The following is a 139866-nucleotide window of genomic DNA, read 5'->3' on the forward strand; positions in this document are numbered from 1 at the left end:
TCAATTTCAGCTTCTGTTATGGAGCTCCGTCCGGTGCTAGGCCGGCGGCAGCGCTGGGAGGGGATAGATGCTGGGGAGCTGCCCTCTAGAGTGGTCCGGAGAGGAGTCGGAAAAAAAAGGGATCGAAGATGGATAGCGTTTGGGTTTGAGAGAGTGGTTTTGATACGACGAGAGTATGATTCTCGTCGGCGGTGTTGTTTGGAGAACTCAGAAAGATATTGGGAATCAAGATCAGAGGCTTGGTGCGCAGAATCAGGGTTCGATCGGCAAGAATCAATAATCAGATCAATAAGATTTTATAGCCTCCGACTTGGATCAGTACAGAATGCTATGGCCTCCTATCCTCCAAGTTCGCCGGGAACTTGGATTCCTGGAGGCCTGTCACAAGCATGTCATCATCTCCTCGCGCGCCGTGCGCGCGCACACACCACCGACAACAGAGAGAAAGAAAAGAAAAAAAGACAACACAAGGAAGAAAAAGAAAGAGAAATAAAACCAAGCGCTGAAAACATGAAATCTATGAGAACCACAATTTAAGAAGATGAGGAAGGGACCAGGAAGAATGGAAATGAACATGACTGAGAAAAAAAAAAAACAAGGAAGAAACAAGACCAGAAAAGACAACAACAGGAATAAATCCACAGGTAGTTCTGTGTTAGGACCAAGAAAGGGAAAAGGTGAGAGGGGAAAGGGAAGGGAAGTGGAGATGTGGAGAGTGAGGAAAAGGGAGCCAGGGAACCTGAGAGAATCTTGAATATGGAATCTTGAGGATGGGATCTTGAGGATTGTGCCGGTGAGGCTGAGACTGAAAGCTGATCTGATCTTGACTACCGGATTGACCACCACATCACCCCACCATTTACAGTCTGTCCCTAGACTGCACGCTCGTTGCCAAGAATCCGAAGAGAAACCGCGCTAAAGACAGAAGAAGAAGAAAAGGGGTCCCACGAGCGGCTCACGGCAGTGGCTAAAGTAATGCTTACGACGAGGGGAGTAGTAGGACCCGAGGTGCATACTAAGGAGGGGGACTTACTTCTGGTCAGAAATGCCCCCGCGCGGAAAGTACCGCTTGACCTGATCCGCCGCGAACCGGCGTTTAAGTTCCGTTCCGTCGAGTTCCGAGAGGACATAAGACCCGCCTTCAACTTGCTTGACGACTCGATAAGGCCCGTTCCATTTGTGGGCAAAGAGCTGCCCCCACTGAACCTCCAGTGAGCGATTGTAGGCCAAAACTAGGGTGCCCGGAGGGAGAGGATCGCGCATTCGGTCGGCGTTGCGATTTTGCCAATAGCGGATCGACTCTGCTCGGGACTTCATCATTCTTTCGTGGGCAACAGATCGAGACTCCTCGCTTCGCTCAAGCTGTCGGGAGCGAGCCACCAACAAGTCCGCAGTACTGCGAACCTCCTCCCAGTCGACACCCAGGAATGACTCTATGTCCAGATCGATGGGAAGGGCCGCTCGTTGGCCGAACACCAACTCGTACGGGGAATACCCCGTCGAGCGCTTGGTCGAGATCCGATCAGAGAACAAGACCAGTGGGAGAAATTTCTTGCAATTTTTCCCCGATTCGCCTGCGAGCTTAGCCAAAGCCGCCTTGAGAGGCGCGTGTCCGCGCTCAACCATTCCCTGTGCCTCAGGGTAGTAAGGCGTCGACACCCGATGCTGCCCTGGCAACGACCTGAGCATTTCCGCGAGAGCCCCGCCGAACTCAGAGCCACCATCAGTTGAGTATGCGCGGGCCAAGCCGTACCGCATGGTCCAGTGATCGTGCAGAAAAGCGGCGACGGCCTCCGACGTAATGTTGTTAAGAAATTTGGCCTCAACCCACCCCGAGAAGTCGTCGCGAGCGACGATAAGATATTTCGCGCCACTCGCCTTGATGTGTACGACGTCCATGGAGACTCTCCCGAAAAGTGTGTCTTCGCCCGTCGGGTAGCGCACTTCCACCGGCCGCCGCAAATCTCTCTTCTGACAAGCCTCGCAGCTGCGGCACCACGTCTGAACCGATTTCTTCAAAGACGGCCACCAAAAGCGATCGGAGATCCGGCGATAGGTCTCCGCCGTCCCACGATGGCCAAGGTCTTCGTGCAGACGGCGGAGGATAGCATCCTGCTGGCTCGGAATAGTGACCACGATCCTGGGTAACGGAGTACCCCGCTTCAAAAGGCGACCCGCCTGCACGAAAAATTCCGACGCTTTCCTCTTAAGAGCCTGGAACGCGCGTTGGTCCATGCCGCTTGGCCGAGACAGGGTTGTAAGATATTCCTCCAGCTGTCTCCAGAAGCCGTCCTGGAGACCCGAATACTCCGACCCCGCCTTGAGTGAGAAAGAGAGAGCCGGTCGGATAAGAGGGGTTTCTTCGTCGAACTCCTCCTCAGGAGGGTCCGACTCGTTGTCCCCCTGGGGACGCCTGGAAAGTCCATCAGGCATCGTAAACGATTTACCAGGTCGATGAGCGATATCGAACGAAAAGAGGTGGATGAAGGCCACCCAACGCGTCATTGGCGCGTTGGGTAGGCTCGGGGCGTTAATCATTTGCACGAGAGACTGTGCATCGACGAGGAGCTCGAAGTGCTGCCCCCACAAGACAACCTGCAGTTTTTTGAGAATCCTGGCAACGCCACAAAGCTCGAGCTTGGGCTGGGAATACCGAGACTCGACGTCGGAAAACAAGAGAGACTCGTACAACGCTGGCCTATCGAACCCGTTCATATCTTCCTGTGTGAGAACAGCTCCGGCGGCGTGAAAACTAGAGTCGACCGCCAGTCGGAGCTTCCCAGCCCCGGGTCCATAAGCAACCTTCGCCAGCACGATATCTTTCCCCACCATTTCCTTCAATCGCCGGAAGGCGGCCTCGCAATCCTCGGTCCAGATGAATACCGCATCCTTGCGCGTCAGTCGCCGAAGAGGGATACAGATTTGAGACAGGGAGGGGATAAATATTCGCACATACACGACCACCCCAAGGAACCCTCGAACCTCCGTCGCATCCGATGGTGTTGGCCAGGACAAGATCTTGTTTATCTTATTCCTGGCCATCCGTCGACCCTCTTTGCACACAACGTGGCCTACGATTTCCAGGGCGGGCACGCAGGCCGCCAGCTTCGCCGCGGACACCGTCAACCCAGCCTCCTCGATCCGAAAGAGGACGCGCTCCAAAGTGGTCGCGTACTCCCACACGAAGCGCCGGACTCCCGGGTGCCAAGCCAAAACCTCGTTATCATAGTCGGAAACCGGGCCTTTGATGCCCCCGTCATCGATAAACACGCCAGCGTGATCGGGGATCTCCTCCTGCAGGACCCACATCATCTGCGCTTGATAAACAGCGACAGAGTTAGTGGCGCCCTGCGGGAGGCGGGTCAATTGAAACCGGCCGAGAGGTGTGTCGAATGTTGTCAGCGGCCGAGAGATTGGATCGAGGGCGCGCTCATCATAGCCGCCCATTATGTCACCCAGGCCGTAACAAACCCGCCCAGAAAAAGACTCGACAAAATCCTCCGTGGCCGGCGGCACCCCGGCATCTTTCACGGTGACCTTGTTCAACGGTTGGAGATCGTGGACGATCCGAAGCTTCCCGTTGCTCTTGAGGACGCAAAAGACGGGACTTGAGTAAGATGAGGTGGACTGCTCGTACAAGCCGTTTCGTACCCGCTCCCGAAGAATTCGAGTGTATTCGTCCATTTTTGCGGCCGGTATTGGAATCCGTTTCTTTTGCCAAGGCTCGTGCTCAACGACTGGGATCACGTAAGGAAGACCGTAGGATTCCTTCAACAATCCACGCTCGGATTCGTCGAAAGCAATAGACTGATTGCGTTCGGCCAAAACGTTCTTGATAAGATTCAGCTCATCCGGCCAGAGCCAGCCGTCCGGACCAAAGTTCACCACTTGAAGTCTTTCCGCGGTGACGCGACCCTTGGGAGTGAAAGGACCCGCCAGGGAGCGGGGCAAAGGTCGATAGGGATCCCGGGAAAGAGGCGGCCTCTGGAGGGGGGGATTCAATCCTTGCGGCATCGGCCGATTAACAGGTTTGATCTTTCGCGAAACGGGCTTGTATTTCGCTGCGAACACCACTGGCTCGCCCGCTTTCCAAGCATCCAACAGCGCTTTTTGGGACCAACCGCTGAGACCATACTGGAGCAACGCCCACGTCCGCAGTTCCGAAAAATCCTCGAAAGGGGCTTTTTCTGCGTAAGAAAACCCAGACGACGGAGAGTGGCTCACGACAGTGGCACGAGGTAGAGCTTGACGAAAGTTTGGAGCATCACGCCCGGAGGTGCATAATCGGAGAGAACTTACTTTCAGTCTCCGATTCCTCCGCAGAATACCTTGTTCCTCCGCATTCACCTGGACCTCTGTGCTTGAAACTAATAGTTTCACCTCATTGCGGAGGATCTTTAGTTTATCCTCGTCGCGGAGGCTCGGAAGTTTAGCCTCATTGCGGAGGGTCGTTGCAGACAAGCCTAGTTTAACCTTGTCGCGGAGGGTCGTTGCAGACAAGCCTAGTTTAACCTCGTCGCGGAGGGTGTCCTGAGACAAAACTAGATTATTCTCATCGCAGAGACGGAGATCGGGGCATAGATTATTCTCATCGCAGAGACGGAGATCGGATGGCTGCGCCTCCGAAAGCCTGGGCACAGAACCAAGAGATTGCGGACGGCTCACGAGTGTGGCGCAAGGTAGAGTTTTTGATGATGCGGTAGTATCTACCCGGAGATGCATACTATGGAGGGGACTTACTTTTGGTTTTAGTGCCCCCGCGGAAAGCCCATGCTGCATGTCCTCCCTCGCGCTAGACTGGGGAGCCGAAGGGGTTGATCTTGAGAGATGAGAAGAGAAGAACTGAGAAAACTGAGGAATCGGAGACTTGAAAGAAATTGGGGCGATGTTTTTGAGGTTTTTCTGATTTTCTTGATGTTTTTGACTTTGATGTTTTTCGAGAGACTGAACTGAGAGGAAAGAGACGGAAGACGGAGGCGCAGAAAATTTGAGAAGAGAAGAGGAGCGGGCCCAGGGGTGAGAAGTCGATCCCTTGGACAGAGCTTGGGGCCCTTGATTAACTCTGCCAATTGCTGGACCGACGGTCTTCATAAAAAAGCCGAGTCCTCCGAGGAGCCCTCGAGGATGCGACCGCAATGGGCCAGCACCCCCTTCCGGCCGTAGGCTGGGAATTCACGCTCCCACCGTCCTTTGTCGACTGGGCACAGTGTCACCTCGATGTTACGCCCACTGGGGTCCGGAAGGATGATCCTCTCCCCAGCCGTTGGGGAGAACATCAAGGTAGCTTTGAAGTCCATCAAAAAGGGCCTTCCAAGAATGAAAGGCCCGTCCGCTCGAGTGATCCAGAAGTGGCAGGATCCAACGATAGATCGACCGATCCGGATAGGAACATCCTCCGCGACTCCAATCAGCTCGCAGGCTTGATTGTTGATCCCATAAACGGCGGAACTGAAGTTTACCCGAGGTGTGAGATTCAGCTTGACCGCGAGTGTGTCTGAGATGAGGTTGAGCTGAGATCCTGAGTCTACCAGAGGAGAAGAAATCGCTTCTCCTTCACCTACACTACAGTTAAGATACCCAAGTGGGCAGGAGTAGAGATTGGGGTCGAATTCACCGTCTGGGTCAATTCCCTCCGCTAGAGTACCGGAGTTAACCTTCAGCTCCTCAGATCCCACCTCCACGCGTCGACGGGACACCCACTTCTTCACGCCTTCGGCAACGGCCGGCGAGGCGGCGCACAATTGGGACACAGTCACGCGTGGCACTTCAAGATCACCGATCGTCCGCAGCAGCTCAGTAACTACCTCGGGCTGCTCTCTGAGAACATCCCGCTCGAACCGCACCTTAGGCTGGGATCCTGAAGCTTTGGGCGGGGTAGCGGGTCGGCTAGGAGCGCCCTTGGCGGCGGGAGCATCGGGGTCGGGTCCATTCATGATCCGATCAAACAGCTCAGGCTCATCCGCCGGGCCACTCTTGCTGGGCTCCACCCCCTCTCGAGATGGCTTTCGGATCGGTCGTCTCGCCTGCGAGGCAGGGGCTAATGGCGCCTTAAAGGGTCTAGGCTCCTCATGGCGTTTCCTGCCCGCCGGATCAGCTTCATAAGTACCAGCGAACGACTGAGATGAGACCGCTGGTGGGTACCACATCGGTTCTAGAGATCCACAGCCCGCCTTGTACTCCGAGGAAGCCGCGTTGACTGATTGACGAGTGGGCGTCGACGGTCGAGATGGATTGGAGGCAGAAAACGTGGCCACCACGTGCCTGATCGGTCGACTGCGATCGAACGGAATGAGGGCGCCGTTAGGGAGGAAAAAGTTGGTCCCCCTCTGCTCGACCAGGCCCTGCTCCTTGTCAGCCTGAAGTTCGCGACAGTGGAGGGTGCCGTGCCTCTCCCGATGACAGTAGAAGCAAATCATAGCTGGTCGGTCCGTCGCGGTTGAGGCCGGCTCCTTCTTCAGATACTGTTCCAATGACTGGAACATCTTCGTCAGCTCATCGATCGAGGTTGACGGCACGGGAGTCGAGGCGGTCTGAGCAGGCCTGCGCTCCTCCCCCATCCGCTTCATGATGTCGTTTGAGGCATGAAACGGGGAAGCTACCGGGGCGGTAGACCGGGAATCTTCAAAAGTAAGAGCCACCTGCCCCTCCATCACCTCGTCAACCGCCGCCTTAAGGATTTTAAACTCGGGAAGACGTCGACGGTTGTCGAGGGTGACTACCAACGACTTGTCCTTGATTAGTTGATCGCGGATGCGCTCCTGGAGCCCGGGGGAAAAGGCTTGGTAGAAGTCCTTCCTGATTTCCTCAACCGAGTCGATGTGCTTCTTCGAGACTAGATAAGACTGCAGGGGACCCCATGTCTTCTGGAACTCCTGATAGTCCGCGACCGACGCCACGCCGCCCTTTCCTTGCCACGTCGAAACAAGCGCTACCAAATCTCGCTCCGTGTAGAGCGCCTTATCGAGCCTTCCCCAATAAGAAAGCATGGAGGCCTTCAGCTTCGCCCAGTCCGGCGGCTTGTAGCCATCGAGAGTGACAATGATTTTGAAAATCTCCGGCGTGACAAAACAGCCGGCCTGACGAGCGCGATCGTGGTCAGAAGCCTCATCGATATCAGCCGCCAGCTCATAGAATTCGATGAACTCTTCCACGTCCTTTCCGTCGAAGATCCAAGTCCTGTTCTGGGGCTTGATCTTCTTCATCTTGCTGCCAGCTGTTGAGGATTCGGCCATAGCAAGGAAACCTGCGAGGGGGGGGAGAAAGTGGAAATCAAGAGCGGCTCACGGAGTGGCGGGATGTTTTTCGACACGATGTAGAGTTCGGAGGTGCTACTAACTGGAGGGGACTTACTTTAATACCCCTGTGCCCCGCTGGTAACACAAATCAAACCTAGAAAAGAAGGTCGAGATCGAGAGGGAGAGTCTTGTGGAAGATTGACGAGGGGAAAGAGGACTCCGAAATCGAAGGGAGGATGATCCGGGATGGAAAGCCGACAAACAAAATAAAGAGAGCCGCCAAGCACCGCAAAACCACAGTCCGAGACTGTAAATCTTGAGGTCGCTGGTTCGATCCCGGCTCGGGGGACCAAATATGGAGCTCCGTCCGGTGCTAGGCCGGCGGCAGCGCTGGGAGGGGATAGATGCTGGGGAGCTGCCCTCTAGAGTGGTCCGGAGAGGAGTCGGAAAAAAAAGGGATCGAAGATGGATAGCGTTTGGGTTTGAGAGAGTGGTTTTGATACGACGAGAGTATGATTCTCGTCGGCGGTGTTGTTTGGAGAACTCAGAAAGATATTGGGAATCAAGATCAGAGGCTTGGTGCGCAGAATCAGGGTTCGATCGGCAAGAATCAATAATCAGATCAATAAGATTTTATAGCCTCCGACTTGGATCAGTACAGAATGCTATGGCCTCCTATCCTCCAAGTTCGCCGGGAACTTGGATTCCTGGAGGCCTGTCACAAGCATGTCATCATCTCCTCGCGCGCCGTGCGCGCGCACACACCACCGACAACAGAGAGAAAGAAAAGAAAAAAAGACAACACAAGGAAGAAAAAGAAAGAGAAATAAAACCAAGCGCTGAAAACATGAAATCTATGAGAACCACAATTTAAGAAGATGAGGAAGGGACCAGGAAGAATGGAAATGAACATGACTGAGAAAAAAAAAAAACAAGGAAGAAACAAGACCAGAAAAGACAACAACAGGAATAAATCCACAGGTAGTTCTGTGTTAGGACCAAGAAAGGGAAAAGGTGAGAGGGGAAAGGGAAGGGAAGTGGAGATGTGGAGAGTGAGGAAAAGGGAGCCAGGGAACCTGAGAGAATCTTGAATATGGAATCTTGAGGATGGGATCTTGAGGATTGTGCCGGTGAGGCTGAGACTGAAAGCTGATCTGATCTTGACTACCGGATTGACCACCACACTGTGCAGTGCAAAATGTGGAATGCACAATGAAGTGGACACTTGTCAGTCACAAAAAAGGACTTCATGGGGTACCCATGGCCCCAAGAAATTTGTAAAATATGTACAAAGAAACTCCATGATGTTGTGCACATTTTGCTCCCCAAAAATTTTATTACCTGGTGACAAATGGCGCGTCCAGAGAGGATTGAAAAACATCATTTTTCTGATTCTCTTCTGCCACAGGGTCAACATAACGCATAAGTCCCTCCTTTGGAGGGTCCCTGTGGGATCCCTCCAATAGAGGGACTTAGTTAAGTTAGCTCCAACACTGTCTCTGATTTTGAAGCAAATGTGACCAATGTTTTGTATGTTGATCTTCCAATTGGCAGGAAGAAGGCCAAAACACTCCAACAGCTTGCAGCGAAAGAAGAAGTGTGGAAAGATTGAATCTCACGTGCTCATGAGTCAGTGGTGTTGGAAGAAAAACACCAGGACAAAATTTTTGATATTGAAGCTCATGTGTTGGAAGCTCATCAAGCTTCTTCATCTCAAACAGGGAAGACTCAAAGCTCCCTGTCTACCTTTGACGTCCCACTGGTGCTTAATGGGATTGTGTTGCAATTGATGGTGAGTTTCTTGGTCTTTCATTGTGTGATAGTTATCAATGAAGTTGACAAATGAGATTCACCTGTTTTGTCTAATGTCAACTGCAGTAATAATAGCCACTGGATTTTTATCAAATTCATATTCCAGGTAAGAGCTTTTCTCATCTTCCACAATAATTTTGTGCATGATAATACAAGCTTTCATTATATTGTTCAGGTTTTGGTGTTTCCATCCCTGTGCTGGTTGAGATACAATTGCAAAGCAAGATTGAAGAGCAGCAAATGCCCTCTTGACATCTTTTTGGTGAGCTTCCTGAATTTTTACAAAATGCTTTTGGTCTAGACCACAAGGTTGCAACAATGTTTTAACAAATACCACCCAGTCTGGGTATATTCCATCAGCAAGGTAGTACCCTTGTTTGTACTTGTGACCATTGATTTTACAGTTTTGCAAGGCAATGAGCTGTGCTGGTGCACCTGCAAAATTTACATTTTGCATGCGGGCCCTTAATTTGTCAAGCCCATGGGCCCAAACCACAACCTGAACATATTTTTGTGCGTTTCAGACCAAGGGCAGTCCAGAAATATTTTGGCTAAGGTTTCTGCCCAGCCGTTCATTTTTTTTTCTTGAAATGTCACCCAGACTGATTGGACCCACCTAGACCCACCTGCGTATAGTCATATTTATGGACTTATGGTTTAGCATGTGGCCTGTATAAAGCCCCATAAACCCATAGATTGATGTTCTAAACCCATAACCACAAGCCAAAAGGCACCACTGGTAGTGGCATGCTGAGACATCAACACGCAGGGTCAAACTAGAGATGGCACTTGGGTACCCATTTGCGGGTACCAGGCACTCACCAGCAGGTACCCAGAACACCTGCTCAGCACCCGCTGGCGGGTGCCGGGTGCGGGTGCGGGTGTTCAGTTTTTGGGCAGGAAAAGAACAGGTACCCGCCCATCTTGGTGGGCCAGATGGATTGGAGGGATCTCTCCGTTTGAAGAGGTGGGAGGTGTACATACCACCTCAAGCAGAGCAATCCCTCTGCCCAGAGGTGTGTACACTTCCTCAACCGGAGGAGTCCCTCCGGTCAAAAAGCTTGTGCACCTCTTTGACTGGAGGGATCCCTCCAGTTGTCAGGCGCGGTGATGCCAAGAGTACTTGTACTCCTCTAGCTACACCGGTGACTGTGCACAGTGCAATGAAGCGCGCAGCAAATGCGCGGTAAAATTACAAAATAACTGGGAGAAGTTATTTCTAATGGACCCAAAAAAAAGGGTTAACGGAGGGGCCAGGGGCGCCTGGGGTGGTTGAGTGCCCTCCGCGGTTCTTACAGGGCCTGCGCACGAGATGCGCAGGGGTGTTTTTAAGGCCTGTGACAGCCTGTGACGTCTGGGGCCCTTGGAAAGGGGGTAGTTGTACGCAGAAACGCACCCAGGATAGAGTTTTTGGGATAAAATCCCGGTAGAAAAGGGAAAAAACGCAGACTTACTCTCAGCAAGGGTCTGCGGTAAAAAAGACTACTGATTCAAGAAAACCAAGGTCGAGGCGAGGTTAGTCTAGCACACAGGTCGATTAGACGAGGGCTAGACTGGCAATTCTTTGAGGTAGTTATAAATGTATCTGGGGGACCTTTAATTGCCCAAAGGCCCCAGTTTATATAGTCGAGCTACAACCGGTAGGGTTGTAGCTCTGTATAGTTATTCTTCCTTTGGCTCTTCGGCCGGAGGAGTGGAGCGTGGGCAGGAGCTTTTTTGCATTCTATTACTCACGTCGCTCCTGTCATACATCTTTGGAGATGGTGTTCTCTCTTCCTCGATCCGAGGGAGGGTATTAGTTCTCCAGTCCTTTCGCAAATGTTCATCTGTGGCTGGGGGAGGCTCAGTAGTTCACTTTACTGCTACACTCCTCTGGCTGTTTCACATTGGTCTTTCTGTTGACATTCTCCTAGTTCAATCGAACTGGACAATGTCTTGCGACCCGTTTTCTGAGCTTGAGAACAGGTTTTAACCAGTTCATTACTAGTTCTCCGGCTTTTTCCTTGGGCTGTAGTTCTACCATTTGCCACTCAACTCGGTCTAGGGTTTGAGGGGATATATATTGCATAGTTTTTTATGCGCGGCGCTCTGCGCTGCAATCATTCACTAATGAATACCATTTTTAACCTTGATGCTGTACATGATATTTGTGAAATAGTATACTACTTTGGATGATGATCACTTGGCTTGTTCCTCTTTGGGGTGAAAACATTGTCTAAGAGTAGATTTTCTAACATGTGATAATGGAATCTTTCAGAAGTGTCCCCTTCAGTCCTAGAGTAGATTTGTACTATGTATTGTATGTGATTTGTATGTGAAACTAGGATTTACTATGTATTTGATTATTTAATTAAATAGACTGTGACTGGTTTTCTGGGTGATAATGTAATTGAGAAATATGTGTAAGGTGTTGGTTGTAGTATGTTTTGTACTATAATGGTTTTGTTTGTACTTTATAATATATTATTATCTTAATTCTTCCCTATTTTTGATGTGTTTGTAAGTGGATTAGTCTTACCACACCGGTCATTGATATAATTGATGGCTGGGAGGACTTCCTCCCGGTCATTGATATATAATCGTTGGCTGGGAGGACTCCCTCCTGGTCATCAATATAATTGATGGCTGGCGGTCATCAATATAATTGATGGCTGGCGGTCATCAATATAATTGATGACTGGGAGGAATTCCTCCTGGTCATCAATATAATTGATGGCTGGGAGGACTCCCTCCCGGTCATCGATATAATTGATGGCTCAATGGCTGGGAGGACTCCCTCCCGGTCATCGCAATGAGCTTGCTGACTGTGGGAATCCCTCCCGGTCAGCAAGTGTATGTATTGCTGACACCCCGGGCAAACTGGGGTCATGACAGGCATACAGGTTGCACAGTCCTGCATCATGCATGTCACATAAAAAATTCCCGTGCCCTGTGTCATGCATCATTTGCAGGACTGGCTTTCATGTATGTGAACTGTAGCTGACAGGTCTGTGAAAGCCTCTGCACAGTCACTGTACATGTGACATGTTGGAGATGTGAGCTGCATGTCAAGATCCGGACAGCTTGTCATGTATATGTGACAGGACCTGCATGACCTGACATGCATACAGGACCATGCAACCTGTACAGCTCTCATGACCCCGATTTTCCCGGGGTGTGACCAGGAGTGATTTCTCACTGGCAGTGAGTATATCAGAGCGGGTACCCGTCCCTGCACCCAGCACCCGCCAGCAGGTACCCGGTATACCCGCCAAGCACTCGCCGGCGGGTGCCGGGTGCGGGTGCGGGTGTTGAGAATTTGCAAAATTTCAGGCGGGTACCCGTGTAGAGACTGTAAAATGAAGATGTGTCTGGTGAGAGTCTAACTCACAACCTCAGCTATGCTGAGACACATACTAGAGTGCTGCCTTTACCAACTAGGCTACAGACACTTGTGACTGCCAGCTGGGTGGTTGGTTGGTAGTGCTCATGGGTTGATCCAACAGCCCTCCATACTGTGGTGATACATCATGGTAACAGACTAACAGACAACTCAACAACCCGCACCCGCGGTGGGTACCCAGGTGCGAGAGGCCATCTCTAGGTAAAACCCACAACCACTCAAACTGACCAATGGCAAAGGGGAGACAGAATCACTACGCCACAACAGATTTCTGTCAAAACCCCATAATCCAATAAAAAACTGTGGATTGAGGGGTATCCTCACCCAAAAAAGCCGCCCATAATTTTTTTTGCCAAAAAATTGACCCCCAACTGTCTGGACCAAGAAAAAAAAAGTAAAGTGGAATGCCTTGCGCAACTGTATATTGGCATCTTGCAACTTCTCCGTTTGAGAGTTTCTTGAAGAGTGGGGATTGGTCTAAAACGTTGATATTGTTGCGTGATCCTGGCAGTCCAAAGTAAGCATGCCGGATCCACGTATCTTGGGATGCCACCGCCTCCAGTATGACTGTTGGAACCTACATGCAATGATTAAAAACATTAAATCAAAAACAAGCACACAATGTAATAAGATATTTCACTTCACATACCTTTTCCTTTCCTTGAAATTGTCCAGCCCAACCTGAAGGGCAATTTTTCCACTGCCAGTGCATGCAATCCACTGAACCAAGCATGCCAGGGAAACATTTCTTTGCTCCAATCAACAGTAGTCTCTCCAGGTCTTCAGCAGTGGGGGTGCGGAGATATTCAGATTCATAGATTGCAACAATGGCATTGCAGAAGCAATCCATACATTTCAGCAATGATGTTTCAGATAGTTGAAGGTACTTGTCATTACAATCACCAGCGGCCCCATACACAAGCATTTGGAGGGCAGCTGTGGTCTTCACAGGAGGATGCACTCCAAAAAAAATTCGTCAACTGTGAGCAGTTGAAATGTGGTAGCTCTGAGTAAGCTTGTGGTGTTACACCAGCCTTACTCAAGGTTTGACTCAACCGAAGCTTTAATGCACAGTCACTGGGCACCTTGCACAGTGACTGTGCCAAAAAAGGCACTTGTGCATCCAGGTGGAGTTACAATGGCAGCTTGACTCAAGTATCCTGCGTGTCAACTGCAAGCAGTTGACCAAGTTTTTTTTGCAGTGATGCAGTCCCATTTTTCCTAACGTGTTGGTTTTCTGAACAAAGTAGTTGTCAAACTGTTGAACATCCTCAGTTATCTTCAAGAAGCGGTGTTTTGCCATGCAAAACCAACATCTGAATTTTGATTCTCTGTAGAGCAACAAATCACAGAAGAAATGTTTGCAAAGTTGTTGATAACTAGCTTTGAAGTCGCAAGGTAGGTTTGGCTGTTTTCCTGGTTTTGATCCACCATGAGTGGGGAACAGGTTGTCAATACTGTCGTCTTCATCATCAACAATAAATTAGTCGCTCCCTGGAGAAGTAGTTTTGTTTGGGAATTGGAACTTGCAACGAGTTGTTTCTTTTGAATTAAAACTTGTGCAAGGAGCATTTCAGGCAAGGGATCAATGGCCATATTGAGTGAATTGTCCATAGTTTCCAATGAGTTGTCCATGACTGTATCAAGTTATCACAAGTTTCCAATGGGTTGACCTTGAATCTTGTCCTAAATTCTACCATGTATCTTTCAAGCAGACCGGGTGTAGTAGGGGGGGGGGAAGACTTTCACGATGTCAAGTTGGCAGATTTGGTGCCCTGCAGTGTGAGGAAGCTTTGGTGCAGGATGCTAAAACTGTGTCGCAGTTGCCAAACTTGAGGATTTGGCAACACAATTTAGCACCCACGGTGGAGATACCCGTGGTGAGGCTGTCTGTGAGCCAACAAGGGGATGGGAATGGGCTGTCTTGCCTGAATGGGACAGAATATTGCCGTGCGGTTTGACAACAAACTGTGAAATTTTTGCACCCGGTTTGTACTTAAATAGTCTAACTTAGCTAATTCCCTCCTTGGGGGAGCAAAGCGACCTCCAAAGGAGGTACTTATGCGCTATGTCCACCCTGCGGCAGTAGAGAATTAGGCATTTTGGTGGGGACTTTTTTAAAATCAATCTCCCACATGAGTTTCTGAACCTTTTTGGCTCTAATTTACATTTCTAGCATGGCTTAAGCTGTCCCCTTCTTTCTACTATTTTTTCTCATCCTCAACACCTCTGGTTGAGCTGCAATCATAGTTGTAACATTATCACTTTTTAGATTCTGTAAATACAGTGCAAAATGTGGAATGCACAATGAAGTGGACACTTTTCAGCCACAAAAAAGGACTTCATGGGGCACCCAAGGCCCCAAAAAATTTGTAAAATATGTACAAAGGAACTCCATGATGTTGTGCGCATTTTGCTCCCCCATCATCCAAGTATATTAAAGTCAGTGAAACATAGAATGAAGGATCAAGGGTTCCCCCTAGAAATATAGAAAATCACAAAAAAAAAAGGCCAAGGGTTTCCCCTTTACACAATCTAAAATCTAGAAAAATTACAAGACACTCAGAAAAAAGAAAAAACTACAATCAGCCCGCTAGCATCAGCAAGCTGATGCACTCGGGCCCACCTTCCATCCCTGTCTAGCAGGGTTAAAAAAAGATGGGTGGATGACCCCCAGCGCGCGCAGTAAAGGCATTATGCAAAGGGGGGCCAACAAATATTGCCCCTCAGACTGCGCAAGCTGAAGGGATTTCACAGGAAGACCGCAGCACGAATGAAGGAACAGAGATGAGCCTTTGGGCTCGAGAGGGGACAGTGGGGAGGAGAAGCTCACCGGATCGGCTCGGATATGTGGCGCGGAAAGAATGGAGGAAGAACCAATGATTGATTTCAGGTTTGTAGGCTATGTTTTAAGTAGGCTACAATACAAGGACCAACTTGTGGTTGAGAGAATATTGAATATGAAAGAAGACAATAGAACCTGATGGAAACTCAGGATGAGAAAACAGGTGACATACAACCAATCACTAACAGAGCGCGCGCACCAGAGAACACAGTAGAAGGAAAGCAATACAGCTAATCTAGGCAGGGATCAAAGTCACAAGGCTAGTACGGCAAGATAGCATGACCAAACTAAAAGGAAACACAGGTGGTATGAGCATAAGTAGAGATGATGATGTAGGCAACAAGTAGCTCAGTGAAAAGAAGGCAGAGGGAAGATTTGAAAATCCAACACAAGCGCAACAGCAGAGGGGATTGAGACTGGCCCCCGACTGGAATTACAGCATGGGGGACAGCCTGGAGATTAAAGCTTGAGTAGTGCCCCCATTTTATAGACAACCTTTATACACAGACTCTGCAGACCCTTCCTTGTGCTTGCCAACCTGCCAAATTCAACTTGGCCAGGTCAACCATCGTCCAGACACCCGCTTAGCCCAGATCACCGTAGCCAGTTTGACTAACCGGTGCTACCCAGTTTGGACACAGACACCAACCTGAGCTTGTTGCTAGATTTGAGCAAAGATGGGAAAAGCTGGGAAAGCAACAACCCTCCAGACCTTGCCTGGACAACCCTTGTCAGTCCCCACCTGCAAGTACGCCACACTTCCCCTTGCCAGTCTCCACCAAGCAGCCATGTCACAGCTAGCGGCGCCATTCATTCAGCCCGCCAGGTTCTCTGCTCCCGCGGGTGAATCTGTGTTGCCTGTCCAGTGCAAGACTTACTGGATCACCACTACCACCGTCCAGCCGCACATGCAACCCACGCCCTCATAACGTCGTCGGATTCCCTAGCGCCCCGCGGGTATCTAAACAGAGCCACACAATCTTTGACACTAACTTGCACGACTATTGTTTGCTTAACACGGCCATAGGCACAGAGCTGCTTGGCTTCCCCTCCTGTCCGCAGAAGAGTTCAAGCTTGTCCCCCAGCCAGCAGCAGAAGAACACCCGTCCGCTACTGAGCCTGTCAACGACTTGCGGATGGGCAGCTTAGCCAGGCTCGAAGCTAACTTTGAAGGAGCCCTGTTTGAGGAAATCACCTTGTTCCTGCGCACCACAACCCAGCCAGGGAACCATGCCACATGAGGGGAGACCAGCGGTGTTGGAGATGGAGGCTGATGACGGAAGGCTGCCGGAGGCTGGCTCAGTGCCGGTCGCCTCTCTGTCCGGCTCCCCAACATCCATATGGGTCTCCCCCATGCCGCCCAAATAACCCTCCATCTGTCGTGCCCGAATTCGAAAGTGTTGAGTTGTCTGTTAGTCTGCTACCATGATGTATCACCACAGTATGGAGGGCTGTCGGATTGACCCATGAGCACTACCAACCAACCACCCAACTGGCAGCCACAAGCGTCTGTAGCCTAGTTGGTAAAGGCAGCACTCTAGTATGTGTCTCAGCATAGCTGAGGTCGTGAGTTCAACTCTCACCAGACACATCTTCATTTCACAGTCTCTACAGAAAGACAACCAAGACGCGTCTGTCGAGTTGCTCAAAGAGTCAAGCTAGTAGGAATAAGCGCTGGTCTTTGTCTTTGTTGTTGGCCGCCCCCGCTGCTGTTGCTGCTGCTGACCCCGCCAACTTCCCGCCCTCGCCGCCCACCTCCGACCTCTTGCCCCCACTTCCCCTACAGCAACATCCTCTTCCTCCCGCCAATCCTCTTCCTCTCGCCAATCCTCTCCACCCCGCCTCCCCCCCTCTGCTTCTTTGGCCCCCGACCTCTTGCCCAATCCCTCCCCTGCTAACTACCTTCCCCCGCTTGCTTCCAAGCCGCCGTTGACTCCCGCACGCCGAGTTTTTGTTTTTGTTTTTTTGTTTCTAGCGTCCACTGATCTGCATCCTGTCCTCCTCACTCCTCTTTGCCAACTTGCTAATAAAAATTGATTTGTTCTACATACATACATTTTTCAAGAGGTATTGATGGCCATTTGAAGCTGGTGCCACCATATTTCATTGTTGATGGAGTAAAGGTGGATGGAGCAAAAGCAGAAAATGGTCCATAGATGGAGATGACTTGGGTCCGAGATCCCAGACCAATCAACTACAAGAAAACTCAGTCTGAAATGGCTGTTTGAGGCTTCTTATAAAAACAAACTCCCCGCCAAAAGGTCTACATACTCCAAGAGTGGCAGTGCAGCTCCAATAAAACCCCTGTAAATTGTTGGTAGTTTTTGCACAGTAGGTTTGAAATGTGGAATTGCCACCCTTGAGACAAGCTTAAATAAGTCTCCCAGGAGGGACTTGTGCTAAGTTTGCTGCTCTCAAACAAGAATTATAGCAGTGAAGCAACAAAAATTCTTCTAATGCTCAATTTGAAGGTTGGAAAAACATAAAAAATGTCATTATTTATCATAGTAAGTTGAATCTGAATCTTAGGCATGTCCAGGTTGAAATCTTGCCAAATCAGGTTGAGTATATTGATGCATGCACAATTGAAGCTTGGCTTGACCAAGATTTTCCTGGGGCATCACATACAGCGGCGCAGCCACCTTGGCCCCTAGTTTTTTTAATTCTCTACTGCCACGGGGTCAACATAGCGCAACCCTGCGGGACGGCGTCCCCCCTCCAATAAAGGGACTTAGTTAAGTTAGTTAAATAGTTAAGATAGAGGTAAGCCTCTCCTTCGGAGACACTTCGAGGAGAGGCTTAGTTAAGCTTGGCACCAATACGACACAGTTATCTTTGTTTCTCCTCATCTAACTCGGTAACTTTCTCGTCTTCCATAATGTCTACCATCGGCTCGATAAAATGGCTCTCCCGGATGCAATGTATGTGGATTGTTCAGACGAGTAAACCACTTTTTTTTGCCTTGCAGGTGTAGATTGAACTCAGGCAACAGGATATATATCGAGAATCAAACAGACAGAGAGAGAGAGAGGTCATACACATACATTTATGTATATGTTCTTCGTTTTCTTTGAAAAGAGCAGGCACAAACACATGGGAGAGGAGAGGAGAGTGGCGAAGGGGTATTCGGGAAGGAAGGGATATCTACGCGATTTGGATGCCTTGTTCATCCAAAGTTTTCAAGGTCATTGGCGCTTTCCCAGCAAAGTTTTCTTCCGGGACGCCGAGTTCGATGAGCTTAGAAAAAGCTTTAGAGAAGTCGTCAAAGAACACTTTTTCGTCGGTCGCATACCTAACAAAACCACAGAAGATACAGCCTGATGTTAGAAAGGAAAGAGAGTGTGTGTTTCTTGGTTTGGGGGAAGGGGACGCACTTTTTAGCCCAGTTGCGGAAGCTCTTGTCCATGACAATACACATATCCGTCGTCAACATCATCAGACTCTTGGTCTTCTTGTCCTCGTATTGAGGCGGACCGGACCACTTGCGAGGCTGCCACTTCTCGTCGAAGAGTAGACGGTAGTAGTCGTTAGAGAAGGTGGTAGGGGAGAAAGTCCAAGGGCCTTCGAAGCCTGAGCGATCGGTGTGGCATCTACCGAGGGCGTGGACGCCGAGAAGGGCGACGATTTCCTGAGGCCAACGCGAGTGTCAATATGAGGACGGTAGGAGCCAGATGAGGGGGGAGAAGAAAGAGACTGACCTGGTCGTTAAAGCCCATGCGGAAGAAGATTTTTCGCACGTGGTCTTGGTCCTTGTCGCCATCGGGGAGCCGGCCATCCGGGGGACAGCTCTCTGGCCCAACTCCGTCCTGGCGGCCCGGACGCCACGGGATCTTGGGCCCACCAATCTCCTGGATCGCAGCCACCCCGGCAAGCGTCCAGAGGTCGGAATACGTCAGCCCCGAGCGGGCGTACTTCTTGTAGATCGGCTCGAGCTTTTCCCGGGCTACACCCAGACCCGCGTTCGCGCCGTGGTTACTTTCGGGCTAACATCCAAAAAAAAAAAAAAAAAAAAAAAAAAACATCAGCCCGATCGGTTTGGAAATATGTGCATGTGTTACTGACTGCAAAGCGCATCGAGGCCCCGTTACTGCCACCGGTCTTGGATTCCTTGTCGTAAGTCCCAGAGGCGTGCCAGGCGAGACGTACGAGGACGGGAGCGTAGGACCCATCGTCGTAGTTACTGTCCTCCAAGATCGCGGCGATATCGTTATAAACCGCCTGGAAGTTGAGGTTACTGTTAGCGGATTTGGGGGTAGTGTATCTCTTCTGGACATCAGAGTCGGAGTCGAGGGCGTAGAAGTAGTAGGCCAAGCCGACACCACCGAGGGCGAGCCCGGCGATCAAGGGGGCCTTGGACGACTTGGACTCCGCATGCGGCGGCGGCGGCGGCGGCGGCGCGGAGGACGACTGGGCCGTCCCGGCGGACGGGGTGGAGTAGAACGATGATCGGAAGGCACTCGGACGGGCCCGTGGGACGAGACTGGTGGGCAGGAACTGCTTGGCCGAGGTGCGCAGGAGGTTGGCCGATCGGACGGAAGAAGCCATGGTGGTGTTCAATGTGCGGCTGGTGGAGTTTGCAGTGGGTTGTTCTGGGGGAGACGACGGGGCAGTCGAGGGGGACCAGGCTGGCTGGGATATCAAGGCTGGCTGATGTCATCTACCCACAGCTGATTGGTCAGAACAGCTTACATCAGCCACCAGAGTCAACTTACATAGACTGGCAACTTGTAACTTCCTGACGTCCATCGCAACCCACGACCCATATTCCAACACTGGCCATTTCAAACAGACAACAGAGCAGAACAGGACCCAGGAAACCCCCCATAAATGACCATAACCAAAATGTATGGATTTTTGGGCAAAAACCAAAAATGGTACGCACAAAATGTGTATGAATGACCTTTTTTTTGGTGAAACGTACACACCACAAAGGTATGAAAAAAAGCCTGGGGATGGGAGGGTAGTAACCTAAAATGTATGCGAGTCAACAGGGAAAAGGTCCTATGTAGTGCTCCTCTTTGCACCCCCCTGCACCCCCCCCCCCCCCCCTCCCCTTGATGACCGGCACACACCAGTCATCAAGTGGGGTTCAGCCCACTTGTGTGCTGGTCATTGAGCGGGTTGTGTACCCTCTTGATGACCGGTGTGTGCCAGTCATCAAGTGGGTTGTGTACCCACTTGATGACTGGACTGTGCCCATTGAGCAGGCTGAGACCCACTCAATGACTGGTGTGTGCCGCTCATCGAGAGGGTTTAAAGATCCTCAATCTGAGTTTTTTTTTCTATGTTTATACAGGCCCGGTGCCCCCTGCAGGGCAAAAAATGGTAGGCACGGAGAATGTATAGAAAGTTGGGAAATACTCTGAGCGTACACACGAAACGTGTATGAATGAGGTCAAAAAATGTATGAATTTTGGCCAAATTCTGGATTTTAGGTTACGGTCATTTATGGGGGGTTTCCTGGGTCCTAGCAGAACTCAACAAAGTCCCTCCTCGAGGGAGCTTCGATACATACATAGCAACCTCTGAAGAAAGGGCTTGCCTCTCATAAAGCATGTCTTGCCCTATAACAGACTCAAGACAAATGGCAGCAAAGATACCACCCTCCAAGTTATGGTAACTGCTGAAATGTGATCCATTTATTCAAAATGGATAATGTAATCTGGTCACCAGTTTTCAGGGGGTTTCACAATAAGGATACCCCAGAAGGAGTTCAAGCCCTTGCAAGCATTGCTATGAGGTTCCTGAGGGCAATTTCTTCCTTGAATTGCAGGCTAGAATTTAAGCAAGTAGATCATGCACAAGTAAGCAAATTTTGTGCCATGGGAAGCAAGAATTAATATTGTGAAACCCCCTAATGGTAACTGGCCCATAAAGTGAGTGAAAAGGTTACATTACAGTTATATTCCCAGTTACAGGTAACATAACAGCCAGCTGATCCCACTTGTCATCTGGTGACATTTTATGTCCCTGGTGACAATATCTCTACAAAATTATTAATTGTGTGATTCAATCCAGTAAGAAATTAAATTAATTCCAATCATCATGCAAACGAGATCAAGAAGTGAGATTTTTTCTTCTTGTTGTACTTATCAAGCTCTTTGAGGAGTTGCAAGTAAAGTTCATGTTGTCTTCTTTGAAAATGTTCTTCATCAGGCAAGCTTTCAATTAGTTTGATCATGTCATCTGCTGCCTTGTGGACAAGGGTGAAAATGGAGTCCTTTTCCAAATTTCCTTGGTTTTGAATTTGTTCTGGCGGGTCAATTAATATTGCATTCAGTTTGACTAGCTGATTTTTCAGCTCCTCTTTCCAGGAATTAAGATCACCGGTCCACATGGGAGACTTGCATTTCTCTAGTATACTAGGGAGTTTGTCTTTCTGGAGAAGTTGTGAAAATGTAGTGCCTTCTTGTTTCTGATTCAGGTCTTCAAGAGCCTTCTCCAGCTTTTCAACAATTTTGTTGAATTGGGAATCGGCCCCGAGTCGCCAATGAAACTGTCCGTCTGCAACCAAGAAATCCGATTTGGAGGAAGAAACTGCACTTTCTGTCAGCTTTCTTGCTGAATGGAGTTGGTCCTCCCTCGCCTGTGGGCCCTCTGACTGGAAATGGCAGGAATACAAAAAGCCTCTTACCATTAGTCCCCGATAACTTGATGTCATTAGTTGATGTTGCGCCTTGACCCTGGTCAGAAGGGGTGTTAATATGTGATTTCTGAGACTCGGAGTGATTGCCTTTCTCCACCGGCTCGTCGGGTAGCGGTCTCGAGTTTTCCTGATTGGCAGACATTGGTTCCTTGGGAAGCAGTCTTTCCCTGAGCGCGTCTGCCTCCTGGCATCGTTCATTGTATGCAGTTGTTTGTGATGTATTACCGCCTTCGTATGCGAAAGATGAAATTCCAGTCAAATTAATATCAAGATTCGCGCTGGAGCGGATGAAAGATTACGTTGCACACTCACAGCCAAAACAATTCAACAAGTCTGGGGGAGCACCTTTCATCTGGCGGACCAGCCACGACAGATGAAATGTGTGGATGGTGAGCCATCGTATCGAAGTAGCAAGTTTCATGAACTAAACTCGCGAGTGGAATATTTGGCGGCTAAGGCTTGAAGAAGGAACGCATGTGCAAACAAGAGTATGCACATTTCTCGAGCGGCAAACCTCCTGCATATTTATCCTGAAATTATCGACCATCCTCAGACCCGAGGTAAGTGTTTGAACGGACTTGATAGTACAGTCTGCATAAGAAGTAACGTCGGAAGCAAATGCATCTGCGAAGTCTAGTGTATGAACGAACTCAAGTCATTTTAATCGGTGAGCTCCCTAACTTATGACATGTCCCCCTGGTGAGAGGCTTGCTTTGATTAGCACTGGTACTGGCGACGGAGAGGCACTTGCGTACACCTACACCTGTTCTATTTAGACTAGAATAGCGCTGCTCCGCGAGAAACTAGTGGAGCAGCAAGTTACCATTTGGCTGGGAGCATTTTTTGACTGTGGGTTGTTCCGCTATACGCCTCGGCCGAAGGACATGGCCGGGATAGGTTAGGCTGAGGCCGGACCACCTCGATAAGACGACAGGAGTGGATCGCGCGGTTAATTAGTAGGGTCAGACATTACAAGAGGCAGGCAGACTCAGGGCCACTTTGGAGACCAAGGTAACAGACCCCATGTGAGAGGAGCGACTCCCTACAGGAGACTCCTCTTGGCATCCCACATGCCCTGAGAGTGCAGTGGCGCTGGCCGACTGCAAAGGTCCATCTGTATCCTTCAGCAGCTTGAGAGGGGTCTTATCATGCATTGGAGACTCTGGGGCCAATCACATACAGCGGGCCCAGACTTTTCCAGGATCCGGATGACATCTGCCCAAATCGGCTGATGCTACACAGGATCCGCCCGACGAGACCGCGCCCGCCGTCAGGCCGGGCAGTTCGATCATGTGAGCGACTAAAGGTCCGGGAGGACCCTGGTCCGGGTTTCGAATGCGCCGGCGGCTGTCCTTGGCTAACTGCGCGGTTGGTGGCAAGCTGCTCGACTGGCCAGTCAACGTCAGTTGACGGTCGGACTGCATTTGAGCCTCTCGAACAGAGGGGACCCCGAAACGCGAGGGGCGCTTCGCGCCAGCCCGCACCAGCGGTGACGAAACTTGGAGGTTTTCAACAAAGTACATAGAGCGCCACCTCCATGTACCACGGGGCAGGGTTATGGGACGTGTTTCTTGCCCGAGCGTCGAGGAAACAGTACTGGATTTCCTCAATTGCTCCTATGGTGTATGTATTTATCTAAACTCTGGCCTCTAGCTCAGGCAAACTACTCCCACATTACCCAACTATGGTGGGCTGGATCACGGACTTTAAGTTGAATAAGATTGACAAGCTGCCCCTTGCGATCAGCTTTGTCCGCGGTCTGTATCGAGAGCTGAATCTGCATGGCTGTCCTTTGAATCGACTTGATTCGGTCTTCTTCTCCATCCACTAGCATGTCAGTGTTTTCCATGAGCATTGCATACTTTTAATTGGCTATCTTGCTGCAGTTTGCGTTGTCCCTCCACATTCCTAATCTTAAACCATCTTCGACTCCGAGGTTGGAAGTAACAAACTACCCTCACTCATTACAACTCAGATTTTTTCTGTGATTCTCCGAATCAATTTTACCCCGTATTCTCTTGCAAACCAAAAAAAAGGCTCTTTGATCTACCCAACTTGATTGACCCGTCCCAATACCTTACCCAAGGCGGATTGAGTTTCTTCAGGATACCCAACAAGGCCTTGAAACTGAACGGCGAAACACGTGGATAATCTTGAAAAACTTGCCAGAATGCTGTTTCTTTTTACCCGAGTGGGCCCCAACGGTCAAAGTCAGTCAGGTTCTCAGCACATCTCTTTTAGCTTGTCCCCTCGCCCTGCTGCAGGCTGATAACGCGATCAATTTAACAATCAACCTGAACCAGGCAGTGCGCCGGAAACTTCATCATCGTGGATGCTGAACGCATCGTCGCGTGACTTGAGGAAAGCAAAGTCTACCCCCATCCTACGAATAAACGGAACTACGCCAACGACTGCTGGCGCTCCTTCACCAGAAACTACTTCCGCCGGAATTGCAACAGATAGCTTGGGTGTACCTTCTTCTTTGACGGGTCCAGCTTTAAGCACCTCAACAGCGGTCAGGTTGGCGTGCCCAAAACCACCACATATTTCCGATCAAGCTCAAAATAAACATGCCTCATTTACCCGTAAAATTCGATACCGCCTGTCTTCATTGTTGAGTTTTTCTCTATAGAGTACGAAAACGTGCCTTTTTCAAACCCCCCTAACCCAATTAATCTCTGCTAAATATTTGTGAACAGTAGCAATCGAGGGCCGGGGAGTCCACTCCTTCAGCAAGCAGCCACCTCCCCCACCCGACCGGACGACTTTTCACCGCCTGTTTCATATTCACACGGATCATGTACAATGCATTCTTCTGGCAGCATGTCTCCAACGACCGAGAAATACCCGTCAAAACTTTACGACGATGCAAAAGCTGTGCCAGCCCGCGAATCGCGAGACCGTTCACAATCTGTCCTGGAGCAAAGGTCGCCCTCTTATGCTAGTATGACGTTCTTTAAGGACGGACTCAACAAGGCTCATAAGTTTTTTGGTCGGGCGCTCGAAGGATTCTCAGACAAAGACAGTGATGAAGACGTTAGTGACGAGAGTCATGACGAGGACGAAGAGGATCTCAACATGCTCTATTCGAATGTGATGGTGCCTTTAGAGTTTCCGGGTGAGGACGACGGAGAAACCACATCCTCTTCATCTTCTCCTTTCGAGCCAGACTTTGACAAGAAAGTTGGCCAGACCACCAGCCCTGAAGACAGCACCCCTAGCTATTACTTCAAGAAACAATCTTCGTCGTGCTCATTGAAGAAGAATAATCTTTTGGCTCCGCAAGCAAGTGAACCTCTTTCGGCCAGTCTTGGTTCGGATCTTTACCCCGAAATGACCACTACCTCGAACCCCTATTCTATCACGTCCCAGCAATGTCATGACGTCAAGCTGCAAATCATCTAGAAACGACTTGGGTGTATTGATCAGATTTCTCCATCGCTGCTTATTACCTACTCGTTTTCAAATGTCCTCGACCGTAATCAATATCACCATAACCCCACGAATGGGTTTCAAGCTTGCCTTCCCAAGACAGTCCACTATGATTCTCTGACCATCTTCACTGCCTACAAGAAGCAAGATAATATTTATTTAACTTACTTTGTATCTTGAATATCAATATTTCTATTTTGTTCTTTGCAGTCCTTGTTTGACTCCGCTCCTGTATCTGTTACGATTATCTCTACATGTAGTGCTATCTCTATATCCATTTTATATCTGTCATGAAGCAATCCACATGTAATTAAAATCTACTAATGACGAGAAAATTGGACTAGCTGAACTGTATGTTCTTGGAATAATGGTGCAAATATCAAATGGGAGTGTAGAATTTTCAAAAATATATTGTACTACACTGCAGGTGAATCTGAGAAAGCCATGGCACCAAATTGGCCCAGTCGCCTTTGTGGCGCGCTTTCACTCTTCCTGCAGGCACCCTGCATTGCACCCATCTTGTGCTGGCCACATATTTACCTGTTATGCACCAGCTCCACACCCGCTGTGCTACATAGATGCTTTTGTTCCAGATGGAAAAATTTAAAGATATTTAGCTTACATATGTAGTGTTACATTCTACCCTCTTTTTAAAACACATTCCCTTCAGTTTACATACACAGTTATATACAAATGAATGTATATAGTTTACATACTAACCTCTTTGTATTTCTGTGTGGATATATATGGCTGGGTAGCAAACACTCAGCCTCAGATGCAGCTGGATAACAACCACAGTCACATGTGTAGCTAGAAGAGGTTTTAGCTCTTGGTATCACAACCACTGACATGTTCTAGGATTATAGTGGCCATACCCCAAAGCTGCATGGGGGAACCTGACTTCAAAAAAATTCACATTTTCTTACATAATCACATTTTTACATGTGGTTTGTGTGGTCTGTTTCAACTATCTGCTGGCGGGGCGTGTGCGTGCTTTGGGAAATACCAAAATTTATAAAGGAGTTGAGCTATTAAAAAGCAAACGGTGAGGAAAAGGGTCAGAGCTTCATGCTGAAACAGAATCCTAATTCAAAACAATGTTAAACCTTAAGTTTCAGAATGCATAGAAGAAGTGAGTTGAAAATGAATGATAAAGGCAGACTTTTGGCCAGCTGAACTGGCTCTAAGGCAAACACACGGGTACTCAAGGGTACCTCTCACTTCCAGTATGACTTTATTGTTCAATATGCTTATATTCTATGCCTGTATGCTTTTACCAAAACATAGCTTGTATATAGTCTACGCGGTTTCTGATTCACTAAATCTTCCTCACTGAATCTAAAATATATTTATCTTTGTTTTAGTCACCTGTCACAAGAGTTAAATCTGTGGCTTCCAGTTCCTCAAAACTGGTCCACTTCAACATGTATCAAATTCCTACATCTGGAATTACATCAGATTAAACAATCTGATATTATGATTTATATACAAAAACTGGTATCATCTCTACCAGAACTGATACTATGTGAGCCTGTGTCTCTAAAGTGACAACAGGACACGAGGAAAAGGATGGGATCTGTTTGACTTTCTTGGGATAAAGAAATAAAAAACTGAAGAAAAGAAAGAGAGATAGAGAAAAAGAGAATGATCAGGCCTAGAATTTAAGTCTTTGATTATGGTCTGGGCTATTCTCAACCTGGAAAAGTTGGATGCCAGCTGTAAAAGGCCAAAACAGTTCAACATCCTCCACAAGGAAACAGTGATGGGAATCAGAAATAGTGCAACTATTTTGCTCTGTTTTTTAGACTATGTCTAGGTTTGAGAAGAGATAACCTGATGATCCTTGAAGTTTTTAAAAGAGGAGAAAAACAAGGAGAGAGAGGTCAAGAGCAACAGAATTCACTCTGAGATAAATAAGTTCAGTGAAAGAGGGTACTTCCTATCAATATCCTGTGGTGATACTGGGAGTGAAGTGGCCTCTGTAAGGTGATCCTGGGTAGAGATGTCAGCAGGTACCCACAAGTAACTGAAACATTTTATTGCTTTGTTAGATTTCTATTACAAAGATAAGTGTGCGTTTTGAATTGAAATGAGTAGAGAAGTTGTTCCGGGTATGCACCTGAAAGCAGGGCAGAATAAGTCCGGGGTATGGATTTGTCTGAGGAAAGAAAAAGAAGGATTGGCTTTTGCACCATTCTTGCAAGCCGTTGGTTGTGCAGTAGAAAATACCGTGCGCCGGGCTGATGTAGATCACCTCAGCTTCAGTTTCTGCTTTCTTTCTTTTTCTTTTTCTTTTTCTTTCTGTTTCTTTTCTACTCACAGGTATAAGATGATTTACCGTAGTAGCTTTGTCTTATCTTGTCTGAAGGGTTCTATAAGGTCTTGTACTGAATGTATAAACATAGGTTTTTGTCTGTTAGCTTAATCACATCTTTCTGCTGTGTTCTGTGCTTTCTGGTCTTGGCTTACGGGTAGCTGGAGCTTCCAACAGTCTGGCTAGTAGGTCTGATTGTTACTTGGGTCCAAGTTGTTCTGCAAGAGTTCTACGGAGGAGCAAAGTAAAGTCAGTCTTAAAGTTTAAGTCTGCTTTCTGTTTAATCTTGGGACGTGCAAGGTTTTGTGCTGCGTCTGTTTTTGTCTTTGGGCTGTGACCGTTATGTAAGGTTCTCGCCTGGCTTGCTTCTGTAATCGGCAGGCAATACTTTGCGTTGCTTTTGCCGTGGTTGGGCTTCTGGGGCTTGGGTCTTTTGCCGCAATTGGGGCTTGGGTTTGGTGTCTGGACTGCGAAAGGGCTTACCTTTCTTTGCAGCTGGGCTGGGGCTTGCACCTTGGTTTAGCCGTGCAAGCTTCCTCAACGGTTGCTGCGGGATTTGGTCTGTATTCCTACACTTATAGGCATCATCACTGCAGACTGGAGGACTTCCAGTCGCCTAAATGGCTTGGTAATGATTTAGAGAGGTCTGCTAAACCTTGTTTGCTGGTGAAAACTCAATCTCAATCAACTTTCACCAGTCAGCAAAGTTTAGCCTATCCCTCTAGATTAAGCATTCCAGCCAATAGGAAGTCCTCCACTAAAGCAGTTGGTATAGGTTGGTATGACTACGGATGATTCATTTTCAGAACGGATGGTCCTCATATTAAAATGATGCCTTCACCCACCACCTTTGCAGTGTTTGCACCCCTTATAAGAGTCTCTCATAACTGAACAGTGTCAGATCTCACATTCAAGGCGACGTGCGCCTGAGATGAGTTCCATAGGTAATGCTCAGGTGAAATGGATTTGCGGAGAATGAAAGAAAGAGGCTGATGTGATTTTCAATCACAGAAAGACAAAACCCAGCATAACATGTAACAAAGAAGACATCATGACGCATTTATGAATTTCTCAGGATGGAGAAGGATTTCTTGTAGTGCATTATGCAGAAGACGTGAGTTGAGATTGTGGGTAGCATGGGTTACCCAGAGCTTATCCTCCATGTTTTTGATCATCAGGTCAAAATGGGGAAGTTGAGGGAAGTGTTTGAGTTCAAATTTATTCAAAACTGAGAATATCGGAAGCCGATTGCTGTTGTTGACATCCGTCAAGTAAATCATCTGGTTTACCACTTCCTTGCGGAGAAGTTGGTCCAATTCCGAGAGCAGTCCAAGTTCTTTCAAGGTTTTGCCATAGTGTTGATAGACTGCTTTGAGTGTATCGGAGAATGAACTGATTTTTTCATCATATTTTTGGAGCATCAATACATTAAAATGTTTTGGAAATGCCTTCTCCCCGTTCGAAAATTCTGTGATATGATATCGGACCAAGAATCGCAGCATGCTGTGTAAAATTTTGATGGACAAGAGCTCATTGATCGGAGGCGATTTGCTGACCGACTTGGCTGACCGGCTGATGTTGGCGATCCAATTCAGCAGGCTCGACATCAAGACGCCGATCGCATCATCATAGTTCGGGTTACCCGCGGAATACAACGCGGCAGGTTCTGTGAGCTCCATGAATCTCCACGGAAATCCATTCTTAGCGACAGACTCCACCACTTTGGAGGAATCGCGGAGCGCAGATAGCTGGCTGCTTAGGTGTAAGCGCTCTAGTCGGTGCCAGCCTGCACGAGTGAAGTCTGGTAGCAAAACAAGAACAGGAGCCAAAGTGGTTTGAGTCAGGTTCTATCGGGATGCTCGTTGCGGTTTGGAAGGGATCTATTACAGTGAAGTATCAACGTGAACTCACATTTGAAGAGTTCTTTGAGCTCTGCAGTGAACGGGCTTTCTTGAAGGGCGGCCACGAGGTCAGTGGTCAAATAAGCATTAGTGACGTCGATGTTATCTCTCAGCCTTGGGAACCTGCGTGCGAGGTAGTTGAATATCATTTGAACTCCTTGTTCCTTGTTCACTACATCTTCGAGCCACTTTCGAGAAGCAAGGCCGTGCCTTTCAGAGGTGATCAGAAATTTGACGATGGCGTCGTTCAATTGGTCAAGTGCCATTTGCTTGCGGTCAGCGTCCAGTTCATCGACATGAAAATATTTGCTTTTTGATGTCTGGAGGATTTTCGTCTTGATCGTCTCGATTGCGTTCAAGAAAGCTGAGGCTGCCGCGTCATCGCTCCCAGCTTTTTTAACAGCACCAGTCCCCGCCGATTCCTTTAGCTGGTTGGCGTTTGTGGGAGCTTTCGTAAAGCTGACGTGCCTGGCGAGAGCAGAGGTCGCTTCATGAACAGCTTTGGTGTCTTCTGGAGCAATGCCAAAACTATTGGTTCCATCCAGCACTTCGCTTTCCAAGGCGCCAAGCAGTGCTGATGCTATGGAATCCAAAAAGAAGGCCACATTAGCTGGATTGGACACTGTGTGTCAGAATCTGCTGTACCGAAAAAAAGACTCACAGTCGGCTGTCACCCATTTCGCCCAACAAAGTAGTCCGCGTCAGTAAAGCGAAATATTTGTGAATTCCATCTGAAAGATTGACTAGTTGGACTTTTCCTTACTTGCTTCTGGCACTCTATGACTATTACTTGGACCTCCATCGGAGCCGGCGCGTTTGCCACACATGGCTAGTATATGGTTTATTTTGATCAGTGTGTATCTCGATTCTTCTATATCTTAAAATTGAGATAGACTCACCGTCACCCAACTCGATCATTGACGAAGAACTCCAAGGATTCTCGTATTTATCCGCTGAGGAAGGCAAAATCTTATTGGGTGAGTTAACAAGAAGCTTGTAGATAGCTGCTAATGTTGTTGGTCATTTGAAAAGAATCAGTTGGTCTTTGGCTACTTACACTCTACTGTTTTTGCGAGAGCTGGAAAAGAATTGGGATGGGTTTCGCGGATGCCATCAAACGCCGGAACACACAAACATTGGCCAATGATCAACCCCAACAGAACTAAGATTAATGAGTTGAGAGTGCGGTAGGCGGAAAGCGTCGAATTGATTGCAGCACACATGCTGTTGGTCCAAACAGCGGTTCAAGTGCAAACAAAGGTTTAATGTAGTTTGGAAAGGGGAACACAGGACTACACAAACAGCAGGCTGCTTGAGCCTATTGCAACCACCAGCTGACCGGTGTTAAGAACATCAGCTGTCCCAAAAACTGAAATCTTCCGGTTTCAAATTCTGGTGCCGGGATCGGATACCCTTTAGAAAGGCTCCACACTTTCCTGACACTGTTTCCTACCTCCTTGACACGTTGCTCTCGCTGTATCACCCCCGTTAATGATGATAGAGTTCAAGAGGGATTGGGAGGTGGCATTCATACATATTTGGAAGCCTCCGGAGGTGGGCCCCGTAGGGCGCCTGACACCTGTCTCAGAGATCACGGGTTCGTGTTTGTGAAGGTTTGTGATCATGGGCTGGGGCCTGGAACAGTTCATCTAAGCAGCCAGTCCCACGCTTCGGAGGGCGGTGGGGCAGGCGCTAAAGGCTCGGCCTCCGAGCTCCTCCGGGGCGGAGAGTGGGTACACCTCAGTGGGTTATCTAAAAAATGGTGATTCTGACGACAATATGAACAGGTCATGGGTCAGCTTGGGTACGCTCGGTATTGGTCCTCTGCCAAGCCGCGCATACACCCTTCGCTACGCTGCGCTACAGCGCTTTTTGAAGCAAAAAGGGCCTTTTTCCGCTAAAAGCGCCTTAGCGCAACGTAGCGCAGCGTAGCGGCTGTAGAATAGCGCTAACGCTAAACAAAAATTGGCGTGCTGTTAGCGCCGCTGAAAATTAGCGCAGCGTAGCGGCGCTAACAGCGCGCTAACGCTATTCAAAAAAGGCCGGCGCTTTTTGCCGCTACGCTAAACTTTAGGGCTAAAATAGCGCATTTTAGAGTAGCGGCCCACTGTTGACTGAACCTATGAAACACCAGTTGAACAGAGGTGATCATGCAAGGAGAGATGGACTCCCAGCAAAGCAAGCAGAAGAGAGAAACAACTTAGGGACCAAATATAAGTGATTATTGAAATTGATTCAAGGCTGAAACGCTGCGCTGCGCTACAAAAAAGCGGTCTTTTAGCGCAGCGCAGCGGGGGACCGCTGCGCGGTCAGCCCAAAAAGCGGTAGCGCAGCGCCAGTCCCGCTGCGCTACCGCTGAAAATAGCGGGGCCCCGCTTTTTTCCCGACCCAAAAAGCGGTAGCGCAGCGGGCGGGGCCACTCCTTTCAGCGGCGCGCAGCGGCCACCAAAACAGCTGCGCTTTGCGCTGCGCTGCGCTTTTTTGGCTGGCAGCGGGGGAGCGCTGCGCGGCCAGCTCAAAAAGCGGTAGCGCAGCAATGGTTCCGCTGCGCTACCGCTGAAAGTAGCGGGTCCCTGCTTCTTGCCAGACCCAAAAAGCGGTAGCGCAGCGGGCGGGGCCGCTACTTTCAGCGCAGCGCAGCGGCCACCAAAACCGCTGCGCTGCGCTTTTTGAAGCGCAGCGCTTTCACCCTTGAAATTTGATTGAAAAAATATTGAAAATTGCTCCAAACTTTTTCTAGCTAAATTTTTCTGATTTTTTTTTCTTTCAAAAAATTAAAAAAACAGACTTATGTTTCCCACTGCAAAAAGCTCTTTGTGCACTGTACAGTGCGCGCATTTCCAATTACTTTGCACACTGCGGGTGAAGGAAGAACAATTTCAAGATTTTTTTGATGAATCAATAGACAGACCTCTGATGGTCCTCTGATTTTTTTTTGAAGTTTATGAAGCTACCATGTCTACTGAAAAGAGCCATTAAGAAACCAAACAAGTACAATCATACAGGAACCTGGTATTCATGTTCCCCCATGCCAAAAATTCCAAATAATTTATTGAATCATGATAGATATATAAACAAGTGTTTCAGAACTTTTTGGACACTTTGTTCCAGAATAAGGATTTGAAAAACTAAGGCCCCGCTTGGAGCCAATATAATCCGGGCAATATATGAGTTTTTTTTGCGTGACATCCTATGTGACATCTGATCAGGTCCGCCAAAACTTGATCAGACATCACAAAATTCCAGATTATATTGTGCAATTATACCGGCTCCAAACAAGGCCCAAGAGATTGCACCACGTACTGGCGTACTTTCACAGATTCCATGCAACATTTCTTATTTGTTCAAAGCCATACTCTCGTACAAAGTGGCTAAAAAGTTCTGAAACACTTGAATATATATCTATCATGATTCAATGAATTATTTGGAATTTTTGGCATGCAGGAAAATGAATTCCAGGTCCCCGTTGTGGCAATTTATATGGGGCTAGCGGGGTAGAATGTACACTCAACGCAGCACGTGCGGGAATGCAGTGGGGCGGCTGAGCAAATGCTCAGTCTACATATCCAAACAATGGGGATAAGCATGCCTCTGATATGTAGACTGAGTGGAACCTTGAATGTACTGCTGAGAAAGCACATGGAAATTTGGCGTACGGGGAGTTGCGGGACCAGGGACAAGGGAACCGGGGTTTGAGCCACACTCTGGACAAGCGGACTTAGCTGAAGGGTTGGAGTAGGACTTTGGTGGAACTCGTGGACGGACTGAGTAGTGCGGCCCAGCACCAGGTGAACTGGGGCAGTAGAAGCGGACGGCATTGAAGCAGACACGCCAGGTAGAGACTGATGTCAGAGGCTAGTCAGAGGGTATGGGAGAACAAGAGTTGGAGATGTGCTAGGCTGGGAATTGATGCATGCAGATTTTGACGAGTACAGGAAAGGAAGGATGTGGGCGAAGTTGGCTGGGAGTGGTGTTACGCGGGTGGAGGGAGTGGAGGAACAAGAACCTTTTTGGGGGCTTTTCTCTCACTTCTTCGCTATCTTACTATCCTACTACTCATCATACGGTATTATTGTAGTTAGAGACTTACTTGCGGAGCTTTTGTGTATTGCTACAACACAGAGAGTTTTTACCACCCAAACACATTCTTAATTACTTGCAGAGTTTTGCTACCTGCGGATGGAACGGCTGAAGCTTAAGCGGACTAGGCAGATCATATCAGGCTCATTGCGGAGTGCTGAAGAGGTCTGTACGTTATGGAGCTCCGTCTGGCGCTAGGCCGGCGGCAGTGCTGGGAGGGGATGGATGCCTGGTGGCTGCCCTCACGGATGGTCCGGAGAATGAGTCTGGGGGGGATTCGAGTTGATAGCTTGTGGTGGGGTGGTTTTGATTTTGTTTCGCCGGGGTTTGGATCCTCGGCGGCGGTTGGTTTTGTTGGGAAAGGATTCTTGATGGGAAATGGGACTCTTTTAATGTCGGACTCGGGCTCTGGACTCTGGACTCGAGATGGCGGATCAGAATGCCATGCCGCTCCCCTCCTCCAAGTTCCGCGAACTTGGACTCGGGGAGGCAACATGTCACATACATTTCATCATCTCCTTGCGCGCCGTGCGCACACACACAAAACAACACAAAGAAACAAGTCAAACAAAAGAAAAAATAGAAAACAGAATCAAAACAAAACAGAACACAGAACTCAGCAGGATGGAAATAGAGTAGAAGGAAAAGAGAACCACAGCCTAAGAGGTGAGAAAGAAATGACACAACACAGAGAGGAGGAGCATAGAAATAGATCAGAAACAAAAGACATGGAATAAACCCACAGCACAAGCTGTGTTAGGACCAAGAAAGAAAAAGGGAGAGGGAATGGGGGAATAGGGACAGAGAGGGAAGAAAAGGTTGTCTGAGAACTTTGAGTCTTGAGAGGATTGATCTTGAAAGGAGCACCGGTGAAATTTGAGAACTGAAAAATGATTTGACTACCGGTTTGACCACCACAACGTTGCAGAAACCCAGTGCCAATAACCATTCAAGCCTGGAGTTATCTTAGAAGGAGGCGTAGTGCCTATTCTTTCCAGGCAACACACTTTTATCTCAACACTGTATGACTGTTCTTGTTTTGTTTCTGAATGGGTGTTTTCAGCATACATGGAAGCTTCATAAAACTCCAAAAAATCACAGAGGACCATCAAAGGCCTGTTCATTGATTGATCAAAAAAAATCTTGATCTTTTTTCTTCCTTCACCCGCAGTGCACAAAGTGTTTGGAAATGGGCGCACTGTAAAGTGCACAAAGAGTTTTTGGAAGTGTGTGAACTTACAGTGGGCCAATACACTAATGTTATCTGATAGTGTAGCATAGTGTAGCCAAAACCAGCTAACAATAACAATTTTTTCTGTTATCTCTTTTTTTGTGTTGCTAACAATACAGCAACTTGCCCAGGAAATAGTGATGGATAACAGCAATAACTGTTATTTTATCCTGTAAGTAGCAATAAAATGCAGTTCATTGTTGTTACTGCTATTATTTCCTGTTATTGTTAGTATGGATACTTGTATCTGAGATAACAAATAACATGAATTTGGGAGTCAATAAAATGGCTACACTAACAGTTATTGTCCAATAACATTAGTGTAGTGCAGTGGCCCATTTCTGCCATGAATTAGTCCAAAAACAAAATTGCATGCATGCAGCACATTTTCCAGACGTTGGTTAGTCCAGACAGCACCAAAACTGAAACGGCATGCACCCCAGACAACGTGTGCACAAGCAAGCACAAGTAGCCCAGGATTCCAACACGTGTTAATCCCTGTTAGTGTGTGTGCAAGCACAACTAAACTGGGATTTAGTCATCAGATGCGGCTGGGTTAACTTCTTTATCCCGGTTGTTGTGCTTGAGTGAGCATAACCCACATGTGGATTGCTCCCAAACAGGAATACCAAATACACGACTAACAGGCCTGCTAGGCTATAAAAGACCCAGAACCTCCGCGCAAAGGGAGGGTTCTTAAGATAATTTTTAGAATACAATGCCCATCTACTTTGTTTGATACAAACTGTTGTGAGTGGTAAGAACCCTTGATTGTATTGCTCCTCCCCAACCTCCTCTTGACTCCCGCGTACTCCAAATGTGGAGTTTGTCCACCCCACACTTCAACACCCCCCCTCAAACTCCACACCACTACAACATGATAGCCAGAAAAAACAAACAAGAAATAAACAAGCTAGATGATGTGAAGAAAATGAGGAAATTCTAAGGAAAACAAAATAATTGAGAATGGAAAATTGAGTTGGGATTGGAGATTATAAGATGAATAAATACGATGAAAATGTATTGAGTCAACTATAACATTCTAAGGGAATAATTTTTTCATAGAGATTGAGTGAAGATTGGCCCCTAAAGGTTTAGTGAAGAAATCCGCAATGTTGTCCGACGTCAAAAACCAGTCAAGTTTGATCTTGTTTTCTCTAACTGCGTCATTGACAAAGAAAAAATTACGCTCCAAGCTCTTCATTCTTCCCTCTGAAGCATTGTCGTCAGATACAAAAACCGCGGCGCGATTGTCACATTTGAGTATAATTTCAGGATTGATGTTGAGTGATTGAACTATTGGAAGCAAGAAAAGTAAGAAGTTGAAAGCGGATCCAATCAAGATGAATTCTGCAGCGCAAGTCGATGTCGCCACGATTTTCTGCCGCCGAGAACCCCACGCAATGGGACTCCCCATGAACTTTGTCAGCCTGTATGTAACTAACCGTGTCTGAGAGGGTTGTTACTATCAAGATGATGGTGTAAGATGCCAAGGATGGGCCAATGGGTTCGTGGTAAGACCTGTAAAAGGTGTCACTCTATCAGTAATCTTGACTGAGAGGCTTGCTCAATTAAGGCACATCCAGATCAACACAGGGTGTTAATAGGCATCCAAGGAATAACTCAACTTGGGTTCGTGGTTTTACCTACAGAAAGGTAAGGGTAATCAAGAGTTGATGTTATTCCTGAATTGAAAGATGGTTGAGAATGAAGGCACTGTTTAACTATGTATGTGTTAAACCTTTCTATAATAATATTCTGAGGGATAAACAGTTCTGAGGGGCGTGTTTATATAGAGGGGAAAGAGCAGGAGGGAATATGAGGCGCTTGGAGGCGCTTCAGGACCAGGGGGGAACTGGAAGCGCTCAAGGGAAGCAGATCCTCATGAGGATCAACATTGGAAATGATCAGGGCAGTGTAATGATCAGTACTGATCCTGGATCAGTAGCTGTGCACACTAGCTGATCATAACCAATCATTGATTCCATTCAGTGCTCTTTGAATTGGATTACATCATGTATTGTTTATGTAATTATATCATAACCAATATATTATGTAATTGGGGACTGAGGCGTAACAGGGGATAAATGAGTGATACCTGTCTTGGGGTATTTCACGTGTACAGTAATATTACAATGTATTGTAATCTTACTGTTGCACGTAACTTAACTCTCATAACAACAGTACATTATGGTAACTGTATTTAACTATGGTTATCTGTAATTTAATGTATAACAGGAGTACATTCTTAAGCTTGTATCAAATGATATACATATGTAATAAAGGTGTAAAAAGGAATGTACTATATGTAATGTGAACAATTGCAGGTACTTGGTACGTGTAAGGTACTGTGACATGTACTCTGTGGCTGACAAACTTGATGATGAACCTGGATGTGGACCGTTGAAATCTGCCTCCCCAGTTGGCATCAGACCAAGTGATGATCTTGTTGTCGGCATGTTCCAGTTTCAAGTGTTTCCCTCGGGTCGTTGCCAGATACTGTACTAGATGTTTGAGCGCATTCCAATGTGAAGCATCCGGGTAAGAGCTGAATCTAGCTAAGAAGTTCACCGTGAAACTTAAATCCGGCCTTGACCCAAGCGCGATGTAGTTGAGTGATCCAATGAGAGACTGATACAGTGTTGCTTTAATCGGCTCATCGGACAAAGTAGAAAGCTTGTCCCCAGCGAGTGGGGTGTATGTTGGAATGATTTTTGACTGAACCTCGGATTGAAACTTCTTGATTGTTTGGTTGATTAATAGTGGTTGACTCAGGAAAATCACGTCATTCTCATATTCCATCTTAATCCCGACAAGCTTTTCTGGACAATCATTCCATTTGACTTGGAGATTATCTTCAAGGCGTTGTCTGAGATGTTGCAGAGCATCATTGTTGTTGCTGAATACTATTCTGTCATTGACGTGAATCCAAATGATGATCACCAATTTTCCTTTCTTATACCTGTACAAGCACTCTTCAACCTCGTCGCACTCAAAATCCCACGCCTGGAGGAGCCCTTTGAAGTGCTTCCACCAGCACCGACTAGCCTGGCGTGTCCCATATAGCGCTTTCTTCAGTTTGAGTAATTTTCCTTTGAGATGAGGGAAAAGTTTGACTGGAGGATCCATGTAGATGGTTTCGTCGATTGGGCTATGTACAAATGCGCTGGTTATGTCGAAAGAATTGATCTTCCATTTGTTGATTATCGCCAAGGTTAGTAGGAGTCGCAAGGTGGTCAGAGAGGCTGTGGGTGCAAAGGTTGATTTCACGTCTCTACCAATCCGTTGTTTGAAACCCCTGACAACGAATCGTGCCTTGAGTTTGTCAACTAACCCATCAGAACGCTGCTTGATGTTGAAAACAAATTTGGTGCCAATGGAGTGTTTCTTCTCTTTCTCCTTGATGTCAAAGGTGTCAATTTGGACCAATTGATCCCATTCAGTCATGCACGCCACCCGCCACGAGTCTCTCTCAGGACATTCCAAAGCGGTCTTCAGGCTCGTGAGTATGTCGGCATCAGAAATTGCCTGAATCTCGTCTAGTTGCCCATCCTGAGCGTCACAAACTTCTTTGGTCGGTTCTTGGCCAAGGTGTAAGGTTCTACGGTGTGGTGGCCCCTCTCGTGGCCAGCTAGTCAGGAACAACACCGCCACCAGCAAGAGAATCAAGGTCCCTCTCTCATCAGGATTTCACTTCAAGATCCTCAAGACCTCAAGAATTCACCTCTCCCCATCTCTCCTCATCTTCCAACCTCCTTCAAGATATTTCCCCCTTTCTTCCTTCTTCCTCCTTTCCACCTTTCCATCTCCTCTTCCTTTCCCAAATCCCCCTTCTCCTCAGTCTCCATCCCTGTTTCATCTTTCTTGGTCCTAACACAGCATCTGCTGTGGGTTTATTCCCTGTTTCTGTTTCTGGCTCTTTCTCTTTTGTTTGATTTTTGTCTGTCTTGAGTGTTTCTTTCTCCTCTGTTCTCTTTCCCTTTCTTTTCTCTGGTTCTTCTCCCTCTGTCTCATCTCACTGTGATTTCCTCATTTCTTTGTGTTGTGTTTTCTTTTTTTTTCCTGCTTCTGTTGTCTGTTGTGTGTGCGCGCGCGTGTAGCGCGCGGAGGAGATGATGAAATACATATGACATGTGGCTCTCCCGGAGTCCAAGTTTGCTGAACTTGGATGATGGGAGAGGCATGGCATTCTGATCCCCAGAATACGGACCATCACTGAGCTTATAGATCATACCTTCAGAGTTTCAACTTACGGGCTCCGCCCGCCAATCATCTTTCATCCAGAATTCCAGATCCCTTTTCCTTCCCCTCTTTAAGATCACTTCTCATCCCATCAACAACAAAAACAACCGCCGCCAAGGATCCAAAAAAAAAAAACCCCGGCGAACCTCTCAAAACCACCCCAACCAAAAGGCTATCCCAGATCCCTCCCATTTCAGCGCTCAATCCTCACGGACCACCCACCTCGAGGGCAGCCTAAACAGCACCCATCCCCTCACACGACTGCCTCCGCTTGTACGGACAGGAGTCCCTCAACGGGCAGATAATGTGTCAGAAGATGATTTCGGGGTAGGGATAATCAGTTTCCCTTGAAAGTCCAAGAACTCAGCACACTCTGAGTTTATGACCTTCCGAGTAACTGGATTCCAAAAGAACCACCCGCGTTCGTCGTCTTGATATCCGACAAGGTAACCGATCCACCCTCGCGTGTCAAGTTTGCGTCGACGTTCCTTGGGAATGTGAACGCATGCCTTGGTGCCGAAAGGGTAAAAGGACAAGGCTGAAGGTTCTCGCTCCGACCACATTTCAAGTGGACTGGACCTGCATCTTGAGTTCGAGATTTGATTGACCAGATAGCATGCGCACCTGTACGCGTATGACCAGAGCGAATCCGGTAAAGCTGAATGTTTGAGTGTTGTTCGAGCTACGTCGCCAAGAGTTTGGTTCAACCGTTCCGCCTCGCCGTTCTGCTCGGGAGTATAAGGGGAAGTGAATAAAATGGATGTGCCGACAGAAGACAAGTAAGATTCAAGGGTTTTGGAGGTATACTCCCCGCCGTTGTCACATCGGATATATTTGGGTGCCGACTTAAAGGTAGAAATGATTTGTTTGATTAAAGCAATGATGATATTGGGAACTTCAGAGCAATTCTGCATGGGAAATACAAATGAATATGTCGTGGCATGATACCGGACTGTCAAGAGGAATTGGTGTCCGTTGATGTCCGGGTTGAGTGGTCCCAGAACATCCGTCATCAAGTTGATTGTTCAGCTGCAAAACGTCAGGGAGATGGTGTCGTCTTTGTTTGCTCTTGCACTGTTTGCATGTTTTGCATACAAAAGGAATCCAAGATTTCAAGTTGAAAGACAGAACAAAACGGCGAAGGAATTCTTTGATGATGTTTTCCAAGACATGACCTAACTGACAGTGCCAGTCATAAGATGGTGAAGAGATTTGAGCCGTAGAGGATAAAGATTTTGCCAAGAAGAATTTAGGTTGAAAAGAATCCGGGGACACAGTCCAAGACCGGTTTTGATAATGAGCAGTTAAAGAAAGGAAAGAAGAGCTCAGCTGTATTTCGTTGTTGGGTAAAAATTCTGGCCAAAAACCCGAGTCGATGAATTGACTGAGGCTAAGAAGCGTGCCCTTCATTTCCGGGCTGTACAGCACTTGAGGCACCGCTAGGGTACCAGCCCCACTGGTTATCTTGAGGTGTCCACTGTGCGTCGCCAACATATACCCCAAAGTAGACGCCAGATTCAGTTTGACTGGCGGAGACAACACGGAAAGGTAAGAAAATTGATGGAAAGAGCTGCTCACATGATGGGTCGCCCCAGAATCCAAAACTGTGCCTGCGCCAGCGGCACCTGTCGCATCCGCCCCCACTGCTGATTGAATCGCCGGATTCTCTTCATGTCTAGTGGAGGGGTTGTTTGGAGGTGCGGCTTGACAGTGTGGTAAGACCAATCAAGACCAAAATCATTGAAAATGGGTTAAAAATACAAATTACATACATTGAATTTATGTACACACCGTCAAAAAGCGTGGAAGAATTCAGTTTATAAGATATGAATCTATTACATACAAGTTACATGAGAACTGTTTATCCTTAAGCGCTCAAAAGCGCACAACACCCTTGAAAATGCATGTACACATTTCTGTTTTCACATAGTGTTTATTTTTATCACAAGCTCACTTAAAAACCACTTATATCTTGGCAATCACCTCTGAATGGCCAAGTTTTCCCCAATAGGAAATTTCCCCACACAGATTTTCAATCACATGTAGCAAATCACTTCTTAGACGTAATTTTCCTTCCCAATTAGTCCAAGCCAAGTGATCATAACCCAAAGAGGAAAATTGTTTTCATTACATATGTAAATCTTTCCCAACTGGTACATTTATTTCACATTACATTGAACAGCTTTCCCCATTAGTACATTTATTTCATTACATTGTAAATCACTCTCAGACGTGATTTTCCCTATAAAAGGAGGCCTCTCTTGCCCCTTCTTGTTTTCTTTCCCCCTCATGCTTGCATTAGTGAATGAAAATTGATATCATTCAGCAGACATCACTTCAAAAATTGCCCCCTTCCAACATTGCCTTATAAAATTGCCCCCTTATCAAATATTGCCTCAACTTCTCACTTGACTCGAAAATCTGACTTATTAATTTAAGTTCAGGAATTTCCCAGAGTACTCATCACGCCAAACTCTTCTAAATTATAACATTACATCCAAATTACATATTACAAGGTTTAAATAGTAACAAGATTTACATAGCTAAATTCAGGAAGATTGCGCCACACTTAAATAAATAGTGTATCTCCTAGAGCTTAATTACAGGAGGGAAGCCCTTCAAGCACCCGTGTAAACTGTCAAATCCTTGATCTTTACATTTCCCCTCCAAGCTCTGCTTACGCCCTGCGTGAGAGTTCCACAACGGGCAAAACCGGAAGCGGGGCAACCAGATACTGGGGTATTGGGAAGTTGCAGGCCGGCGTCTCTGCGGAGAGTCGGGCCAGTTGATCTCCAGTGTCCCAAAACCCCACAATAGAGGCAGGGTCTGCCGGACAGGAGATTTGGGTCATTTGGGCCGGTGTTCCCCTTTCGAATGTTGTTGATTGCCGCTGCAATGTCGTCAATTGTTGGATTCCCCAGAGTGCCAATGTTCTGGTTGCGAGGAGGATTAAATCCCGATCCCGACGGACGTGCTTGAGAATTTGGGTGTTGAGACTGGTCCTGACATGGTTGTTGAGCAGCCAGCAATCAAGGTGCTCCCCACTGAGCATTAGGTGTCTGGTTCTGCCAAGTGCGAAAAACCGCTGGTACCGCCAAAGTAGATGAATCAAAACAAACCGTCTCACCATAAGCTGAGGTGAGAATAGCTTGAATGTCTCTTTCCGAGACGTCAGGTTTTGTACCGAGTTGAAACGAAATATTTTGAAAGAGTTGAGAGCAAGACATGGAAGGGGGAGGCGGCACAATGGACTGGAGGATGAGGCTCTCCACAAGGGGAGAAAGAGACGCTCCAACTTTCTGTAAATCAGAGAATATGTCGAATATCTTGTTGAAAAGACCAGGGATTTGCGAAGGATCCGTTGAAGGTCCCGCGACCCGTAACTCCATAAGTCTATCCATGAGCTCCATTTGTCGAAATTGGATGGTTCCCTGGAAGTTGGTTTCCACTGCTGTGTAGGCCTCGGTTCCCGTTGTGTATCAATCCACGAGCAAAGACAACTCATTGTGGACCGTGATTTGAATGAGAAAAAGGAGACACGTGTTTTCCTGAATCAATAGCTTGGTGAAGTTTTTGGCTTTGTCAAAAAAATTGGCATGACTGAGCGTAAGAAGGATGACTCAGGTGAGGCCCTGCTTCCATTTGTTGAATTTCGTGCCATCTGCGGATAGTTTTTTGACATCCGACTTGTATATGCTGGGTTGCTGGAGGAACTTGGTTCTTGGGGAAATTTCTGATGCTGAAGTTTGTTGTGACATCAAGAATTGATTGAGTCGCCGAATGAGAAGGTTGTCTAGATCTTCTGGTCCTTCATTGGATGGACTCTGTGGACTGGTCGGGCGTGGAACAAGAGGTGAATCGGAAGATGGTGTCGAATGTGATGAGCCCCGCAGATGATTGTCTTGAGGCCGGTACTCAGGTGCCGGTAGTTGGGTTTACTTTGGTGGTCAATGATGCCGAGTTAGATACTGGGAGAAAATATATGATATCTCAGAAACAAAAGGAGAAGGCGGTCAATTGTTTTCAGAAACATCAGATTGATCCTTGGTCGGTGATGGTGGTAAAGGGGGAAGAGCCAATAATGCCTTGTATGCCTTGGTCTGTTTTGGTCGCTTAGCTCTAGTCGGTGGTGGAAGAAGTCCCGCAAGTTCAGGCTTGTCCCGTTGGGTCTCTACCATACGCCGATACGGTGTCGAAGTCAAGAAGTCGAAAAGGCTAGCGCGTTGGAGAGTTATCTACTCTTAATCTGTTGTGAGTGGTAAGAACCCTTGATTGTATTGCTCCTCCCCAACCTCCTCTTGACTCCCGCGTACTCCAAATGTGGAGTTTGTCCACCCCACACTTCAACACAAACAACTGGGGCTTCAATTCTATTCAAATCTCACCTACATCTATCTTCTCCTCTTCTGCACCAATCACCGTCTCTGCCTGCTCCCTTGCATCCCTTTCCAGCTCTGCCTTTGCCTCCGCCACCCCATTCCTATTCCTTTCACTCACTACATTTTAAGTCAATCTAGATTTTTTATACAAGCCTATTTAAACGTTCAGGTATGACTAAGCTCTACCAGCCCCTCCAACGCAGGCATTGCTTTTCTCCTCCTGCTCCGCAGTTAAATTGAGGGTTTTTCCTCTTCAGGAACTCACTTTGTGTTCTTTCCTATTCAGGGTGTCACCACTTTAGAGATGCCCCCTGGCGGCATTTATTGGACACTTTACTGGACTACTCCAATGGTACAACTCAGTTGCCATTCATCAAACTGCAGGGCACTTGTCTCAGCAAGAGTCTGGCCCATATGTATTGATTTCCAACCATCTTTCATACATACATATTTAATTAATCCCAACCAGCCCTCCAAAAATCTGGTCACTTGGAGGGTGTGAGCTGAACCATTGTGTTGTTTTAGCAATAGTCCACCCCTGCCCCTGTGGCTCACACCATGCATTTTCATAGCCAAGGAACATTTCAGCTTGCCTGCAAAGAAACCAACCTTGCTGCAACACTTGAGCAAGGCAGCCCCCTGTGTTTTAAATATGTCAACAGGGCCATGGCTCAGAGTACCTGGAGACCTTGGAGGGATTCTGGTCCCACTTTTGGGTCATTGTTCACAAAATAATCCTGAGGGAGATTAAAATGCCCTTTGGGATATGAGTTTGGCCCTTGGCGCCGCCCGGGCCTTGTGTTGGAGTCATCTCATCACACTGCCAAGCTGGCCATGGCACGGCAAGCAGAGTGCCTGTCCTAAATTTTGCTGGGTGGGTGGCAGGTATTTGGGCTGTTTTGAAACTTATTTGGGCTTGTATCTGTAGCAAAATATTAACAGTTTCAAAAAGAAATCAATCAAATTTCAATCATTGTTTATAATTGGGTCCTTAGTACCTAATTGAGGTACAAGATGAGTGACACAAAATGATGAGTAGGTGAATTCCCTTCAAGATCTGAGGGCCTCCCAGAAGTGATGTGGAACCACAAATGCTAGATTTCCCTATGAAAAACTATACTTTCCAGGTCTGTATCCACAACTGTGGAGGTCCCAGATGTGATGGGAAGTCATCCACTAGGGGGGTTCATGTAAGGCTGATTTCAAAATCAGCCACCAAAACCAGCAGATGCAGCTTTTGAAAATCCTGAGAAAGAAAAAAGGTTTGGCTGGGCAGCTCCCCTTTGGAAGCAATCTGTCATGCATAAAACTTACTTACAGGTGCATGAGCAGACAAAATCAGCATTGCTTTTTTTGCAACATGAACCCCCCTACTGTCAGCATTTTGAGAGCTCTAGATTCCCCTCTAAATTCTAGAAGACAACTACCAAAACAATAAACAGCACACACTGGGGGCCTCCTAGATCTCAATTTACACAACCAAGTTGTTAATTTTGAGGAAGCTTGTAGTTCATTGCTTTCATGTGGGGTCATGCTTTACGCACTACCAAAAATTACCATGTGAGCTACTTTTTGGTAGTGCACTCCAAGAAATCTTGGTTTTTGGAGTGCTCAGCTAGCCGCTCCAATTTCTTTGGAGTGGAACCCTGTGCACTCCAAAAATCAATGGATTACACACTATCATTGCCCTTGATGACCAGGACAGACCAGCCATTGAGACCATACACCGCTCTGGATGACTGGCACAGACTGGTCATTGATTAAAGGATATGACAACCCTCTTGATGGCTGGTATGTACAGACCGGCCATCAAGAGTATACTACCCTCTCAATAACCAATCTGCGTCGGTCATTTAGGGGATCCAACCCTCTTGATGACCGGTCTTGTGAGCCCCACCCTTGGGGGTCTCACAGAATGTTACATAGCCTTTCACATGCTTACATCATCACAGACTTTCCACGAGCACATAGACTTGCCTCCTCCCCCACCTTCCTAGTCCGGTAGAGATTTTTCCCTCTCTCCGGTCTAGGTAAGCCATTCCTCCTTTTCCCCTTCTTCTCCCTCTTCCAGTGAGTTTTCCCTCTCTCCGGTCTAGTTACCTGCAATATAGTCCCCCCACAATGGTACTAGAACGTTCTCTGGCTCTTTGCCTTGTCCCTTGCGCCCCTCGACGACGATCAGTGAAGACCCCTATTTAGGAGTCTTACAGGTCTGTGCCTGTAATCAAGGGTGAAAGCGCTGCGCTTCAAAAAGCGCAGCGTGAAGCGCAGCGGTTTTGGTGGCCGCTGCGCTGCGCTGAAAGTAGCGGCCCCGCCCGCTGCGCTACCGCTTTTTGGGTCTGGCAAGAAGCAGGGACCCGCTACTTTCAGCGGTAGCGCAGCGGAACCATTGCTGCGCTACCGCTTTTTGAGCTGGCCGCGCAGCGCTCCCCCGCTGCCAGCCAAAAAAGCGCAGCGCAGCGCAAAGCGCAGCTGTTTTGGTGGCCGCTGCGCGCCGCTGAAAGGAGTGGCCCCGCCCGCTGCGCTACCGCTTTTTGGGTCGGGAAAAAAGCGGGGCCCCGCTATTTTCAGCGGTAGCGCAGCGGGACTGGCGCAGCGCAACCGCTTTTTGGGCTGACCGCGCAGCGGTCCCCCGCTGCGCTGCGCTAAAAGACCGCTTTTTTGTAGCGCAGCGCAGCGTTTCAGCCTTGCTGTAATTGAGGGGACTCGACACTCTTGGTGACCGGGAATCAGGGATCAACCATTCATCAAGGGGACTCAACACTCTCAATGACCGGGATCAACCGTTCATCAAGGGGACTTGACACTCTTGATGACCGGGATCAACCGGTCATCAAGAGGATAAAAACCTCTTGACGACCGGCACATACCAGTCATTGAGAGTGTTGAGTCCCCTCAATGACCGGCACATACCGGTCATTGAGAGGGTTGTATCTCCTCAATGACCGGCACAGACCAATTATTGAGAGGGTTGTATCCCCTGCGATGGTAGTGTGTACTCCATTAATTTTTGGAGTGCACAGGTTTCCACTCCAATTTCTTTGGAGTGGAGCACCGTGCACTTCAAGATTTCTAGGAGTGCACTACTCTTTGGTAGTGCACATGGTAATTTTTGGTAGTGTGTAAATCATGAACCCACATGAAAGCAATGAACTACAAGTTTAGGAAAACATTTTCTTTTTTTCCTCAAAATTAATAACTTGGTTTTTTAAATTGAGATCTAGGAGGCCCCCAGATTCAACGGGAAGTCATCCGGTTTGTAGAAGAAGGAAAAGAGAGAAGCGGAACAACAGGCTTGAATATGATACAGCAAAAGCAAAAAAACTTGCAGGTGCGGGAGGCTGAAAATGACCTGCTGCATTTCAGCCACACCCCTGTACAGCTCCACTGTACAGGATGTCACATCGCCTCTGGGCGACTGGTTGAGCTTGAGTTGTGTGTTGGGCCAACTATTGGGTGGGGCAAATAGTGCTGATGAAGTGGCCAATGGGGGTAAAATTGCACCAGGATTCCAATGGTGCAACCCTCAATACCCCAATGTCAATAATGAAGGAAATAGCATCTTTCTTCCAATGATATTCCTGTATGCAGCTTGACATACAGGACCTATACCGGCTTGAAGGGCAGTGGCTGAGATTCCAAAATTGGGCCTGCCAGACCGCAAGCTTTTTTGCTTTTGCTGTACATGATCATAGTGAAACCTAATGTATGAAACATGCTTGAGGGCAACAGACCAATATTCCAGAATCCTAATTAAATCATCTGTACTTGTGTGACATCCCTTCTTTATTGTTACATTCAGTAACCCACCACCAACACCTAGCTTAACTAAGCCTCTTGAACGGAGGTTCTGGGGCACCCCGCCTGGAGGGCTTCCCATAGGAGAGGCTTATGAATAATGTCTTCAGGCTGGCAGACAAAGGCAGGATTTTCAATCCTAAAAACACAAAAACACATTTTAAAATTCATCAACATATGTACCAGAAAAACTGAATAGACAGTTTTTTTGGCAGTACTGATGGGCACCCTCACCCAAATGTTTGAGGCATAAACTCCAAAAATTATTGAAGGATTCCGTTTTGAAGGTCAAAGGAATCCTGAAGGATATTACATTGCTCTGAAAATTCAACTTTGAATTTTCTGATAATATGCACAATTGAGTGGCTACAGGTGCAGGATCTGCAGATATCTGCAGGCTTGTGAATCCAATATCCACAAGGGATTATGGTTGTAATTCCTTGGTTTACATTTCTTTGTGTTTATTTATTTATTTTTCAAAACATTTGTACAGCAAAAATGATAAGGGTTGGGGAGAGGAGACCAGCACCATTTGAAAGCTGAGATTGAGAAGTGTAAGTTGGCTCTGGGGCAGGTCCACAGGAGCTGAGGGGGAGGCTGGGTGTCAGCCGGCTACGCAGCGCAAGCCAGCGTAACAATTATACAAATGATTATAAATAATATTTCACATTTTTTGTGACAGATATCTATGTAATCTGTCACATATTATATAAATATATGATAAATACTTAAAAAAATATAACGTACATATAGTTTAAGAGTAATATTAATCTTTAAACTATTGAATATGAGTAAAATATACTCTGTGTGAATAATAAACTACGCACGGGTGCGCGAGTTACACCTGTCAAAGATACTCCCGTGACATGTGTCAATGTCTGGTAACTTTGGGAAATAAGAGATCTTTCCTCAATAGGATCTTCTTGACAACTACGACCCCATCCAACATCAAGAGTAATAAACGGATCGACTCCGCCCCAATTGAGTTCGAAAATAATAAACAGACAGATATTGACATCCCCATTGCAAGTCGAATGATACTCGAGCAATAGAGACCGCCCCAGTCCGTAATGATTGAAGGACTTCCCTATTGAACCAGGAGACAACAAAATATATTTAAAGAGGTCAGTTTTCCCTCTTTTTTCTCTCTCCTCAGCTTAGACACACTGAACGATCAACTGACCACTCTATTGACTCGAATCCGAAATCAATCAATACAGTTTTCAGTAGAACTTTCGTCTAAACGCCTTCGTCATCGTCCTTATATTCGAAAATCGTCGCAATTAGTGATCGGTTACTAATAGTAAGTAATAACCCTTCACCTTATCGCCTTATTTTTTCTTCCTGTAAGTCTGGGAACAAAACAAAACCTGTTATCAGGCCCCAGCCACCTATCTCAGAGGGATCAAACCACCCCCGATATGCCGGGCCCCTCCTTTTTTTCCTTTATATTTATTTCTTTGAAATAAATAAACAAAACAATTCCATAAAAACCCTAAAACTATATATTATCACCTGGTGTAGCTAGAAGAGCACTGCTCTTGGCATCACCGAGGCTGACACTGGGTGATGCTAAGTATTTTTCCTCCAGCCATTTGTGATTTCTTTCGCAGCCAAATTTTTGACTTTGTGCACAAGTCCCTCCCGCAAAGTCCCTCCCTGCGGGAGAGGCCGCTTCGCGGCCAGCCACAGCGAGCCTCTGACAGGGGGGACTTGTGTCAAGTTAGGAAGTTGAGGTTGTCACCAACGGTCTCCAATCATCTCATGTTTGAACCAATCAACACCAAACACGTAAAGTGGCCCGGTGGTGTCCGAGGATATGGAGTTGTGACTTGGGAGGAATAATATGGGGTGTGGGCAGTCGAGTGTTCTTTCCGGAGCACGTGGACAAAGGCGTATCGCAGACAACTCTCTCTGTTGGTGAAACTTCTACCTCAAGGCATCCGCTATTTTTTCGGCGGTTTCCACTAATTGCTAGTGCAACAAGTAGTCTAAGTATATTTTCGGGGGGAGGGTTTCTGCTTCATAACTGCTAGTGCGACAAGGAATGAAGCAGGAGTGATATCTATTCTAAGAGACAAAGATGCAACATTCTCTCGTATTTATAGTGGGCCGGCTGATTGTCAGTGGGAGCAATCACCGCCGCGCGCCCAGTGTCAGTGAGAAAAGCAGATAATCCGGAATAGATCAATCTCAAGGTATGTAAGGGTCTCCCTTATAACCGTAAACGCCTGATGCGTGTTTATTAGTTGGAAAGTTAAGGTAGTTTCGCATATCAATATTTGGCTTGCAGTCACCACAGCTCAGAAAACTCAACATATAATCACAATTGTTTCTATAACTGGACTCTGGAGGCCTAAAGTTCGTCCGGTCATATTCTATTTCCTCCAAATCCCATCTCAGTTTATTCTACTTCCCCCATATCTCATCTCAGTCACTGATTAATTTTTTCTATACACATTTATGCCACATTAATATCTCTCCGTCGCCCAGTTTGGTATTTGATACAAGACTACGAAGATGAGGAACAGCTTTCTCCTTCTTTCAACCTGGTTGGCGTTACTAGTTTCGAAGAACAAGGGTGTTCCGATGGACACTCGAGAGACGGACTATATAGATTGGAGTTCGCTCGGGGAAATTCAGGAAGCGAGTGATTCTTGGCGCGGGGCCGCCATGAACCCTTACCCCAGGGAGTACATTCCGGCCCATGAGGATCACTCCTTGATGAGCGCAGCCATCGACGCCGGCCAAGCTGATCCGTCGAATCGGGGACACAGCCGCGGAATTCCACTCGAATCCTCTAGTAGGCGCCGGTCAGCTGGCAGTTCAAGTTCGCGCGGTGAAAAGAAGAAGGCAAAGAAGGCGGCTGAGATATCCTGGGACAAAGTCCCAGCTAATCAGCAAGTGCCTTGGTACAACTACGAGGCAAAGTCATAATTCGGAGTGGCATCCACCAGCACCTCCAACGGGGTGTCGGCAAAAAACTTTGAAACCCAAATTGTCATGCTTGAAGTGCTCAAGAGCAAGGAAAATTGGGCCAACCCCGATGCGGATAGATATGTCACTATGCACAACCCATCCAAAGCCCATTCAGTTGTCTATACCCTATATCATGACAGATCTGATCAATGCGTTTGGGAAAGAAAGCTCGGCCCCGGAGAGTGGCAGCAGGTCCCGATCCGTTTCGTCACGGGAACGGTATTCGTATTTGTCCCAAAGAGCTAGCGCGTCAAGAGCGTCAAGTAGCAGCTCAGCCGACCGGAAATCAACCCCCAGTGGGAGTCGGACCAGCATGTCGAACGGCAACTTTGGCAGATCCCTCAAAAGGCTTGATCCGGGCTCCGGGTGTAGGAAACTTGGATACTGAGGGAAGGAAGAAGGATATTTCACTTTCGTACATCTTTCAATATCGGTTCAGCTTTCATTCTTAGCACGCAAATATTCATATGGAAGTCCCCTGAATACATAAATAAGCAATATGCCTACATATTCTGTTTCTGGGAAAAGGTTCTTCCTAATTGTGCAGTCTTGACCCAGTAGGGATGATTGTCAGCACACACTACAGATTCAAATGAGAGCACGGCTATGGGAGTGAACTGCGAGAGCGCCGGCTGCAGATCTCTGGACATGGAGGCCGGCCAGACGGACGGTCAACAGCGGCGGCGGTGGATGTCTTCTGTGCCCACCCGACATGCTCGATGGGCTCGTGAGCAGACAGCTGTGGCGGGGGGAGTGGACAGCTTGGATGGGCATGGGAGGGCCGGAGTGAGGAGCAGCCGGGCCCGGGGTGGCCATGACTCGGCGGAGGAGATGTATGGACATACACATCATGGTAAAAGTTTAAGATCATGGGGATACAGGTTTCGCTGGTCGACCAGCTTCTGCGGGCGGCACTCCTCCTGACCATACCCCTTCTTGACCTTCTCCACCCAAAAACCACACCATGGCCCACCCATCCGTCCAGCAGCCAGCCCTCCTCCCCAAAACACCAGCCATCAGCAGAACGGCCCGGAAGGCCCAGCAGAGCAGGACTGTCGGCCCCAAAGCACACAAACCCTTCGAGATCTACATCGACCCAAACCAGCCATCGGCCACCGATGGTACGTACAACCCTTGTCCCTCTCGATCGATGTCGTACATCATCCGCTGACTCGTGTGCATCCGTCGCTAGCTCACCCCCGCTCCTTCAAGCCCTCCATCTCAGCCACCCCAGCTAACAGGAACAAGACCCTCGCAGCGGGGCCCTCGACGCGTAAACACGCGGGCAAGCCGCTGGAGGACAAGACGAACACGCTGCGCAAGAAGAAGCCCGTCGGCCATCTCCTGCCCTCCGCCGGGCGTCTGGACGCGAAGCAGAGCGGCTCGCCCACTCTGACGACAGCCAAGCCGAAGGCCACGCCCCACCATCATCACGAGGCCACGAAGACGGCCGCCGGCAGGACCAGCCCGCCGACCACCAAGCTGCGGCTGCTCTACCGCACCCCAGCCACCGCCAAACGCGCCCCTCGTCCGCCCCAGCCCCTCTTCTCCTCCGGCGCCGAAGACAACGACGACGAGGAGTATGAGCAGTCCCTCGATGACCAACAACTCTCCCCCGTCCTGTCGGCCTTCCAGACCAACTTCACCCTCGAAAACGTCCCCGACGTCGAGTTCGGCCCGCCCTCTGCAACCAGTACGCCCCGCAGCACCACCCCCCGTCCCCATGTCTCCCCATCTCCTGACCCTCTCACTCTCTGTGTGTGTACACAGTTGAACAAGTCGAGCTTCCAAGCCCCGACGACCGCGTAGACTTCGGCGCCTTCCTCGGCGGCTTGCAGGACCACCTAGGGTCCGCAGCTGGCCCCGCCGTCGCGGGGGGGAACGCGCTGGATGCCGAGGTGGCCCGGGTGGTGGCGGAGGACGGGCGGAAGGAGCTGTGGACGCGCGAACCAGAGTGTCGGATGCCCTTGTTCGAAGGTACGCATTTATGCCTTCTGCTATCCACCTCAGAGCTGACAAACCTGGGCGCGGTGTACACAGATGTGCAAGGGCTCGAAGGCTTGCATTTGCCCCCGCCGCCGACTGCGAGACCGGCATCCAAGGCGCGCCTCGGCCGCCCCGCAAGCTCGACGCGTCTGCTCCGGCCTGCCGTCGCCCGAACGACTCTTCCGCCATCCCGGCCCCCTTCCGCCCCTCGCCCGCCCACCCTCCCCGCCCGTGCCACGCGCACACACGCCCCTCCCTCCTCCACCCACCCCGCATCCTCCAAGCCTACCGTCTCCAAACCCGTCGTCTCCAAGCCCGCCGTCTCCAAGCCCGCCGTCTCCAAGCCCGCCGTGGCGCGCCCGCCGATGGTGGCCCGCTTCCACGCCATCCTCGACACGCTTGTCCGGCAGGAACAGGCGCTCGTCCTCGCCGACCTCGCACAAGATAAGCTGCTGCTGGCTTCTGGAGCCGAGTGGGACGCGGGGCTCGACGACGTCGTGCTCGATCTCTGACCTCTCTCTGCCCCCTCTCTCTGTCACTCTTATCCATTGTCCGTCTCGTGGTCCGTCACTCTTTAGCTGGCCCTCTTCTCCCCCCTCCCTCCTCTGTCATTCTCTAAGACAACCCTCCCCTAATCCCACTCCCTCCCTCTCTCTTCTTCTTGGCCCTCTCTTTCTGCCTTTCAAAGTCCCTCTTTTCCCTATCCATGTCCTCCTAGTGTACTTTCTTTTTGCAGTCGTTTCTTGTCGGCCCTTTCTTGGGTCCTAGCATTCGTGGAGTGTAGTGTGGTCATCCTCCAAGCCATACGTATTGACATTAAAAAATGTGGGGTATAATGTTTTGCTGTACCATGTGATTAGCTGTAATTAATTGTCTGAGGCTTTCTCGAACTGGCAGGGGCAGTCTAGCCTAAAAAGAGTCGCTCTAGTGTTCTACTTCCCACCACTTATTTTCCTCGGTGGTCAGACCACCATCTGATCCCTGCAGTAAAAAGTTTGCGAACATCGCAGGAAAAATCCTGTCCATCTTCCACTGTGCACAAACCCCAACCAAAAAAGTAATTGTGTGTCGGGATTTCTGGACTCCACTTAGACAAAATATGGGTGTGTTTGGTGTGAGGCGGTCTTGGGAAATGCTGCGGCCGAAATGGAAGGATCTTGCCTTCTTTTGCCATTAGTTATGCAACAACATCGAGTGAGTGGGCGAGGTCGGGCTGCCCGGCCTGGCCACAACACCAGCAGACAGGCCGGGCAGGGCCGGGCTCAGACTCCAAAATCTGTCGAATGGGCCGCACACAGGCCACCTGGTATCAACCCGTGTGGGATAAGCGGGCAGCCCGACATTCCCTGCAAATGCTTTTCTTCGCAGGAGTGGCCGCCAGCCATCGGAGCCTCCGAGTCCCTCCGGGCAACTTGTGTTACGAAAGTATGTGGGGCACACCCTTTTCACTTGTGCCAGGGTGCACATATTAAATTATTTTTTCTTCACTTTATCTCCAAAAATGAAAATGAAGATGTCATAAATGTGTGAATTTTTTTTGATATTCTTGCTCCCCCCATACCCTAGAATCTAATCCGCTTTTTTGGTGCATTTGGCCTGGGAGAACTTTCTTGAAATCCACAAAACAATGTTGCAATTACAGCTATTTTTAGCTAGCTAAAAATAGCTGTAATTGCAGTGTTGTTTCATAGATTTCAAGGAAGATCTCCAAGTGCAGAGGCTCCAAAAAAGCGGATTTGATTCTAGGGTATGGGGGGAGCAAGAATATCAAAAAAAAAATCACACATTTATGACATCTTCATTTTCATTTTTGGAGATAAAGTGAAGAAAAAATAATTTAATATGTTGCTCAAGAAAAGAAGGAAAGAAAAGCCCCGTACTGGTGTTGGTGATGTGTCTGTCTTGGGATACCCTGGTGACACTTTGTTTAGACCGCATCCTAGCCGAGTCCAGTTTTTTTTTTTTTTTTTAAGTGAAATTTGGCCTATGGCAACATAGGGTAGTTACGCTACGGATAACGCTAAAGTAACGGTAACGTAACGAAATTTTATCAGTTATCTACGCGTTACGCGTAACGGAATCAAGTTACGGTGTCGCATTTTTGTTCTTATTTGCTTGGGTGGTTCTTTACTTTATCAATGTGCGGCAATGTTTTTTTTTTACGTTATCGCACAACAACTATGGGATTTTTTTACGGATAACGCGCAAGTCAAGCAACAAGAGATATGTACTAGTACTATAGATAGACTATTTATTTTGGTTTGAGGGGACCAAAGCCTTCAATGCCTTCCCCACCTCCTCAAAAGCTCCGGTGAGAGGCACTTCCTCCCGCAACCACATCATGCTGCTTACGCAGCGTGACATGGTTGATGGGAGCAAGCGCCCTCGATTGTGTTGGAATTTCAGCTTCTTCTCTTTACTTACCCCAAAAATCCCTTATTCGATGTTAATGTTTACTTAATATTGTAGCCTGTTTTTTGATCTGATCTTAGCCTTTATGGCAGCCTCTTGTAGTCTAGAACCCTGAGGAATAGCCTCTAGTACTATTTCTTATTCAAAACATGTCTCCTTATTATTTTATTCATTATACATACATTTTTTATTCATTATCAAAAATCATGTATATATTACTTTATTTTTACAAGTAATCACATCAACAGTTCTCCTCTTTTCCTGAGTTGACCACCTTGTGCCCCCTCCAAGGATCTCAAGAATGTTCACCAAAAACACCCTCTCTCCCTTTTCTCTTACCCTCTTCGGTGAGAATTCTAACAGATTGCTAGTGCATACGTCTGCTGCCGCCAAGAAGAGGCGCTCAACAGCACACAAGCTTCCAGATGCCCCCAAGTACGCTCGGGCCATCTGCGAGAGGGTTGGGTATGTGTTGGCATTCATCTTCCACCATTGCAATGGTGTTGATTTGCGGTCGATGGCATTGTTCTTGAAGGACAAATCAGCCTTCAAGCAACGAAGGGTAGTTACGCTACGCGTAACGCGTAGATAACGGTAACGTAACGAAATTTTCGTCGTTATCTACGCGTTACGCGTAACGGCAGTGCGATTACGTTATCGCAACACGTTGAGCCGGTTTTTTTTTATACTTGTTGCGTTATCCGGGCGCGCAGAGCCCTTGAGAACAGGCAAAAAATGAGGCTAAAAAGCCTTAAATGGTCCGTTATCGCGTTATCCCCCGGATAACGCGATAACGGGCCTCAAAAATCAGGCCCGTTACGTTACGCGCGGGGCCTGAAATGACCCCGTTACTAGTAAAGTAACGGGGGGCCCCGGATAACGGGGGTAGTTACGTTACCAAAATTGCGCGGATAACGCAATGTAACGTAACTACCCTTCGTTGCTTCAAGTACGCTTCGACCTCATCTTCATGTGGGGTTGGTGTCTTGGCCATCCTCAACGCCAGACGTGCCCTGAGTGACTGAGGCTCAGCGGTGTGTGGCCTTTTAATTTCGACTACTTCAGATTTGGGTATGGAAGGCTGAGTGTTTGAATTTTTTTCCGTTTTGTATATTTCAAAGCGTCGATTGAGAAGATCGAGGCAGTTGGCGACCTCACTGCTCTCTGATCCAAAGCCAAGCTCAAAGATGAGCATCCGGTAGCAGGGATGCAAAATCGTGGCTAGTACTAGGGTCTCGCAGGCCATTGCTTCATCCAAATATTTATCAACCTTTGGAATCATCGCATAGAACATCGGATACAAGGCGTCCTTGGGATTGGAGCGGTGGAGCTTTTCAGAAAGCTGGTCCTTAAGTTCCAAGTACCTCGGAATGACATGGGAACCACTTGAGTGATTGCCTTCCATTTGCGAGGTCAGATCAACAAAAACCTGGCAAAAAAAAAACAGAAAGCAAGTTAGATCCACTAGTGATGTTGATGTGATTGGAGCAAATATGTACACACCTCAAGCTCACGGTCGAGTTTCTCAATCTCATTCCAGTCGCGAGGTATGAAGAAGACATCGTCAAAGTACCCAGGCTGGTTTGATCCCTGGTCTTCCTTGAGCAAATGGTCAATAACCTCCCTCGCGTCAATCGCCTTCCGGTAGCTCTGGTACTTAATGTTCCACCGGATGCCATAGCCGGCAATCAACGGGGCCACTTTCAAATTCAATTCTTTTGCAACTCAATCAAAATTTGCCCGCTGGGCTGCTGATCGAGTAATCTGCTTGATGACAACATCGAGTTTAGTGAGAAGCTCTTTGAGTTTTACAGTCTTTGTGTGTTGGGATTGACTAGCTGAGTCGTCTGCGCTTTCGGCCGCGTAATCGGACTGCTTCTCATTTGCAGCAGCAGCTGCCTCATCATCTGAAAGCTTGTCGGCGTTACCGTAGTCGCTTTGCCAATCTTTGTCATCATCAGCTTGTTCAGGATCAGGCTCAACTGAGTTTGTCTTCGTGCTTGGAGCGGGGGCTAGTTCAACTTCCGGGGCGACCTCAAACAATTCTGCCTCGTCTTCTTCAAGGACCTTTCCAAGCACAGGGAAGAACCCAAGAACGGATTCCTTTGCCTTCCCAGGAGGCAAAGTCTTCAGAGAAAGCGCATTCAAACCGGAATTTACAATCAACGCTAGCTTATGGCAGAAGCACCGAATGTGCATGCTCGCTGGGTCCCATGCGTGTTCGGATTGGTTAGCGGCGTCACTATTCTTGAGGAGTTGATACATGGTACTGGCCATGGTGTTGTTATTTGAGCCAGAATCTGTGGTCTGAGCCAACATCTTCTTGTAGAGATTGTGCTTCTTGAGGAGAGCAGCAATCGGACGGGCTAGTAGATTGCCTTGGTGCTTCCAAGGTATCATTTTGAGGGCCAGATGACGGACAACATAGTTCCAGTCTGAGTCAATGTACGCCACTGCCGCACCAATAAAGGCAAACCTATTACCCTTTGTCGTCCAAACATCGTGGATGAGGGTAAATTTTGTGTTGAGTTTCTATTCAATGACAAGGAAGAATTCGACATGAGCACATTTACCGCAGCCCAACAACGAAACTAATCAATTTCACCTTCAAATCATCAAAGACAGTTGCCTTGAGCCCTAAATAGAGCTTCTTGGACTCGTCGGCCGACCATTGTTTGCCGTAGAGGAGCGCCTTTGGGTTCGCATATAGAAACGCAGCACGCAGATAACAGTCTTCAATCCAGTACCACGGTAATGCGTGTCTTATTTGCCAGATCATGATGATCTGGTTTAGCACACAATTGACAAAAACAGGCTTGGGCTGAAGGAATGAGCTCATTGGAGCTTGTTTTGCGTCGATTAGTCTCTTCTCGGCAATAGAAGGCGGTAGCTTCACGCCAGCGGCCTTGGCTTCGTTGCGGTTGGGACAGCCCTTCGCGTTCCTTCCAGCTTGATTCGATCCATCGCGATGCATCGTTAGATTTCCGTCTGTCGAGCCATGACCACGGTAGGTCTTATGGCACCATTTACATTTGTAATTCACAGGGACGTCCCCCTTTTCGCGCTCGCCGTCCTTAAAATAAGGCTCATGGAAATAATCAGCCACATTGGCAAACTTTTCCTTTATTTCCTTCTTCTCTTTTGTTTTTCCCGATTGAATTTTGACTGAGCCGTCGTCCAAAACTTGGTCGTAGTCATAAGCTTCATCGGCGTAATTGACAGTATCAGGAACCTGCGCTGTAGCTTCCTTCTAAACGTACAAACCAAAATTAAAAACACATGTGTCAATTCTAGAACCAGCAATGTTGCACATAACATTAACATTCAAGGGGCTCACGGTTTTATCGGGAACAGTATTGTTGGTCTTTCTCTTTGGGGTCTTCTTAGCAGCCAGATCCCCCTTCTCGGTGGCGCCAGCAGCGCCAGAAGATACAACTTGTCGAGGCTTCTTTGCCGCTTTTGCTTTGGTTTTCCGAGGGGTTTTACCAGTCACAATTGATTCTCCAGATTCCGACGAAGGAGCTGGAGGCCTTTTTTGAGATTGTGGCTTGGTGGCTCGTGCTCGAGAGTCTGACGGCGTGGGGATCATATCTGGCCTGATGGATGCCAAGGAGGCACGTCTAGAGCGACGCAGCAGGGATTTGTCAGGTTGCTCACCATTGCCGTCAGCTTCGTCCGCTTGCAGTTGACTGGTTGGACTCAGATCCATGGTGATTGATGGATGAGGTTGATTTCAGGTGGGAAGAAGGGAAAATGTATTGGACAGGGGTGCCTGACGGGTCAGGCAAGGCACCAAGGCGCCACACAGGGAGATTTTTTTTTTTTTCGGTCTATCCTTGCAAAGGCAAGGGATGAAACACACCTTCCGACGTGTTATCCGCGTTACAAGCCATTTTTCCAGTTACTTTATCACATCTTAGGGGAAAAACCAAAACAGAACCCGTTACGCTACCCAGGTGATAAGAAAAAGGCCCGTTACTAATAGCGTAACGGGCCGCAGTGGATAACGGGGATATTTACGTTACTCAAATAGGGCGGATAACGTATAGTAACGTAACTACCCTATGTTGCCTATGGCATTGCACACTATGAATCTGGGTAACATCTACGTGACATGGGGCGTACACAATACTTATGACAAACACAACTACAGGATTGCTAGTGTTATGAGAGGTGGAGGTGGAGAAGAGTCCAGTTGCGTGCCACACTTCCGTGACAGATGCATAATGATGTTGCATTGATCACGTTTGTATGCAAAGTGATTTTCAATGCCCCCATTCATCCACCGACCACCGATTCCTCTACATATATTTATGTACCTCTTTCGAGTGTTCTTTTTCCAGTCGGATTTCACTTCGGTATGGATCCGATCGTCGGATCGATTGAAGTTGGACAATATCCAAGCCATGCGTTTCCACGCGTCTCTCAGCCGCGCTGATTTTCCTGGCCCGTTCCGAATGGTCTTGTGCTTTTTGGTCTGATGGGTCTGCATGAAAAAAAGACTTGTCGGTTTGCGGATCGACGGACAGTTTGCTGTTTTCTATCCCTCACATTACCACGGATATCCTCCCAGGCCTCATGATACTCTTGAGGTAGATGTTTTTTTCTTTTGGAAAACATAGTTGAAGTTCAAAAGGCCCATGTATAGCAAGTATTCTTCTTTGAATGGCTCTATTTGAGCATCACTTTTCCATACGTTTACTGTCTATCGGCCATTATGATTGCACCATCGGTCTATGTGCATTTCGAGTGGGCATATCATGGCCATCAGAGTAGTGAGAATCTCAACTGTGGATTAAGTTTCCAAGGTTTCAAAAGGCTAGTTTTGCCCAGTCTTCATCGCTGAGAGCAAGGAAAACATCAAATGACATGTTATATCGTGCTTCAAGCTGCGTTTTGAAGCTTAGTGTTAAACCCGTCTCAAGGCGAATACACACTCGGATTTTGCTGGGTCTCCAGGCCCTGTTGAAGCCAAAAAAATAATCTGGGGAAATGAAAGTTACATTACTATTGAAGAGGTACTTGAAAAGATCGAAATTACAAGACTTATTATGTTCTAGAGTAAGGATACAAAGATAAAATTGAGAAAAAAACTTGTCTGGTCGATCTGCAAAGGTTTTCAATTAGCACTCTTTGCGGGCCTGAGTAGGGGGAAAGAGGCAGGGACTTACTTGAATTCAGGCTCCTCCACCTCTGGTGCGTCGGCTTCGAAAGTATGGGTCATGTCGATCACGTCTCCCGCTTCGGCGCGATGGCCCGGCTTGGCTTGCAGTTGAAGCTGGTGGAGCTTGGTCGAGACCTTCCCGAGAGCTCCCAGCTGGGCGTTGAGGGCAAGGTTGGCAACAGTGGGGTGGCAAAAGTGCCCGACTGTCGTCGATCAGGGTGTGGACCCTTGGGTGGCGAGCAGGAGGAGAAGTCGCTGAAAGTGCCTGAGCATTGAGCTCGTCGAGGGTAAGCCGTTTGGCTGAACGGCACAGAAATGGAGCCCGTCGTTTCAATCGCTTGACTTCTGACGGAAGGGGTGCTGCCGGAGGGGCTGGCCGGCGCACAGGGGTCGGCCCATAACCCGGGACCATGGGAACGATCATTTGGGGAGGAAGATAAGCAGCGACCCTCCTCAAAACTGGCCCGATCCATTCTACAAGAACACGAGCGCCACATGTTAGTTATTGGGCAAGTGGAAGTAGCGGATCTTCCCGTACTTACCGAGCAACTCCTGTGCGTTCATTCTGAAGGGAGGGGGAGACCCGCCGCGACGTCTTTTAGGCATTGTCGAATGCGAGCTTCGGCGTAGGATTTGCTCCTGAAAGAGGCTCTGCAGGATTGAAATAAGACAGTAAAAATGGAGCCGATGTCAAACCTCAAAGTAGTGCGAGATGGAAACTGTCTAGGCTTGGGCGAAGTTCTGGGAAAGAAAGATGGGTATTACCTAGAGGATGGTGAGGACTGCTGGGGGCTGCGAGGGAAGTGGTAGCAGCTTGGTAAGAAGGAGGACGAGAGGAGCTGGGGGCAAAACGAGGGCAGCAGGCTGGCCTTATATATTGGTGGGTTGTCTGCTGAGCCCACTCTTTTGCAGTAGCAGCAGCGGACTCAATCTTGCAGGGGCGTGGAGCAATGGGCTCAGCATCAAGATGGTTAGGGCTGTTGAGTCGCCCCTTTCCTTTGTTGTAGAAAGTATATCAAGGTGTGTGTAGTTCAAAACGGTTGAACGCTGAACATTGTTTAAATAGAATCAGATTACAGGACGTCGTGATGGGATTCCTCAGTCTCTGATTGTGTGTGGGGCCTGATGCATCCATGGAGTGTCTCGTTTTTTTAGGAATTTAGGACTATACATTGAATGCCTCAGCTGAGTAAAAACCAGCTGAGCCATTCAATGGTCTTTTCCGGGACCGATTTTTGTTGCAAGGCCTCTAATGGTGGAATCTGCTCTTCGCCTGCTTATCCGTATTTGGGGAATCTGATTTGGTTTTGGGTAATTTGATGCCTTTAGGTGCTAGTTGCCATCTCGGCCGTCAACTTCTTGGCAGTGAAGTGGTTTGACGGAGTGAGTTTTCTGCCTTCAATCCTCTCGAAGACAAAGAAAAGCCCATGATATGTCAAAATCACGATCTTGATAAGTATTTTTTGCATACTTCGGGCAGGTAGAGTTCTTCATCTGTGGGTAACGTTTCACAGAATTATTTTTCATTTTTCAGGAGGATGTATGTTGAGTGGCTTGTGTGTTTGATTGAAAAAGCTTTTATCAAAGTTGTTGCTATAGTAGGAATGATTATCCTTGGCACCGTTCTTATTTTGGGTAAGCCTCACAAGTCCAAGTATCTTGTTGATGAGAACGCTCATTCCAATGCTTCGGTGCTGCAGGCGGGGGTCCATCTTATAGAATTGGATTCAAGTATATCTAAGAACTGAATAATTATCCAAGCTGCGTATATAACAAGCTCGGATCAATTAATTGTTATTGCTTGTCCTCCATCACATATACTGGACTGCACCAGGTACATTCAATCAATTGGACGGCATACCTGGCCCCAACGGTCAGTTCCTAGTCTTTGGGTCGGTCTTGGCTCGAGCCTCTTTTTCATATCAAGGTATAGACAATTTTGCAAAAAGGGAATGGAATTTTATTTAGATTAACCAGATATCGAAAACCATTGATCAAGGTTCCGAGCTAGTGGCCCTGGCAGCCTTGGAAACGGAAAATCCCGGAAAGAATTTCCCTAAAGCAACCAAGAATGTTTTATATCGTATCCTGATATTCTACATAGAGGGTATATTTGTCCTGGGATTAATTGTACCCTATAATGCTGAAGGCTTGTCAATTTTGGGTGGTCTTGCTGGTACAGTTTTATCGACATTTGCCTTGGGGATGTCATTCCAAGGGATTGATAACTTAGCAGATATCTTGGGCAAATGTATCTTTATTCTAACGGCAGTATTCTCAGCGGCAAACTCAAGTCTATGTGCGTAAATTCCGATCTTTACTTGATCACAGCGAATTAATTCATCTTTGAAACTTTTATCAAACAAATATATCCATTCATTAATTCTGATCCGTTCTTCAAATCCAATTCTTATTCACAGACACTGCTTCCAGAGTTTTGTATGGTTTATCTGATGAACATATGGCCCCCAGGTTTTTTTCACACTGCACGGGTAATGGTGTCCCGTTCGCTGGGATAGCTCTAACAGCTGCGGTAGGACTACTAGCCTTCATGTTTTTGGATCTAACTGGCGTGTATGAATGGTTTTTGAATGTTGCATCCATCTCTATTCTTTTGACGTGGTGGTCAATTCTACTTGTAAGTGACAAAACTCAAATCAGCAGAACCTCAGTCACTTGTATAAGAAACTGCCTGTTCTTAAGTGTGCCACAAAGACTTATATCCGATTTTATCAAGGATTGAAGCACATTGGAGTAGATCGTAATGCGTTTGCCTATCGGGCACCTTATCAACCATGGTTATCTAACTTTGGATTCACTATGTCCACTTTGATTATTATCTTCAACGGCTTTGAGGTCTTCATTATTGGAAAATGGTAAGCAGCTGGCCTTGTGTGTATACTATTTTCCCTCTTTCACTGATGCATAAATGTCACTCACTTCAACAATAAAACTTTGGAATTTTTCGCGATTTGTTTGCACTGCAGGTCACCTGCCAACTGCATATCAGCATACATTTCACTTCCAATATTCGGCATGCTTTTCATTGGGTGGAAGATATTTCATCGAACGGCCTTTATCAGAGTTGATAAAATGGACTTCGCGACAGGCAGGAGTGACTCCGACCCGGTGGATGTCAACTTTGGCAATCAGAAGGAAGTTATTTGGTCAGGGAAGTTGGACAATGTCTTAATCAGGTTCATTCGGTTCCCTCTATTGATATCAGTCGGAATTTTTATATTGCTTTGTCTGAAAGATGTTTGAATTAGCATTTTCTCACTCTTATTTCTTGGCTGCTGTTGAGACTCCTTTTCTATTCCTCTTACTTGTCAGCGGTCGGCTAGTCCAGAGAGAACCGACACTGATACGACAAGAGCCGCAGACGTAGCGGGTGCGCAAGGCAAGCACCGCGCCAAAGCTGAAAATCCAATCCTGTCCAATCTAACAGTATTATAGATGTGATATCATTTTTTTTTTCTAAATACAGAAATTTTGTGCTACGATTGTTTGATTATTCATCAGACTTAACCTGATCTTGGTCTCTCCTGTATGGCAAAGGCAAGAAATTCAAGATGCATCATGATGCGTCTCATCCCTACCATATGCTCGGATTTGAACCAATAGTTAAGAAAAAAACAAAACAAAGAAGCGTTTGACAATGATAGCGGACAACAATTTTGCAACGAAACAAAGGTTCAAGCACTTCAGAAATCAAGGGAGCCAGCGCGTTGTTCAGGGTTAATCAACAAGCGCAAGCTAAACAATTGAACAAGCGCAACCACAATGTAAGTCAAGAAAGGCCCTCTTCGCTTTTCAAAATGAATATGATTTGTATTACAGACTATCATTGGTTTATATTCCTCATAACTCGATAAGCCCCCATTAATCAATGAAAGATCGAGGTTCAGCTGCATTGACTGCCAAGAATTCTTCTTGCACACATACAATTGCTCCGAAAGGCTTCAGCCAATCATTTATCCGCCTGACAAAAAAGGTCACTACGCGTCCTGTGAGATAGGCAATCCGGATAGGCAGGCGAAGAGCAGATTCCAGCATTAAAGGCCTTGCAACAAGTCCCGGAAAAGACTAGCTACGGGTGTGGTTTTTACTCAGCTGAGGCATTCAATGTATAGTCCTAAATTCCTAAAAAAACGAGACACTCCATGGATGCATCGGGCCCCACACACGATCAGAGACTGAGGAATCCCATCACGACGTCCTGTAATCTGATTCTATTTAAACAATGTTCAGCGTTCAACCGTTTTGAACTACACACACCTTGATATACTTTCTACAACAAAGGAAAGGGGCGACTCAACAGCCCTAACCATCTTGATGCTGAGCCCATTGCTCCACGCCCCTGCAAGATTGAGTCCGCTGCTGCTGCTGCAAAAGAGTGGGCTCAGCAGACAACCCACCAATATATAAAGCCAGCCTGCTGCCCTCGTTTTGCCCCCAGCTCCTCTCGTCCTCCTTCTTACCAAGCTGCTACCACTTCCCTCGCAGCCCCCAGCAGTCCTCACCATCCTCTAGGTAATACCCATCTTTCTTTCCCAGAACTTCGCCCAAGCCTAGACAGTTTCCATCTCGCACTACTTTGAGGTTTGACATCGGCTCCATTTTTACTGTCTTATTTCAATCCTGCAGAGCCTCTTTCAGGAGCAAATCCTACGCCGAAGCTCGCATTCGACAATGCCTAAAAGACGTCGCGGCGGGTCTCCCCCTCCCTTCAGAATGAATGCACAGGAGTTGCTCGGTAAGTACGGGAAGATCCGCTACTTCCACTTGCCCAATAACTAACATGTGGCGCTCGTGTTCTTGTAGAATGGATCGGGCCAGTTTTGAGGAGGGTCGCTGCTTATCTTCCTCCCCAAATGATCGTTCCCATGGTCCCGGGTTATGGGCCGACCCCTGTGCGCCAGCCAGCCCCTCCGGCAGCACCCCTTCCGTCAGAAGTCAAGCGATTGAAACGACGGGCTCCATTTCTGTGCCGTTCAGCCAAACGGCTTACCCTCGACGAGCTCAATGCTCAGGCACTTTCAGCGACTTCTCCTCCTGCTCGCCACCCAAGGGTCCACACCCTGATCGACGACAGTCGGGCACTTTTGCCACCCCACTGTTGCCAACCTTGCCCTCAACGCCCAGCTGGGAGCTCTCGGGAAGGTCTCGACCAAGCTCCACCAGCTTCAACTGCAAGCCAAGCCGGGCCATCGCGCCGAAGCGGGAGACGTGATCGACATGACCCATACTTTCGAAGCCGACGCACCAGAGGTGGAGGAGCCTGAATTCAAGTAAGTCCCTGCCTCTCTCCCCCTACTCAGGCCCGCAAAGAGTGCTAATTGAAAACCTTTGCAGATCGACCAGACAAGTTTTTTTCTCAATTTTATCTTTGTATCCTTACTCTAGAACATAATAAGTCTTGTCATTTCGATCTTTTCAAGTACCTCTTCAATAGCAATGTAAACTTTCATTTCCCCAGATTATTTTTTTGGCTTCGACAGGGCTTTGAGACCCAGCGAAATCCAAATGTGTATTCGCCTTGAGACGCGTCGAACACTAAGCTTCAGAACGCAGCTTGAAGCACCATATAATATGACATATGATGTTTTCCTTGCTCTCAGCGATGAAGACTGGGCAAAACTAACCTATTGAAACCTTGGAAACTTTGATGGCCATGATATGCCCACTTGAAATGCACATGGACCGATGGTGCAATTATAGTAGTCGATATACAGGTAGGTAAACATAAGAAGAGTTGATGCTCAAGTAGAGCCATTTGAAAAAGAATGCTTGCTATACATGGGCCTTTTGAACTTCAATTATTTTTTCCAAAAGAAAAAAACGGAGTATCATGAGGCCTGGGAGGACATCCGTGGTAATGGGAGGGTTCGAAAACAGCAAACTGTTCGTCGATCCGCAAATCGACAAGTCTTTTATTATGCAGACCCATCAGATTAAAAACCACAAGATCATCCGGAACGGGTCAGCAGGAAGATCAGCGCGGCTGAGAGACGCGTGGAGACGCATGGCTTGGATATTGTCCAACTTCAATCGATCCGACGATCAGATCCATCCTGAAACACAATCCGAGTGGGAAAGAACAGTCGAAAGAGGTACATATGTAAATATATATCGTCAGAGGAATCGGCGGTCGGTGGATGAATGGGGGCATCGAAAATCACTTCGCATACAAACGTGATCAATGCAATACTGGTCATTATGCATCCGTCACGGAAATGTGACATGCAACTCGAAGCTCGTCTAGAACCGAACTTAACACAAGACTCGGGCCCAATTATAAACAAGTTTTGGAATAATATTGGGATTATTTTCAAATAAGTTTGAAAGATATTTTTGCTAACTTTCTTGGAATTGAAAATCTCAAAACAACCCAAACCACCTCGGGGAGGTGGTTTGGGGAAAACTGGATTACCAATACTGTTTTGAATGTGATTACAGCTCAGCATGCAGATTCCCACCATACACCTGACCAGTACTTCCCCCCGCCAAAGGCCACAGCATATGTACTCGCGCAAGATACAGCCATCTGTGAGAATTGATAAAACTGAAGATATTACATTTCTTAATAGGGTGGTTCACAATACGATAAAAATAAAACTTTGAAGCCAATTTTAAGGCCTTTACAGACAATTTTTTAAAAAATGAAGAACACCCTCTGATTGCCAGGGGACACCTTATCCTGTACATCCTGCCATATTTCTAAAAAGTTGTTGATAAAGGCCTTAAAATTGACTCTAAAGTTTTATTTTTATCCTATTGTGAACCCCCCTAATAGGGGGGTTCACAATAGGATAAAAATAAAACTTTAGAGCTAATTTTAAGGCCTTTGTGAACAACTTTTTAAAAAATTAAGATGTTGCTCTGATTCTCAGGGGATACCCAGTCCTGTACACCTTGCCAGATTTTTAAAAATTTGTTGATAAAGACCTTAAAATTTTACTTTTATCCTATTGTGAACCCCCCTAATAAGTGTTTGGTTTTTAAATACAATAATAAGAATACAATAATAATAAGGTTGATTGATCTTTACCTGAAGGCAGTAACTAAACCTGCAAACGATAATTAAGACTTTTAAACTGTTTTTTGAGCTAAGAGAGAATTCCTTTCAATAAGATTTTTATCTGTTTGTAAATGTAAACAGGAATGTCAATCATTTGATTGTCAGTTAAAAGTTCATCAAATGTATTGATAGAAGTTTGTTTTGTAAGAAAAGAACATTACAGATAAGTTATCCTTTTCTCCTTTGACTCTGACTTAGTCAGGTGCACGGCGAGGTAATACGGTTGGCAAGACTCGTAGAACTGGTTATAAGAACAAGAACAATCAGTTGATCGTTCCGTTAGTCTAGAGTGACGAAGCGTCAAAGTACTTACAATGATATTGCAAGTATATGACTGCTTCGTTTGAGTTGTTCTGCTCGATCTTCGGAGTTGTTTTGTCTGTAGAAGGAGAAAGAGTCAGTACGCTCTTTGACCAACTGGGTTGTGAAGATCTGCAACTCACAAGGAGTTTAACGATGATAGATTGTTTGAGTTCTGAGTAATGACGTTGGTTGCGTCATTACCCAATGCAACAGCGCAGAGCTTCTTGCTATTTGCACTGTACAGTGGACCTGTCACAGTTTTTCGTTTTTAACATAATGAATATAAGTATTCAATATGAGATTTGTGGTGAGTGTACGTGAGTACTACTCACCTGGGGTACTCCTCTTTAGAGGGTTATCTGGATTCCAACATTCTGCCGTGCTTTGAGTCATTAGATTCAAAGCAGACTTGGAACCACACGAAATGCCAATTGCTTTGAGAGATCTTCTGATTGTGCATCGTCCGACCGGTTTGGTGAGAAAGTTGGCTGGATTCAAGTTTGACTTGATATAGAGAAGCTTGATGAGCTTATCATGAACGAGCTGTCAAACGAAATGAAGACAAATGTTCATATGCTTCGTTCGGAAACTATTTTGCGAAGTTTCACTGTTCGCTAGATCGATGGCTGCCATGTTGTCAACTGCAACGTTGAAATGAATTGGTTTTGCCAAGATGTTGATTTCGTCCACAAGATTCACAATCCACGCTACCTCACGACTTAAATCTGAGAGTGCTTTATACTCGGCTTCAGCTGAGGAGAGTGAGACGGTTTCTCGTTTGCTTGACTTCCAAGATAACAAATGATCGGCTGACATAGCAACGTATCCGGTTATCAATCAACGTGTTATTGGACAGTTACCCCAATCTGCGTCGACGTAAGCCTTGAAATCCGAGTTAGATTGCTTTGAGTAAGTAAGTCCAAGATGGCGAGTACCGGAGACATAACGCCAAACTTGCGAAGCAGCTTTGTAGTGCGGCATTCCAGGTTCTTCAAGAAATTGAGACAGAGCACTAACTGCGTAGGCAATATCTGGGAGAGTCAGAAGAGCCAAATAGTTTAACGAACCGACCAAAGAGCGATAATTGACATTGAGCTTATTAAATAAAGCTTGTTCTTCAACCGTTGCTTTATCAAGTTGAACTCGAGGATTAAGAGGACAGGAAGCTGGATATGCATTTGAAATTTCATATTCAGCAAGTTTTCGTTCAATGTATTGCTCTTGATTGATTGTGATTGAATTTTTGTTCCTAGTGATCTTCATTCCTAATAGAAATTCAGCGTCGCCAAGATATTTGATATCAAAGTCCTTCTCAATCTTGGCTTTGAAAACAAGCGGATCTTTGCTGATGATCACCAAATCATCAACATGAGCATAAATCCATGTCAATGGTTTACCAGGTTTTTCTTCACGCCAGAATACGCATGGATCAGATATTGAGATTTTGAAGTTGATTGAGACTAGAAATCCGGAAAGTTGCTTGTACCAGATTAAAGGCGCTTGTTGTAAGCCATAAACCGCTTTGTTTAAGTCAAAAACTGTATTCAGCGGTCCATTGAAGCCAGGAGGAGGAAGAAGTGTGACTTTATCTTCCAAAGGACATGTGAGAAAAGCACTTCAAACATCTAGTTGATGAATTTTCATGTCATTTGTGACTGCAAAGGAGAGAAGTATTCTTAATGACGCAGGTCGTCCTGTCGGCGCATACTTGGCGAAGAAATTCATGCCATATGTTTGAAAAAAACCCTGAGCGCATATTCTGGCCTTGAATTCCGTAACTTCATTATTGGATCCAAGCTTTTTTTGAAAAGCCCATGTTGATGGGATTGGAGAATCAGCCAAAGTCCTTGATCTTTGATCCCATGCATTGAAGTTTTTCATATTGGTGTACTCCTTCAATTCAGCTTGCTTCCATTGATCTGATTCTTTGTTCTTCATTGCTTGAAAATGAGTCTTTGGTGTGTCGTGCTTCTTTTTGTCGGCTAACAATGCTTTAGCTTCTCGTCTAGAATGATGAATGATATTTGACTGGTTTATTTTGCTCAAAATTGGTTTTCCGAAATCAATCGCAGTGGAATTGACCTCATCAGACAAAATGTGTGGAATCGTCTCGTCCTCTTCAATAGGCAGTTTATCTTCTGCGAATGGTAGAAAGTTCTTTTGACAAAATATTGGAAGATTATTTGAGATCAAAAGATTATTGAGACTCTTGTGTAAAGCAGCACTAGATGGAAAAACTGCTTCGTCAAAATATGCATGCTTGGTTGTGATAATCTTCTTGTTGTCAAGACGTAGAACCTTGTACGCAGAGTAATCATTTGCATAACCAATGAGAATACCGTCCCAGGAAAGTGAATCGAATTTCTTGTTGTGATTGACTTCAGGTTTCAAAGCCCAGACCTTACAGCCAAATGGTCAAAAGAAATCAATGTTTGGTTTCTTCTTAAACAAAAGTTCCAACGGTGATGTTCGGCTTCGAGATAAAGATGGTAAACAGTTTGTTATTGCTGCTGCCATTTTTACGGCTTCAGCCCACCACTCTGGTGCTAAATTTGACTGTAATAGCATACATCTAGCCATATTAAGGATCGTCCTATTTGCGCGTTTGGCAATGCCGTTCTGCTGCGGAGTATACGGTGGTGATACGTTATGCTGAACACCATAAGATTGTAATAAGTCAAAAAGAGTTGTGTTACAAAACTCGCCGCCGCCATCTGTAATTAATTTCTTCATGCAATGACCGGTTTGATTTTCAAAGAAGATTTTATATTTATCGATTGCATCAGGTGTATTGCTCTTCTCTTTTAAGATCGTAACGTCAATATGACCGGTGAATTGATCAACTAAAGTTAAGAAATAACGAGCTCTGCCATTTGTCAAAGGATTGATTGGTCCAACGAGATTGCCGTGAACCATTTCAAGCAAGCAAGTTGTCTGATCAAAATGACTTTTGAATGGTTTGCGAGTCAATTTACCACTTATACAAGAATTGCATGCGTGACTCTTATCAAGATTTGTTTCAGTTGGAAGAATGGCCTTCAATCAATCAGAACTAGCATGGCCAAAACGATTGTGCCACTTATAGAAGTCTGAAGAAATCTGAGCATTTGAGGTTAACGCCAATGTATCTTTGTTAAGGGAAGAGATATCGCCGTGAATTTCAAATAAATTATTCGACAGCTTAAGGTTGAACAACTTCGTGTTTCCGGTCGAAAATACTTCACAGAGGTGGTTGCTTTTCTTGATTGATATTTCATCTTCTAGTAAACCAGTGAAAGAGATTAAGTTTCGCGAAAGATTTGGAACAAATAAAGCGTCTTTAAGAGTTAACACTTTATTATCTTCAAATTTAACAATCGCTGTTCCTTGCTGAGTTGCAATTAGTTCTTCTCTTGATTTACCGTCTCCAGTAATGATGAATATATGAACTGGATGATTATCGAAAAAGAAATCCAACGAGTTAAACATATGGTGACTTGCTCCAGAGTCAAGTACGGCTGGTAAACTTGCTGTTGTAGCGTTCATGATGGTAGCCGTGGTACAGTAGTGGAAAGAGGGAGCTGAACAATCGTCTTCATCAATACGAACGTTACTAGTCGATGGCATCGGAGCTGATGAACTCGTTAAGTTAGTACCTATGGATGGTTTGTCTTTGAATCGTTCCGGTAATTTATCGTCGTGAACAGTCCAGCAATCCTTCTCAGCATGATATGCGTCAGGATTATGTTTTCCACCGCTACACGCAACGGTGTAACCATTACCATACATTGAGTGTATTGGGTAAACGTTTTTCATTGAAGATGCATACCTACATGTCCAATTTTTTGTTTTTGGCTGTTATTGTATGGATAATGGCTAAAAACAAAAGATTGGACATGTAGGTATGCATCTTCAATGAAAAACGTTTACCCAATACGCTCAATGTATCGTAATGGTTACACCGTTGCTACACGTAATTCGCTTTCTCGGACCTTTCTTAAACTTCTTTGAACTTCTTTCAACGTTAGTTGAAAGAGCATCAGAGGATGAGTTGTCGATGTTCCTTTTTAATGACTTGCGCTTGATCTCGGTGACCTCAAAAATGGCTTGATCGCGAAGCTTAGTCAAAAGCAAGAAAGGATCCGAAGCAACGGTGGCGTCGTTAAGAATGTTTTCGACAATAGATTGTTTTACTCGACTGACTCGACTGATAATACAAAAACTAAATAGTATGTGAGTTGTATCGATACCGAGTGTCTTGAATTCAGTGAGACATTCGTGGACTTTGTCAATATATTGCATTAAAGTCGTGTCGTAGTAAATTGAATCCCACTCCTCCCATACGCGAATTAAGGAGAAAATTGATTGTGCCGCGTATTAATTTTTAAGGAGAGTCCAGACTTGAAACGGAGTTCTATCTTCATCGTTAGCAAAGGTGGCATTGAAGATACTATTATCGATAGTTACGGAGAGATTTGACAAGGCGCAAGCGTGCTTGATTTTGATCACTTCAGTTAAAGGAGGAGGTTGAAATTTGACGCAGGCATCCCAAAGCTGATGAGCATTTAAGAAAAATTTGAGTTTATTTCGCCAGAGAGTGTAGTTGTCGCCTTTCAAAACGGGAATATTGCTAAGACCCTTATCGTCCATAGCGTCCTTCCGATTGAAAGCCTCCATTGTCGATTATCGCGATTTAATTCTGCCTTCAAAGTTTTTACTCGAGATCGTGATCTAAGCCTCAAGACTGTAAATCTGTGAGAATTGATAAAACTGAAGATATTACATTTCTTAATAAGTATTTAGTTTGTAAATACAATAATAAGAATACAATAATAATAAGGTTGATTGATCTTTACCTGACGGCAGTAACTAAACCTGCAAACAATAATTAAGACTTTTAAACTGTTTTTTGAGCTAAGAGAGAATTCCTTTTGATAAGATTTTTATCTGTTTGTAAATGTAAACAGGAATGTCAATCATTTGATTGTCAGTTAAAAGTTCATCAAATGTATTGATAGAAGTTTGTTTTGTAAGAAAAGAACATTACAGATAAGTTATCCTTTTCTCCTTTGACTCTGACTTAGTCAGGTGCACGGCGAGGTAATACGGTCGGCAAGACTCGTAGAACTGGTTATAAGAACAAGAACGATCAGTTGATCGTTCCGTTAGTCTAGAGTGACGAAGCGTCAAAGTACTTACAATGATATCGCAAGTATATGACTGCTTCGTTTGAGTTTTTCTGCTCGATCTTCGGAGTTGTTTTGTCTGTAGAAGGAGAAAGAGTTAGTACGCTCTTTGACCAACTGGGTTGTGAAGATCTGCAACTCACAAGGAGTTTAACGATGATAGATTGTTTGAGTTCTCAGTAATGACGTTGGTTGCGTCATTACCCGATGCAACAGCACAGAGCTTCTTGCTATTTGCACTGTACAGTGGACCTGTCACAGTTTCTGGTTTTTAACATAATGAATATAAGTATTCAATATGAGATTTGTGGTGAGTGTACGTGAGTACTACTCACCTGGGGTACTCCTCTTTAGAGGGTTATTTGGATTCCAACACCATCAAGGCTGATTTGCGAGTAATTGCAAAACAGACACCATAAATGGATAGCCAGGATGCAAGCGCATCTATCAATGCCCGGGACCTCATATGTAGCTTGCAGAATGAGCGAGCTACAGGCTCTTGCAGTTGAACCAGTATGTTGCGTGCAAGAATCAGCCTTCAAGGCTGATTCACGGGTATCTATTGACTAGGGAGAGTGGGCAGACATTGGTGGCCAGTTGTCCCGACCCAGGTTGTCCCCCCAAGTTCTTGGGAAGGCTTCTGCCGTCGCTGCCATTGTCTTGGCGCATGCAAGACGGACAACTGTCCAACGGAGCAACCTTTGGTATTGGAGGCTTGCGTTCAATTGCACCAGAAACTCATCCAGCATGGTGATGGGTTCATAATTTACACTTGGTTTGAAACAGGTTGGAAACAGTTTTGGCCCCTGTATCTGCACCATTAAGATAATTTTTTTTGATTTCAAACTTATTTGAAAACAATCCCAATATTATCCCAAAACTTGTTTATAATTGGGCCCTCAAGTCCCTCCCTGTGCTCGCGGGGTGCGAGCACCCTCCCTCTTGCGAAGGGCCCAGCCAAACATCTAAAAATTCCTTCTAACCCCCACATCACCGTATACCCATTGGATTTCTTCAAAGCCTCTGGCACCATTAGAATCAGATTTTCTTTCTTCATATTCTGATGTTTTTAACACAACACCTACCCCCATTCCTTGAAAATTTTTTTTTTGTAAAAGTGTGGCTTGCGAGGCCTTGCAAGGCTGAAACCGTGAGAAAGTGTCTGAACTTGACCTTTAAATGGCCCGGCGGGTCTGTCACATTGCTCAGAAAATACCCTTACAAGAATGGCTGCTGAGCGGCCAGTTCTTGATGAATTTACTTGAAAAAACATGTACAAAACAGCTGAGATCAAGGGCTAGACATGGTCAACTGGGATTTGGATTATGAGGCAATACCAAGTTGTAGGAGAGTTGTAAACACAAAATCACACATTTTCATTGAAAAAAACCATCAGCCTCAGGCCAAGTATGGGACATTAGTCCTAGACCTCTCCTTTGGAGAGGCTTTGCCCCTCCTCGGAGAGGCTTAGTTAAGCTTGGTCTAGAACGCAGTCTACATAAACAAAGTGTCCCCAGGACCAGGGTATCACAAGACAGGCACATACCAGCACAAGGGCTTTTCTTTCCTTCTTTTCTTGAGCAAGGTCATCCATAAGTGAAAAGAGTGTGCCTCCCATACTTGCAGCACAAGTTCCCCGCATGGACTTGGAGGCACACTGTGGCTGGCGGCTTCAAATTGCCGCCACTTCTGCAAAGGAAAGCATTTGCAGGGAATGTTGGGCTGCCTGCTTATCCAACATGCCTCAACGGCCAACGGGTAGCAAGTGGCCTCTGTGTGGCTCATTGCAGACTACCAACAGATTTTGGAGTCTGAGCCCGGCCCTGCCCTGCCTGTCTGTGGATGTTGTGGGCCAAGCCGGGTTATGTGGCCCAGCAGGGCAGCCCAACCCCGCCCAGTACTGATCATCATTGTCACAAGCTTCACATCCTTCCTTCCTTATCCCCCACTCAACGTTGTTGCATAATGAGAGATTTTCAGTCAGAAAAAAAGGGGTTTGATGAGGTGAGAGTTTCAATCTTGAGGGGTCTTGAGATTGGACCAAGGAGCTGAACTGGTGAGTCTAGTGGATCTGATTTGGAGTAGAGATGGCCTCTCGCACCCGGGTACCCACCGCGGGTGCGGGTACCCGCATGAAATTTTGCAAATTCTCAACACCTGCACCCACACCCGGCACCCGCCGGCGTGTGCTTGGCGGGTATACCGGGTACCCGCTCTGATATACTCACTGCTGGCGAGAAATCCCTCCCGGTCAGCAATACATACACTTGCTGACCGTGAGGGATTCCCACAGCCAGCAAGCTCATCGCAATGACCGGGAGGGAGTCCTCCCAGCCATCAATTATATCAATGACCGGGAGGGAGTCCTCCCATCCATCGATTATATATTGATGACCGGGAGGGAGTCCTCCCATCCATCGATTATATATTGATGACCCGGAGGGAGTCCTCCCAGCCATTGATTATATATTGCTGACCGGAAGGGAGTCCTCCCAGCCATCAATTATATCGATGACCGGGAGGAAGTCCTCCCAGCCATAGATTATATTGATGACAGGGAAGGAATCCTCCCGGTCATCGATATACTTGCTGACCCGGGGATTCCTCCCGGAGTCCCAGGGGTATAGTACCTCCTTGACCGGAGGGATCCCTCCAGTCGAAGAGGTGCACAAGCTTTTTGACCGGAGGGACTCCTCCGGTCAAGGAGTCCCTACGGTTGAGGACACCACAGGAGCGATTGAGAGAACTCGGTACGTTCCCAGAACGGCTGCAGGAATCACGCGTCCTAGCAACCGCTAGGACCGCCATGGAACGTTAAAGTCGTCTTGTTGGCCGTAGGACGCTTTTTAGACAGCATTTTGTCATTGACGTCCTTGCCAACCGCGGTGGTTGCAGCATCTGGGGTTGCTAGGACGTCAAAGTCCCCTTGACGGAAGGCTTGGTGTTGAGAGGACGATGGCCTCAACCCAGCCGTTCTTGGGATACCTGGGTTATCCTGACGCTTTCACCGGCGTCCGTGGGTCATTTGCTGAAGCCATGTGATTGATAGGACGCTTGGGTTGCAAGGACAGCCTGCTCCAGCGTCCAAACAACGCTTTGAGGACGTGATTGTCAATAGGATGTCTGGGTTCCTGGGACGTCTTGACAAAACGTCAAAAAGATGTTTTCATTAATCTAAAATTCCCGTTGACAGCGAGGTCCCCCAACTTGGGCGTTGCTAGAACAGGATGGTCCGACCAACCGGTTCTCAACACTCAGGTTGCAGAATTTTTTTTTTTTTTTTTTGCTTTCCTGCGCCCACCTGCAAAGATGTTTTACCAAGTGAGTGTTCAAGGAGACAGCTTGATTTTGACTTTTTTTATTTTTTTAATGTTTTTTGCCTTTGATGTTTTTTTTTGTGGAACGGTGGAAGCAATCTGGTTTGCTTTGGTATAGAAAGTGAAATTCTACTTAAGAGGTATAGCCAGTGTTGTGTAGTACAAGGGGGAAGAAGCTCCTTGTCCGGAAGCCCATTGGTAGACGCAACTATGGGTTTGAGCCCGCAGGAGTTCCTTTTGCCAATCGGCACCTACGGGATCAACCCCTTGCCAACGTTGTGGGCTCAATACCTCGACGCTCTTCTAGAGTGCAGAGGGAAAGGCGTCAACCTAGTGTTGCCGGAGTGATTGGCAAACAAAGGTGCGGAACCCTTGTTGGTCCAGCAACGTCGGCGCGCCCGCCCCTCTTTGCCAGGATGCTGTTGTGACAACTGAAACCACACCAACCCATATTTTCTTGGTAATTTCTGACCGCGTCAGAACGTTGCCCCCTGCGGAGGAAAGCAACGTTTGGGGGACAAAAAGACGGAGTGTCGACAGAACGTTGACCTGCTCCTGTGGTGAAGGTGTACACTCCTCTGGGCGGAGGGATCACTCCGCTTGAGGTGGTATGTACACCTCCCACCTCTTCAAACGAAGAGATCCCTCCGATCCATCTGGCCCACCAAGATGGGCGGGTACCTGTTTTTTTCCTGCCCAAAAACTGAACAGCCGCACCCGCACCCGGCACCCGCCGGCGGGTGCTGAGCGGGTGTTCCGGCTACCCGCAAATGGGCACCCAAGTGCCATCTCTAATTTGGAGTGGCTCTGACTTGATGATTTGATTTCAAATACAAGCAGAGGAAATATGTAGTCACAACTAGAGAGCCCCCTTGCAAGATCCAAAGGGGGACTAAGTGACAAAACAAACAAAACAGACATCTCACATGAGATGGAAGGAGAGATAGATACATGTTAAAGAAACATTAACATGTGGAAGGCATTGTAACTCAACAATGGAAAGAGAACATACACATCACAATCTTGTGATGGAAAGCATCAATAAATAATTGATGGGAATAAAGAATACATCACACATTGTGATGGAAAATGATAGATTGAAAAAGGGGGGGTTTGGGCATCACTAATCAGTGATGGAAAAGAGGAAGACTGTGAGCAAAGAAGATGAGCCAGAATTCTGACACATAACAGAAGGCAAAGGAAGCCAAGATCCTTGATTTTTGGCCCTAGCATTTCCCAAAACCGCCTCACACCAAACATCCATGATTTGTTTTTTGTCTAAGTGAAGTCCAGAAATCTCAACACACAATTATTTTTTTGGTTTGGGTTTGTGCACCCAGTGGAAGATGGATATGATTGTTCCTGTGATGTTTGTAGACATTTTGCTGCAGATATCTCTGGAAATGACACTTCTTCCAATGGGTAAGGGGAAATCCACCTCCCGTTTCTCCTCTCGTGATATCTCCCCAATCCAGCCTTTTCATTTATTTCCTTGTGATCATCCTTCCTCTCTCTGTATTTCCTTGTGGTCATACTTCCTCTCTCTGTGTTCCAATTGCTCCCAATTTTCTCTCATCTTTTTCTTCCTCTTTTCTCTTCTCTATATCTTTTTCTCTATTTCTCTTTATGCCATCCAGATTGCCGACATCCTCATGACATGTTGTACCACTGATAGGACAGCAAATCAACAAAACGAGATACATACAGTTGTAATTACTCCGCTCTAGTTGTACAGTGTGATATGTGAGAGGGTCAGCCTAAATGCACTCCAAAAATATCCCAAAAGCACTCCAAAAGTGAGTGTATGGAGTGTTTACTCCAATCATTTTTGGAGTACAGAATAGAGTACTCCAAGTCAATTGGAGTGCAGAACTGAGTACCTATTCCTAATTTTGACTTACTGACTTTAATCATGATCCACCAGGGGTGATTGTTTATAGCATGCTAGTGGCACTGGTTTGCCGCTTTTATTGCATCTTTGACTGGCATCCATTGATAGATTGACTGAATAAATTATCTGAGTTCTTTTCCACACAATCAAAATATTAGGGTGAAATGATGACAATGTTCCCTGTAAGCTTTTCTGTCATTACTCTGCCTCCTGCAAGTTCAACTTTCCAACTCTCTTTTATCCATGTGATTCTGTGTTGTATTGAAGATCCTGGACAAAATCCTCCTCCTGAACCACAGGCACCAGGTGGTATAATGTGCTGCCCTACCTGCTTTGTTGATCAAGCTCTGGGATTTGCAGTTGAGAAATTCTCCCACTTTGCTATATACTACGCAACATATTGCAACATATTTTGTGAATGTAACATTATTTCATTCACATATTTCTTCTCAACTTCCTATCTGGATTATATGTATCTCAACAATACAGTTGGCTGGAACCATTGGTAAGGATTGGTTTTGAATTTGAGGCAATGTTCAATGGTTTAACTAGGTTTGACCTGGTCCAAACCAGGTACTCATTTGGGATGATCCTAGTAACTGAGATAATGGCTTCGGCAGAGGGGTTCACTGGTGTAAGATATTCAAGACGTCATACCTTGATCCAAAATTCCTGATTCCAAACATCATAGATTGATTTTATTTGGTTTGTAGTTTTTGATCTACTTTGGTACTGTAATCACAGAAACAGACGCAAATAGGTTGTTAAAGTATGTTGTATTGTGGATGATCATAGTCAGTTTGATGAGGTCCTAGCATAAGTGAATTGTAGTGTGGTCATCCTCCAAGCCATAAATATTGAAATAAAAATGTGGGGTATAATGTTTTGCTGTACCATGTGATTAGCTGTAATTAATTGTCTGAGGCTTTCTCAAACTGGCAGGGGCAGCCTAGCCTAAAAAGGGGCACTCTAGTGTTCTACTTCCCACCACTTATTTTCCTTGGTGGTCAGACCACCATCCAATCTCTTTTTTTTAGTGTTTTTGATTTCACATAGGGTCAGCCAAAATGCACTCCAAACTTTCAATGTGTGCACTCAAGACCGCACATATTAAGCTAATTACATTAGTGCCGCTAGAAATTAAATATAGCTGAGAGCCTCTAAACTTCCAGGCTGTTAGCTTTAGCTGTAATATCAACCCGCTAACGCTAAATTACAGCTAATTAGTGGGCCGCTACAGCTAATTAGCTATAATTTGTTGCTAAACATGCAATTTTTCCCAAACATTTTGTAGGTGTAATTGTAGCTGATTATAAGCTACATTGTAATACTAGCGTAGCGGCCACAAGAAACCGCTAATTACAAAACCGCTACGCTAAGTGCAGTGTAATATGTGCAGTCTTGGTGCACTCCACATTTTTGGCTTTGGGGGGCCAGCACTTCAAAAAAGTTGGAGTGCCTTGATTTTGTACTCCCAAAACATGGAGTCCCCAGATGGGCACTCCATGTTTGTTGGAGTACACAACTGGATACTCCAAAATTGACCAAAATAGGGGAGTGCAGCTAGATGCACTCCAAAAAAAATGGAGTGCAAGCCCAAGCACTCCACCTTTTCAGTGAAGGATTTTGGTTTTGCACTCCAGCTGGCAAATACCAAATGGAGTGCATTGGGGTGCACTCCAAGTCTCCTTTTTTTTGGAGTGCCCACAGCAATCACACCTCTTGATGACCGGTCTGGACCATTGAGGGGACTCAAACCTCTCAATGACCGGTGAATACCGGTCATCAGTCACACCTCTTGATGACTGGTCTGTGCCGGTCATCAAGGGACCGGTCTGTGCCGGTCATCAAGGGGACTCACACCTCTTGATGATTGGTTGGACCAATCATTGAGGGGACTCACACCTCCCGATGACTGGTGCGGGCCGGTCATCAGTCAAACCTCCCAATGACCGGCACAGACCAGTCATCAAGGGGACTCACACCTCTCAATGATTGGTCAGACTGGTCATCAAGGGTAATAACATCTCCTCTTGATGACCGTTCATCACCGTTCATCAAGGTGAATCACATCTCTTGATGACCGGTCTGTGCCGGTCATCAAGGGGGGTAACATCTCCTCTCTGTCAGCCTTAGAGTCAACACAGCTGACCTAAAGTCTGCCTTTTTCTAGTTTTTACATATGAATTACTTCATATCTTTTTCATCTTAAGAGATATCCTTGTTTTGGCTTCATATTCTGTTTCCTCATGCAATTTTAACCCTATTTACAACTTACCAATTCTTTGTAACTATACTCCTTCCCTGAGTTCTTGAGTTGTGGCGCGCATGCGCAGTTGTGATGTGTCAGCGCTACCAGGCGCGCCAAACCACATGTACATATGTAAATTACATAAGCAAACTGTGAAAATTTTTGTAGTCAGGATCCCCCTTGCCTGAGGAGGATCTACAGACTTCAGCACACCAGAACCACACCCCAGATAACCCCAGGATCACCACCAAGGAGATAACCACGCTCCCAGTATACCTACCGTCACAGGCGCCTAGGATATTGACAGTAAGTAACCTCTTTCACTGAACCTTGTTTATCTCAGATGTACAACTCTGTGTCTGCTTGATTTGCTCTTCTTTTGCTGGCCTTTGCCTTATCCTTGATCACAGGTCTGCACCTGCTTTACATCATTCTTTTTCTGTGGTTTTTGTAAGAAACAAACCACATAGGTTTCCCTTTAAAGAACCTTGAATATCCAGAAGGAAGCTAAAAAATTGTGGCTGGATTAAACTTGTCTAATCCAGAAGCCCTCCACGTTTCTTTGGTGAGAGGAGGCTGTTGCACTCTCCAGCACAGCTTGGCAGCACTCTTCTAAAGAGGTAGCATTGCCAGTGGACGTGTATTCCCACCAGAATAACTTTGAAAATCTGCTTAATCTTGAATCTGCTCAGTCTCTTTCTCTCTGTCTCTATCTCTCTTATATTTTTCTTTTCTTTATCCAAAGAAATCCAAATATTCCCCCTTTTTTCTTGTGTCCTGCTGTCACTATAGAGACTCAGGCTCACACTCTCAATGACCAGTCTGTGCCGGTCACCAAGGGGAGTAGCACCTCCTCACAATTACCATTCAGACCAGTCATTGATGGGAATAACACCTCCTCTGGATGACCAGTGTATACCGGTCATCAAAGGGAATGACACCTCCTCTGGATGACTGGTGTGTACCAGTCAACAAGAGGATGTGTGAGTACCCTCAATGGCCGATAAAGACCGGTCATCAAAATGAGAAGCATGTCATTGAGAGGAGATCTTATTCCCCTTGATGACCGGTATACACGGTCATCCAGAGGAGGTGTCATTCCCCTTGATGAGTGGCACAGACCGGTCATTGAGTGGAGATGTTACTCCCCTGAATGACCGGCACAGACCTGTCATTGTGAGGAGATTTTCCTCCCCTTGATTACCGGCACAGACCATTCATTGAGAGGAGATGTTACTCCCCTTGATGACCGGCACAGACTGGTCATCAAGAGATGTGATTCACCTCAATGACTGGCACAGACCGGTCATCAAGAGGTGTTGTTACCCTCAATGAACGGTCTGACCAATCATTGAGAGGTGTGAGTACCCTTAATGACCAGTCTGTGCCAGTCATTGGGAGGTGTGACTGATGAACGGACCGCACCGGTCATTGAGAGGTGTGATTCCCCTAAATGACCGGCGGTCTGGCACAGACCAGTCATTGAGAGGAGATGTTCATCCGCTTGATTCCGGTCTGCACCAGTCATGGAGATCAGGAGGTGACGGCTGGCATTGAGTGGGGTTTGTTTGTACATAGCCTGCTGGATGGCCAGACATCCTGTAGTATACCCTGCTTGCAGATGCTTGACATCAGATATGTATGGGGTTGAAGTTGTAGGCACTCCAGCTCTGGCTGGAGTGCACAGTACTGCACTCCCCTTTTGAGGAGGAGAAATATTAGGAATGGAGTGGGGGGGGAATGTACTCCAATCTGATGGAGTGAGAATCGTGGGCACTCATTACATTTCCTGGCCACTGGAGTTCTTTGTGGTGCACTCCAGAGAGTCTTGAGTCCCCAATTAAGAATGCAAAATTAACTAACCCATAATACTTTATCCAAGAAGGAGACCAAGTGGGCCACCTTTGTACAACACTTCTCCTGTTCCTAAAAAAACCCACTGCCAATGGAACCTATTACAGAAGAATTGGGGGTCTATCATTTTTTCCTTCATTTCAATTTTTATGATTCTTGAAAAGTGATACGTCACAAACCACCTAGGGCCATCATGCAAACATGACGCGCTCTAAGATGCCTATGCATTTGAACGTTTGGACTCTTGGGAGAAGGTGTTTTGCCACCGATGGCAGCGTTAATCTTGTGTTCCAGATCGGATGGATTCGAGTCTTCCATGCCAGAATAAGATTTGTTATCTGGTGAGAAGCTGATTCTGAAGTTGTGGTTGTTGAAGGAGAGAGGGGCATATTTATGTATTAAAACTACAGCATATCTGTTGCGTATGACCAGTCTCCAATCACAGCGGACGAAGCAGAAACAGGGCGACGAAGCCGTTCATGTTGCATGCGCAAGTGGAAGACTTCCCGACAATCTGGGAACCCAGATTTTTCCAGATTTTGCGGGGAAATCTGGGCTCGATCTCCCCAGATCCTAGATCTGCCTAGATTTCCCTGCGAAATCTGGGAAAATCTGGGTTTCCAGATCGGCGGGAAGTCCTCCAGTGCCCAAATCCAAGCCAAACTCAATATTTACAACATAGATCACGTTTGCTGTGGCTGCTGGTTTTCAATATTCCGAGCAGCACCCAGGAAAGCTCCTCTTTGCGGAGTGGGAGCCAACTTAACAAAACTCGCTCACCGCAGCGGGAAGCGTTTCTTTGACAATGAGGGGCTTGTTAAGTTTGGCGGCAAAGTCGCCCAGCTGTGTGATGCAGCTGAAGCTGCATCGCGGGCAACTTGGCTGCATCATGCCAGTAAGCTCTACATCTAGTTAATACCTGGTCAAATTTTGGGATTTCATGAGTCTTCATGCTATGCGCTAGTCAGACTCAGCACTTGCTGTGGCGTGAATTTGCCACATTCCCGGCGAATGCTGCTCACTCACCGCGTTTCTACGTGCTGATCAAGCCAATGAAAAAAGTAGAGGAAAAGGAAGATCCTAGTGGTTTCGCTCGGCAAGCGCAAATGTCAGCTCAGCTTGCCGAGAGTCCTGGGCGAGTCGAGGGACCCTAGTACCAGCTTGGCGGTGGTCCTCGGTGAGCTGACAGATGCCCAAAGCTCGCCAAGGACCCCCGCCGCCGGGCAGCTGGATTCTGGAGTGTATGGTTGATATGTTTTGTATGTTGGGGTTGCTGCTTGATGTTTGTGTGCTGAGGCCCGCAAGGTGTGGGAGAAAGTGCAATTTCTTTTGAGCCGGAAGGATCTTTACAGGCTTGATGCTGCGATGGATGGTGATGTTTGGGATCGAGGGTCCGGAAGGATGAAAGCAGCCGATCGCCCTGAAACACCAGCGCCTGCGGATGAAGGCCAGCCGCCAGGGCATGGCCAGGAAGGGGGCGAGGCTCAAAAGCATTTGTGTCTGAGCACACCTCCGTCACCCCCACCCCCAGAAAGAGAGAAAGAACCAAACCAACATACGCAGGGATCGGCAAACTCACGCGGGCCAGGGCTTCTGAATCTTTCGAACACTCAGCATGTCTGCCACCCGCCCGACAACAGCGGAGCATGGGCCGTATGGGGCCCTCGATCCCGACCGCCCGCATGCACCGAAGGGTGTATCCGACTGGGGATGCGAGGAGTTCAAGATGAAGTTGAGTGTTCCGGTTGAGTGGCGACGGGATGTATGCGGGGCCGGTCCCACTGACTCTCGCGGCTTCTTCTGACCGGCCACGGCAGGTGGTACAAGGATGCCGACATCGAGGTCTTCCGGCAAGCCCTGGCCCATGAAACTCAGGATGCCGATCTCTCGGGCCAGCCTGACCTCCCGGCTCAGCCGGACCGATCGGGCCCATCGAACCGGTACAACCAGCTGTAGGCCCATCTCTGCTTGGCCCTCATTCGGATGGACACACACCACCATTGACTTTCAAGCATTCCCTTCCTGAACGACCCACTCGCTGTATGTACTTACCATCAGATTGCCCTCGCCAACGCAACGCGTTCCTCCGCGTCGACGAAGCTCGACGCCGTGCTCTTGCAAGCGAACCAGGACATTCAGGCCTCGTAAGGACGTGGTCAGGGAGGGCTGGGCGTACCACCTCTTCCGATTGCCGCTCCTGGTGCGTCCAATCCTATCTCCGCCCACCATGCGTCCAATCCTATCTCCGCCCACCACCCGAGCTACCTCTACTCGATCCTGACACTCTGGCTGGCATGGGTCTCCAGATCGTCATCGGTCTGGCGTCCTTGTGCGAGCTTCTGGTGTACGTCTCCGTCAGACAGATCGTCACTCTGTTCGAAGTCGTCGTCTCCTGTATGTGTGCAGCTGCGTTGCACGATGAAAGGGTACAGCAGCCCCGGCTCACTTTCTGATCTGCAAAATGTAGACAGGGGCCTCGAAGGCAGATTACGCCGGAAGCTCGCGGCCGCTGCGACCTACGAGGAGTGGAAACAAACCGCGCTAGAGCTGGACGAACTGCTGGTAAGTGCTGCTCCACCCGATGCACAGGCTCGTTTCGAGAGGGGGAGATAGTTTGGCTGAGGCTGAGGATTGCGGCGGCGCTTCGAAGGGATTCGAGCCGTGGAAAAAGCACTCCTCCAACGCATACTACGACTCGAGCTCTGTCCGCAAGGTGCTCGTCAGTCTGGAGCAATCCCGGCTCAACGACAATGCCGAGGGTGTCAAGGACGTGCTTGAGGTCTGTCTGCGCGCTAACTTCGCCGGCATAGAATCCTTGCGGCTCTACTCTCAAACCCATCTCGGTGCGTCCAGTTGTTCTTCTTCTTTACCCCTCCATGGGGGTATTGACAACCTCACTTACCCCTGCGCTTTGGGGGACTTCTAAAGGCACGAAGAACTTGATCGAAAATTACGTCGAGGAAGGTCAGCTCAACGCGTTTTCCATCATCTTCTCTCGAAAATAAATCGGAAAAGCAGTGATACAAACATTCAACTATTTACGTTTACTGGGCTTCAGTCGAAAAATCAATCATCTACTTGAGAGATACGCCGCTGATTACGGCGCACGAGAAAACAGTCTTCTTCCGGAGGACAGCCAAGAACCTCGGGACATCTGCGTTATGCTTAAGCGGAGGAGGGACTTTTGGCTATTGTGAGTTTCATTCTTGGTGCATGCACAGCTTCCTGTCTGATTCTAAAGATGGACTGGATGGTTTCACATTGAATATTGCAGATCATCTGGGGGTCATCAAAGCATTGGTCGATGCGAGGCTTCTGCCGACCGTCATCACCGGGGCATCGGCCGGCTCACTTGGTCTGTCCTCAGATCAGCTTAACGGGGGCGGGGATACTGATTGCTGTGTGGGCTTTAGTTGCTGCCCTTTTGTGCACGCGGACCGACGAGGAGCTGGGTCGGATCTTGGTCCCGGAGCTGGCCGATATGATCACCGGGGCAGAGGAGCCGATCCAGGTACATCAGCTACTCAGCCCCGTTCGGACCTTTTGCCAACTGCGTGTGGTGCTGAGTCTGTTTGCGAGTCTATCCAAGGTTTGGCTGCCAAGAATGATCCGGACCGGTGCACGATTCGATACCGTGATTTGGGCCAAAAAGGTCGGTTAATGGTTCGCTCTTCGTCATGACACCTCGCCCGAAAACTGAAGCGCATCCGAACAGTCGTGTTTCTTTACTATGGGCTCTATGACGTTCCTCGAGGCTTACGAGCGAACTGGACGGATATTGAATGTCTCGGTCATCCCTGTAAGGATGCAATGGAGTTGACACAGATGACACAGCTGACGCTCTCGTCTCGCCCTCAAGCACGACCTTCATTCGCCGACGACGCTGCTGAACTACATCACTGCGCCCAACTGTGTGATCTTCAGTGCGATCCTGGCATCGGCTGCGGTCCCATTGGTGATGAATCCAGTGGTCCTCCTAGAAAAGAAGAAGGATGGGAGGGTGAGGCCGTGGCGGCTCCAGGGGAAACACAAGGATGGGAGCTTGCGAGTCGACGTGCCGTTGGAAAGCCTGCACATCGTGAGTGGGGTCTGGCCCGGCGTTCTCTCAGACAGAAACGCTTGCACGCTGAGTGATCATTGTTGGGCGCATACGCACGTAGTATTTCAACACCAGCTTCTCGATCGTCTCTCAGGTCAATCCCCATGTCCACCTGTTCTTCTTCCAGCCGCGCGGCGCCCCCGGGCAGCCCGTAGTCCATCGGAAGGGCCAAGGCTGGCGGGGCGGCTTCCTTCTGAGCGCCCTGGAACAGTACATGAAGATCGAGCTGGTGAAGAACCTCCGAGTGCGTGATCGCGTCTGCAACCCTTGCACACTGAATGCTCATGCGACATCCGCACAGGTCATCCGCGACCTCGAGCTGCTGCCGGCCGAGTTCGGCGGGCAGACGTTCACGGCCGTGTTCCTGCAAAGGTTCGAGGGCACGGTGACGATCTGGCCGCACAGCCGGCTGAAGGACCTAGTGACGATCCTGGAAGACCCGAGCCGTGCGGAGCTTTCGCGGATGATTGATGTGGGCCGCCGGGCGACCTGGCCCAAGGCACGTCCCATGCCTCCTCCTCCTCAGCACAACGGGGCAGCTGATCTTGGGGTGTGGGGGGACAGATGCGGATGATCGAGAACCGGCTGCGCATCGAGCGCCAAGTCTTCGAGGGTCGCACCCGCACCAAGCAGTCCCGCGAGCCCGTCATCCCCGCAGGCGCCTTCCTGCCCGCCCAGCACCTCGCCGCCGCCCGGACGGCGGTCGGCTTCCTCGGCTCCCCCGCCGCCGCCGCCGCGCCCGGACCCGACTCGACGGAAACGGACGCGAGCAGCGCCGCCTCGTAGATCCCCTCTCGCGCCCCGCACCGCTTGTAAAACCTCCGCGGCTGGCCATGATGCATGCTTCAGTTGTCTAAACAGGAGATCATTTTTTTTTCATAAAAGGAGAGCAATTGTTTTTATAAAAGAACGCTTTTGAGGTGAACAACTTTTTATACTTGTTTTTTTCAATTCATTGCTAAGTGGATTGTAAGGAGCTGTGATTTTAACCTAGAAATGCTGGTGTCTGGTTTGGTTGTATGTACATATGTTAATGGCCATCTTGGATGTGTTACACCTCCTTCCTGGGGAGGGTGGGGTGTTGGTGTGTGCGCAGTGCGCAGCCAGGGGGTGCTGCTTAGCTAAGCCGGCTGGCTGGCACTCAGCCGGCGGAACGACCCCAGCAAAGCAAAACACGAAGACCATCCCCAGGGAAGACGATGGCCTCCCCAACACCATCCGAGCAGGAGTTCCACAGTCTCAGGAACAGCGCGCTCGAGGAAAACAGCAAGAGCTTCGAACAGCGCTTCCAGGACATCTTCGGCAGCCAGCAGCAGCAGCAGCAGCAGCAGACACCAGGCCAGTCAACGGACAAAGAAACTGGCCAAGAAGAAGAAGACGAAGAAGAATTTATCTATGACGGCCAAGACGTCAAGCTGTTCGACGAGGATGAGGATGATGACGAAGACCAGAAAGACTACGCAACAAAACTCGACGAGATCCTCCACTCAAACCAACTGCGTCATCACCAGCAGCCGACCTCAACGCACGAGGACCAGTCCACACACCCATCGATCATCCTGCCGGACACAAAGACCAACGGCCAGGACCACCCAGTGCTCGAGTCCTTCATCGAGCTCACCGAGTCCGACGAGGGCTCCGTAAAACCCTCGATCATCCCAAGCAATCACCTCCCTCAAGCCAGCAACCAGTCGCCGGTATCGCCTCCTGTCGTCGTTCCACCCAACGTTAGTACATTGGCATTCAGATACGCCTGAGTTTGATCGCTTGAATTGATACTTGCATTTCCTATGTCGCGCCCCGAAATCTCGTGACCCGCAAACCCCCGGATCACACCGAAAGGATCCCTCGCCAAGCTCAAGTCCAAGCACGAGCATATCCCAACGGATCGGATTTAACCGAAGGTCCAGCTCGATCACGCCCTCCCACTCGATCACCGGCTCAAACACCTCCTCAAACCTGTGGTTTACCAACAAGCTGCGCCCCCAAAACTCGCACTTCTCTCGACTAAGATCACTCCACCCATCCTCAACAGCCAACAACTCGCCTGCGTCCCTCCAACTACCCAACCACAGATGCGTGTCCTCATCAACCCTGGCATCCTACCACTCCTACGACGACCGTTGTTCGCCCCGCTTCAGACACCAATCAGAGCAGCCGTACTCGCCCAGCCCCTCGATCGTCGACCGCAACCCCTCAACATACTCAAACGGGCTGCAGAGCCCCTCGATCATCATCGAGCCCGACGCCCAGGAAGTCTCGGCCAGCGGGATATTCAGATGGGCCTCCCTGCGCAGAATCACCCAGAAGATCTACTCACGCCCCAGAAGACTCCTCCCCTCCACCGCCGTCTCCCCCGCCAACTCCCCCTCCAACACGCTTCTCGGCCTGCCCACGGCCATCGCCACTAGCGGGGTCATCGTCGTGGGCACAGCCAAGGGCTGGGCGATGGTCTTCGACTACGCCTCCAATCTAAAATGCGTGCTGGGCAGCGACGCGGTCGGTAAGCATGAGACCGTCTCCAAGCTTCTTGCTTTTTGGCTACTGAGCATTGACGGGGTTTTTAGTTAGAGATGCAGGAGCTGTTTCGGCGCTCGCGATTTCCCACGACCATACCTTCGTTGCCGTCGGACACATCATGGGCCACATCTATCTCTACGACCTTGCCAAGCCCAGCCCGCCGACCCGGACAGTGCTCCCGACGAGTCTGCGACTGGTCCAGGAAGGAAGGTCCGAGGGTCACCTGCTCGGAAACCGGATCATCCACATCGACTTCATCGGCCTCCGCCACACCGCCATTGTTTCTGCCGACGAGACCGGCTTGGCTTTCTACCACGCCCTGGGACAGGTCCTCGGCTTGGCATCCACCGATGTGATTCGGATTTTGGGCAAGTATCCCGATCAGGGCACGATAGCCCCCCAAAATGGCCTGGGTAACCAAATAATAGACACCCCTACCGGCGCCGGTCACAGCCGACAGTTTTCGGATTTCTCGGTCAACAGCGCGTCTATTGGAGCGCCCAAGTCGCGTAAATCGACCAAGATCTTTGGCGCCTTACCACTGCCCCTTGGGCCGACCCCGCATCCCACAGATCATCATGGCCTGGTGGCGCTGCTGACCTCAAGTAAACTGATCATTGTGGCGCTCAAACCGACACCGAGGACGTGCTGGAGATGCATGCGAACGGGCTCCGATCCGAACCAAACCGGGCTCATTGGGAGCTTGAGTTGGTTCCCAAGCTCGACGGTCAAGGAAGCCTCGGGGCCCAAGAAGACTCGGCCATCCGACCCCGCCGGACCCCCGCCAACTCAGAGCGCTCAGCTGCGCAACGAGGGCGGGGTCGGGATGGACCCCCTGTTGGCGTTCTCCTGGGGCAAGACGGTCAGATTCGTCACCGTGATCTCCGACCATTCTGCGTCTCGTCCGCCCGATAATCTCGCCAAAGACAGCTTCTTGAAAGGGTTTACTCGCAGGTTGGAGGGTAACTTCCCCAGCTTGAGGTTCGTCGAAGGCAAAAAATGGAGCTGTAGCTCCAACGTCCTGGCTATCCAATGGCTCAGCTGGAGAGTAAGTTCTCCCCCGATAAAAACCGAAATGGCTCCTCACGTTTTTCACCAAGCTAACGACGATCGCGCCTACAGATTATTTGTGTTTTGACGTCCACCCATTTCGAGGTGATTGACACTCAGATCTGGCAGCGCACCGGGCTCGAGCCAATCGACCTACGCGGCGTCGTCCGCCTGAACATCTTCAAAGAAACCGCGCTCAATCAAAGCCACGCCAACCCGCTCGCCACTCCGCCCAACTTCTCGGCTTCGGAAATCGACTCCGATCTCTCTGTGGGCGGCTCGGTGGCCGGCAGCTTCAAAGCCTACAAGGGCAAAATCTTCCTCCTCGTAAGTTCCTCTCTTCCTTCCGTCAATCCAAAAGCCATCCAGTCTGCCGCAAATAGGTCCCTTTCCCATCACCCCGTCACTCCCCCCAATCCTACCACTTTTTTTCCCCGGATGTTTAGATGGATTCTTTGTTGATTGAAAGGGTGGTGTGGTGCGTCTCAGACAACCGATGATCTCCGGCTGGGCATGGTAGTTTCCTGGGCCGAGCAAATCCTAGAATTAGTCGAGGTCGGGGCCTTGACCGAAGCGATCGACCTGACGACGTCGTATTGGATTGGACGGGCCGATCTCGAGACCATCGGCCTGCCCAGTGAGGACTCGGCGCGGAAGGCGATAGTGAAGCCAAAAGTGATCGAGATCATGCGCGCGTCGTTGGAGTATGTGTTCTCGGACCGTCGGATGGAGGATGATACGCATTTCGATCTCGACGGCCGTGGGGTTGATCGGACGGAACTGTTCGAGGGGCTGGTCCGGAGCTGCGCCAAGGCGTGCATCGCGATCGGCGAGATGGACTTCATCTTTGAGGAAATGTTCGAGCAGTATCAGGAGCACGGCATCCAGACCATCTTCTTCCTCCAACTCGAGCCGTTCATCCTGAGCTCGGACATCAGCACCCTGCCGACGGCCGTCACCCAGGGCTTGATCGGCCTGCACGAAGACCGCAAGCAGTTCGAGCTCATCGACCAGATCATCCGGCGCGTCGATCCGGCCTGTCTGGACATCAACCAAGCCCTGGCCATCTGTTCGCGCGAGATGCTGCACGACGCATTGGTGTATATCTACACCGAAGCGATGAACGACTTTGTCGGGCCGATCGTCGAGTTCCTCCATCTCATCAAATCCATCCATGCTGGTCGACAGAGGATCCAACAGTACTGCGAAGATTCGAACATCTTCAACCCTTCTGATTTCGGGCCTGATCATCCGCTGAAGGCCGAGGATCGGATCGAGGGGCTTGTGCCGATCGCATACAAGATATTCCCCTACCTCTCCACTATCTTGAGTGGATTGTCCTATCCGAACAAGATCCCGTACGAAAACTCGAGAGCCTCGCGAGCTAAATCGGACGTCTATCAGTTCTTGTTTTCGGGCAAATCGATGCATTGGCCCCAGCCGGATGGAAAGCTCATCTTGACTACTGAGGAGGGACAGCAAGAGCCCACCTATCCCTATCTGAGGATGCTATTGAGCCTCGATTCGGAAGCCATGTTGGACACCTTGGATATTGCGTTCGAAGACTCGTGGCTGCATGAGTATCCTGAGCGGGAGTGCGAGAAACGGATTGACAGGCAGCTGATCATCACGCTGCTCCTGGAAGTTACCTCCGGCGACCCCGAATTCAGCGCCGGCGATCGCACGTTCGTCTACATCTTCATCGCCAGAAACTTGCCCAAATATTCCCAGTTCCTCTCCCTGCCCAACTCGACCTTGCACTCGATCCTCATCGGGCTTTCGTCTGATGACGACCGCAGCACGACCGAGGACCGCCAGCTGGCAGTCGAGTTTCTGCTCTCCGTGTACACGCCGCCGGATGTCGAGACCGGGGCGGGAGACTTGTTGGAGCGCTTCAAGGAGGCCGGCTTTTGGAAGATTCTTACGTCGGTCTACACCCAGAGGGAGATGTGGGTCGACGTCGTCTATTCGCAGCTGAAGAATCTGGAGGACCTCGACCTTGCGATCTTCGATCAACTGTCGAACACGCTTCGGAAGATCAAGTCATCCAAGACGGCTGCGACCACTGATAAGGATGAGCGTGTCGAAGTCAAGGTTGTCCAGGTCCTGTTGAATTCGATCAATCAGTTGATCGAGATCAATGTCCCCCAGACAGTCTGCTTGATCCACAAGTTCAGTCCGCAGACTCATCTTGAAGTGGTCGAAAGCATCGGGGATATGTTCAACCAGTTCAGGTATCTGCGAACGCTGCTAGAACCGACTGAGCTCGATCCAAATGACGCATTCCAGGCCGAAGCCGTGTTCAAAAAGCCTCTGGCCATCAAGCCTGACTTGTATGCTGCGATTCGGATACGCTACGTCGGCCTCTTGGGAAAGCTTGATCCGAACCATGTGCTCGACTATCTCAAATCCGAACAACCCTTCCTCGCCGATCATACCTCAGACATCGTCAGGATTTGTCGCGAGGAGCAAATCTACGATGCGCTTGTTTGGCAGCTCGACCAGGCCGGAAGGACTCGAGCGACGTTCGAAGAGCTCGACATCATCCTGAAATCGCAGGCCTCGTGCATCGCCAAATGGGTGGCGACCAATGATGAGGATGGTGATGATCCTTCTGGTTCGCAATCTAAGACCCTCGAATCGTGTGTCTCCCAGTTGACCCGATGCGCGCATACTGCCGCAGAGATCTGTGTGGAGCGGACACGGAATCCCCAGGACGGACTGAGCGGCGAAGATTGTTGGTTTTACCTGCTGTCGACTACCGTCCAGTGTACCCAATCGTGTGCTCCCCTGCTGCCTCCCCGATTGCCCTCTCAACATCGAGCTAGTGGAGAGCTAGTCGATCAAGCTTCTCCCGTCGACCCTGAAAAGGACGCCGCCCTGAACGCGATCGCCAGCTTCCAGGGACTGTTGCCGTCAATCGTCTCCCTCCTGATCTCGCGAACCACCTCCTCCCATCGGATCTCGTTTTCGAACCTGGTGCGAAGACTGATCGAATGCTCATCCACCAATCTCTCGACGGTCGAGTCGAAGAGCGGGAGCATCCCGTCGAACGAGTTCCGCTCGATCATCCTGATGATCATGGACACCTACCGCTTCGAAGGCAATGTGCTCGAGGTCACCGGGCGGTTGATCGATGAAGACTTGTTCGAGCATGTCGACCGGCTGGCCAAAGCCAAGCAGAAAGGAATCCGGCCGGTCAATTTGAGCTGCTTCAAGTGCCAGAAACCGATCCTCGTCTCGGCTCATCATCGGTCATCCGCCGCATCAGACAGCCCGGAAAACAACGACTGTCAAGAGCAGGAAGAGGAGGACGAGGAGGGGGAGATGAACCATCCGGAGCGCCTGCAGCTGATCGAGAAGCTGGGTCTACCCGTAGCTTCGGTGACGCCGCTTCGCAAGCAGTCCATCAAGGGCAAGGAAGTCGAGCAGCCGTTCCAGGGCTCGTCCACTTCCCTCTCGCCATCCACCTTCAACCGCCATCCCCATCACCCCCACCATCTGGGCCAATTCGATCTCGGCCAAGACTCGAGCTTGGGCGACTCGTTCCTGAACCGGAATCCGCACCCGAGCCATCCCAACCATCTGCTCCGCCACCCCTCCTCGCCCTTCCTCCTCGGCCCCCCGCCCCGCGCCCCGCTGTCGATGATCAACACCAACCACCACCATCCGTCGCCGCCCTCTCCAACACCCTCGCCCGCCCGCATCGCCCCCAAGCCCTTCCCCGCCGGCTCCCCCTTACGCACCTTCTCCTCCCCCCACCATCCCCCTCATCACCCTCTCGTCCACTCCCAGTCTACCCCTGTGCTGCCTGACCGGAGTAGCTTCGCCTCCACCCCGCCCTTCGAGAAGGCCTGCCGCACCCAGCTCGGCGTCGCCTTCGCCCCCCTCCCCGTCCATCCGCCCCAGCCCGAGCCCCGCCCCCCTCTCGGCCCCGCCACCGACCTGGACCTTGCCGCCGGCCCATCCTCCGCCAGCCGGCCCCCGTCCTCGCCCCCGCTCTCCGACTCCAACCGCCCCCTTCCCCCGCCCGCTCTTCCCCCCCCTTCCACCACTGCTTCGTCCACAAATCGCAGGCAAACACTCGCTAATGTCGTCCTCACCGGCGACGGAAAGGCCTTCCATTTCTCCTGCTGGACCCGCCTCCATCCCTCCCCCTCCTCCTAATTCCCCCCCCGTCTGCTTCTCCTCCCTCTTTGTCCTCCTTTCGCTCGCTTCCTTCACTCTCTTCTGCCTCTCTCTCTCGTTTATCGTCCACTCGACACCCTTGTATTGCCTTTTCTTTTCTGTGCGGAGGGGGCGGGAGACGCGGCCGGGCGCTTGTTCGTTTCTGCTGGTCAGTCCGGTCTCTTTCTTTTCCGGCGTGTGTGCTTCGGCGAGTTAACAAAGTTGACGGGGTGTTTTTGGCAGGGGGAGCAAGGAAGACGAGGAACAAGGCCCCGGGATTCATGTTGTTTTTTGTGGATGTTGGTCGTGTGTATATGTATTGTGTGTGTGTAGTAGCGCCAGCGGAAGAGGTGTGGGCGGAGGGGATGGATGACCAGTTTCGTGGCGTGCAGCCCAAGGAAGGTCGGTTTCTTCATCATGTCGAAATGGGCTATCTCGTCGAAGCAGACTCAAATCAAGCGTCCCCACAGGACTGTCCGAGGGTCCTCTCGGGCCGCGTCCGTACCGGGCGACGGGCCGCGCCTCGAGGCTTTTTTTTCGGCGCCGGCGACCCGACACACAACACCCCGGGCTCCCCTCACCTCCTCCTTTGCGCTTCCGTTGCGCCCGTCGGCCCCCGTTCGGTCTGCACCGCCGCTTGCGGCGCATCGGCCCTTGTAATCATCGATTTGTCTTGCGTAATCTTATCCACGTCTTTATTCTCATCTCATACATCAGCTGTTCTTTCTCTCTTTCTCTCTCTCCCTGGTTATCGGTATTTCCCTGCATAATACACAGTAATAGTTTGTCAAACATAGGGCCAATCTGCGTTGTGCCAGCGCGCACTCCAGTGCCCGAAGCGTTTGTGTACCCCCGCGCCGTAGTTGTGGTGCATTTCGGTTGGGCTTTCGGGCCGGTTTTCTTACGTTTGTGGGTGGTTATTTTTGGTTGATATCACAGTCGATGTATTTACACATACATATCCGCACGGCAACTGCCCGGCGGTCCCAAGCTGTTTGTTGTCTCTTGGGGTATGTGTTATGTATGAAGCTGTGGTTCTTGCGAACATTGTGCGCAGGGCAGATTGCGGAGGAGAGGGCGCTCGGCTGGAGGGTATCCACGGGGGGAGGGCCCAGGGCTACAGCCTACAGGGTTCCTCCATCGGCCTTGGCGGCTCCTAATCATCGCTGGACATTTTTAAACAGCCCCGGTCCGCTCCCAGGGCTCACTCTCACAATCCTCGGCTTTCAGGGAATCCTGTCCACCTGGCTAATGTCCAGTCCAACCAGCTCTCCGCTCACCGGTGGTTCGGGGGCTCAATCGCATGCATCAAGACCCATGAAGTAACCTCTTCCTGGGGGATTGTTGTTACACAAAGTCATCCGAAACTTACACTGCTCACCGCCATATCAGGTGGCAGTTACTCCCTCAGGAGCGTGGCAAGCCTTGTGCCCGGGGACTCAAGACCGCGGGCTGTCAAAGCCCAGCGAATCCCTCCGCACACAAAGAAATATACATATCAACATAGCTTATTTCAAGCGCGGATGCAAAGAAAAGAAATACTAAGTACAAGGTTTCCGGGGAAAGTTGGAAAAGAAAGACCAGAGACCGAGAAGAGATTGGAATGTCATGATTGATCTGTGGGGGTTTCGCAAGTCAGCGTTCTTACTCCGATTACTCGCATGTTAGAGTGATTTCGCGAGCGACTTGCCATGATTTAGTTTCCCCGGGATGCTGCAGCTCCAGCTCGACTGGGCCTGTTGGAAGGGTAGGGGTCCGATCGGCCTTGTGTCCTCTCTCGCCGTGATGGTCCGACGTCAGATGCGGCTGGGAGGAGTGGACGAGGATTCCTGCGGGGGAGGACTCCCTGTGAAGATCTAGCGGGCACGGAAGGCGTGCCTCTTTCCGACGGACGAGCAAGGTTGCCTCGGCCGATGAGCGTGTAGACCCTTGGATGGCGGGGGCCGGCGGGGTGGGCAGTCGGCAATCCGAGCGCCTTCCGTCGCAAGTCGCGGTGCGCCATCTCCTTCGCCTGGCCGTCCACGAAGGGAAGCTTGGCATGCGGCTTCCCGGACGCGGCCCGAGGGTGGTTGGGCTCGGGCACCGGAACGGCCCGCCGGGCTGGCGCAGCTACCGCCATTGCTTGCCGAGCACGGCTAACGCCCACGCGTCGCCACCGGGAGCGACGGGGATTCTCCTCGGACCCAACAGGAGCGGTCCTCAGCGACATGAGCCTCTCTGCAAGAGATCAAGATAGATAGTCAGTGTCTTGTTTTCCGGCCTCGGACAGATTTCCTTCGCACTCACCAAATAAGATTCGTTGATTCATCGCAGTGGTTTTGGAGGGCTTGTTTTTTAGGGATGAACTGTCTGCTGAAGAGATGGGATAGGATGGGGGCGAGAGGCGGAAAGGGAATGCCAAAGAAGCGTTGGTGGGACTGGGTAGAAGGAGGGCCTGGGGGCGAGTGGCGGCAGGAAGGAAGTGTTTGGGTTATCTTGGTGAGGTGGGGGATTGTTGGGGCACTGGGCTAGCTATATATATATACATATATTCGCCTTGGATGGTGGTGAGCCAACTGCTAGATCTTCTACAGATCCAACAATGAAGCACTGCTATGGGTCGAGAAGAGTCAGCAGCAAGCAGCAGCTGAACGCTTGAGTCATTCTGCGTAGATAACGTTTAGACAACAAGTTCAACGGCCGAGTACCAGACAAAGACAATGATCAATAAGAGTACGACATGTCGTTGTCTAAGAAAGAGTTGAGTCCGAGGGCAAAGATCAGAGGCTATCGGTGGGGTTACACTACTATCTACCTATAAATTTACTGCCACCGCACGCCTGCTGCTCTCAAACCAAATTATGTTCAGATGACTAGCTGGTCAGGAGGATTTATTATGGCTGCTGTAAAAATACTCTTAGCTGAGAATCCAGCAAGAATCAGTTGTTTACATACCAGTCCATGGCAGTTTATCCGGTCTTCCCTGGTATCTAAAGCATTTAAAAGGACTCACATTGCGTGATTACATTCATTCGTTCAGGACAGTGCTAGATTGTGGCATTCGCCCAATCATCCATTCTAGTTGCACTTTTTCTCTCAGCGCAGTTCTCTACCTTGCTGTGATACACCAAGTGTGGCCTACAATATTGTGCAGAGTCTCTCCTTTCTGAGGTTCAAAAACAATTATGGTGGACCCATGGGATGAATAATCTGTGATGAGTATGTCGGAAGTTGAATGGGGTACACGTGCAGTGGCCACTTCACAACTTGCGACATACCCCCCACACATCATTTATCCCAAGGGCTTATCTTTCCTGAAGTAATTTGAGCTCAACATCTCCTCGAGGGGCAACATCCCATTGATTATAAGTTGGGTCGGCGGAAAGGATTAGGAAATCCATGTAGAGAGTTTTAGCAGGGAGACATACTTCTTCAATTTCACATGCTTCCGAAACTCGCTGACTTAGTAGTCGAATCAAGAGCGATTCAAATTCAAAAAGTGGGATGTAGCAAGTGTTTTATTTTTGGGGCAGCATGCCCTTACCACTAGGATTCAGGAAGTCCGAAGACCATTCTGGGAACAAATGCATGAATAGATATGTATGTACACAAAGCAAGCAACAGATTAAGAGTGGGGTACAACAAAATCAAGTTGAGCATAAATAACACAAAAATTTACACAATGAGAATGCAAAACAGCCTTGCTTGAGGGTTAACAATTCACGGCTAGCGCTAGCGACATCAAAAAACAGACGCGGAGTATTGAAAATGCCGAAAAGTAGTTAACAACATAAATTTACAGCGCCTGGCTTTTGGATGTTTTGTAAGTGTTGAGGTGCAACCAGTTATGTACACAAACGCTGTCTTGATAGATTGAGGCTACCAGAATTCAGCAGGTGATATGAGTGTGGCATCGATAATTGTTGAGAGGGCAGTAGAGAGGATATGGCAGTGAATTCGTGTTCGCTCGAAGGGTTGATGACTACACCAGTAGCCGGCCTGAGGGTTTGATGATCAATTTTTGCCCAAAAGGGCCTGCAAATTTTTCACGACGAAGTCAAATGCTCCAGCCATATGTTCTCCATCACCGTAGGACAAGTGGGCGAGGATGGTGCCTGCGGTCTGGCATATCGTATCGCCCGTATTGCAGCAGTCGAACACTCGGTCGACGATATCTTCTGGGAGCTTGACGCTCATCATCCCTGCGATCCCAGCGCCAGTTTTCTGTGGCCAGGATGGATGAGAGAATGCAGTGAGTTGCCAGGGTATATCACGAGGGAATCGAAAGAGGAGTGTTGTTGTTTTGCGATCGCAACTTACCGCGCTGCATTTGTTTTGGCGGGCACCAGCTTTGAAATAAGGATTTCCGTACAAGACGACCGCAGCGATGTTGGCTGAAGGTATCTTATTGCTGCTCAGGACTTGTGATATAACCATGGACTTTTGTGTGTCGAGGTGCAGTTAGTATAGCGACAGACGGCAGAATAAGTATGACGTTTGGGCTCACCCCTTTCGAATATCCAAACAGAGCATAAAGGGTATTGGGACACTTCGCTAGCTCGGTCGTTATCATTTTGATGCCGGTCTGCGCTCCTTGCGTTACGGTGTAACTATAATCGGCAGACGTGTCATATTGGAGTTCGTCTATGGCCCCTCCAGGAACGGCGCCCAAAATCTTCTTCTCCAACGCACTGTACGCAATAGAGCCGCTCGGGCCTTCCGTAGTACCTCGAGCACTGGAGCCGCAAATGATGCAAGGGTTAGTTGGATACATGAAGTCTCGTCCTAGAGAGGTGCTCACCCAATCATGCGATAAGCTTTACATCCGGGTGGAGCAGGTCCAGCAGTACTGGGCTTACTGGCCGGCTTTTTCTTCTTCTTGTTGTCGGCGGGGGACACGTCTGCGCTGCTCTTAACAGAGTCATCAGTCGAAGCCGTTGTGGTTGAAGACGAAGTATCTACGCCATCGCCGCCCGGCGCGCTGCCGAATCCGCCGCCTCCGCCTCCCAAGCCGCCGCTAAAAAGGCTGGTCAAGGCCATGCCGCCGCCCGGACCACCGCTAAACAAGCTTGCAAAATTACTTCCTGCTCCACTGTCTGAAGCATCGCCGGTGCCACCGCCTGCCGTGCCTAGCCCACCTCCGCCTAGCCCACCTCCGCCTAGCCCACCTCCGCCTAGCCCTGCACCCCACCCACCTAATCCGCCGCTGGCCCCGCCTCCGAAATCGGGCATTTTGAACCCGCCGCCCGCTAGTTTAGAAAAATCGAATTGACGGCGGATTCTCTGGATGCCTCCCGCGCATATTGTCTGCTCTTGAAGATTGACAAGTACCACCAAAATTGTTGCATACTGTGAGGGAATCATCTGGATTTTTTTGGGGGTTTTTGAACGCTCAATCAGTTCATGCCGGACTCGAGAAGAAAAGGTTATCGGTGAAGGCTGGTAAAATAAATGCGAAGTATGTACAGACACTAGTCAGTGGAGACAGTCAGCCGCTCTGTCTCGGGAGCTTCTTTTAACAGAAATATGGGTCCCGTCCCCCTGGCCCTTTTTTCCCCATGGACGGTATGTAACAAAAGCGGGCCCAGCAGGGTTTTTGATGGATGTCGTCATTTGTAAGGGTTTTTGTAACTAGATGTCAGCCGAGCTGCGAGAATAAGCCGGGATGACCAGCCCGCCTGAGGTCGAACAATGGATACTGTTTCCGTGATTAACAGCGTCGTCGTCGCACCTGAGCCAGGCTCATTCGCATCGATTCACAGGTCCGAGATAATCCTTCTAGGGGTCAAAATAGAAGTCGAATTGGTGCACCTGTTTGTCCTTTGATATGTAACAATGAACATGTCTATGGGTCAATTGCAACAGGGATAATGTCCCTTGCAAGATCCCTGAGTGATTTAAGTATGTATCCTTCTTCAGACGTTCCAAGAGTGACGCGCAACACTCATCTGGAGCCCTTCGCGGGAGGTCGCGCATCTGCTTCCTGCAACTTCAAGAGTGACTGATTGAGCTCATACCTCTTACAGTCGACTTTGCACGGTTGGGTGCTGTTGGGTGCTGGCGATGGCCTTGGAGTTTTTGTGAGTACCATTCAGCTCCGTGCTGCCATCAAGCAATGTTTCGTCGGCCTGGTTCCGTGCCGACTTCTGGTCTTCCATCGACATCACCAAGCCTCATCGGGTGACGAAAACCTCTCGCCTATCCTTTCTTCGGCGTACACCTAGCGATGCTGGAGCCCGAAGCCAGCTTCCAGGAAACCGCTCGTATGTGCCCAACTGTCCCAAATGCTTGCTGGGCAGGAATCGTGTGGATTTTTCCGATGTCGATCTGGTTACCGCGGCGCTGGGCAGCTTGGCTGCGAGATCCCGCCGGATCGATGGACGAATCCTGGGAATCGCCGCCCGTTTGCGCCGACCTGGAGGCCTTTGGGTGATCTGTCGACTGGCAATCGAAGGAGGCCAGATGCCCTCGACACCCAGAAAGCGCACCTCGTCCAGCTCCAAACCGCGTCCCTACCCGCACTAATCCGCCAGCTCGAAGACCTCTTGGGCTCCCTCGACCTGGCACATCTCGTCCCTCTGCGGGATACCCTCGAGATCACGTCCAGACTCAGCAACACCCTGTCTCCATCCATCCGCGCCCTCTCCCCCGTTGCCGCCAATCGATACCACCAAGCCCAGGACCATGACCACCGTTACGGCAGTTTGAAACAATACAGAGTCCACCAGCTGATCGCGAAAGCCATTCTGCTGATGTGCAACTGTGTCTCGCCACTCTTCCACAAGCATATCGCACTCATGCAAATACTCCAGGACCCTGCGAGCAGCTTGCTCATTGAGACGAGTCTGCCTGCCCACGCAAAGATAGTCGTCGAAGCCACGGCCGAATGCTGCGATGAGCTCAGCAGCTTACTCCGACGGTCCATGAAATCCGACTTCGGTATAAGAGGAGTGCCGAGCGCACGCAATACGGCTTGGATATTGCTTGGTCCAGCTCGCCGCTCAGATCCCATCGCCAGACCGATTGGTAGACTCATGGAGTTATCCAGTCGATGAAGACCGCCTGGACACGATCCTGTTGCGTGCACATGTTTCGGACGACCATAGGCCGCCGCCGGAGGCTGGCCAAGCTCGAGCTTGCCCAGCCTCTGCCGGCGGCCTACACTCATCCTAGTCCTCGCCTCCGCACCTCTGAGGAACGCTTGTTCAGCCGAGAACGCCTCTCACCCTCCGAAGCGGCCATCACAATCATCAAGTTGCTTCGGATACTCTTCACCAAGCGCTCCGACGCGCGCGCAAATACACCGCCATTTACAAGCGGCACTGCCCTGAGTTCGGCCGATTTCAAAGCAATCGATCATGAGCTTCATGCTCTCCATTCGCGCCTGGAAGCTCTTCTGAACACCTTGTATTTTATGTACCATGAGAATCATACAGCTGCATATCTTGGGAGAGAATCACTCGACGACATCTCAAGCCACTTCGACTCGTACTATTCTGTCATCTCCATCCCGTGGCTCCTCAAGCCGGCGATCCTCCTCTCTCCGGAACCCGGTCCAAACCTTGGATCCATGCATCAAGCGCACAAACCCGCGCGGCCGTTGGACACTTCCGACACACTGTACACGTCTGTGGAATGTGGTGATTGCAGCCACTGCATGTCTCGAGGCCCAGCCGGCGACGCGTCGCGTCCATCGCTTGCAGGCCAGCCGCGGGGGCGCCCGGGCACCCCTGGACGCACAGCCAAGAGCGCGATCGAGCGCACGCCCGTTCTTGCGGCGCCCAGGGCAGCGGATTCTTATTCGCCATTGGCCATCAAAGTGCACCGGCTGCCAGATCATCCGGTAGGCTGTTCGGCGGTGCTGAGCCCGTCCCAAAGCGACCTCGCCAGGTGAAGACTACTCCTTCTTCGAATAACGAATAGCTTACTTAAAAAAGATAACAGAAATAAAAGATCAGTAATAGAAATGTGAGTTGATGTAGGAGAGGTAACGCGGCCACTGGGAGATTATCTCCAGCCGCTGGACAAGTCGGCCCCACTTCGGCGCTGCAAGGGCGCCAAGGCGGGCGGATGAAGCCGCATGAACCAAGCAAGATGTGCCCCCTGAAGTACATACGCTTCTGAGACTCGTCCGCGGCTCTTTTGCGCATGGCTCTCGCCAGCAGATGTGCGCGGGGCGTCATATTAGTGGGATTCAAAGTAGAATTGCGCGCGCGTGCAAGTAAAATTGCATATTGACTTGCCCCCCGCCAAAATTCAAAGTTACTTTGAGCAGCAATGGGCCACTGCACTACACTAACGTTATTGGACAATAACTGTTAGTGTAGCCATTTTATTGACTCCCAAATTCATGTTATTTGTTATCTCAGATACAAGTATCCATACTAACAATAACAGGAAATAACAGCAATAGCAACAATAACAGGCCTTTTATTGCTACTAACAGGATACAATAACAGTTATTGCTGTTATCCATCACTATTTCCTGGGCAAGTTCCTGTATTGTTAGCAACACAAAAAACAAGATAACAGAAAATGTTGTCATTGTTAGCTGGTTTTGGCTAAAACACACTACACTAACAAATAACGTTAGTGTATTGGCCCACCATTGCTTTGAGCCCCCCAAATTGCGCCTCACATCCGGCAGAACTCCCAACCAGAATATTCATACTTCACACTCCGCACAGTTCACCAACCACCACCACCCTGACCCACCCCACCCATCCATCCACCTCTGTCCAACTATGCTTCAACACACGGAACACGCTTCAACAATCAATCAAATGACCCAGCTCACCCATGGCTAAATCCGGGCATCCTTCATCAAATCAGCCCTGAACAAAGATTCTGATTCCAGCGAGAACAGCGACTTGGAGGACACCATTGTCACCCTGATTTTGATTAAGAAGCACCGATACTTGGCTCCTCGCATCCGATTGGCTCAGGCTCCAGACAATATGGAATACCTCTTCAGCCTTGACGAAATGTGCTTCAAGCAGGAATTTAGAATGTCACAGCCATATTTCTTCCTGTTGAAACTCGTGCGCTTGCGCGCTCTCTGCGGCGCAACTCACACCGTGAATCAGTGAAACAACCGGTATCATCAAACCTAACCTAAACTGTCCAATACTTCCAGCACTCACGCCTCCCCACGGTCGTCTTTGATCATTGATCCTTAACCCAAATCTTCTTCTCAACAATATCCCCACGTTCTTCTCTCCCTTCTTGATTGATCATCCGCTCCAATTCATTGACTAAGATCTGGCAGTCTTTGTACCTTGACTACATTGTCAAATCACTTCTCCAAACTCAAGCTCCGGCGAAGCCTTAACTTGGACTGCCTTTCTGGCTTCCAACTTGGTGAGAAATGCACCTCCGCATTTCTGATCTCTTGTCGACACGGCTCCTCCGATCTTCAACGCTAACTCCACCTTCTTTTTCAGTTTCCTGTCATAGATCTAGTCCTCAATTTTCTATTCTTACATTGTCAGATTTGTTCCTATAATTATAGGGTTTGTTTCATTTATTTACTGATCTTCTCAATCCTCTCGACGACTAACCATCTTATCAATCCCACATAGCCTATCACACTCTTCTATTGTCCACTATTCTTGTTGTCCTCCTTTGATCATCTATAATAGCCACAGGGTTTGTTTATTTCATTTCCTTTTCAGTATCATTGTCACATTGCTTGTTCTCACATTTTTTTTCCCAGTTCTGGTTCTTGGTTGTTTGAAATTTAAGTCAGGTTCTTTACTTCTGTCTCCTTTCCAAAATCAAGGATCACCCTATCAACCAAAACAACTCAAATGTCCCTCAACGCCCCGTCCGCAAACAATTGATGGTGACATTGAAATGTTGTAGCTCGTTACGTACAGCATTACATCTCACTACAGTTATGTCATGACTGTCATACACTATGGTCTTGACGCAACATCTCTCAACTATCTTGTGTCACTTTCTCATTACATAATGAAGAATACAAATAACCTTGTATTTCTAGTCTCATTATGCTTTCTCTCTCTCTGTGGAATCTATTGATTATTCTCTTTCCTCTGTATTTACATACTTGTGCCTCTTTATGAAATGGATGGGACTGTATGGTAATGGCGCCTCTGTTGGCATGTTGGCTTGCTTTTTCCGAATATCCAAAGGTGCAGTAATCTTACACTGTTTGAGAACAATTGAGGCAATCCTATCTCTTGAAAAGTAAGTCATTTTTTCTCTGTGGTTTTCAGCTAGCTTCCAGACTGATTATGGTTGGTTTGTTTGTACTTATGTAGAAAGTATGTCCAATGGCCAGATGCCCAAGGCCGCCAAGCACTTGCATCACAAATTTCCAGAACTGTGTTGGCTTCATCAACAGGACTCTTTTCCCTCTGTACAACAAACCAAGCATTGTCCCTCAAGATTATTACTCTTGCAAGGTGTGAGCCTGAGTCTCTAAAGTGACAGCAGGACACAAGAGAAAAGGGGGGAATATTTGGATTTCTTTGGATAAAGAAAATACAAATATAAGAGAGAGAGAGAGAGAGAGAGAGAAAGAGACTGAGCAGATTCAAGATGAAGCAGATTTTCAAGGTTATTCTGGTGGGAATGCATGTCCACTGGCAATGCTACCTCTTTAGAAGAGTGCTGCCAAGCTGTGCTAGAGAGTGCAACAGCCTCCTCTCACCAAAGAAACGTGGAGGGCTTCTGGATTAGACAAGTGTAATCCAGCCACAATTTTTTTGCTTCCTTCTGGATAGTCAAGGTTCTTTGAAGGGAAAGCTATGGGGTTTGTTTCTTACAAAAACCACAGAAAAAGAATGATGTTAAGCAGGGGCGGCCCTGTGATCAAGGACAAGGCAAAGGCCAGCAAAAGAAGAGCAAATCAAGCAGACACAGAGTTCTACCTCTGAGATAAACAAGGTTCAGTGAAAGAGGTTACTTACTGTCAATATCCTAGGCGCCTGTGACGGTAGGTATACTGGGAGTGTGGTAATCTCTTTGGTGGTAATCATGGGGTTATCTGGGGTGTGGTTCTGGTGTGCTGAAGTCTGTCAATCCTCCTCAGGCAAGGGAGATCCTGACTTCAAAAATTTTCACAGTTTGCTTACATAATTACACATGTACAAGTGGTTGGTGCGCCTGGTAGCACTGCCACGTCACAACTGCGCATGCGCGCCATAGCTCTCATTGAGTCGCGGGACTCAATTGTAATTCATTGAGTTGCGGGACTCAATCACAATTCATTGAGTCGCGGGACCCAATTGGAGGAACTCTGAGGCTGACACAAGAACTTAAGGAAAGAGTAAAGTTACAAAGAAATGATAAGTTGTAACTAGGCTTAAAATTGCATGAGAAAACAGAATGTTAAGTCAAAACAAGGTTATCTCTTAAGATGAAAAAAGATATGAAGTAATTCATGTGTAAAAAGTAGAAAAAGGCAGACTTTAGGTCAGCTGAGTTGACTCTAAGGCTGACACAAGGGCTATTCCATACTAGCTGCCTTGGTAGTTTGTGACAAAGACAGACAAATCACTTATTGCATGACCGGATTCCCTGGTGAGTGTTTTCCTTTGGTTATTTCATTTTCCTGATCCGTCTTTCTGACGGCCCCCTACCTCGCCAGGTTGTTGCCACGCTACCCGGCTCTGGGAAAACACGGAGCTCAAGCTCGACGAGAGCGCGCTTTCCACCCCAGGATGGTACCTGGGGGCCGAGCCGGGATTTCCGGCGGAGTCGGACGTGGCACCAGCCTTCACACGTCCGCCCCAACCCCAAAAGCGATCCAACCGCCATCTCAGCTCAGCTTGTGTGTGCATCAAACACCGCATCGGAGTCCTCAGAGGCCAGTCTCAAAGCTTGCAAGGACTTTGCAAAGCCCTCAGCTCGGCTCGGACAATGGAAAAGATCACACATTGGATGTCCGCTTGTGTGATCCTCCACAACGATTCCCCCGAATTTTACCAGGCCGATCTGGACGACAGTGATTCCAACAAAGACGGAGCCCCGTCAGGACCGTAGCGCCGTTGGCACTCAAACGCGACATTGGGTTTTTGCCGAGGTCGTTGATTCCTTAGATTCTTGATTGATTTCCCTTTAATTACCGTCTGATTCCTTTGCATATGCATGGTTTCTCTCCTCCTCTCAACCCAACTGTCCCTTCCATTTCGTTGGCTGTGCATAGTCTCCCTCCTCCTCTCAAAAGAAAATACCCCGAAAATGTGGAACACAGATGAAGACATGCATGGGCCAAGAATCAAGAGGAAAAAGATGCCAGCGCCAAGTTTGCCGGCGGTTCCAGGCTCCTGGTGCCCCTTACTTATGTCCAGACTGGTGCCGAATCGGCCAAGCCAAAGAGGGTTTTTTGCTCACTTGCTCACAGGGACTTCGTTCGAAGACGAGAAAAGTGGTCATTCCACACAACATGACGGTGCAAGAAAAGGACCCAAGGGATTTGCGGTCGATGTGGTGGTGCGGATGACTGGTTGGATGGGGATGAGGATGGTTGGAAAGACAAGGGTCAAGGCCGGCATTTATGGGTTTTTCGGGGATCGGAGGCTGGTGACCGGGGTGCTGGTTTTGGATGAGAGAGAGCTGGATGGTTCGGTGGTCGCAAAGTGTGCGGATGTGCTGACGACTTTCAGATGGGCGGATGAGCGCTTACGGGGGGCAGGACATGCCGGCTTGCATGGCAAGGCACGCCGGCGTTCCACTCACATGTTGGACGTCGACTTGCCCGTTTTGCATGCAAGCCTCCCCGCAAAACTGGGTGATGCAAATTGGCCTGCATGCACGCGCGGGTCAACTTTGAAACCCCCTATTAACCGCGACAGTGGCATGAAGTGGGTGGGCACTGACGGGGCGACAAGAGGACGGCGCGGCAAAGCCGAGAGGTCCGTCGGCGCGGACGGGCCAGCCGCCTCGACACCCCCCATTGTTTGCATGTTCCGTGCCGGCCGGCCCGCGGCAATGCTCGTTCGACCGCACCCGACGGGGCGCCTTGCGCCGGCGCCCGGGCCACGACAGCCACGACAGCCACGACAGGCCGGGACAGAGCGCGGAACAGAGAGCGCGCAAGAGAGAGAGCGCAGTGGATTTCTATGGTGTGATACAGAGGCGAGCGAAACGATACAGATGCGTGTGAGAGAAGGAGACGAGAGGATAGAGAGTGGAAGGAAAGAGACAGGGCGAGAGATAGATGACCCGGGGCTACGCGTGGTCGGAGCCCGAGCCGGGCGCAGGAGGTCTGGGGTCGCGTCTGCGAGCGGCGGCGCGCGTGGCGAACTCGAGCGGGGCGGGGGGGAGCTCTTCTTCGCCTGCGGAGCTAGCCTCGGCGTCTGCGCCGGCGAGGTCGGCGAGGAGGGCGCGGGTGTTAGCGGAGTGGGACAGGCGACGGTCGAGGCTGCGGCGGGCGCGGAGGAGGCGCAGCTGGCGCAGGGCCGGCTGGTCCGGGCTCGTCAGGTGGCGCAGCTCCATGTCCGAGTCTTCCGTCCCGTACGCCCCCGCCCCGCCACTGCCTCCCTCCATCTCTCCGCCCGACATCCCCTCGCAAGACACCGTCCCGGCCTCGTCCATCGAGCCCGACACTCCCGACGGACCCGCCGTCGCCGCTGCTGCCGCAGGGATCGTGGGCTCCTGGCTCTTCTTCGTCTCCTGGCGGCCCTGGAACACTTGCCGCTCGATCCGCAGCCGGTTCTCGATCATCCGGATCTAGCGCACGTCCGTCAGCGCTGGTCCCACGCCCGGACAGAAACGGGGGGGGTGGTTTACCTTGGGCCATGTCACGCGCTCGCCGACCCGGATCATCCGCGCCAGCTCGGCGCGGTCGGGGTCCGTGAGGATGTTGAACCAGTCGCGGAAGCGCGAGTGCGGCCAGATCGTCACCGTTCCCTCGAACCTCTGCAGGAAGACGGCCGTGAACGTCTGGCCGCCGAGCAGCGGCAGCAGCTCGAGATCCCTGATCACCTGCAACCATGGAGCCCACAGCCTCATGAGTGTCTCTGAGGCGGGGGGTTGGAATGAGGGGAAGGATACTGACACGCAGGTTCTTGATCAGCTCGATCTTCATGTACTGTTCCAACGCGCTCATGAAGAACCCGCCCCGCCACCCCTTCCCTTTGCGGTGGACGACTGGCTCGCCCGGGGCGCCTCTGGGCTGGAAAAAGAAGAGATGGATGTGGGGGTTGACCTGGGAGACGATGGAGAAGCTGGTGTTGAAGTACTGTCGCACAACCCCGTCATCTCAGCGTTCACACTCGGATTGGGAGAGAGGAGGACGTACGAGATGGAGGCTTTCGAGCGGGACATCGACCCGCAGACTGCCGTCCTTGTGCTTCCCTTGCAGCTGCCACGGCCGCACCTGTCCGTCCTTCCCCTTGTCCAACAGGACCACCGGGTTCAGGACCATCGGGACCGCCGCAGAGGCCAGGATCGCGCTGAAGATCACACAGTTCGGCGCCGTCGTGTAGTTCAACAGGGTCGTCGGCGAATGCACGTCGTGCTATGTTCGACCACATTCATCAGCCCGGGAGACAGGCCGCGGCCTACGAGGGGAAGGAGGAACTTACGGGGATCACAGACACATTCAGGATCCGCCCCGTCCGCTCGTAAGCCTCCAAGAACGTCATCGACCCCCGCGTGAAAAATGAAGACTGTCCAGCGCGCACACACACACAAGTCAGCCACAGACACCGGGTCGGGAGAGGCGCGAGTCACGGACCTTCTTAGCCCACAGCACGGTGTCGAACCGGGCCCCCGTCTTGATCATCCTGGGCAGCCAAACCTACGACCGCCATGCCTGAATCAGTGCCAGGAAAGAGAGAGAGACAGAGGTGGGTGGAGGGACGGACGGAGATGGGGTCTTCGCACGCGGTGATCATGTCCGCTAGTTCCGGGACCAGAAGCCGCTCGAGCTCTTCGTCCGTATGCGTGCACAGAAACGCGGCGACTGTATGAACAACGCGGGTGTGAGCAGACATGGGCGGATCGGGAAGGGCGAAGATGTGTACCTAGTGCTCCCGCAGACGTGCCCGTGATCACTGTCGGGATCAACTTCGCATCCAGCAGAGCCCGGAGCACGCCGAAATGGTCTGCACAAACCTGCCCCGTCAATGGCTGTGGAGAGGGAGGAAAGCGGGGACACATACAGAATCCAAACGTCGCCCCGCCGCTCAGACACAGCGCCGTCGTCCCCAGGTTCTTCGCCGCCCGCCGGAAAAACACCGTCTTCTCCGGCCCCGAGATCGCGCGCGTCTGGCGCAGATAGACCAGGCTTTTTTCCACTGTTTTTTTTTTTTTTGGGGGGGGGGGGGGGGGCAGCGGGTAGTGGTGGTGGTGTCAGGTGTCTGGAGGGGGTGGGGAGGGAGAGAGCGGGGGGACGGACCTTCGTCGACGTAGGTCTCGATCAACGTCTTCGTGCCTGTATCCGCCGGGGTGAGTTGGATGGTGTGTAAGAGAGGGGAGGAGGGGGGGACGGACCGAGATGGGTCTGGGAGTAGAGCCGGATCGACTCGATCCCTGCGAAGTTCGCGCGCAGACAGACCTCCAGGACGGCCATGAGCGCCTCGGCGTCCCCGGCGGCGCGCAGCCGTTCGAGGCTGGTGACCACCTTGCGCACGGAGGCCGAGTCGTAGTAGGCGTTCGACGAGCTGCGTTTCCAGTGCTCGAAGCCCTGCGTGGTCGTCAGTCTCCCGCTTGTGTAAGATGGGGGGAAGGGGGGGGGACTGACTAGGAGGCCGTCGAGCTCGAGCGCCGCCGCCTTCCACTCCTCGTACGTCTCCGCCGCCTGCAGCTTCCGCTTCACCCGGCCCTCCTGGGCCCGCCCTGTCCACACACCCGTGAGCCGGCGTTTACACAAAGAGATAGGGGGGGAGACGCTTACAGGAGACGAGGGTCTCGAAGAGCCGGACGGTCTGGCGCACGGCCACGTAGACCAGGAACTCGCACATGAACGCGACGCCGATCAGCGTCTGGCGGGCGGGTCAGCACGGTGCGAGAGCGGCTGGCAGAGAGAGAGGGACGAACGAGCAGGGGCCAGCGCGAGATGTGGTACGCCCATCCTTCGCGGACGATGTCCTTGCGGGGCCGGGCGGGCTTGGCGCGTTTGGTGTGGAGCGGGTCCGGCGGGGGCGGGCGGGGCAGGGGGCGGGCGAGCTCGGCGGGGCTGCTGCAGACCAAGAGTGCTCGGCTTGGGCGTGCTGGGGCAAGGGGGGGAGCGGAAGGCTTACGGGTGGGGCGGCGTGCGCGGATGGTCGGCGTCGTGGGCGTGGAGAGCCTTCTGGAACACCCGCAGGTCGTCGTCGTTGTACCATCTGTGCGCCGCCGGTCAGCTCGGTCTGCTTGTCTGCTTGTCTGTCTGATCATGGCTTACTTCTTCTTGAACTCCGCGCGGCCCCAGTCGGCGTGGCCTGGCGGGGGCGATGGTCTGTCTGGGTCGGTGTCTGCGTAGGGTGCCTGGTGGGATGCCATCCTCGGTTGGGGTGGGGTGGGGTGGGTTGTGGTGGTTGCTGGCTGGTTTTTGAGTGCGGAGTGACGTCAGCCTCGGGCGGGGGTGCTCTTAAACAGGAGCATCTTCAGCCAACATCCCACCCCATCTACCAGCCGAGCCAACGCCACAAACAAACAAACACAATCTTGGCTCCTCAAAACAGCAGAGAACGTACCAGCCTCAGAGGAAAGCCCAGAACCAGCCCAGAACGAGCAGCAACTGATCCAACCGACATTCAACTCCATCTGAGCCCCTTTCCTGGCCGATCGCCACACCTAGTTCTCCTCAGAAAATGTGGGGGGGGGGGGGGGCATTCTTGTTGGGTCCTCATGAGGAGCACCAACTGCACTCGGCCACACTCCCCCGTCTACAGCACTGGATTAGCTCCTTGGTGCAGACACACGGTATTCTATAGGATCAGGAGGGCATATATTAGGACGGTTCACGTAGGGATTTTTTAACCCTGCTGATGTTATAAATCAGCAAGCCTTCCCAGCCAAATTGGCTGGGACCGTGGGATAAACTTTATTTCGGTCTTGCTGATTTCGGCCCTACGTGAACCGTCCTATTATATGGTTGTTTTCAACGTAATTGCCCAATCACTGTCGCCCCAGAAACAGTCATCAGTTGTCGCTCACGGCCGGGGCCCCGGATGATATCCTCCACTGTCCAAAGACCACTCCAGAAAATTAGACCTGGCCCAACGGCGAGATGCCCACGAACACCTTCACCAGAGGTGCCAGAGATCCAGTGGGCCCAGGTGGGCAAGCGTCCTGGGCAGTCGGCCGGTCTGAGAAGCCCAAGTAGCCTGCACAACAGGGCGTGTCCTGGACACCCACTCGACACCGACACGAAAAGGCGGACGACATCAATTCCCCACTCATCCGCGCCGGGCCCATAAGCTATGGCGCTAAAGAGCCCGCCATCACCAGCTAGTGGAACCGCAAATATCGTGAAGGCTCATCGAGCACTCTTTGTTGGAAATATCTTATGTCTTTCAGGTTGATAAACTAAACACACACAAAAGCAATGGATAAAAATGAGCCACACAAAACAGCAATGCGACAAACAGGAGAAAGAACGACTAAAAGAATCAGGACGCTGTCTATACTAGTGGACTCAACACGACGTTGATGTCACGCTGAGAACAAAAAAGACACTCAAACAACAACAAAATAAAGAAAACACATGTTTTAGTGATTTGATCACACACGCTAACAACAGAGAAATCAAAGAAACCAACACTGAGACTCCTGTTCTGTGCTGATGATTAACCTCCCCCCTGAAACGATGTCATCTTCATATGCTAGTGATCTGAACACGACGTTGATGTCACGTTGAGAACAAAAAAGACACTCAAACAACAACAGAAGAAAGAAAACACATGTTTTAGTGATTTGATCACACACGCTAACAAAAATCAAAGAAACCAACACTGAAACTCCTATTCTGTGCTGATGATTAACCTCCCCCCTGAAACGATGTAATCTTCAGTCTTCTTGAACTAGTGATGTTGATTAACAGATGCGATGTAGAGTGAGGATGGATGCAGGTTGAAGGACTCGCCACTCATGGCCATTATCTATGCATGCTTGTCTGTGGCTCTGGTTGTGGTGCTCCGCCAGGGCAACAATGACTGGAGGCGAGAGAACGGTAATCGCCATCATTCATGGGAGCCGGGCTGAGCAGCCTGTTTCGCTTGCGGGGATGAGAGGCTCTGATGAGTAAATTTGTCCATTCGGTTGGCAGCAGCTCAGCAGTGGATCACGTCACAGTGGATCCAACGCGTCCGGCACGGATACCGCAAGAACCAGAAGCTTGGTCGCGTGCTCTCAGCGGGCGCCTTTGTGTGCTGCTCCACCGGTGCGGGTCACGTCTCGTCGACACGAGAGTGCGACGCGGGCGTGCCGCTGCTGAGCTCTGCCGAGCTTCTCTGGCCTGTGCCAGTGCTGCTGCATCGCGGTGGCTCAGCATCACCCAAGACGCTTATATATAGAGCGTGCCCCAACAATCCCCCAGCTTGCTCATCTTCTCCACGCGCACCACACAATCTCCCTCTCCCCCCTCAGTCCAGCTCAGCCCCCTCCCAGGTAAGCTGACCACTTTCTTCCTAGCGCCAGCACCCCTCCCACCCAAGGCCTCCCCCCATCCAGCGACACCGACGCTTGCTTTCCGTTCCCCTGCCGCCTCTCCCCTTCTTACTCCTTCTCCCCGCTACTATCTCAACAGTAGACAGTCCATCCCCCAGACTAGCTCTCCGAAGCCGCTGCGATGGATCCCCTAATCTTGATGGGTCAGTCAAATGCAAACTTGTTCTGGGTCCGAAGACCAGACACTGACTATTCCTGTTGACATGCTGTGCTAGAGATGTGGATGTCGTCGAGGACTGTTGTCGAGCCGGAGCGGGCCCCTCGTCGCTTCAAGCACCGCCGCGCCGGCGGGGACCGCCTCCGCCAATCGATGGCAGCAGCAGCGGCCCCGGCCCCGCCCGCCCGCCCGGCCGTTCCTCCGCCCGATCACTCCAACAACCCTCTGCTCCAGACCGCCAAGCCCCATGCAAAGCTCCCCTTCCTGGACCGACAGGCAAAGGCCTCGGCCTACCACGACTTGCGCGCGAAGGCCCTCGCTCGGCCCACGGCCCACCCCACCGGGCCGCGCCACCCCCGCGTCTACACCCTCATCGGCCGAGGCAACCTTCCTCGCCCGTCCCAAAGAGGCACCCCTTCCGCTCCACCTCCCGCTTCCCTTGGAGTACTTACTCGCAAGGCCCCGCCTCGTCTCCTCCCTGCCCCAGCTCCTGCTAGTGAGGCCGGACCATCACGGCGAGAGAGGACTCAAGGCCGGACGGACCCGTACCCCTCCCACAGGCCTAACCGGGGAGCCTGAATGATCGTAAGTCACTCTCGAACTTCCTCTTCTATGCTGGTAAGCAGAGCAAGAGTACTGATTAAAAACTCCCACAGATCCGCCTTGATCCCTTCTTCTTTGTTCCCTCCTTCGGAATTCTGTACTTCTACTTCAAGCTTTGTAATTCTTTTCTTTGTTTCATATATCGCTTGAAATTTATCATATCTATGCATGTGTTTAAGCGGCGCGAGTCAGAGACGCCTACTGATAAGTCACGGTTTGAGTTGTGTGGCTGCCAGGAGAGCCTGGCTTCTGCCGTCCGCTTCTGCCCTGTCGAGCTTTCCGATATATGCCGGCGGCTTTTCAGTGCAATATGATCATCCAACGACCTTTGTTAGAAAACAGCAATCACAATTATTTTCCTTGGGCTTGGTAACTTGGCCAGTGTTAGAGACGGGCGGAGAGCCGAACAGCATGGACATTACCCAGGTTGACATGGTGGTAAGAGAGCGACTTGATGGCGGCACCAATTGAAATTTGACGAGAACGAGCTCGCCGAGGGCTCATGGGATGGCGGGAAGGAAGAAGCCAGAGGATGCAATCAGCCTCCCAATCACAAGAGATAGCCTGTTGAAGAAGGTCCGTCGGCAGCGGACCGGCTGCAATGGATCCTAATCGATGCGCCGGACTCTGGAGAGCATCCCCGCCTGCAGTCCCCTCCTCCTCACCCGGACAATGCACCCCCGAGTTTGGTGCACTCGATTCGGGGTCTTAGCTGGCGACTGAAGCGAACAATTGAACAGCTGGTCTCATCTAGCTTAACTGAGAGCATCTCCACCGCAGGCCCTATTTGGGGACTAAGTCTAAGACTATACCAAATTTAGTCACCCGGGCCCAGTTTAGTCCCTCCACCGGAGGGAGTAAAGGAGGTCCTAAACTTGGAAAAACCCTTCCGGGCCCTATACCAGTCCCAGCTTTGAGACCGTATAGCTCCCCAGATAGTCCCCCTCATCCACATATCACACAGAAAACCTTCTTGTGATACTGCACTACCTTGCGTACACAACCCCCAATATCTCCACCCCACACCTCAACCCAAATCAGCAAATCCAGGTCATCTCTCCATTCGACTGAAATGCCAAGAAGAAAAAACCACCCCAGCAACATCAACACGGGCGATGAAGATGACAATGATGAAGTCCACGGTGGTTTTTTTTTTCTTTTCTGCTTATTCAACATTGTTTGTCATAACTAAACAAGTACTGGGCTTTTTTTGCTACCTACTTAGAGCATCCTTACCGGTGACTAGTTTAGCTCGAAATTAGCTAGTTTAGCCACCAATCTCAACCACACCGGGTGTAGCTAAGCCCAAGCTAAATTAGTGAGAAGCTTGAATTTCAGCTAACCGTCACTACATTTAGTGACGGTTAGCTCAAAGCTAACTGCCATTTCTCGCGCCCACCACTCAGCTCCACCCCGCGCAAGCTGAACCAATATGGCTGGATCGCTGTCGCTAACTTAGTTTGCAACAGCTGTGAGTCAAAACTTGCGCCAACATAGCTCGACCGGTAAGGATGCTCTTAGATGATATTGATCTGCAACTCTCCCCCAACAAGAGCCAAGCCACGCAGCCAGAGGAAAAGAAAAAAAGTGCTATTTATACCAAACCCAAAGACTATGAGCTATGTCACGCCTGGGTTCAGGTATCCAAAGATTCCACCGTTGGAACCAATCAAGAAGGAAGCACTTTCTGGGAACAAATTTCAACCGTGTATCACAAAGGTATGCCTCATCCAATCCAACCAGCCAACAGCTTGAAAAATCAATGGAGCAAAAATGTGCAGCCTGCAATAAACAAATTCCTTGGTTGTGTTAATCAGGTTGAACAGTTCAACCAGAGTGGTGCATCTGTTGAGGACCAGTTAAACCAAGCTCTCCGACTTTACACCAAGGACCAGCATACTCACTTCAAACATTTGTGTTGCTACAATCTCCTTGTTAAAAGCCCTAAGTGGACCAATTACTGTTGTCATGAAAAGAAAGCCAAAGTTTCTAAGAAAAAGAGAGCCGCAAGTCCTACTAGCAATCCCCCACCATCAAATGCACCCAAATCAACTGCAGCACAAACTCCTGCACCATCCAATGCTTTTTCCAAGTTTGATGGTACTGGTACCAATCCTTCAATACTTGAGCAACCAATTGGAAAAAAAAAGGCAAAGTTACTCAACCAAATAGCAACCAAAGACCAAGAATGGAAAGTCGACGTTGCTGATGCTCGAAATAAGATTGCATCCAAATCCAAACAATTCAACAACATCATGAACAATGATTCACTTTCCCTCAAGCGCATTGCACAAAATGGAGAACACATGGCAAAAAATGCAGAGACTGCTTCTGAGCTGTCCATCATGAATAAGAATCTTGCCGGGCTTGACAACAAGCAACAGGAGTACTACAGGTTGAAGAGAAGGGAGATTCTCCAATCTCTGTGTGAGAAAGAAAAATCCACATGAATCTCTCTACCTGTACTTGGTCTCAATCACTGTTGTGTTTTCTCTCTATCGCGCATGATTACTTTTTTTCTTTTGCTCTTCATCACTTGTTTTTCTTTTCCCTAAAAATATTGCTCTCAATCACTAGTTTTTGGCCTTGATAAACCTAGGCTCTATTGACCTTGAAAACTCTCTATTAGCCTCAATAACTTGTCTTTCCTATCTTGATTGCTCTCAATCTCTTGCTCAATCAATCACTCAATCAGTCAAATGGTGCAACCTGAATTTGTTTTATTGCAATTTTTTTAGGATTAAAGCAAGAAAACTAGCTAAGGAGAAACAAACTAGCTAGCTGAGATGAACTAGCTAATGAGAAATGAAGATATAAATTCAAGATAATATTGATAAGGAACTTATTGATAGAGTCAAGGTTCTTCTTCAAGTCAACCTTTGATCTCCCATTGATGTTTAACTAGATTGCTGCGGAGCTGAAAATGTGTGCTAGAGTCTCTCATTGAATGATAGTTTTCAATGAAATCAGAAAAGGAAATTGATGAGCCATCTCTTGAGATGTCAACCTCTGTGATGATTGCACCAGTAGGGTTCTTGTCAAAGGTATATTTCAAGTCAGTCCCTTGTTCATCCTCCACAATCATGTTGTGGAGGATGACACACACCTTCATGATATTTGCAAGGTTGTGATGCTTCCATCCTTGGGCTGGGCAAGCAACAAAGGCAAATCAACTTTGAAGTGCCCCAAATGCGCGCTCCACATCTTTGTGTTGGGCTTCTTGGAGCTTTGCAACGTGTTTCTGGTCTGCTCCCCGGGGCTGCAAGAACGTCTTCACAAAGGTTGCCTGGTCTGGATAGATTGCATTGGCGAGGTAGTACCCTTGCTGGTAGTTGTGTCCGTTGATTGTGTATTCACATCGCGGTGCCTGACCGTTCAAGAGATTCTCAAATAGTGGTGAAGTATCAAGGACAATTATGTTGTTGTGAGAGCCTGGCAAGCCAAAGTAGGCATGCCAGATCCACATATCTTGTGATGCGACTGCCTCAAGAATGACTGTTGGTTGCTGAAAATGATAGTAGGAGGTCAGCATGGTACATCTACCCCACCTTTGCTATGGGGCCCTTTGAAGCTGATAAGCCTTCATGGCACTATATTTCCACTGGAAAGATTTTCCATGATACTAGGGCAGTTCAATTGCATGTGTAGTATAGACCATGAATGCAAATCATACATTCAAAGGAACCCAATCCATCAAAGCAGTCGGTGAGGGACCATAAGGAAAAAGAAAGTTAACACCTTTTCTTTTCCTTGAAATGCTCCCGCCCAGCCAGATGGGCAGTTCTTCCACTCCCAGTGCATACAATTGAGCAATCCAAGCATGCCTGGGAAGCCTCGGTTGGCACCTTTGGAGAGGAGTTGCTCCAAGTTGGCAGTTGTTGGGTTTTGAAGATATTCCGCCGAGTAGATAGCAACAATATCGTTGCAAAATCTGTCCATACACTCTTGAGATGTGGACTCTGAAAGCTGTAAGTATTTTTTGTTGAAGTCAGCAGCGGCTCCGTACGCAAGCATTTGCAAAGCCGCAGTTATCTTGACAAGGGGCCTCACCCAAGGTTTTCCCAACGCGTCGGCCCTGAGCTTAAAGTAAAGATCAAAATTTTCAACAGCCTCTGCAATCTTCAAGAAGAGGGGCTTTCCCATTCAAAAACGTCGCCGGAATACTATTTCATTGTAGAAAGGCTGTGCACAAAAGTAATGGCCCACAAGCCTCTGGTAGGCTCCTTCAAAGTTGTGGGGACGGTTGGGCTGTTTGCCTGGTTTTGATCCGCCGTGTGAAGAAAAATCCACGTCCTCACAGGATTCATTGTCATCAAGCAGCAATGGCATGACTTGAAGAGCTGCATTGATTGTTGATCTGAACCTTGCCACTAGATGCCTTTGTCGGATTAGTATCTGCAGTACGTTGGGGTCAATAACCATGCTGATTGTGCCTTGTTCGATCTCCTTGTTCTCCATGTTGGTTGCAACCTTTGGCTATTGTGGTCACAATCCGGTGGTGAAGTAGGGGGAATCAGGGGTACAGCCTTTCACAAAGTTGAGGTGCTACTTTTAAGTTTTAGGACCTTGCTGTGTGAAAGAGTCCTTGGGCGGGGGACTATAAGTGCGCCGCAGTCGCGCGAGCTGAGGCTTTAGTCCCTCAGATAGTCCCGCGCGGTGGAGATGCTCTAAGCCTCTCAAACGGAGGGTCCGGGGGAGCCCGCCTGGAGGGCTCTCCGTAGGAGAGGCTTATGCATAATGTCTGAAAGCTGGCAGACAAGGGAAGGATTTTCAGCCCTAAAAACACAAAAACATAATTTAAAACTCAACAGCACATTTACAGAGAAATCTGAGTAGACAGTTCTCTCAGCAGTACTGATGCGCACCCTTGCCCAAGTTTTTGAGGCATAAACTCCAAAACTGATTGAAGGAACCTGTTTTGAAGGTCAAAGGAATCCTGAAGGATATTCCTTTGCTCTGAAGATCCAATGTTGGATTTTCTGATAATATGCACAATTGAATATCCTATCTGCAACAATTGAGTGGCTACAGGTGTAGGATCTGCACATATCTGCAGGCTTGTGAATCCAATATCCACAAGGCATGATGGTTGTAATTCCTTGGTTTACATTTCTTTGTGTTTTTGTATTTTTAAAAGATTAGTACAAGGAAAACGGTTGGGATTGAGGAAGTGAGACCAGCACCATTTGAAAGCTGAGGTTCTATTTTGGCGCTGGGACAGGTCCACAGGAGCTGAGGGGGAGGCTGGGTTATGCTAAGTATTTTTCCTCCAGCCATGCATGATTTCTTTCTCAGCCAAATTTTTGACTTTGTGCACAAGTCCCTCCCTGCGGGAGGGGCTGCTTTGTGGCCAGCCTCAGCAAGCCTCCCACCAGGGGGGACTTGTGTCAAGTTAGGGTCTCATAGACTCATCCACACCTCAAATTCTTGGCAAACAAGAAACTTGTTGTGCCAAGAATCTTTCATGTCAATTCTGGGCGGTCTCACAATCCCCTGCACTACCAACGTTACCTGATATCCAGCAGGGGATACTTGGTAAAATATAAGAGCATCCACATCCGTTGCTAAGTTAGTCTGGACTATCTAGCTTGGATTACGGTTGGAGTAAGCTAATCCAAGTGGCCAACCACATTGGTGTAGATTGGGAGGTCCAAGGCTGTCGGAGATTATGTGATTAGGTGCCTGTATGGTATGTGTTTGGCACCTAAACACATAGATTTCATGCCATTGAGCATGATGCATATTCATTTTAGAGGGTAGTCCAAGGACTAGTGGGGGCTAGATTTATACCCCACTAGCTCCAAACCAAGCTCTGGGTCAAGTTGATTCCCGGTTGATCCAACCCAATGCAATTGCGGGGTCGAACTAAGTGCCCTAATCCGGACTAACTTAGTGCCAGGTGCGGATGGTCCAAGGGATATCCAATATAGTTTTTTTTGTTCTGTAAATTGTTTCATGGTTTCTGTAAATTTTCTGTAACTTGCTGTCAGCCACAGAGTACATGTCACAGTACCTTACACGTACCAAGTACCTGCAATTGTTCACATTACATATAGTACATTCCTTTTTACACCTTTATTACATATGTATATCATTTGATACAAGCTTAAGAATGTACTCCTGTTATACATTACATTACAGATAACCATAGTTAAATACAGTTACCATAATGTACTGTTGTTATGAGAGTTAAGTTACGTGCAACAGTAAGATTACAATACATTGTAATATTACTGTACACGTGAAATACCCCAAGACAGGTATCACTCATTTATCCCCTGTTAAGCCTCAGTCCCCATTTACATAATATATTGTTTATGATATAATTACATAAACAATACATGATGTAATCCAATTCAAAGAGCACTGAATGGAATCAATGATTGGTTATGATCAGCTAGTGTGCACAGCTACTGATCCAGGATCAGTACTGATCATTACAATGCCCTGATCATTTCCAATGTTGATCCTCGTGAGGATCTGCTTCCCTTGAGCGCTTCCAGTTCCCCCCTGGTCCTGAAGCGCCTCCAAGCGCCTCATATTCCCTCCTGCTCTTTCCCCTCTATATAAACACGCCCCTCAGGACTGTTTATCCCTCAGAATATTATTACAGCAAAGTTTAACCCATACTATAGTTAAACAGTGCTTTCATTCTCAACCATCATTCAATTCAGGAATACTCTCAACTCTTGATTACCCTTACCTTTCTGTAGGTAAAACCACGAACCCAAGTTGAGTTATTCCTTGGATGCCTATTAACACCCTGTGTTGATCTGGATGCGCCTTAATTGAGCAAGCCTCTCAGTCAAGATTACTGATAGAGTGAAACCTTTTCCAGGTCTTACCACGAACCCATTGGCCCATCCTTGGCATCTTACACCATCATCTTGATAGTAACAACCCTCTCAGACACGGTTAGTTACATACAGGCTGACACTTGCTGTGTGATTTCTGTAAGTTTTCTGTGACTTACAGAATTATTACAGGGGCACTTCTCATTTGAACAACAGTTACAGAAAAGTTACAGAAAAGTTACAGAGAATTTACAGAAAGTTTCCAGACATTTGAAAACACTTTACAGAACATAAAATGATGTATACTGGATATCCCTCATATTTTACCAAGTATCCCCTACTGGATATCAGGTAAGGTTGGTAGTGCTGGTCAAGCTGCAATTAAAATCTGCAACTTGCAGTGAGCAACATGAACACCCCTTGGTTATACCAATCAGCTGAGTGTTATTTTTGCGGCTTCAGCTGCATGGCATAAGTATCTCCATCTGCAACTTCTGATTCCTCGGCCGTCCACTGCAACACTGAAGACATCTTGAAAAGAGAAGTACCATTTGTACTCTATCTGAAGTGCTGTTTCTGATCCATATTGTACAATGATACAATGGTTCCAACGAGGTAAAGTTTTACACAGCCACACATTTTGCAAATCTGAATGTCTTACCAAACACGCTGGAAGTGAAATTTTGCTGCATAAAGAGTGGCTAGGTATTTTTATGAGGGATCATCGCAATTATAATACCAAAAAGATACACATTCACTGTATAGCATTAATTTTGATCACATACATTTTCTGCTGGTTCCACCAACACCAATCCGCTCTAATTTCACCCAACAATGAACCATTTTGTTGGTTACCATCAAGTTTTATTTTTGATTATCTTCCTGTTGCACCATGTAATTCAATCCGTGGGATACATATTTGGTAATTAGATACATTTCACCTTTCCCAAAATTGAAGATGAACTGACCTTGATTAACATCATCTTTATAATAATAAAAAAAGCAAACCATGGTGACACAGGCAAAGAGATTGGAATTTTTGATTCACTGGCTGAAATTAATGATAAAGCACATGATCCAAAGTTTTCATTTCCTAAAACCAACAAAGACAATCTGATGGACTACATGGAATCTGCGGATTCGCTTTATAAAAGAGGAAGCATTTTTCCAGAATTCAGTAAGTCAAAATACTCTCCTCATGTCAGTGACAAAGTTACTCACCCATGATCTGTTGCTTATTGCTTATTGTAACATTCCACATTCATTTTCAAACTTGAACTCAATTCCATGGGCCAGAAAATTCTTTTGGGCATGACTTCATTTCCATGAAGAGAAGCTTGGCCAAAACAAGATCTTATTTATTTGAGAGTATGAACAAAGTGGATCAGTCAGGTGTTGAAGGCAAAGGTGATTTGGTAGAAATTCTTGAAAAATTGGAATCATTCAGCACCCTTATTCAAGAACAAGTGATTTTTAAAATACACAAATTGAAAAACACAAATAAAATCACTGTTGACATTGAAATGGAAGAAGTCACTGGATCCCACAAAGAAAAACCTAAAGGCACTGTATTGGTTACAGATTCAGAAGAACAAATATGGTCTGATGTTTTGAAATTTCAGGTTGAAAAATTGATTGATCTGTTCCACCAGATCAATTCTTTCAAAACTGGCAATAAAACAAATCTTCATTCTAATCACAACATTTCAATAAATCTCCAAAACAATATAGTTGAAATATTCAACGGGGTGAATGATTTTTACAAACTGTGTTTTACAATGCTACCCCATTGTAAAGCGGGGGCATTGTAAAAATGCAAAAATACATGCATTTAATTAGTTTTACAATTTATGTCGTCCCAACCGCGCAATGTAAGCTCACAGGATGTAAATTACATTTTGTAATTCACACCCGGGTGACCTGTAATCTTTACTTTTACGGTCTGCGCTGTTACATTGCATGTTACAGTGCATGTAAACCTGTACATAACCTACCAAACAATTAGTATTACAATACCTTAGCTTACAACCTCTCAGACTTGCAGCCCATCCAAGCTCTGGGAAGCTTATCTCACCCCCCTAGATAGCTTATATCTCCACAGTGACGGCCTAGGTTAGGGCTTGACACAACCATCTTCCAGCTGGTCAGTCGAGAGATTCTAGGTTTCTTTGTCAGCCTGATTGATCACTTTTTTTCGGACTTTCCCACAGGTATCAACAACCTTAATAGAGCTCCTGATACGTTAATAGACATCAATCCTGATATATTCCAATAATCTGCACGCCTAATACCTGATAAGCTATAACCTTGCTTATTCTTTAATACATATCCTTTGATACGGCGGCCATGGCCCGCAAAAAGAAAAACACCGCCCGCAACCCTCCTCCCACTCCTCCTCTCAATCATCCGACATTATCTGCTACCCCCACGATATCGGCGCCCAAAATAGTGAAGACCCCCGCAATATCCATTCCCAATTCCGGAAACACACAGACTTCCAAAACCTCCGCCCACCCTGAAATTGAAAAGCCAAATCCTACCGAACCTGAAGACAAGCCAAACTGGCAGTACCCTACCGCCATGGATGAAGTCTTCAATACTTTTATTGATCATGGTTGCCGGTTAGACAGGCAGGGGTATCCGCTTTACCCGAATGGATCTACCACTTTTGTCCTCACCGCCGGTACCGAGATTGTGAATTTTGGATCGGTTGGGTTCACCAAGAGATCCAGCAACGACACCAAGTCCGACGAGTGGCAAGTCACGCGATATTACTGCCGTGGTGTTTTACAATGCGATGAGAATGGTTGTGATTATGCTGGCCCCCCGCCAACTGGACACGGTAAAATTGAAGAGCTTCTCAGCACGTAAGTCCTTAGTTCCCTCTCATTCATTACAACATCAGGACTGAATGCAAACTTTTTTCTTCATTTCAGTAACCCCTCATGCAAAGGGCTTGCAGGTCGATGCCCAGGGAAGATCCGCTGGCAAAGCTGCTCGGGAACTCAATGTTGATTCGATATCCACAAGAAAACTGGATGGGGTCTCCTCCGACACCGAGGTAATCACAATCATCGGTGGCCATCGTCGAAGAAACCAGACCCCTTGGCAAAGAAGGATCTAGTTGAAACTGTCAAAAAAAATCCTAAGGCATCCGCGCTCCAGCTCAAGGTTTGATTTTTTTGTTTCTGCCCAGCTCCCCCTCCCTCCAATTTCATTTCACCCAGATAAGCTGACCTTTAAAATATTTTCCGATCAAAATATAGATTGGTAAAGCCGGTGGGCCTGGCGAGCCAAGTGACAGTGTTGTTAACATCCATGAATCCCTCGGCCACTCGGACCGGCTTTGTCACCTTCGTCGTCAGATACTTCAGCAGATCGATTTTGGTTCAGGGAAGGGTGTTAATGATAGTAGTGATAGGTTCATGCACGACCTTTTACAATGGCAGCTGTTGAGTAATTTTATTTTTGAATCGATTTGTCTACATTTAAATTTGCTAACTTTACAATCTAATGATCTAATTTGACAGGAACGGCATGGAAACCATATCGATTGCGTGCAACGCAGGACATGAACACATCACCTTCCAGACTGAGTGGATGTCTCAGAGGCTTCTGGATCGTCGCGAAGACAACAACAATCTGTACTCGGGCGGCTTGATCTCGGACGTCACTTACCGCTTCTTTGCCACAGGTTATCTGCTCACAACCTCCATGTACTGCGACGAAATTTCTCGATGGATTCCCGTCCAGCTCAGCTGGATACGTGGGCTGAGTGAATCGTACTACAAAGTCCACTTCTCTGTCCTTTTCCGCCAATTCCTCATCCCCTCACTCCTGCAAAGCGAGCGCGAGAACATGGCGCGAAGTGTTGTGGATTTCTCCAAAGCTCAACAATCTGGATTTGTGGCGGCGTACATGGATGTTTTTGGCAAAACCAAACGTGAGGAAGCCATGAAGAAACTGAAGGGATGCCGCGAGCACTTCCGACAATCAGTGACAAGGGTCAAGCGGAACCGGGCGGTCATCATGCCTGATGAGCAGGTTAGTTCTGGTTTGTTTTCTTATTTGAGACGTCAACACTAGCTTACATTTAATCTCACTTTAGGCTTTATTTGAAGCCAAGTGTCTCGCCCTGCTGCAGCCATGTGAAAAAGGTGGGCCAACCCACAACAAGAGAATCGATGAGATGCGGCGCAGATTCCCCAAGGTCAAGGCTTGGCTTGACTGGTGGACTATGGCCGATGTCGAATCGATGCTTTTCCCCAGCCGCCGCAAGATGCTCGAGGACTGTCCTAACGGCAATGATCAGCTCCCAAGTTCTACTAATGCTCAGGAGAGCATGCACCGAGTCTACTACATGTTCAGGTAGGTTCGGTTCCTTGTCTTTTCATCTTAAATCTGGTTTGGAGATAAAAAAAACGCTGACTTGATTGATTGATCAGTTCTGGAAAGAAGGCTTTGATTCCAGGTTTTGCCGAGCTCTTTGCATTTGTCAAAGATTTGGAGAAGGACCACGAGCTCACTATGCGTGGCATCCCCATCCGGTATGGGATCAAGCCAAAGAACCAGCAAGACATCGCCCACTCAATTGGTTGGATCAAACCTACCAAGCGGCAGAGGGCCGCAATGAACAATGGGCGCCCTCCAGACACCACCCAAGCCCTTGTCGATCATCCAACCAAACGAGTAAAGCTCGGCAGGCCCCCAAAATCTCTTAACATCAACAGGGCGATGCACACAACCCTCATGTCGTACGCTGCCTCAAAGGATTCGCTAACACGGAATCGATGTTGGTTGGCGGCTGCGTTGGACTCCCTTTATGCAATCTACAGCCCTCTTTGGCTCCAAAGCCCCGGCGGGAAAAATACCAGTCTATTCCACACTCTTGTCTCCCATTTTACTTCCCGGACCACCAATGAGCTCATCCAGAACAAGAATCTCAAATCGATCCTCACTCGTGGATCAAACAAACTATTCGAAGCGGCTAGGAGCCTCCATCCTGACTCCTTCATCCCGGGTTCCTTTGCATCGTGCGATTTCTTCATGGAAATCATCTTGGATCCAAAAACGAACTCGTCGGAGGTCCTCAAGAGTCTGTTTTCCATTCAAGAAACTCGAGAATTCTCTTGCCCCCGGAAGATTCACAAGAAGCCAATCGATCATCCCCGAGGAGATCGCCGCTTGGTGGCCCTAAAGGTCACTAACTCTATGTTTGAAGCCAATGCGATCAACTGCGCCGACGCTGGGCTTCTGATCACCCGGTGGTCAACTTCTGGACTGGCTGGAACTTCCGGTCTACAATGCTAGAGTTGTGGTGCCGAGCGATCCAAAAAACCCCGTCGAAGTAAGCCTTTGGAGTGTGAAGACAATCCCTCCCCCAGCAACTTCCTAGAACAAACATCAATCATCTCATTCCCCGATGGCAAATCACCCCCTCACCTTTACTTTCAAATCGACTCGGCAACAATCATCGATGAACAGAAACAGGTTGAATTCATGGGTGAGATGAATTGGCCTTTCAAGCTCACCATATCGGGGGAGGTATACACACTCATGTCGCGAGGATATTGGGGAGATGGTCACTATTGGGGAAAGGTACTGCGAACCGTTTGAGGAGTTACCGGGATTTGGCTACACAATGACTGTGTGAATGCCGGCTACGCTCAGATGGTCGACACCGTCCCCGGAAAGATCAGTGGAGCTCACCCAAATACCAGCTGGCTTCTTTACTCGCGAGAGTGGACAGACAATGAAGCTACTTTTGTTGACCAAAGTATTGAGAGGATCCGCCGCGATAACCCCACAATCTCCTTGGGTTTTCCTTTCACACACATGAAGAGCCTGTTGAAAATATCTTACGATGGTGAAGCTACCGTGGACTCTTTGAAACCAGCCGAACCGGCAATCATCAGAAACAAATCTACCAAGAACCTGAAGGAGAAAATCTCGGACTATTCATCTGATTCCCAACATTCCAGCTCTGACAATTCCAGCGAAGATTCCACTGAGGTTAGCGGCGAAGAAACTGGAGAAGATTCCAGTGAAGATGGTGAGCAACATGATGCTCCAGGCGATCCTTTGAGTCCACCAAGCAAACCAATCAAGATCCTTCTTTGTCTGAAGAAGGCTCAGCCGGTTTCTACCAAGCCGAAACCTCAATCCGAAGAAGTGGAATCTCGTGCACCAATGATCAACCCCACTGAAAAGCTCCCAGCCCGGCGTGGCCGCCCTCCAAAGGTCCGCCCGGTTGTTCAGACTGCTCAGATTGGCGACCCTTCCCATCCGGACCACAGTGATCATGACACCGGACCCAAACACCCAGCTTGTGACCGTGCCTCAGATAATCAACCAATGCAGAAATCCACAGCTGCAAATAAACCGACCGGGAAGCGAGGACGACCTAGGAAGGAGGCTGCTGAAGCAAACCGGTTGAACTTTGTGTCTGCCCCGTTAAACGATTCGGATTGGGAGCGCATTACGGCACGCGCGGCTGCCAACTGGAAATCTCACTGGAACATCAAGAAAGAAAAGTATGCGGTGACCCGGAAAAATCAACATGCTCAATCGGCCAGCCAACCAGCACAATCGGTGATTGGCAAGGAGGATCAACCTCATCAAATGGCGAGCCAACCTGCACCTCGAAAAGGTGCAGGTGGGCCATTGGCGGCGAGACCGACAAGAGTAGGGTTGCGCAGGTCCTCGAGGGGTACCACAGGTGTTTGATTCGCCTGTTTTGATTTATTGTGCTTTCTTCTCCCCATCATTTCTCCTCTGCCTCCTTGCTTTTTACTTGGGCTTCTTTTTAAGTCATCTGATTTCACTATTGTTCTCCCTCTGATACGTGGCGGTTTTGCTTTGTTTTGATTTTTTTCTTGGCCATAGGGCCTTTTTTTGCAAGGCAATGCAAAATTGCCCGCCTGCGGAGGGATATGTAATTTTACATTACTTTTTTTACAATGGGCCCCACTTGGTAAAGCAATTAATTTGCAAAATTAATTGTTTTGCCTCTCTGGTGCACCATTGCAATGTCAGATTTTGCAATGTCTGGGCGTGGTAAGAATGACATGGTAAATTTGTACATAAAAAGGGATCATGTGCAAATCTACAAATTAGTTTTTACATTCTCTGGTTTTGCAATGCCCTCAATTGTGAGCAATTTTGTAAAATTATTTGTTTTGTGGATAATGTGTAATTTTGCAATGTTATCATTTTACAATGTCCTTACATTGTAAAAGAGGAATTGTAAAAATCAACAGCCCCATATTCAACTATATGTAAAAGCAAGAAATTATATCTACACCAATTTTGAAGCAGTTTTATGAGAAGACAGATACCATAAAAATTGCTACCACCTGTATGTATTCAAGGTATAAATCCAAACATGATTCCCTTCATGATTCAGCAATTTATGGACACAATTCCCCAGAAATATATGCTTTATCACATTTCAGGAGCTTCTTTGAAGGTGAGATAGAAATCAATGTATTGCTGCTAATTTTTAATCCAGCAAAACTTACTGATTTCTACTCTTCCCAAAAAATATGTTCTCCCAAAAGGTTCTTGAGGGGAGAAATCTTAGATATGCAAAATTAAAATACATCAAGAAGCTTGTGAAGGGAAAATCTTCTGATCATGCCTGGTGGAATTTTGTATCATGGTATGGAGTGCTGGAAAGTGATGTTCTCTTTGATAAGTTGGAAGAATTGAAGTCAACAGATATGTCAGAGTCATCTTCATCCAATCAGAACATTGCAGCATTCATTCCAATCAAAACACACATCCAATCATTAATTAATTCATTCCAGTTTGATGGGGATTTTGAATTGTATTCAAAAGAAAGGATTTCTGCTTGTCATCTTGCTGAATTTATTGAAGAGAATTATTTTATTGATTTTCTTGAGCTTGAAAAAGGACCATTCACCATGAAAAAATTGATGTGAATAGGTGTCAGGTGACATTCAGTAAAATATGCTGAAATTCCAGTGGTACTCCAGCATTGCTCCCCTTGAATAACAATGGCCCCTTTGTCATCATCAGGGGGTTCTACCACTTTTCAATAAGTGTATGGTTGGAGTTAAGGCAGGAGTTAGCTTCACGTTACCTACCACCTAGTCCCCTCAGGTTTTTCAGGGTGATTACTCAAGGAGAGATTAACTTTGCTGACATCCAGTATTCAGTTGCTTGAAGGTCTGGAAAGTATGATCAAGTACTTGGATGACGGATTTGATGGATTTGCTCATGATTACAAAGATCTCACATACAAACAGAAAGTTGAGAAGATCAAAGAATTCTGTGAAAAAATCTTGATGGTTTCAGGCCTTACTTCCAAAAACAAGGAAATTTTCTCCCAATCTGATTTGGGGATGACAAGTTATTCTCAGATTGCTCAATTTGATGAACTGATAGATAAACTTGAAAGCAACATCATAGATTACAATGATGAGATTGAAAGGAAAATATATCAATACAGGATCTCAGAACCTTTCCTGCAGATGTTTACTTCAACTATCTGCAAAAACTCCAATTCTGAAACTATTTCCCACAGATTTCAAATATTTCAAGAATAAACATTCTTTTTAATTTTATTTCAAGGATTTCTGTCATCCTTAGAGCCAGCACAGCTTGCCTAAAGTCTTCCTCTTTAACTTCTTTAAATCCAAATTCCCCTATATCTTCTTTAAATCAAGGTTTAAATTTGATTTGAATTCAGGTTCTATTTTGCCATGAAATTTTAACCTTAGTTACAACTTACCAATTTTCAATAACTCTACTCCTTCATAGAGTTCTTGAGATGTGGCGCGCATGCGCAGCAGTGATGTGTAAGCGCTACCAGGTGCACCAACCACATTTAAACATGTAATTACATGAGCAAAATGTTTTTTTTTTGAATTCAAGATCCCACTTGCAAGTTGCATCATGAGGATAAGAACTACACCTTCAGATAACCCAGGATCACCACTCAGAGGATCAGTACACCTACTTTCACAGGCACCTAGGATATGGAAAGTAAGTATACTCTTTCACTGAACCTTGCTTATCTCACAGTGAAAATCTGTGTCTCTTGATTGCTTCTCTTCTTTTATCTTTTCCTAAACCCAAACAAGATCAAATGTTACTCTGTTAAACCTAGACTTGTCTAAAAATCAGAGCAGATTAGTTTACTATTCTGTGTCCTCCCACCGTTCCCTTGGTGCGTGTGGAGGTTGTTGGACTCTATGGTCTGGCACAGCTGTCCTTACAATGTTTCCAGGTCATTCAAGTTGACTTTGAGGATCCTCACTTGTTGAGTAGATAGACCACCTTCAGATCATCTCCTTTTTCTTCCTCTCTTCCTCTCTTTCTCTCTCTACTTCAGTTTGTATTTCTTGTCCCAGAAAGCCAAACCTGAAGTGCCCACCCATTTTCCTTGTGTCCTGCTGTCACTATAGAGACACAGGCTCACAACTTAGCTGAATGAGGCTTCTCTGCTTGAGGGGCCAGGAATTATTTTTTAAAATTGGTAGTGATGTTCTTGTTCAGGTGCCAATTAGTACACAGATTGGCCGGTGTATCAGGGAAAACTTTGGCCAATGTGCCACATAAGGCACTGTTGCAATTGTTGATGAAGACTCTTGGGAGGTGTTGGGGTTGCCAGATATGCTTCTTCAGGCTGCTGACTGCCCATAAATAGCCATCAGTGTCTTTATGAGCCATAAAACAAAAGGCAATTGAAAATGAGCAGTTTGAGGCACACTGGCCAATGATATGAAGCAGGGGAATGTCATTTTTGCTAGTATTGTAGGTTGAATCCATCAGCGCCACTTGATGATTTACAAGCTTTTCTTGAGAATTATCTTCATTAAGGCCCCGTTTGGCCGCGCGATGTAATATGATAAATTGGGCAATTTATAACGGGGGGCGCCCGGGGTATCACACCTGTTTATTTGGTGTTTGGGGCTGCCAATGATATTGTAAAATGCATTACCCCACATCACCAAAAAAATATCACCCCCGCCATTTTGGAAATAGAGGTCAGGACCTCTATTTCCGGGTGATATATCGGTGACTACATATGTACTCACCCCCCAGTCATCAAGCTGCACCTCTCGATGACCAATCATCTGGTCATCAAGAAGGACACAACCTCTTGAAGACTGGTCAACCAATCATCGAAGAGGACACAACCTCTGGATGACCGGTTGGACCGGCCATCCAGACACAACCTCTGGATGACCGTTCTGACCGGCCATCCAGAGGACTTCACCTCTCAATGATCACCGGTTCAACTGGTCATCGAAGAGGACACACCCTCTTGATGACCGGCCAACCGGTCATTGAAGAGGACAGACCCTCTTGATGATTGGTCAACCGGTCATCAAAGAGGACATAACCTTGGGAGTCTGGTTGACCGGTCATCGAGAGGGTGTGTCCTCTTCGATGGCCAGTCAACCGCTTCACCTCTCGATGACCAGTCAACAGGTCATCGAGAGGTTGTGTCCTCATGACCAGTTGACCGGTCATTGAGAGGAGTTCAGCTCTTGATGAACGGTCAACCGGTCATCAGGAGCTGAAGCCCTCTGGACGACCGGTTCAACCAATCATCAGGAGCTGAACTCCTCTAGATGACCGGTTTGACCGGCCATCCAGAGGAGTTCAGCTCTCGATGACCGGGTGATCGGACATTGAGAGGTGGGCTCCTCTCGATGACCGGATGATTGAGAGGAGTTCAGCTCTCTCGATGTCCGGTCAACCGGTCATCGAGAGGAGTTCAGCTCTCTTGATGTCCGGTTGACTGGTCATCAAGAGGAGGTCAGCTCTCTTGATGTCCGGTTGACTGGTCATTGAGAGGAGTTCATCTCTCGATGTCCGATCAACCGGACATCGAGAGAGGTGAACGTTCTTGATGGACCAAGAGACGTTCCTGATGGACCGTTCATCAAAGAGGAGTTCAGCTCTTGATGACCAATCAACCGGTCATCAAGAGCTGAATTCCTCTGGATGGCCGGTTAGAGCTGAACGCTCTTGATGGACCGTTCATCAAAGAGGACTTGACCTCTTGATGACCAATCAACCAGTCATCGAGAGGTGAACTCCTCTGGATGGCCGGCCGAACCGTTCATCCAGAGGTTAGGTCCTCTTTGATGACCGGTTGACCGGTCATTGAGAGGTGAAGTCCTTTTTGATGACCAGATGACCGGTCATCGAGAGGGTGTTACTCCTCCGGATAACCAGTTGAACAGGTCATCAAGATGTGTACTAGGTGTGTGTACATGTATGATACTGTCTGCTCTCCAAACAGCCTGTTATAAATGGACTCCAACATTATTCTGGAGTGGATGCGCCAAACAGCCATGTTATAAATCTAATCATTTCTTGATTGGCTTTATTACAGTTGGATTGCACATTGGGTGGTATGTATATTATGATGCAATTTATCATATCACACCGGGCGTCCAAACAGGGCCCAATATATTTTTACACACCAAATTGCCAGGTATGTTCATGAGTTGATTGGCCCTTGTGGACTGAGACCACATTTGACATGCCCATTGTCTCTTAATACAAAGGTTAAAATTTCTGGACTATCGCATGGGATAAACTGTTACATGTATACATCTGATTGACTGACCACCCCGCAACAAACTGAAAATTAGAGCCAAGAAATAACTTATAAGGGTTGACTAGTAAACACAGAATATCGCGTCAGGCATATGGCCCAGGCCAACGGAAGCTGAGAGCACAAGAGCAGACATATGAAGAGAAGCTCATGGGTGGCAGACGAATGGTTAGGTATGAGTGTGGTGTCATTGGTGATCAAAAGTAGGAGAGAAGAAAAGGGGCGTCATAAAGCTAGCTAGGAAAGTTGGATATGTAGTGGCATAGAGCGGGATGGCTGCAGCTGAGCGGAAAGTCTTCCATCCTCGTTGCCAGGCAAGTCATCGTGAATGTTTTTGGCAACGAAACGAGAGGAGAGGAGCCCAGAAAGAAACGGAAAAAGTCCAGACGTGACAAGGATGGGAAAGGGGGTTCAAGAGGGGGGAGAGTCTTTTCAGTCGGAGGAGTTCTTAGCCCACTTGATGAGATGATGGGCAAGCCCGACACGGGGGAGATGGTGGGAGGACGAGGAGACGAGGAGGACCAGGTCGATCTGGGAGAGGAACGGGACGAGCTTGACGAGCTCGTACCGCTTGCCCAAGATCACTGCGGCCTTCTTCTTCTTCCCGAGCCCGGCGGCCCCCGAGTTGAGGATGTCAATCGGCAAGATTAGCTCCAGTCGCTGCAACCTCTCCCACGCCTGATTGCCAAACAAAGACGAAAGAACGGCGCGTCGGTTAGTAATGAGGTTTTGCAAGAAGTTGGGGGGGAGAAGAAGCTCAACTAGTTCGAACGCGTCTCGGCCATAGACTTGCGAGCGCACGACGGCGGGTCTGAGCTGGTCGGTGGCCCGGCCATCAGACCCGAGGGGGTCGGAGTCGAGCGCGAACGCGAGGCGTTTGAGGTGCTGGCGATAGAGATCCCAGGCCATCTCGAGGTTGAAGATGCCGTTGTGGTGGGTGGAGGCGAGGTGTTTGCAGGCGATGAGGACGGAGAACTCGGCGATGCTCAGCGCGTCCGCCCACCAGGGCAGCGTCGTCGAGGCGGCCGTCGTGCTGCGCATCGTCTTCCCGCCCCCCGGCTTGCTCCCTACCGGCGCCGTCGGGAACAGCTCGCTCGGGTTCAAGGCCGGGAACTTCAGCTGCCCCGTCCGTCTCACTTGGTACCCTAGCATCGAAACCATCCCGTTCTGATTTCCATCACTTATTCTCAGCCATCGGCAGCCTCTTGGACAAGAAACATAAAAGACGTACCAGGTCTTGCAAGATTGAAACCAACGGATCATTGATCAACATGAATTTGGATTTGAGCCAGTCGCGCGTATGAGCATGGTCCAGAAACGAGCCGAGAGCCTCGTTCCACTTCTGCACCAAAGTCGCTTGTTTCTGGGCCAGATCCTTGGCCGGGGAGGAGGGATGCGGATCGTGGTGGTCAGGAAGCTCGAGCAAGGATCTCAGGAGATCGATCCGCTCCGGCTCGGTCCTGGGAGAATGTAAGTAACGGATCCTTGATTGGCATCGCGACTTGACACGTTTCTCGAGCTTATCCAAACAATCCTACACGATATGCACATCCATCAGTCACCCCGTTGAAAGTTGAATGATAAGAAGCAAGGGAAACTCACAACGACCGAGGTAGTGCCGATGACACAGATCCCATTCTGGCGTTTGTTGCCTTGGACGGAGTCCAGTAAACAGTAAAGGAAAGACTGGCGATCCAGATCGGAGAAGAGGTCGAACTCTTCCAAGATGATGACCAGCGCCTTGCTATTTTTCGTCTTTTTCTTCTGAGGGGATTGGCCGGCAAGATTTGGATCATGGTCGACGGAGAGAGAGGATGAAGGCTCGAGCACGTCCAGCAAGTTCTTCAAGGTTTCGCCGTAGTTGGTAAACCTGGGTTGGTCGGCCTGCCGGATACGAACCCCGCTGTAATCATCCTCATCATCCTCATCATCCTCATCGGCACTCTCGTCGGGTCGGAAGTCCAGGTCCCGGTTCACCTGGTCCATTTTCCGTCGCTGGTCCGAGTCTTTCGATAGCGCCAGAGACGAAAACAGCTGGCGACACATCTCTTTCAAGGCCACCTTGTCGCTGTTATGGACTAGCCCGTTCAGCTTGATCGTGATGAAACCTTCGGCGCCACAGATGAGCGGGTCAGACAACAACGCCAGCGAGCGTGAAACGACCTGAATGAACACCAACCATAATGAGGATAAGCAAAACAGTCAGGTCAAGTCAAGATGCGCGAAACTCACGGCAGTTTTCCCGCTTCCCCTAGCTCCGCACAACAGCAAAACGTTGCCTTCGCTTTGGGAGATGGATCGAAAGAGGAGCGAGCGGAGCTCGATTTCCAAGTCTTCGAGACCAACAAGACAGGGTGTCTGGTCGAGGATGGCGAGGGTGCGGGCAGGATCTTGTGTGGCCCGGTCGGAGGGGTTGGAGACGAGGGCATGGGGTATGCGGATCGAGAGGGGCCGGACTCCCGACAGATGCTGGAGGAGGTCGTGGAGATAGGGCATGACGACGGCCGCCGCGAATCCGTCTGTATCGACGACCTTCTTTGCTGGCGAGGTGGCCGTCTTGCTGCTCTCAGGGTCCTTGGCGATCGTCTTTTTCGGGCTCGCGGGCGTCGCAGGATTGTCCGGACGGCGGGCCAAGCGGCGCAGCCGGGTGCTTGATGCAGCCGAGATTTCGATCGGAGAGACCGACGACAGTCTCCGGGGGGACCGGTTGGAGGAAGACAACAGCTGTCGGCTGAGTTCTGCAGCAACTTGGTCAGCCTCAGTTTCGCTAGACTGGGCATCTGCTTCGTCGTCGTCGGACTGATCGTCCTTTCCCGCAACTTGTGCGTCTTTCAAGACTTCGAAGCATCGCTCATCGACGCCAGATACGATGTCGTCTTCCTTTGTTTCAGCCGCGGCTGACTGCGGTCTTCGATCGAGAAGAGATGAGTGGTCCAATAAGACGTGCGAGTCCTGCGGGATGATGCTTTCTATCTGCCTCAACAGATCGTCGACACTCTCAGCATCGGGTGTGGTTGTGCGATGGATTGCCGAAGGGCCCGGACGACGCGGGCTTCGACGCGGTGTGTTCGACGGATGGGCTTCGACGGGCTTGTTGAAGAGCTTCGCTTTCACGGGAGTGGGCGAGCCAGGGCCATCCTGCGCGTCCGAATCTTCGCCGCCACTTTCGGGGCCGCAGAGCTGGTTCTTGGCAAGTAGATGGGCTGGCGATTGATTCGGGGAAGGGCTAGGCGAGAGAGGCCGTTGGCGCGGTCGACCACGTGTTCTTCGGGGGGTCTGATCGTTGGCCGAAGTCATGACGCGATGGACAGGTGCCGTTTGAGAAACAATCTTCTTCGACCTGGGTTTGGCGGGTGTCGATGAGAGTTGTGCCTCTGTCTGACCAGCTTTCCTGGTAAGGCTTCTGGCTTTCGCTCGGGTGCGGGTGGGGAACTCGGTGTGGGATGAGGTAGGACTGGGCAGCTGAAGAGGCTTGGTGGTTGAGTTTGGCTTGGTCTGGTTGGATCGTTTGAGCAAGATCTCGTCCTCCGAGCTCTCGGGCTCTAGATCCGGGGGGTTGATTGGACTAGTTGGAGCAGGGGTCAGTGGCCCAGATTGGCGCGTCTTCTTCCGCAGACGGGGGACCACCTCGGGCTGCTGATCCGAATCGAATCGATCCAATGGCTCGGGACAGGCGCGTTTGCGGGACAGCATTTTGAGGCTCGGGGCTGAGGAGGAGGAAGGCAGGGCGTGGGTTTTCTTCTTGGCCTGTGTGCTGCTTCTTGAGGGACGCGGGACGACCACTGCGACGCGCTGGGTAGGAGGCAGGTTGCGAACGGGACGCGTGGGGGGAGACTGCCTGGCTTGAGGGGCTTGCTTGGTCCTGCGTCGGCGGGGAGATATGCGAGTGGGAGAGGATGTGAGTGAGCCTGGGCGGGTTAGATGGTGGTGTGGGGCTGGTTCGGCCATGGTGTGGTTGCGGGCGAGGTTTGGGGGGAGCGGAGTGATGCGTCATGGCCAGTTCTTGACCAGCTGGGCTGCTGTGCACGTCGCCGCAGCCGCCCTGCGCATCCTCTCCCCCGGTTCATGCCCAGGGTCCGGGGAGATGCTTGTGAACCAAGCTTTTGCGACCACCCGGTCGAACGAGCTGATCCGGCCGGTTGCTGCACGAACAGGGTTTGCAAGTCTGATCGGTTCTTAACTCATTTGACGTGCCCTCAACAAAAGCTGGGGAACTTTGCAACACACAACTCCACAATCTTCATGCTACTTGAGTCGAAAAACAAAACTATTCAAATAAGTTGCGATTGAAGTACTGCAAGGAGTTGGAGTCTCTCGATCATCTGAAGCAACCAAAACTTTGTCGACTCCTGATTTGAAGGAGGAGAAAGTGCAAAGCGCACTCTCTGCGGTACCATCTGCCATTATTCAAATTCTGAGCGTATCAGCCACCATGGTTCATACCCCCACGCCCACGACGCCTGCCACCCCCACCACTCCGATGAGACGCTGCTGACGGAAATTGGGCAAGCATTGGGGGTATCAGGTTGCAAAACTAGCCAGCCTTCTACGTCCTAGCTGCCAAATCGACATATTTACAACCTCTCCCTTTCCTCTTGATTTGTTTACTTCCTTCAAGCTATAGCTTTGAACAGCAAATCATAATTTGTAAGAGATGAATAGATCGAGATCGAGAGACTCCAATTGATAATTCCATCCTTGGGTCCTACTCCGGCGTACTCCCCTCGAAAGATGATTCGTTGGATTCAGGAGGATGCCATGGTGGCGAATGACACCTCATCTTTGATGAATATTGGGAATCATTCGACAGGATTCTTTGCGTCTACATAGGTAGAATTTGTCAAGCACACAGGTGGTACTCATGACCCGCAGCCAGAATGGGCAGAGGCATCGGAAGCTCACTGCCCCAAAGGAGGACAGAAAAAACATATAAATGAGAGCCAACCGGGTCGCCCTTTCCTTCTTCCCCAGCTTCTAAGCGTCTCTTACTTATCACAAGCTTGCAATTTGCAAACATACCACTGTTTTCTCTTCAAGTAAACCAATACAAAACAGCTCGACACCTGTATGTTCCTCTTCATTTTCTGGTATCCAGAGTCCAGCAGATTTTTCTTGCCCCCGTAGTATAACGACCTAACCTTCGACATTCTAATTGACAGAAAAATCAAAGATGATTCTATCAAGCGTGATCACCGTGGCTATTGGCCTATCTCTTGGTAATTTTCTCCTCGTCCAATCTCATTTCTTGCCGCGGTAAAAGTTGGCAAAGTAGCAGTTGAAATCTAATTCTCGAATGTCTCACAGGTCAGTTTCCATCGTCCGCATCCGCGAACAGCTTGTCCTTGGCGGCCAGACAAAGCCCAGTGGACCCCCGCGCGTGAGCACAGATCTCTCTATCCTAGCCTCATGCCCGATGTTTTCTCTCTATACCGTACTGAAATTGATTTACTTGAACTCTCAAGTCTGAAAGGTGTCGCACTCGGCCGCCGAAACTACTACTCCTATCCGGGAGGGGAATACTACGGCCATGACTCCGGAAAGGGCTACTACAATTCCGGCAAAGGCTCCTACAATTCGGGCAAGGACTCGTACGATTCTGGAAAGGACTACGATTCAAGCAAGGACTATGACTCGGGCAAGGATTCGTACGATTCGGGCAAGGACTACGATTCTGGCAAGGACTACGATTCTGGCAAGAGCTACGATTCTGGCAAGGACTACGATTCTGGCAAGGACTACGATTCTGGCAAGAACTCGTACGACTCGCAGAAGAAACATTCCGAAAAGAAGAGCTATGATTACGAGTCCGAAAAGAAGGAGGTCCACGACAAGCAAGAATACGAGAAAAAAGATTACGACTGGAGCTTTTACTATTCATCTTACAAGAACGGTAACGATGTAGACAAAAAAGACTCGAAGAAGTATTCAGACAAGAAGGAATATTACCAATATGACGGAGAGAAGGACTACAAATATGTCGGTAAATACGACGAAAAGGATTACAAATATGACGCAAAATCCAGCAAGAATGACTACAACTACGAGGGAAAATCCGACGACAAGGACTACAAATATGACGGAAAATACGATGAGAAGGACAACAAAGATGAAGAGAAACGCGACAAGAAAGACAACAAAGATGACGGAAAATACGATGAGAAGGACAACAAATATGAAGAGAAACACGACAAGAAAGACAACAAAGATGACGGAAAATACGACTCGAAAGACGGCTCCAAAAAGTCCGGCGACTCGGACTACTCCGACAAAAAGGAATACAAGGACGTCGGCAAATATTCCGATGATGGCAAGAACAACTATTACAAAAAATTCTCGAAAGATGACTTCAAAAAAGAGAAGGATTCGTACAAAAATGGCAAGGACGGCGACTACAAGAAAGGTGACAATGATTACTCCCACAACTAGTTCCCTCTTTCTTCTTCTCCGTCACGTTGCTTCTAGCTATATATTAGGAGGAATGAGTCTCCTGGAATCTTGTTCTTTCAAACTTATCTCTCCACTGCATAGCTTCCCCAATTCCTCGAAATTTGTGGAATTTCTCCTCTTATATTGATCCCTCAAACAAAAAAAGAATAATGTTCCAGAAAAAAAGCTTTGAGGGAAAGAAATAATTGATTTGCTTGATCTGAGACACATGTGTGTTCCATACATACTCGACAAGTGGAACAAGAGATAAGAAGTGAGCAAAAAATGGAGGGTTTGATGGGAGATGACAACTGATATGGAGGCCCTGGAGCGCCAATCTGGACATTTGTTTTGGCAACTTGGGATTTTTTAATCCCTCAGCCAAAGAGGCCAGTTTGCAACACTTGGAGGTGAATCCCCATGCAATACTGAGAGTATGCGACACCTGCTATACATGAGCCGCAGAAGGCCTCAGATGATAATTGAGCCCATACATAGGCAAATTGCCTTACAACCCCGCCCCAGGAAATTGTTGAGCGGAATTCGACAACAACTGCATAATGCATATGCATTATGGTGTGGACGCGTGGAGCCGCACTCATACCAAACTGAAAAGCTTGTTCTCTCAATTCACTTTCTTGGGTCGCCAACGTCGTGTTTTCATTTCTGGTCGAAATCTCATGAGTCATCAGATCAAAACTCAAGATAACCAAAGTACAGAAGATTCAGTAATTCAGGTAAAGAATACAATCCACTATCATACACTGAACCTTTGCTTACCATGACTACTGATCATCTTATCAAGTCAAGAACTGAAGATCAAGCCGTTTCAGGAGGAGTTAAATCAACAGCACATCACAGGAGCCTTGAGCGTTTGTTTTCTCAATTCTCTCTTTCTAAGTGTTTTTTTTTATTTGAATTACTAAAACATTGTTTGTTCATCTTTATTTGCTAGTCTAGTGTTGTTTGTTCTAGATTGTTGTTGTCGTGTTCAGTTTACCAGCATAGATTGCTTCTTTGTCCTGTTTGTTGTTTCTCTTCTTTCTGGGTGTTTTTCATGTTAGATCTGGGGCTTGTTAAATTTGTTTCTATACATTTATTTAGTTTCATCTACTACTACTGGCTGAAACAAAACAAATGGATTTTCAACAAAGAGTCATTTGCCTAACATTACAGAAATTGCGCTCCCATCTTCCTGACCTCGTCAGCAGTAGCATTTGGCAGGGTGGATGCAGGATTCTTCTTTGGAAAGCATGATCCTCCCTGGCATTGGAAGGCTTCCCTCCAGATAAGCGGGGTTATAGCCACCTCACCCAAAGGAAACCACATAACAAGTTTGCCACAAGGAATTCCACCTGAAGAGTTCATTATAGCCAGCTCAACGGTAAGATCAAACCAAAAACCAGCTCACTGTGAACACAAAATCAGCTTGGCAAGAGGGTTTGGTGTGTCACCGCAATGATCACTGCTTTATGGCTCACTTGCCCGGCAGTTACAATCTCAGTGCCTCACTTCTTGCCGGAGGAGCTGCATTCGCGGCTCTTTGTTGGCTCTCCGTGCTGACTGAATTAGCGGAGGGCTGACATAGCTTCTGATAACTTTACACAGCTCCAGACCTCACAATCAAGGCTGCGCGCTCTCGAAATGGGTTTCATAAGGAATGCTTCAGTGAAATAGATGTGCGGAGAATGAAACAAATATGCTTATTTAATTTGCAGCCAAAGAACATCAGAAACAAATTTAGCAAAATGGGTATCAAATTAAGAAAAATATCATGTTGCAGTGTAAATTTTCTCAGGATTCAGGAAAATTAGTTTCAGTCCATCGAGCCGCCGACGTGCCTCGTGGTTTTGAGTGTCGCCGAGACCCTTAAAAATGTTATTTATCATCGGTTGAAAATAGGGAAGCTGAGGATATTTTTGATAATGGGCGATTTTTTCAGCGAGTAATTCGACTGTCGCAGGCTGAGCGCTCTTATTGATATCCGACAAGTAAATCATCGCGATAGAGTCGTCGAGATTCCAGAACGGGATTATTTTTTGCGTGGACTGGCCATACTGGAAATAGACTGATTTGATTAGATCAGAGAACAGCATGATTATGTTATCAAGCTCTCGGAACCGTTTAGCATCCTTTCTTATCCGTCTA

General features: G+C 48.6%; 23 protein-coding genes across 23 annotated transcripts in view; 10 read left to right on the forward strand and 13 right to left on the reverse strand.

The window, feature by feature from the left end:
• Positions 1-15951: 15951 nt before the first annotated feature.
• On the forward strand, positions 15952-16203 carry PtA15_12A114 (uncharacterized protein; the record flags this gene model as incomplete). The annotated part of the gene is made up of 1 exon (XM_053161691.1): positions 15952-16203. One exon carries the CDS (start codon positions 15952-15954, stop codon positions 16201-16203), a length of 252 nt encoding a protein of 83 aa, XP_053025683.1.
• Positions 16204-18418: 2215 nt separating this feature from the next.
• On the reverse strand, positions 18419-19819 carry PtA15_12A115 (uncharacterized protein; the record flags this gene model as incomplete). Its single annotated transcript, XM_053161692.1, has 4 exons — positions 18419-18566; positions 18649-18902; positions 18973-19257; positions 19337-19819. 4 exons carry the CDS (start codon positions 19817-19819, stop codon positions 18419-18421), a joined length of 1170 nt encoding a protein of 389 aa, XP_053025684.1.
• Positions 19820-21317: 1498 nt separating this feature from the next.
• PtA15_12A116 (uncharacterized protein) lies at positions 21318-22341 on the reverse strand (the record flags this gene model as incomplete). The annotated part of the gene is made up of 3 exons (XM_053161693.1): positions 21318-21778; positions 21909-22148; positions 22233-22341. 3 exons carry the CDS (start codon positions 22339-22341, stop codon positions 21318-21320), a joined length of 810 nt encoding a protein of 269 aa, XP_053025685.1.
• A 398-nt stretch (positions 22342-22739) lies between these two features.
• PtA15_12A117 (uncharacterized protein) lies at positions 22740-23443 on the reverse strand (the record flags this gene model as incomplete). Its single annotated transcript, XM_053161694.1, has 3 exons — positions 22740-22838; positions 22919-23034; positions 23101-23443. 3 exons carry the CDS (start codon positions 23441-23443, stop codon positions 22740-22742), a joined length of 558 nt encoding a protein of 185 aa, XP_053025686.1.
• A 647-nt stretch (positions 23444-24090) lies between these two features.
• PtA15_12A118 (uncharacterized protein) lies at positions 24091-25325 on the forward strand (the record flags this gene model as incomplete). The annotated part of the gene is made up of 3 exons (XM_053161695.1): positions 24091-24130; positions 24224-24533; positions 24623-25325. The coding sequence occupies 3 exons, from the start codon at positions 24091-24093 to the stop codon at positions 25323-25325; spliced, it is 1053 nt and encodes a 350-aa protein (XP_053025687.1).
• A 3390-nt stretch (positions 25326-28715) lies between these two features.
• Positions 28716-30790, reverse strand: PtA15_12A119 (uncharacterized protein; the record flags this gene model as incomplete). The annotated part of the gene is made up of 6 exons (XM_053161696.1): positions 28716-29513; positions 29864-30147; positions 30229-30234; positions 30331-30396; positions 30467-30520; positions 30625-30790. 6 exons carry the CDS (start codon positions 30788-30790, stop codon positions 28716-28718), a joined length of 1374 nt encoding a protein of 457 aa, XP_053025688.1.
• A 19221-nt stretch (positions 30791-50011) lies between these two features.
• PtA15_12A120 (uncharacterized protein) lies at positions 50012-51092 on the reverse strand (the record flags this gene model as incomplete). Its single annotated transcript, XM_053161698.1, has 2 exons — positions 50012-50173; positions 50895-51092. 2 exons carry the CDS (start codon positions 51090-51092, stop codon positions 50012-50014), a joined length of 360 nt encoding a protein of 119 aa, XP_053025689.1.
• Positions 51093-51240: 148 nt separating this feature from the next.
• PtA15_12A121 (uncharacterized protein) lies at positions 51241-52774 on the forward strand (the record flags this gene model as incomplete). The annotated part of the gene is made up of 4 exons (XM_053161699.1): positions 51241-51397; positions 51469-51969; positions 52047-52253; positions 52317-52774. 4 exons carry the CDS (start codon positions 51241-51243, stop codon positions 52772-52774), a joined length of 1323 nt encoding a protein of 440 aa, XP_053025690.1.
• A 7077-nt stretch (positions 52775-59851) lies between these two features.
• Positions 59852-60444, reverse strand: PtA15_12A122 (uncharacterized protein; the record flags this gene model as incomplete). The annotated part of the gene is made up of 2 exons (XM_053161700.1): positions 59852-60312; positions 60381-60444. The coding sequence occupies 2 exons, from the start codon at positions 60442-60444 to the stop codon at positions 59852-59854; spliced, it is 525 nt and encodes a 174-aa protein (XP_053025691.1).
• Positions 60445-62043: 1599 nt separating this feature from the next.
• On the forward strand, positions 62044-63102 carry PtA15_12A123 (uncharacterized protein; the record flags this gene model as incomplete). The annotated part of the gene is made up of 4 exons (XM_053161701.1): positions 62044-62137; positions 62259-62476; positions 62554-62714; positions 62826-63102. 4 exons carry the CDS (start codon positions 62044-62046, stop codon positions 63100-63102), a joined length of 750 nt encoding a protein of 249 aa, XP_053025692.1.
• A 1428-nt stretch (positions 63103-64530) lies between these two features.
• On the forward strand, positions 64531-65251 carry PtA15_12A124 (uncharacterized protein; the record flags this gene model as incomplete). Its single annotated transcript, XM_053161702.1, has 4 exons — positions 64531-64594; positions 64663-64910; positions 64984-65129; positions 65245-65251. 4 exons carry the CDS (start codon positions 64531-64533, stop codon positions 65249-65251), a joined length of 465 nt encoding a protein of 154 aa, XP_053025693.1.
• Positions 65252-82780: 17529 nt separating this feature from the next.
• Positions 82781-83194, reverse strand: PtA15_12A125 (uncharacterized protein; the record flags this gene model as incomplete). Its single annotated transcript, XM_053161703.1, has 1 exon — positions 82781-83194. One exon carries the CDS (start codon positions 83192-83194, stop codon positions 82781-82783), a length of 414 nt encoding a protein of 137 aa, XP_053025694.1.
• A 121-nt stretch (positions 83195-83315) lies between these two features.
• PtA15_12A126 (uncharacterized protein) lies at positions 83316-92922 on the forward strand (the record flags this gene model as incomplete). The annotated part of the gene is made up of 22 exons (XM_053161704.1): positions 83316-83431; positions 83518-83652; positions 83759-83900; positions 84007-84094; positions 84168-84262; positions 84351-84543; positions 84629-84664; positions 84759-84893; positions 84975-85055; positions 85114-85211; positions 85290-85352; positions 85416-85499; positions 85560-85778; positions 85861-86043; positions 86101-86298; positions 86364-86444; positions 87215-87526; positions 87642-88302; positions 88367-89367; positions 89442-89696; positions 89859-92623; positions 92775-92922. 22 exons carry the CDS (start codon positions 83316-83318, stop codon positions 92920-92922), a joined length of 7089 nt encoding a protein of 2362 aa, XP_053025695.1.
• A 92-nt stretch (positions 92923-93014) lies between these two features.
• Positions 93015-94862, forward strand: PtA15_12A127 (uncharacterized protein; the record flags this gene model as incomplete). Its single annotated transcript, XM_053161705.1, has 3 exons — positions 93015-93464; positions 93929-94192; positions 94767-94862. 3 exons carry the CDS (start codon positions 93015-93017, stop codon positions 94860-94862), a joined length of 810 nt encoding a protein of 269 aa, XP_053025696.1.
• A 370-nt stretch (positions 94863-95232) lies between these two features.
• PtA15_12A128 (uncharacterized protein) lies at positions 95233-95844 on the reverse strand (the record flags this gene model as incomplete). Its single annotated transcript, XM_053161706.1, has 2 exons — positions 95233-95753; positions 95823-95844. 2 exons carry the CDS (start codon positions 95842-95844, stop codon positions 95233-95235), a joined length of 543 nt encoding a protein of 180 aa, XP_053025697.1.
• Positions 95845-97529: 1685 nt separating this feature from the next.
• On the reverse strand, positions 97530-98879 carry PtA15_12A129 (uncharacterized protein; the record flags this gene model as incomplete). The annotated part of the gene is made up of 4 exons (XM_053161707.1): positions 97530-97739; positions 97836-97955; positions 98023-98251; positions 98317-98879. The coding sequence occupies 4 exons, from the start codon at positions 98877-98879 to the stop codon at positions 97530-97532; spliced, it is 1122 nt and encodes a 373-aa protein (XP_053025698.1).
• A 162-nt stretch (positions 98880-99041) lies between these two features.
• On the forward strand, positions 99042-101409 carry PtA15_12A130 (uncharacterized protein; the record flags this gene model as incomplete). Its single annotated transcript, XM_053161709.1, has 4 exons — positions 99042-99080; positions 99542-99595; positions 99740-100541; positions 100622-101409. The coding sequence occupies 4 exons, from the start codon at positions 99042-99044 to the stop codon at positions 101407-101409; spliced, it is 1683 nt and encodes a 560-aa protein (XP_053025699.1).
• A 5303-nt stretch (positions 101410-106712) lies between these two features.
• On the reverse strand, positions 106713-109560 carry PtA15_12A131 (uncharacterized protein; the record flags this gene model as incomplete). The annotated part of the gene is made up of 14 exons (XM_053161710.1): positions 106713-107213; positions 107274-107468; positions 107542-107724; positions 107785-108003; positions 108071-108154; positions 108223-108285; positions 108353-108450; positions 108512-108592; positions 108650-108784; positions 108886-108921; positions 108981-109173; positions 109231-109325; positions 109384-109471; positions 109555-109560. 14 exons carry the CDS (start codon positions 109558-109560, stop codon positions 106713-106715), a joined length of 1977 nt encoding a protein of 658 aa, XP_053025700.1.
• A 165-nt stretch (positions 109561-109725) lies between these two features.
• Positions 109726-109970, reverse strand: PtA15_12A132 (uncharacterized protein; the record flags this gene model as incomplete). Its single annotated transcript, XM_053161711.1, has 2 exons — positions 109726-109813; positions 109873-109970. 2 exons carry the CDS (start codon positions 109968-109970, stop codon positions 109726-109728), a joined length of 186 nt encoding a protein of 61 aa, XP_053025701.1.
• Positions 109971-112260: 2290 nt separating this feature from the next.
• PtA15_12A133 (uncharacterized protein) lies at positions 112261-112875 on the forward strand (the record flags this gene model as incomplete). The annotated part of the gene is made up of 2 exons (XM_053161712.1): positions 112261-112282; positions 112355-112875. The coding sequence occupies 2 exons, from the start codon at positions 112261-112263 to the stop codon at positions 112873-112875; spliced, it is 543 nt and encodes a 180-aa protein (XP_053025702.1).
• An 18849-nt stretch (positions 112876-131724) lies between these two features.
• Positions 131725-135240, reverse strand: PtA15_12A134 (uncharacterized protein; the record flags this gene model as incomplete). Its single annotated transcript, XM_053161713.1, has 5 exons — positions 131725-131970; positions 132055-132459; positions 132524-132826; positions 132895-133455; positions 133525-135240. The coding sequence occupies 5 exons, from the start codon at positions 135238-135240 to the stop codon at positions 131725-131727; spliced, it is 3231 nt and encodes a 1076-aa protein (XP_053025703.1).
• Positions 135241-135277: 37 nt separating this feature from the next.
• PtA15_12A135 (uncharacterized protein) lies at positions 135278-137718 on the forward strand (the record flags this gene model as incomplete). The annotated part of the gene is made up of 3 exons (XM_053161714.1): positions 135278-135464; positions 136597-136669; positions 136755-137718. The coding sequence occupies 3 exons, from the start codon at positions 135278-135280 to the stop codon at positions 137716-137718; spliced, it is 1224 nt and encodes a 407-aa protein (XP_053025704.1).
• Positions 137719-139490: 1772 nt separating this feature from the next.
• PtA15_12A136 (uncharacterized protein) overlaps positions 139491-139866 on the reverse strand; it is a gene marked incomplete at both ends in the record, with an annotated part of 2037 nt that continues 1661 nt past the window's right edge. The window contains one exon of the mRNA XM_053161715.1: positions 139491-139866. This exon is cut by the window's right edge and continues 334 nt beyond it. Coding sequence (XP_053025705.1) covers positions 139491-139866 — 376 coding nt within the window.

The sequence above is a fragment of the Puccinia triticina genome, chromosome 12A, assembly GCF_026914185.1.
Source record: "Puccinia triticina chromosome 12A, complete sequence".
Classification (NCBI taxonomy): domain Eukaryota; kingdom Fungi; phylum Basidiomycota; class Pucciniomycetes; order Pucciniales; family Pucciniaceae; genus Puccinia; species Puccinia triticina.